This window comes from Zingiber officinale, chromosome 8A (genome assembly GCF_018446385.1).
Source record: "Zingiber officinale cultivar Zhangliang chromosome 8A, Zo_v1.1, whole genome shotgun sequence".
Lineage (NCBI taxonomy): Eukaryota > Viridiplantae > Streptophyta > Magnoliopsida > Zingiberales > Zingiberaceae > Zingiber > Zingiber officinale.
Window position 1 is genome coordinate 125551716 of NC_056000.1, and position 144179 is coordinate 125695894.

The window sequence follows — 144179 nt, forward strand, 5'->3', positions numbered from 1 at the left end:
GAATAGAAGTTCAAAGACAACAGAAACAAGTCAAGTCTAACAAAAAAGCAGAATGTGGGGAAAAAAAGAGGACATCCTCGTGGAGGAAGATCCAGCAGAGGCGGATGGTTGGTCGACAGGACGGCGTGAAGAGATTGTATGAGGAGAGGGAAAGAAAAATAGCTAGGGTTGAACGCGATGGGAAGACACGGCGCCGAAAAGATATTCAGAGAGAGGGAAAGCAAAAATTTCGCGCGAGGGGAAAAAAGACCAAAGTCAAATATAACGGTTTTATCAAAATTGTTGTTGTAACCCCTAAAAACGCGGATAAAGACAACGGTTTATAAAACCGTTGTAAAAAGTGTTGTCATTTTAAAAAGAAGTCGCTCAATAATAACAGTTTTCACAAAACCATTATCTTTTATATTTAATGGGGAGTTCAAAGACAACGGTTTTGGCAAAAACCGTTGTCTTTGAGCAAATACGCAACGTTTTCTCTTAAAACCGTTGTCGTAGGGGTGTTGTCTTTTAACATTTTTGTTGTAGTGACTGCTTAGCAACCCCTCCATAGTCACTAGGGATATTGTACCTCCAATTGATGTATCATCCTCCTCGGATTCTCCACTAGTATCATCTGATACAGACCTTCTCAAGGCCCCTACTTGTTCTCTACATCCCATGAGCACTCATGCCAAGACGGTTTCTTTTCCCTCGTGCCCATTTTGTCACTACTAACTATTTTGGTGCTATTAAGTATCCTACTTGGTAAGATGCTATGATATCAAAGTACAATGCCCTATTAGCAATGGTACATGGTCTTTGGTTCCCCACCTCACTTATCAAAATCTTCTTGGCTGCAAATGAGTATTTAAATTGAAATGGAAGATGGATGACTCTATTAATCGTCATAAAGCTTGTATGATTGCCTAGGACTTTCACCAACAACCGAGCATTGACTATGTCGAGACTTCTATCCTTGTGATCAAACCCACTATTGTTCATACTGTATTAGCTCTTATTGTTTCTCAAGAATAACTCATTCATCGGCTTGATGTGAGTAATGTCTTCTTTCATAGGACATTGCATGAAGAAGTATATATATTTCAACCTCTTAGTTTTATTCACCTTGGCTATCCAGACCATATTTGTAGCCTTCATAAAGTTATTGATCATGTCCGAACGCTGAATCAACGGACGCTGGGCACGTGGCGTTCTCCGCGTTGCTGACGTAGATCCCCGACCGATCGTACGATCCTCCGGCGAATCTGCAGGGAAGTCGGGCCGGGAAGGGGTTCCCGGCGACGACCCTCCGACGCTCAAGTCAGGCAAGCAGACAACAAAGAAGTGGCTCCAAATATTGTAGAATGCGTACCTCCGGCGAAGGGTGAGGACCCTTTATATAGAGCTGTGAAGAGGCTCGGGCACACATACCGAGGTGCATACGTGTCCTCTGTCCATACCTTGATATGGGCTTGTCAGAAGAGCTTACCTGACACCATACTGCTACAGTCCGAGCACATCTATGATGGGACAGCGGGATCCTCTGTTGTAAGATCTTGCGTATGGCCTGGTCGTTGAACATACCCGCTGTCAGGAGATGTTCCCCCGATGTTTCCTTTGTCCTTTTGTCTCTTCTGTTCCCGCGCCGAGCGGCCAGCCGCTCGGCAGGCATAGGTCCGCTCGGCTGAGAGTGTTCCACAACAACGATGCTTTATGCTTCGGCCGAGCGGGCTATCCGCTCGGCCAGGTGACCCTTTTCACTATGAGCGTCGGAAACCCGCCCATGGTCGGGTTGTCTTCTGTCCGGCCCGGGAAGCTCCTGGCCGAATGTCAGGTCGGCTCGGCATCCTTCCGTTCGGCCCGGCATCCTTCCGTTCGGCCCGGCATCCTTCCGTTCGGCCCGGCATCCTTCCGTTCGGCCCGGCATCCTTCCGTTCGGCAGGGCATCCTTCCGTTCGGCCCGGCATCCTTCCGTTCGGCCCGGCATCCTTCCGTTCGGCAGGGCATCCTTCCGTTCGGCCCGGCATGCTTCCGTTCGGCAGGGCATCCTTCCGTTCGGCCCGGCATCCTCCGTTCGGCAGGGCATCCTTCCGTTCAGCCCGACATCCTCCGTTCGGCAGGGCATCCTTCCGTTCGGCCCGGCATCCTCCGTTCGGCAGGGCATCCTTCCGTTCGGCTCGGCATCCTTCGTTCGGCGCGAACTTGGGGTTGACCTCCACGTGTCTTTGACCCTCCGCCCATGAGGGTCCTGTTGGTGTAATTTCCAATAGGTAAAGGTTGATCTAGTTGACCAAGCGTAAACCTTGGTCATGGTTTCGATGTTTGACAATACAGAAAGACATGTAGACATGGACAATGCAGGTGCAGTTGTCCATGCGGAGAGATACTGATCAGGGTCTGATCAGGTTGGATGAAGAAGAGTCAAGTAGGTCAAGGTTGACCGGATACTTGACTGGAAAGTCCTAACTGGGATGTTAGGCAGTTCGGAAAATCCTAGTGAGTGAAGCTAGGTAAAAGCAGAAAGTCCTGGTGGTCAGGAAATCATGCTGAGTGAAGCCAGGTGAAAATCCTGGTGAGTGAAGCCAGGTGAAAATCCTAGTGAGTGAAGCTAGGTAAAAACGGAAAGTCCTGGTGGTCAGGAAATCCTGGTGAGTGAAGCCAGGTGAAAATCCTAGTGAGTGAAGTTAGGTGAAAGTGAAAGTCCTGGTGAGTGAAGCCAGGCAGTTGGGGAAAGTCCTGGTGAGTGAAGCCAGGCAGTTGGAAAGTCCTGGTGAGTGAAACCAGGCAAGGGAAATCCAGATGGGTCAAGGTTGACCAGACATCTGGTGAAAAGTCTAAGCAGGGAGCTTGGCACGGGAAAAGTCCAAGTATGGAGACTTGGCACGGAGATGGCACGAAAAGTCGGAGAGGGCTCGGTAGCTCGTTCTCTGGACCGGACGAAGTCGGAGGGGGCTCGGTAGCTCGTTCTCCGAACTAGGTCAAGAGAGGGCTCGGTAACTCGTTCTCAGGACCATTTAGGGTTTAGGGCTGGAGCTCTAAACCTAGATCGGTCTGGTGACCTATCCAGCGATACGAGTGATCGGTCTGGTGACCGATCAGTAACCACACAGTGAGCTTCTGTGTGTTATCTGATCGGTCTGGAGACCGATCAGAAGGTCGATCAGAGGGAGGCAACAGGCTCGGGAAGGAACAGCTGATCGGTCCCCATGACCGATCAGATAGGCTCTGGACCGATCAGGGTGGAGCCTGATCGGTCCAGGCCTAGCCGTTGTGACTCAACGGCTAGGCTATTTCGGGCGTCTGTGTTCTGGCCTTTTTGCTTGCAGGTTCGCAGGTTGACACAAGATATCAGAGGTTATAAAAGGATCGAGAGGCACTACAGAACCACTCTTCTTGGACTTCTTCTTCCTACTCCTGACTGTGATCGATCTTTGCTGAGCTCTTAGCTTACTGAGCTTCGTGTGAGCTCCTTCTTGAAGCTTCGGGTGAGCTTTCCTCGACTGATCAGCTGCTGCTGTGAGTTTCCTGAAGTTGCTGCTTCGGGTTCCAGTCGACAAGAACAGTAGGCAAGCTTTGTTTTGTACATTCATATTGTCTTCTGTTTTGTGCTGTATTTTTGTACACCTTTCTTGCTGTTGCAAGAAGTTTCTGTGGCGAGGTTTCTCCACCCAGAAGGAGTGTTCTTATTAGTCGGTTTTCCAGGGACTCATCCATCGACGGATTGATAGGCTTCGTCCACCTTACGGACACGCCGAGGAGTAGGAGTTTCATCTCCGAACCTCGTTACATCGACGAGTTTGAGGTTTGCTATTCTCTGTTGTCATTTCTATTGTTTATTTCCGCTGCGCTAACCTTGATTTGTAGAAAGAAATGAACGATTTGGGGTGGCTATTCACACCCCCCTCTCTAGCCGCAATCCATCGATCCTAACAAGTGGTATCAGAGCAAGGTTGCTCTTCGACGGATTAACACCCGAGGGAGCACAAGCTAGAGATGGATCAACTCGGAGAAGACATCACCATTCCACCTTTCTTTGACCGCGATGACTTCGCGTATTGGAAGGTAAGAATGAGGTATTTTCTTATGACTAACCTTGAAAATTGGAGTTGTGTTCAATTAGGTTTCAAGCCTCCAATGGATAAGGAAGGAAAACCACTCGAGAAGAAGAAGTGGACAAGGGAACAAATCCACCATTCCACAATCAACGATGAGGTAATGAAAGTATTTGAATTCTCATTACCTAATGACATTCTATGTAAGATAGGTGGATACAACAATGCCAAGGAGTTGTGGAATAACTTGGCTAAGTTCCATGAGGGGAACTCCACTTCAAGCCATGAAGAGGAGTCAAGTGAGCCAAGGAGTTCACATCATGGAGGGATGGATTTAGAAGTTGAGGGCTACTCAACATCTAAAGAAGAAGAGGAGGAGAGTTCTTCTTCAAGTTCGGAGCAAGAAGAAGAAGCTTCTACCTCCGGAAGGGATGAAGGAGAGAGCGTTCATCCATCCTCAACTCTAGGTAACTCAAGCCATTTAGTTTCTAGCAAATTACACATAATGTGCTTTGAGTGTAGGGAATTTGGACATTACAAAAGTAAATATCCAAAGAGGGTTAGAAAGACTCCACCGGCGCCAAAGGTCAAGGAAGCCGGAGTCCCAACATGCAAGGGCAAGGAGCACGTGGTGTGCTTCCAATGCAAGCGAAGGGGACACTATATGAGTCAATGTCCGAGGGGGAGGCAACCTCACAAGGACAAAAGACCGAGCATGTCAATAGGGGGAGCGAAGGCAAACCCTAAGGCAACATTTAAGTCTCACTCTTGCAATAAGACACATGCTAGTAGTTTTGTTGCAATTGCTAATAATGATAAGCATGTTAATTTTAGGAACCAATACATGAGCTTAGGAGCCAAACATGTTAACCTAGATAAGAATAATACTAGAAATGTCAACCCTAGGATTAATTCATCTAAGGTTAAGGAAAATCTAGGTAGAAACCCCAAAACAACTAGACACATGCCTAGGAATACCTCAAAGAAAAATGAAAAATTAAAAATTGAGGTATTAGAGAAGGAGAATCAAGTCTTGAGGTCAAGACTTGATACTTTGGAAAAGACTCTTAAGAACTTGGAGAAGTCATCTCTAGAGTTTAAGGGTCAAAAACCAATGTCCAAGGACAAGAAAGGTTTGGGTCACAAACCTAAGTCCCAAGTGGTCAAGCTCACTTATCATAATGTTCCATTCGATTATGGAACAAAATCTAGGGCTAGGAAGACCATCACCAAGGTCACAAGGGGAGTCACCCCTAGAGTGGATCTTGATGAGTCCCAAATGACCAAGGCGTTAAAGCCTAGGAGGGTCATTAGGAGGGTTGCTAGGGAAGACATCCCTAGTGAATATTTAGTGAACCCAATGAGCTCCAATAGGTATTGGGTTCCTAGGAGCGTGATTTCATCACGCTAGATGAGTTAGGGTGTGCCAACCTTACTTGAATAGGTAGTTAACCTAATCATGGCAAAAGGTGGCAATTTAGGATTTTTCAAGGTATAATCAAGCCTTGAAAATGAAATTAAGAATTATTCCTAAGGTGATTAGAATGTGCCAATCAAATTTGAGGATTTTTCTAGAGTCAATCTAATTGGCACATAGTGATCTAAAAATCCTTAGTATATGATTTTAGGTCTAATACACTTAGGAATATGGATTTTATGGCAATATGATCAAAAATGACAACTAAGGCTAGAGTTAGGTATTTTCTATACCTTTACATGTTATTTGTCATATACTGCTTGCCATATGCCATGTCATGACATCATACTTAATTTATCATCATTTGAAATGTCATGATAATGCTTAAGTTATTTAAATGTCATGCTTTATTTAAGTTTCATACTTTATGCCATGACATCATGACATTGGCACATATCTTCATTTATGATACAATTATATGCCATGTCATCATCTTGTGCATTAATGATCAATGAAATTGATTTAAGGACTAAAACACAATTTGATATGGAGATCAAATTGTTATTTAGAAAAATGCATGAGAACTTAGATTAAGCTAACCTAAACCCATATCTCACATCAAAATTGACTTGGATGTGTTTGATACACCTTAGATGTGTGTGAGATATTAGGATTGTGAGTTAGGATCAAGGTGCATAGTTCGTGTACCTAGATGAGCCTAATTCTAATTGGAGGATCATAGGGAAAGCTTGTGTACAAGTCATGAACATTTAGCCCTAAGATTGTGATCCTAAATTAAAGGGTTTAAAGTCATTTCAAAATTGATTTGAAAAACCTTGATGAAGCTTTTCTAGTAATAACATTCATCATTGAACAAGTTGATACAAAGATAAGTTAACTTTGAGCTATTTCAAAGACTTTTGAACTTTGTATCAAGATTGAAAAATGGAAGTTATTTTCATAGAAAACTATTTTTCCATGATAGTATATGTTATGAGGAATGTATCCTCAAAATTTCACAATTTTTGGAATTTTCTGTAATTTTCTAGAGGTTTCTGAATTTCGTGGAGAGAAATCAGAACTTATCAGACCTTTATCAGGTTTGTGGACCGATCAGAAGGGTTTCTGATCGGTCCAGGGGAGCCTGGATCGGTCACTGTGACCGATCCAGAGGGAGCCTGATCGGTCTGGTGACCGATCAGGGCGTGCCAACCTGCTGAATTTCGACTATTTGTCTGAAATTGCAGCTATGGAAGTGGTGTTTTAGAGTTCTAAAGGTTTGAAACTCTCCAAGACATTGTTGGTGCAATGGTCAAGGGGGAGTTGACCTTTAAGGGAAGTTTTACCTATTAGTCAAGGGGGAGTTGACTTTTAGGGGGGGTTTTACTCCTAAAAACTTAAGTGATATGGGATTATCACTAAGTTAACTATTGAAATTAGTATCAAGGGGAAAATTAAGGGTTTCAATGAAAGGTATGGGACTTTCATTAGGGAGAAACTCTTGACCTTGATTCACTCCTTTTGATGTGTGTCAAAAAGAGGAAGAATGTCTAGAGAATGTTCAAGGAAGAACATTGGAGTTAGTGGGAGAGTTTGTTGATCACAACGAGTGAAGTTGTGAACTTACTCTTCAGGGGGAGAGTTTGTTGATGTGTGCCAATAGGGGGAGAATGAAGGGTTTAAGTTAGGCCTTCATTATCTAAGAAGGAAGTTGCCTTCTTAGAAGGAGAATGTAAGGTTGTAACTTATGTTTCATTACCTAGTGGCATGAAGAAAGTTGAGGCTATTGGATTAGCCTAACTTAAATGTATTGTCAAACATCAAAAAGGGGGAGATTGTTGGTGTAATTTCCAGTAGGTCAAGGTTGACCTAGTTGACCAAGCGTAAACCTTGGTCATGGTTTCGATGTTTGACAATACAGAAAGACATGTAGACATGGACAATGCAGGTGCAATTGTCCATGCGGAGAGATACTGATCAGGGTCTGATCAGGTTGGATGAAGAAGAGTCAAGTAGGTCAAGGTTGACCGGATACTTGACTGGGAAGTCCTAACTGGGATGTTAGGCAGTTCGGAAAATCCTAATGAGTGAAGCTAGGTAAAAGCGGAAAGTCCTGGTGGTCAGGAAATCATGGTGAGTGAAGCCAGGTGAAAATCCTGGTGAGTGAAGCCAGGTGAAAATCCTAGTGAGTGAAGCTAGGTAAAAACGGAAAGTCCTGGTGGTCAGGAAATCCTGGTGAGTGAAGCCAGGTGAAAATCCTAGTGAGTGAAGTTAGGTGAAAGTGAAAGTCCTGGTGAGTGAAGCCAGGCAGTTGGGGAAAGTCCTGGTGAGTGAAGCCAGGCAGTTGTGAAAGTCCTGGTGAGTGAAGCCAGGCAGTTGGAAAGTCCTGGTGAGTGAAACCAGGCAAAGGAAATCCAGATGGGTCAAGGTTGACCAGACATCTGGTGAAAAGTCTAAGCAGGGAGCTTGGCACGGGAAAAGTCCAAGTATGGAGACTTGGCACGGAGATGGCACGAAAAGTCGGAGAGGGCTCGGTGAGGTCGCCTCCTGACCGTGGTCGAGAGGGCTCGGTGAGCTCGCCGACCGGACGAAGCCGGAGAGGGCTCGGTAGCTCGCCTCCTGACTAGGTCAAGAGAGGCTCGAGAGCTCGTTCTCGTGACCATTTAAGGTTTAGGGTGGAGTTTAAACCTGGATCGGTCCGTGACCTATCCAACGATACGGGATCGGCCCGGTGATCGATCAAGAACCACAAGGAGCTTCAGTGTTATCCGATCGTCCGGAGACCGATCAAGGTCGATCGAGGGAGGCAACAGTCGGAAGGAGCATAGTGATCGGTCCGGGACCGATCGTTAGGGCTGATCGGTCCCCATGACCGATCAGATAGGCTCTGGATCGATCGGTGGAGCGATCCAGCGAGCTTCTGACTCAACGGCTAGGCTATTTCGGGCGTTTGTGTTCTGGCCTTTTTGCTTGCAGGTTCGCAGGTTGACACAGGATATTAGAGGTTATAAAAGGATCGAGAGGCACTACAGAACCACTCTTCTTGGACTTCTTCTTCCTACTCCTGACTGTGATCGATCTTTGCTGAGCTCTTAGCTTACTGAGCTTCGTGTGAGCTCCTTCTTGAAGCTTCGGGTGAGCTTTCCTCGACTGATCAGCTGCTGCTGTGAGTTTCCTGAAGTTGCTACTTTGGGTTCCAGTCGACAAGAACAGTAGGCAAGCTTTGTTTTGTACATTCATATTGTCTTCTGTTTTGTGCTGTATTTTTGTACACCTTTCTTGCTGTTGCAAGAAGTTTCTGTGGCGAGGTTTCTCCACCCAGAAGGAGTGTTCTTATTAGCCGATTTTCCGGGGACTCATCCACCGACGAATTGATAGGCTTCGTCCACCTTACGGACACGCCGAGGAGTAGGAGTTTCATCTCCGAACCTCGTTACATCGACGAGTTTGATGTTTGCTATTCTCCGTTGTCATTTCTATTGTTTATTTTCGCTGCGCTAATCTTGATTTGTAGAAAGAAACGAACGATTTGGGGCGGCTATTCACACCCCCCTCTCTAGCCGCAATCCATCGATCCTAACAGGTCCCCCGTCCTTACCACCGGATCACATGCCTCCCCTTCAAGTCTAGTCGAAGGAGGCGCATAGTCCGACTGACTGGACGCCCGTAGTGCCGAGCGGCGCATCCAAGAAACCATCCTCCACTTCTCCTCGTTAATCGCCTCTCATCCCACCTCTCTTGCGTTTTGCAAGGGATTTCTCACGAAGTATTTTGTATAGCTAGTCCGCTCGGCTGAATATATCTCGTTTCACAAATGGGATTTTCGTCATATGTTTACGGGGTACTCTTGGTAACCCGCCCGCTTGCACACTTGGTCCGCCGGACTCGCTTAGTTGAATACATGCATGACTTTAACTGGAATTACCGTTAAACAGCATTACTTCCGGCCGGAGGGTTTATAGTCGCCGGTCCGACTCTCGATATTTAACGTCGGAGCTCGACAGTCTTCCGGGCGGAGGGTTTATAGACGCCGGCTCGTCTCTCAATTTTTAATGTCGGAGCTCGACGGTCTTCCGCTCGGATGATTTATAGATGCCGGCTCGTCTCTCGATTTCTAACGTCGGAGCTCGACGGTCTTCCACTCGGATGATTTATTGACGCCGACTCGTCTCTCGATTTCTAACGTCGGAGCTCGACGGTCTTCCGCTCGGATGATTTATAGACGCCGGCTCGTCTCTCGATTTCTAACGTCGGAGCTCGACGGTCTTCCGCTCGGATGATTTATTGACGCCGACTCGTCTCTCGATTTTTAACGTCGGAGCTCGACGGCCTTCCGCCCTGATTTAGAAGCCGGCTCGTCTCTCGATTTTAACGTCGAGCTCGACGGTCTTCCGTTCGGATGATTTATAGACGCCTGCGTCTCTCGATTTTAACGTCGGAGCTCTATGGTCTTCCGCTTATATATATGCCGCCTCGTCTCTCGATTTTTAACGCCGGAGCTCAACGGTCTTCCGCTCGGATGATTTATAGTCCTCGTCTCAGATTTTAACGTCGGAGCTCGACGGTCTTCCGCTCGGATGATTTATAGGCGCCTGCCTCTCGATTTTAACGTCGGAGCTCGACGACCTTCCGCTCGGATGATTTATAGGCGCGCCGGCTCGTCTCGATTTTTAACGTCGGAGCTCGACGGTCTTCCGCCGGAGGGTTTATAGACACCGACTCGTCTCTCGATTTTTAACGTCGGAGCTCCACGGTCTTCCGCTCGAATGATTTATAGACGCCCGTCTCTCGATTTTAACGTCGGAGCTCGACGGTCTTCCGCCGGAGGGTTTATAGGCCTCGTCTCTCGATTTTTAACGTCGAAGCTCGACGATCTTCCTTCGCGATGATTTATAGACGGCTCTTTCGATTTTAACGCCGAGCTTGACGGTCTTCCGCTTCGGATGATGATGCCTTATCGTCTCTCGATTTTTAACGCCGAGCTCGACGGTCTTCCACTCGGATGATTTATAGACGCGTCTCTCGATTTTAACGCCGGAGCTCGACGGTATTCCGCTTCGGATGATTTATAGGCCGCTCGTCTCGATTTTTAAAGTCGAGCTCGACGGTCTTCCGCCGATGATTTATAGACGCCGCTCGTCTCGATGTTTAACGTCCGAGCTCGACGGTCTTCCGCCGATGATTTATAGACGCCGCTCGTCTCTCGATTTTTAAGTCCGAGCTCGACGGTCTTCCGCTCGGATGATTTATGAACGCCCCTCTCGATTTTAACGTCGAGCTCGACGGCGCGGATTTATAGACGCCGGCTCGTCTCTCGATTTTTAACGTCGGAGCTCGACGGTCTTCCTCTCGGCGGGTTTATTGACGCCGACTCGTCTCTCGATTTTTAACGTCGGAGCTCGACGGTCTTCCGCTCGGATGATTTATAGACGCCTGCTCGTCTCTCGATTTTTAACGTCGGAGCTCGACGGTCTTCCGCTCAGATGATTTATAGACGCCTGCTCGTCTCTCGATTTTTAACGTCGGAGCTCGACGGTCTTCCGCTCGGATGATTTATAGACGCTGGCTCGTCTCTCGATTTTTAACGTCGGAGCTCGACAATCTTCCGCTCGGATGATTTATAGACGCCGGCTCGTCTCTCGATTTTTAACGTCGGAGCTCGACGGTCTTTAAGGCTAATTTTAACACTGATGACATACACCCTACCGAGCGGCGAGGGGTCTTCGTCTACGATGACTTGGCTCGGATAATTTTTACGTCCGGCCGATCGGCCCAGGGTCTTCGACATTGAGTCGGTGACTCGGATCTTATACATCATGGAGATAGGCCGCTCGACAGATAATGCCAATTGCGTTTAACATTTTGCTTCTTGCATTTCAAATATACAGCCAAACGGAAAATATACAGCACACATTATATTGGTGCACCTTTCACCCTGCCCCGGAAAGGCTGGAGATAATTTGCGCTTCATGGTTGATCCAAGTCCCAATCCATCTTCATCCGCTCGGCGGTGCTCCCCCTTGAATGCTGGTTGGATCATTGTCTTGGGGGAGGCGTCCGCTCGGGGGGGATCATTGCCTCCGCTCGGCCACCTGATGCTGACGTTGTTTGTTGCTTCAGCCGCTCGGCTTGCGCATTCTCTCTCTGTTGCTCCACGAGCTTAGCTGCTCTTGCCTTGATTAGAGCATCGAGCTCCTTCGTGGAGAGCATCACCGTGTGCGGTCGTCCAGCCTCGTCCATCGGTTCCGATCGGATGCAGGAGCGTTCACACAGACGGCGCCAAATTGATCCTGTCCGAACGCTGAATCAACGGACGCTGGGCACATGGCGCTCTCTGCGTTGCTGACGTAGATCCCCGACCGATCGTACGATCCTCCGGCGAATCTGCAAGGAAGTCGGGCCGGGAAGGGGTTCCCAGCGACGACCCTCCGACACTCAAGTCAGGCAAGCAGACAACAAAGAAGTGGCTCCAAATATTGTAGAATGCGTACCTCCGGCGAAGGGTGAGGACCCTTTATATAGAGCTGTGAAAAGGCTTGGGCACACATACCGAGGTGCATACGTGTCCTCTGTCCATACCTCGATATGGGCTTGTCAGAAGAGCTTACCTAACACCATACTGCTACAGTCCGAGCACATCTATGATGGGTCAGCGGAATCCTCTGTTGTAAGATCTTGCGTATGGCCTGGTCGTTGAACATACCCGCTGTCAGGAGATGTTCCCCCGATGTTTCCTTTGTCCTTTTGTCTCTTCTGTTCCCGCGCTGAGCGGCCAGCCGCTTGGCAGGCATAGGTCTGACCGGGCGTAGGTATCGGTCCGACCGGGTGCTCGGCTGAGAGTGTTCCGCAACAACGATGCTTTATGCTTCGGCCGAGCGGGCTATCCGCTCGGCCAGGTGACCCTTTTCACTGAGCGTCAGAAACCCGCCCATGGTCGGGTTGTCTTCTGTCCGGCCCGGGAAGCTCCTAGCTGAATGTCAGGTCGGGCTCGGCATCCTTCCGTTCGGCCCGGCATCCTTCCGTTCGGCCCTGCATCCTTCCGTTCGGCCCTGCATTCTTCCGTTCAGCCCGGCATGCTTCCGTTCGGCCCGGCATCCTTCCGTTCGGCAGGGCATGCTTCCGTTCGGCCCGGCATGCTTCCGTTCGGCAGGGCATCCTTCCGTTCGACCCGGCATCCTCTGTTCGGCAAGGCATCCTTCCGTTCGGCCCGACATCCTTCCGTTCAGCCCGGCATCCTCCGTTCGGCAGGACATCCTTCCGTTCGGCCCGGCATCCTCCGTTCGGCAGGGCATCCTTTCGTTCGGCCCGGCATCCTTCATTCGGCGCGAACTTGGGGTTGACCTCCACGTGTCTTTGACCCTCCGCCCATGAGGGTCCCCCGTCCTTACCACCGGATCAGCTATATATGGTCTAAAGCAAGAAGGGTTGTAAATGAGCCAAGCCAAGATAAGCTTTGTGATATTCAAACTTGTTTAATAACGTAACTGAGCCAAGCCAAGCCAACCTAAAATGAACTAAGTCGTTAAAATGATTGTTCAAGTTGGTTTGATTCTTTTTTATGAGATTGAGTTTGTTTCAAGCTTGACTTGAGTTTGGTTTGTTTAGATATTATCGAGCTCTCAATTCAAGTTTATTTGATTGTTTGAAAAATTTTATATTACTGAGCTTGATAATACAAACTTGTTTACTTATTTTGAAACTTTCTTTATTTTTTTAGCTTGTTGATAAGAGTTTTATTAATGAATATTGTTCACGAATGTTGCTCATGAACGTTGCTCACGAACATGTTCATGAACATTAATGAGTTGAACACTTGTGTTCAAACTTATTTGTTTAATTTAATGAATTGTTCAAGCTAGGGATGATAATGTGTCGGATTTGAGTCAGATTTCATATCCACTAATGTCATCCCAATCCCCATTAGATTGGGATGAATATCCATACTCATTGGGATCAAATATTCATTTCATACCCATACCATCAGAGGATGAATATCCTTTCTACTATTTTTTTTCCATTCCATCTAATTATCATTTTTCAATACAAGCATCTTAGAATTAATATCATATAAAAAAAATTGATTAAACATCTATAGTCTACTACTAATTTAATCAAAATATATATATATATATATATATATATATATATATATATATATATATATATATATATATATATATATAGTAGGATTCTATTAGACCCACCTCCAACCCCGAATACTCATACTTGATTATTCAATTATTTAATCGGGTCAAAAAAATCTTTCATACCTTCCTCTATTTGAGTCGAATATTAGATCCTCTGTCGAGTTCAGAGGAAATTGTCATCACTAATTTAGGCTTATTCATTTAATTGATCTTATGTGTATTGAATGAATATAAACAAGCTTTTAAGAAGACGAATATCAAGCTAATGTTTAATTCATTTATAATCCTAGAAGCGAGCTTCAACAGCATGACATGCAACGCTACACGATAAACATGTAAAAGATAAAATATTAATAGTAAAACTAAAGGGGTTATTTTAAAAAATTTGCACGATTTATAACCTACTTATATTGAGATGATTCATGCTGCTCCCGACCGCGATCACTCGTCCTCCGATAGCACGCCTCGTCCTAGGGCAGAGCACTACTCTTGCGGTAAGCTTCGAATCCTCTGGTTGTCTTCTCCTTCAGTCGATCTTCCTTCCTCCTTCGATTTTTCAATCGGGCGAGATCTGGGCCGATTCAAAGATGTCTCCAGTTTCACGGAATAACTGATTTTTAGATTTGCACTGAATCAAAGTAGTTTTTCGTTTTTTTTTTCACTTTTTTTTCATGAAGATTTCATGGGCTTATACGGATCGGCTGATTTTTCCAAGATCGCGGGATCATCCGCGCGACAGTGTAGTAGTAAAACGGCGAGTTGGAAGTAGTGGAGGAGATAGAGGAAATTGACGCCGAAGTCTGAGAGGGGTGGGAACCAGGGCTGAAGATCTTCCGCGTAGCGCAGTGAGGATACTGACGTTCTCTTACGACAGGCAGCGGAGAGTGGCACAGTGTGGGAGGGAGAATGGGATGTGCTAACAGAGGGGTTCGATTTGGGGATATAGACAGCGGAGGTTCATTGGACCTCCGTCTCGTGGAGTTCGATGCTGATGGCTGCAGAAGGGGAGGAGGGTGATAGGATTGATACGTCATGTTCAATATATTTTAGAGGAAAATTCATTGAATACTATACTCATGTATTCTTGCTTTATATACTTAGCAGTGCACTTTCTAGATATTTAAGACAAACATTGAACCTTCATATTTATTTATCAGCTGCATGATATTCACTTCTTCAGTGGGAAATGGAAAATAACAAATTTTTTAAAACAGAAACGTTCATAACCCCTGTGAAACATATCTTAGAGGCATCTTTCTCGAGTTCTAGATGGTCAGCGGAGTCCTCATATCTGATTCCTTTTTTTTTAATGAAATTTGATTATTAGATAAATGCATTAGTTCGTTCCTTGTGTTTTTAACCTCTATCAGAATGTTTCTTCTCAGCGATGATCATCAAATTTGACATGAACTTATTCATAGCTTGACAGGGAAAAAATGGAGAAGAATGCTCGTTTTACTGTCCATGCAGATGCTTCATTTTCTCTTCGGGGTATGTTTTTCATAAGCTGACATGAGATAAAATTTTGTAGCCTGTATAGGTGGCTTATACTTTTATTAAACTTGATTAGTCATTCTTTTTCTTTTGAATTCTTGGTTACACTTTCAAGCTTATGTCATATTTGTTCCTTATAGATTATTCATGTTAAGTCCATTGGGTGTATGTGAGAAACTTACAAGACACTATTTTTGCATCATTCTCCATGAATTCCATTTACTAGATGCATTCCATAAGCAGGAACCTCTGTTCAAAAAACCAAAATGTTTCAAGTGCCAAGATGTGTGTAAGTCATCTAATTGAATGTAGCCAAAGGGAAATTTGCATATGTGGCTACAATGTCTTCTTTCAGATTTCATTGTGGGTGCAATTTAACTATTGTGTTCTTAAGGCAAAAAAATACAAATAACATGGCTTGTTAGTTCATTCCTATTCTGAATTTTCATACTTGATACTAAATAAAGGTGGATTAAGATATAAAAAAGATCACATTCTTAATAATGATATATGATTGTTGGATTATATGTAACTATGTCAATTAAGAAAAAAAACTTTGAAAATGAATTTGAGTTATAAACTTTTAGTTAAAAAAAAAGCTTTTAATTTATAAGACATAAAGGAAAGATTAGATTATCAGCATGCCTAATAATATTGGATCACCAAGTGCATTAATATTATATTGTGTGTGTGTGTGTTAGTTATTTGATTATTACATAGACTATTACTAATAAGATCATTAAACTATTATCACAAGTAATAGTTATCAAATAACACTAATAATAATGATTAATATGTAAACAATTATTATCAAATAGGATAATTAATATATAACGTCTAATTACTTTGATATTTTCATCAGACAATGATAATACATACCATTGTTTTCAAAACAATCCTTTCTTATCAGATATCAATAAATTATTTTAATGTATTTGACATTATCTTTATCAAATTCATGAATCCTCAACATTGTTTTTGGTCACAACAAATAAAATAACTAACATATAAAACAGCTGTCACCCACAACATATTTAATTCTCCTACTATAGTACTACCCTACAGAAACAGTGCCCTAAAAAAACCATATCCAAGTATTATTATTACTACTAGTTATTACTGTATTCATTAGAGGTGCCAAAGACAAGTTCCTTATTTCTAATTAGATTGATCACAAGAACAAAGGCAGCGGCGGGGCTTCTCCTACTCATGAAACAAAGCATGTCATACTCTGGCAGTCCACTGCTTCTTCAACCTCAAGCTCTTCATTACTATGCGGCCAGTGGCGAGCCACCGCAATCAATTTCTTTCAATTTTCACATGGATTCCTCGAGTTCTACAGAGATCTCATCAATTTATGGTGATTAGTTCACCATTCTGGAATTAGCTAAGATCTAATAGGCTTCTGCCAATACTGATCCAACTTGGCCAATCCATATCAGGATTAGCGAAGTTTAACAACCATCTGATTATTTGACAACGGGAATCTACTAAGTTTGTGGCTATCAAATTGCATAGTCGCTTATTTGTTTAGTTAGTAAGAAAGATTTTATTTTTATTGGGAAAATAGCCTTTCTATTAGATGATACTCCATGGCTTAGTTTTTTCCAAATATATGTTATTCATTATGTGATCAACACATCAACTTCTAGAATGTGCTTATTGAGGTAGGGTCTTGTTAACCAGGTAGGGAGAATGTTGTATCATTCTAACATGTGTTTACGTTGTAGCATTTTAATGGGTTTCTGAAAATCATAGAATTTAAATTAGCTATTATATGCAATAGCTGACACTTTACAGTTTGATTGTCAGTTTTTGAAGTTGTTTAAGAAAGACTATCAGTGAATCCATTAATTGATTATTGAACACTAGAAGGGTAAATTTCCTCTTCCTTCCTCTCTCCTCCACTTCCACCTACTTTTGCACGGATGAGCTCCATGTTCTTTTTTCAATAGAGGAGAGATAAATGTGGAGTGGAGGCCATCGTTACTCCACCACTTCATCTGTCCTGTTAGGCAAATGTTCCTTAGTGTTGTTCTAGAGTTAATGTATGTTGATGGACTCACGAAAGTTGAGTTAAACTTGAGGATTCTCAAATTAATCTTTTGCTACTATAACTTTTATATGGATAAGATATTTTGACTTTGTAGTTCCATCCCATTATTTTGTTTTTTTACTTGGTAATGAAATTGTTTATGTTAAAACTCCTTTTTATATTAACACAAATTATTTTGATTTTTAATCTTTTTACTACTATTCTCATTTTTTACTATTGAACAACCAGAGATGACTAAAGTTATTTGAAATTGTAGTTATAAAACCAGTTGTGGCTACGGAACTATGACATAGTATGGATCAAGTTACTCTTCATCTATTTCTTCCTTGGTTTATAATAGTCGATGGACTATGGGTCTTAAAATTTTCTTCTGGAATCTTAGGAAAAGAATTTGGAATTTTAGTAATTTTTTATGACAGATATGCTTGTGGATTGATACAGGAATGATTTCCTTATGATTGTATTTTTTTTTTTTTTTTGTTATATTCACTTCAAATAGGTTGAATAAGAATAAATATTATAGGAAAATTAATAGTCTAAGATTTGAAATGAACATAGGAATCTTCATTGGTAAATCAATGCGATGATTATACTAGAGACAAAATCGGTAGGTGAGAAGGCAAAGATGATAGAGAATTCGGATTTTAAGTTATGGTACACGAAATAGTAAAACAAGAAATGGAGCGGGCATTGTTGTAGATAGTTTCTTAAAAAATAAAGTTGTAGGAGTAGTTAGAAAATTGGATAGAATTGTAACCCTTAAGATAACAATGACGAAAGAAACTATGAATGTAATTAGCATATATGCATCGTAAGTAGGATTAGATGAAGTTACCAAATCAAGATTTGAGACGACCTAGATGAAGTATTACAAAACATTCCGCTAAATGAAATGATTTTAATTGGAGGTGATCTAAATGGACATGTCGTAGTGAAAAATGAGGAATATGAGAGGTACGTGGAGGTTATGGGTTTGGAACGAGAAATGAAGAAGAAAAAATTATATTAGATTTTACGATATCATATGACCTTATATTAGTTAATACATTTTTCAAAAGTGGAAATAGTAAATTGCAAATTGACTTTTTTTATGGTTAGAAAGAGGGATAAAAAGATTTGTAAAGATTGCAAGATTATCCTTGTAGAAAGCTTAACTACCTAACATAGGTTAGTAGTCTTGGATATACACTTTAAGCATAGTATCACTAGAAAGAAATATATATGACTCTTAAAATTAAGTGGTGGAAGTTAAAGGATGAGAAACAAAATATATTTAAGGAGAATGTAGGAGTATAAGTATTAGGTGAAATATACGGTAACTCTAATATGACATGAGATTAAATGATATCAAAGTTAAAAATAGTAGTTAACACTCAGTGAGTCAAAGGGACATGCACCACTAAGTAAGGAATTTTGGTTGTAGAATGAGAAAGTACAAGAAAAAATGAAGGAAAAATGAATGATTATATATTTGTAAGAACGAAGAAAACTTAAAAAAATGTACAATAGTCAAGAAAAATGCTAAGAATGTAATGAATGAAGCAAAGAATGAAATTTTTGAACAATTATATCAAAAATTGGATATAAAAGAAGGGAAAATAGACATTTATAGAATAGCTAAAGTGAAAGAAAGAAAGATAAGAGATCTTATCCAAATAAAATGTATTAAAGATGAATGCAATAGGATACTAGTAAATGATGGAGAAATAGATGAGCGGCGAAATTGATATTTTTATTAATATTTTAATGAAGGTTTAGGTGACCAACTTAACTTAGGTAATTTAAGTAAGTCAAATGAGTATAGAAATTTAAATTTTTATCGTAGAATTCAAACTTTAAAAGTAAAACAAGCTTTAAATGGGATGCACAATGGAAGAGTCGTTAGACCAGATGATATTCTGATAGAGATATAGAAGTGCTTAGGGAAACAATATATTGAACGACTTACAAAATTATTTAACATAATATTGAAAACGAAAAAAATGTTCAATCAATAGAGGATAAGTACTTTAGTTTCCTTATATAAGAACAAGAGACGTATAAAAATGTGCAAATTATAGGAGTATTAAACTAATGAGTCATACTATGAAACTTTGGGAAAGAGTAATAGAAAAAAGATTAAGGAAGGAGATCACGGTGATCGAAAATCAATTTGGGTTCCTACTTGGAAGGTCGACAATAGAAGCTATATATCTTCTTAGATAACTAATTGAAAAATATCGGAAGCAAAAATAAGGTTTTCATTGACTTAGAAAAAACTTATGATCGAGTCCCAGAAATTATATGGAGAATTCTATAAAAGAGATGTGTTAGCGCAACATATATTGAACTAATTAAGGATATGTATGAGGATGTAACGACTAGAGTAAAAATTTCAGGCGGAGTAATTGAAACATTTTCAATAAAGATAGACTTATATTAAGGATCAACTTTAAGTCTCTATCTTTTTTACATTAATTATGGGCGAACTCATTGCACACATTCAAGATATAGTATCGTGGTGCATGTTGTTTGCTTATGATATTGTTTTGGTAGATAAAACAGGTGAAAGAGTAAATGTTAAATTAGAATCTTGGCGGAAAATATTAGAAGGGAAATGTTTTAGACTTAGTAGAATAAAGACAGAATATATGGAATTTAAGTTTAACAATATTAGATGTAATAAGACAATTGTTAAGATAGGAGTTGACGAGTTGTCTGGAATGAGAGATTTAAATATTTAGGATAATTTTTGTAAAACGATAGAGGGATTGAAAGGGATGTCTTACATAAAATACAAGCAGGATAATTGAAATGGAGGAAAACGCTGAGTGTTTTATGTGATCGAAAAATATCTCTAAAACTTAAAGGAAAGTTCTACAAAACTGCAGTTAGACCTACTATGTTATATGGAGCTAAATGTCAGACTATGACTCGAGCACATGAGCAGAAGATGAGAATTGTAGAGATAAGGATGTTAAGGTGGATGTGTGGACGAGGATGGACAGAATAAAAATTGAGAGTATTAGAAAGAAAGTTGGAGTTGCATCTATTGAGAAAAAACACAGAGAGATATGTTTAAAATGGTATGAGCATATACTTAGACGACCAATAAATGTTGTAGTTAGACAATGTGAAATTATGACAAACACGCACATCAAATGAGGAAGAGAAAGATAAAAAAAGACTTGATTAGCATAATAAAACAAGATAAAATTTATTTAAGTTTAGATAATATAGTAGATGATATAGTCCAATGGCGTAAAATGACCCATATAGTTGATCCCATCTAGTGGGATAAGGTTTAGTTGTTGTATATTCACTTCAAATAATAAAATTTTTGTATTATGACAGTAATGTATCTCGTATATTATTATCTGACACATATGTTGTTTCAAGTTAAGCATATAGTTAACCGACAGTATGATGAAAGGATAGTTAATGTTTTAGTTTAAACTTCACACTTCTTATTATGGCTAGATAAATATCTCTTTTGGAGTTAGTCACTTGCTAAGGATAAATTAATGTTTTATCCGACTCCAAGTTTAAAATATCATGTTGTGTTGCGTTGCCCAGTACAAAGGAAATACCCCACTGACAGAAATCGACACTTGCACGCCTGTGGTACTATGGTTGTGGAGGCGTCGCGCACCCCTCGTGGCCGCCATGAAGGCTTTGCGATGGCCTCACGGTCGCTGCAGATGCCACGTGTGGGCCTCACAACTGTCGCAGATGCCACATGCAAGGTTCGTGTTTGTTGGCTGCACTGAACACGGAGTCAACTTAGCTTTTAATTAAAAAAACTTAAGTTAATAATTTCAATCTACTTCTAGTTGTAGTTGAGATAATTTAAATAACTTTAATTAAACCCTAATAAAACTATCCCATTAATTTAATAAATATTTTATTTTTTTTAATATTTAGATTATTTCATTTATATATTTTATATTTAAAAAATATCGAAATCATACTGGCACAGCACGATACATGACCGAAATTGTATCGTTCCAATTAGGACTGAAGCCTTGGCATGGATCAAGATTTTAAATTTTGAGCAGACTACATTATTTTGGTTAGCCATTCTAATTTGTGCTCGAGTAAACCACTTTCAATAATAATATGATGATTTCACTTGAAACTGTACGGAAATGAAGCATGAATTAATGGTAACGATAAAAGACTAAAGAAAGAAGAAATTTTCAAAATATTACGAGCGCACTCCCTATGATTATCTGGCAGTTTTGACACCTGATTAATACTTTTTTGGAGCAAGATTTGTTTGACATTTTAGCAGCCTTTTAGTTTCTCTCTACTTTTGCCATCTTTTAATATGTATTGGGCCCTAACTTTTTTACGACAATTTACATGATATGCATCATCAGGGCACTGTGATAGTGTTGGCTTTCAATGTCGATATCTCTTTAAGCATAGATAACTTTTCTTCGGTGTGGTTGTGATCAGGTTTTTCAAACATATGCAGGCTTTCTCAATGGTACTTCAGGATACCCAAAGATGGCCAGGGTTCACCAGAAGCTACCTAATGGTTGCCAAAGTTTATCAAAGCGCCTCCATGGCTCTACTTTTATCTCAGAGCCTCAGCCAACTATCTCTACCTATGGATGTCGATCCATCCATGTGACCCGCACCTTATCTGAAGCCACAAGAGGAATCGTCTCAAACCGTCCCTTGTCACCTCATCTGCCAGTCAAGAAGCCACAGCTGAGGGCAACATTTTCTATATCCCATAGGATATTTGGAGCTTCTCTGACATCGGCTATTTTGTTGATACCGATCGCGTGGAAGTTCAGTCTCCTGCTCGATGTATAAAGCAAAAGGTGTGGTAACTTTTGCTGTTGGTGTACGTTCAGACCAATGCTCTTTCGGGGTGATGTTGCTACCCGGGAATGGTGGAACATGAACCAGTTTTAAGTCATGGTTTGTTTGAATAACTGCCCAAATAAAGCACCAACCGTCGCATTGTACACGGCTGTGGTTCCAACGATGTTGCACTGTCTCTCCCCTGTCGAAACAGCTGAGGTTTTCAGACTAATTCTTTTACTTAGAAACTCTAAACAGATGATTGCACTTCTCTTTAATCTACTTGCTCTTAAGATGGTTTTTGATGAATGAAGCTAGGAGGCTATCTCAAGTGTGATACTGGATGTAATGTTGATGCCCTTAGTTATTTTAATAAATTATCATATATCGAAACACTTAAGTTATCACATGTTCTATCGTGATTTTAAAAATATTTTCCAATTAATATATGCAATTTATCATTTAGAAGAACCATTTATATCTACGAAATGAAAGCTACAATTATAAACTTATATGTTTTTCCTATAATTGGATGTTAAAAATCTGATTGTTGGATATCAATGATTATAACATTAGTAATTATCCTCACTATGAACTTAGACCATCTGCAACGCTGTTAATACTCCAACGTTAATATCTACGTGGATGTACTGTAGATATACAGTACAAGGAATTGAACGTGTTAAATGTCTACCGATTGAAATATATATATATATATATATATATATATATATATATATATATATATATATATATATATATATATATATATATATATATATATATATATATATATATATATATATATATATATATATATAATACTATATTGCTATTAACGCGTCACGCGTTAATAGCGTTGCAGATGACCTTATATATATTTAGTGAAGCAACCAGTTGATTGGTGCCCTGTTCAGGGACTACAATTTGGTAGTTTTCATGAGGATTAGATTTTATCAATCTATTTTGATCCTGTCTGTGCATTGAGTCGATGGAACTGGAGACGTGGCGCTCTCTGCTGCTCCCCAGTGATCTTCACAGCAACGTAAGCCTCCGACGAACCTGCAACAAAGTTGGGCCAGGAAGGGGTTCCCGGCGACGACCCTCCGACGCTCAAGTCAGGCGACAGCGAGAAGAAATAGAGGCAGAATAAAGACTGTGGCTACAGTAGACGATGATATAAAATCATACCTCCGTCGAAGTCCGAGGGATTTTATATAGGACTCCGGAGAGGCGCGTGCACGCTTCCCGAGACATGCACGTTCCTCAAAAGCATACCTTGGAATGGTTATGTCAGAAAAGCATGTCTGACATCATATCGCAATTATCCGAACATATCTCTGTCATGTCAGCGGAAACTCCCTCCGTACGATCCTTGGTACAGTCTGACCGCCGACCATGCTGCTTGTTGGCGGCGGACGTCTCGAGAATGACATCATGAGCTGCCCCTTTTGTCCTCTTCTAAACCCCGTGTCTCTAATTGGGCCGGTCGGGCTAGTCGCTTGGCTTCCCGAGCTCCCGGGTGTACACGTACCTTTGACCGGGCCAAACGTCCGCTCAGTCACACACTCAGATGGGGCGTCAACTAGTCGTTCTGCAGTTCGACCGAGCAGCTTAGCTACTCAGCATAGCGGTTTCTCTATAAAGGAGCTTGTGAGCGTCGGAAGCTCAACCCGAGGTTGAGTTGTCTTAGTGCTGTCCCGGGGTCTGCCCAGGCCGGTCGGCCAGGAGACTCCCTCCTGCTCGGCCGGACCTTTGACTCCCCCGTGTCATTGACCCCTTCCACTGTAGGCCTCCGATCCTTACCACCGAATCATATTTTAAGATGGGTCTAAGCGGGCCGACCCGTCTGGGACAGTGACAAGTGTAGGTTGGCTCGTGATGGCCTAGCTGGTACGGTTGAGAATTTTTATAACAATTTAAAACTAAAATGAAAAACTTAATAGATTTATAGGCTTGCCTCGTCTAATTCGCAATTTAAATTTAAAATTTTCAAATTTTTTATATATTTATTTTATTTTTTAAATTTTTAAATAGATTTATGGATTGATCCATTTAACCCGTAATCTATTTTGAATTGAGTTGAGGATTTTTTTAAACTTGTCAGGTCATTCCATCCCATTGATGAATTTTTGATGAGTCCGTTGACTAAGATAGTCTATCTTCATAAATAGTCACGCGGGATAGTAAAGGAAATTACTACTATTTTAGCAAAATATTATTGCTATTTTATCACATGTTCTTTCTCTTTTGGCAAAATGTTCATACGCAAGAGAAACCATGAGGAGATTATTGCCAAGTTAGTAACTCCAGATTTTTAATCCCATCCTCAATTGATTTGGCTAAACGGCTCCTAAATTCATGTCTCTCTTCACCATTTTAATTTTTCACGTAATTTTTTTTCCACCCAAAAATATCCTTCTAAATTTCAATCCTTCCGACTTTGTTAAGCGACTCAACGAACTGATAATCCAGTAATTTCCAACTCTGATAAAATGAGATTACATTTTCTTTTCGTATCATTATTTCAGAATTTTGAAAGAGACGTCGTGAAAAACAGACAAATCTTGCGGTGTAAACAATGAAACTTCGCTTATTTATATTTATTTTTAGAGAAAGAGAGACAGAGAGTTGTACTGCCTCGAGAAGTTTTAGGAGGCGGAGGAGAGGTTAAGAAGCGGTTGAGGTGGTGGAGGTGGTGGGAGTTTGCAGTTAATCGTTCTTCCTCCCTCGGCCTCGTTCTACGAAGGAGGGGGGTAGAAGGGCGGGCTTCAAACGTTGACATTCATCGTACCACCTCTACCACTTCCAGCTCCGAATCCCTTCCTTCCTCCCTCCTTTTTGAGTCTCAAAATCGTCTTTTGGAAAGAATCCACATTTCGTCATTCGGCGTCTGCTTCAGCCGGGGAGTTCCTCCTTCGAGTCTTCGGGAGGAGGAAGAACCAAAGGTGGCACCTTTTCCATGTAATCGGGGCTCCGAAGGATCTCGAGGACAGCCAGGAAGGACGAGCGATGGAGGGGTGGTTGTACGTCATCCGACCCAATCGCCTGGGCTTGCAGAAGTCCCGGAAAAGGTACTTCGTTCTCGAACATAACGCCCTCAATTGCTACAAGAACGCCCCGACGTCCAACAGAGAGGTAGGCCGGATCCCTCTTTTGCATTGTGTTTTGCTTTCTGGAAGAATGTTGTTTTCGGGCTTTTAGGTTTATTTATCCATTAATTTTTGAGTTTTGGCATTTTTTGCTAGGGTTAATGAGATTCGACAAGTTGAAAGAAGGAAACACTTATAAATGAAAATTTTGTTCTAGTGGTAGTGAGATGTTGGACCTTTCTGTTGCTTTATGGAAATGCATGACATATAGAGGTCCCAATGCTGTCGTTTGAGGCATTGAACTATGAACCTTAACAAGGAATTTGAGAAACAATGTCAATGATGTATTCACTGAATGATGATGGTACACTGCAAGACAATTTTCATTTTGACATTTTTATTGGTAAAACATGAGTTCCCCCGCGTTTGATCAGGATTCTAGAATAAGTTAGAACATTTATAATTCAGCAATATGTAGGGAGTAGTAGTCAACTCATGGTTTTCTTGTCAGAAACTCCAGTGTTTTTGTTGTCTTCGTGACCTTCCTCTCAAGGTGGCCATCGTTTATCGATCGATCATACTGCTTCTATGTAAATTTCCTTATGCATATTTAGAGCCCTTTTTTAATCTCCTCTGAGGATTTGATTAATTCTCACTTATGAGGACTACTGCTTCTTGCATTTATACATGGAAAAGTTTTACACTAGTTGAGAGTATACAAGAATCTCTTTTGAAGGATTTGACGAATAATGTTCCATAATCAGTAAGTTCATTTGCGTTGCTCATAGGTTCTTTTTATTATACTGGTTTTAGTCATGATTTATCTAACAATCAAGTTTCGGTCTCGCTAAAAAGATTGGTCATACAACTCTAACACATTGCCTTTTATTGTGCATTTGTTATCTTATCAGAATCCTAAAAGGACTGAACTCATCGGTTCTTGGACACGTGTAACAGACAATGGTAGAGAAAGCTTAAAGAAAAATGTAATTTTAATCCCTGAAGACTTTTAAAAACTTTCCTTTCTTTGCTAAAATGTCATTATAGTTTTTCAAGTTCGTTATTTTGTTGTAAATGTTAGCGGATGTTGTCAGGTATTCTATGTATTTAGCCTCACTAGCATTTCCAATCCCAACAATCAACTAAAGGTATGCACCAGATATACTAAAAAAAGTACAAATAGTTGTATTTTGACTTTTTTTTTCCTTCCATTTTGTCATTGGTGATTTTCTACGATCGACTTATATTTATCCAGTTGGGTGCAAGAAGCTCTGAAGATGCAGCTAGATGGATCAAATCCTTAACGGAAGCTGCATTTGTGGGTTATGCTTCCTCCAATCTCATTGATCGTTAGAGATAAACATATCATAAAGGCATGTTTTGCAGGAAAACCCACACCGAGAGGAGAATGTTGTTGCATGCTCCAAGAAACGATGGCAAACTATTAGGTCAACTTCATTTTGTAGTTTAGAAAACCAGTTTCGCACATTACTAAGTTTTCTTTTCTTATGCTTAATCTGGATCAGAGCATATCATTCAGAAGAAAACATGTGAACCTTATTAGTTCGCTTTTAGTCACAAAAACTCGTTGTCAAATGAAAAACATATGATGTCCTTATTTGTTTCTCCACATGGACCAATACGAATAAGAATAAATAAGGGAAAGATTCATTGTTCTAGGCAAATAATAAGTACATGGTTAGCACGTATGGCTTTTGACTTTAGGCTTAACCAATCAATGCACTTTTCCCTGTCCATTCAATACCGTCTGGACCTTTAAAAGTACTGACCTACGACTCATAAAAAAACATGTTGGCTCCAAATAAATAACCAATAAAAAGACATGGAAATTTGGTGAAATGTTAACCACATAATTGTTTGTTGTTTCATTGTCTAATATCTGCAATTGCTTGACCATTGACCCATTGTATAGCTTGAAAGAATTAACTTTTGCTGGCGAGTTTAGCGAATAGCAGGGGAAGGGATCAAGTAAAAAGAAGAATCCATGATCAATATCACAAATTTAATGAATTAAATAAATCTGATTTGCTATTCCAATTGCTTGGAGCTATTGTTGGCTGCTCTACTATGTCTCTACTGGTTTCTTATGCCTTTCTAACCTTCGATAATACACTGTTTACTTTGATAACCTTTAAGCAATATGCTCTGTATAGTTCTCATTGATTAGCATCATGATATCCAGGAAGAACCGCAGGAATGCAAAAGTTCACATGCATTCTATAGGTAAGTCTATTTATTCATGAACTATTCTTAGTTGAATAAAGAGAATGACTGATTTTGTAAATATATGCTTGCACTTTTGACTTAGCAGTTACATTTTGTTATCTTTTTTTGAACCTGTAGACTGGACAGTTTTCTCTTCTATGAATGCTGATCCAGTGACGTTGGATGTCATTGCACCTTCCATGTGGACAATAATCACATGTAAAAACGGTAAGAACTTGGCAATCTCATCTCTTTCTTTCATTCTTTTTAGTGTATGTGTGTGTGCACAAAGATCCTGAATACCCAGAGAATTTTTTTTACCGTATAGGCTTAAGGCTGTTCAAAGAAGCAAAAGACACTGATTTTCCCACTAAGGTATCTATCCAAATCCACCTAGAAAGATGCAGGAACATGAGTTTTGTGCGAACTTAACAATTCTACTTTCATCAGCATTGGGATGATTATCCAGCTATAATGGCTGTTGGAGTGGTTGGTGCAGCTTCTGAGGCCATTTTCCAGACAGTTATGTCGCTCGGACAGTCAAGATCAGAGTAAGTTTGTGGCTCTTACCGCTTATATCTGTAATACCATGTTGCTTTTGACTGTGCCGAATTGAATTATTATCCTACTTGTGGAGAGAATTGGCTCGAGTAATTAACAAAATCAATGCTCTGTCCCATTATATTTTTTCAACAGATTTTAGTCCATGATACACGTACAGCTAAGTGCGTAATCCATGATACTTGCATAGCACAATGCATACAATCGTGTATTATCAGAAAAAATTGAAAATTTATAGCATGTTTCTCATGCACAACTAATACAAGATAGGTCTTCTATGCATTCGGGAACTGAAGCAAAATCATTGCAGATGGGATTTTTGCCTGCTGGAAGGTAATGTGGTTGAGCAGTTGGATGGTCATACAGATATTATCCACAAAAAAATGCGTGGTGATTGGCTACCATGGTTAGATATTCAATCTACAATCCTAAATATAATAAGACTTGTCTATTTTTCAGAAAAGACATCATCCTAGATATCTCTGAAATAACTTTCAGGGGAGCAAAAAAGAGAGACTTATTGTTAAGGCGTTACTGGAGAAGGGAAGATGATGGAACATATGGTAATGAAATCAATCTAATATATTGAAATATTATTTCTACAAATATGATCAAAACTAATTAATATTTTTAAAATTTTTTTTTTGCAATTTTTGAACAGTTATCTTATACCACTCGATCGTCCATTACAAATGCCCACCTGAAAAAGGCTATATTCGTGCCTGCCTTAAAAGTAATCATTTTGGAAGTTGTAAAACTGCAATGGTTTCTAGCTTAAGGTAATTTATTTTTATACGTTTTTTTTTTGTCATTTTCAGGTGGAGGCTATGAAATATCGCCTGTAAATCAAGGAAATCAATCAATTGTAAAGCATATGCTTGCAATTGATTGGAAGTTTTGGAAACCGTACATGCTTACCTCATCTGCAATTGGTATTACAATGAAGATGTTAGGGAGAGTTGCAGGTATTTTCTTTTTATCATAAGGAATTTGGTATCTTCCACGAACAAGTGTCTCTATATTATAACAATTGAGTTCTTATTGAAGACTCACCACTATGTAGTATCTACTTGGCAGCTCTGCGAGAATTCTTCCGAGCAAGCTCAGATTTCTCAGCCGATGGCTTGACAAGAGAGATAGTATTGCCACAGGTCGAGGAACAAATTAAATTAGACATGCAGTCCATGGAGGAGAATAGAAAGATGAAAATTTTAACAGAAGAGTCACACAGGTTTCCTAGCATTGGATCGTTAAATCAAATGAATGATGAAGATGATGAGTTTTTTGATGTTCTTACTGATTCAGAATATGATCAAACAGAGAAGTTCTGGCATTTTGACCAAAGTCTGCGATCTCCCGTGAGTTTCTCTGGGCACTTGATTCTTTTCCTATGGTATTAAGATACACTAATATTTAGAGTTTTGACTTTTAAAACCGAAAACTGAAAAACAGGATGAACCAAATTGATAGCATATGGGTTTAAGTTTGAAAAGTAACAAAATTCAATTTTAACGGTATACCTTCGAATCAATAAGGATATGCAGGTATATATTTACATATATGTATTACATATATATGCAAATATTTGAAAAGAGGATAAAATAAGATATGTTTGGTTGTAATTTATAACCCTTCTCGGTGGATTCCATCCACACCATAGCTATGTTTGGTAGTACTTTTCAAAATTTTGGAAAACTGTTTCTGCTGAAAGAGTTAACTTATGTTCACTGCAACATTTTTATCAGTTGGTTCAAGACCAATGCGAAGACAAACTATCCAGAACAACAGTTTTCATGATGTTGCATGATATCACAGGTTAATTTATTCTGATATTTTACATTAAGTGTGGTTGATATACTATTGTATTTGATTTACTTGACGTGCTGCTTATCTCTTGAAGTTCAAAAAGGAGATTATACTGAGTTAAAAGAGGTATCTATTGAGAAAGATAGAATGCCTGCATCGCCCCTTAAGAAAGATAGCCTGTCTGCACTGCCACTTAAGAAAGATCCTTTGGGCATTGTTAGCTATGGAACCACTCTTACAAAAGATCCTACCTATACAGCCGCTTGCAGTTGGGCGACAGCAGATCCTTCGTTATTTTTAATCCGCGGTGAATCTTACTTACAAAACCATCAAAAGGTATAAATCTTGGTTGTGAAATGTTGCTTTAAGCACCACTACTTCACATAAATTTTAGGTGCATCCGTGGATTCTAAAAATATATTTTCTCTAGGTACTTTTAACAATTTATGGTTATTCATAACTTCTTTTTAAATTTACCTTGGATATTTTTTTTGACAAATGGATGGGAAATGTGCCAAATAATCATTTGTTGTACTAGACTACTAGCTGGTATTCCTCTTAGAGGGCTTTCCTTAGGTGCCCTTTATTTGAGAGGAGGGATAGAGGAAGGAAAAAAAAAGGAGGAAAGAGAAGGGGGAGGGAGAGGAGGGAAGAAAGTTGCTTACTAGGTAAGGGGAAGAGGAACATGCAAAGAGGATGGGGAGGAGGGAATTGACAAAAATTACCCTCATCTCTATCATCCCATCCTCTGACTGTAATTCTTTGTAACTCTTTCACCACCTCAAGTTTCTTCTCCCTTCTCAGCACCCTTTCTTTCTCCATTGATTGGGTATAAGGATTATAGATAGGTTGGAAACTCCACCACCATTGTAGATGGATTGTAGCGCTTAGGGATGATTTTATCTTCCCGATGCTTTTGTTAGTGTCTTCCTTCACTTCCACAGGGTTTCAGGTTGATAGGTTTGGGGTAAAAAATCCTTCCAATGAGTATGCTTGGTCTCCCTTCTACTTACTAAAATTGCTGAAGTAATTTTAGGGGAGGGAAGGTTGCACTTGTTTGCCTTCCCCTCTTTGTAGAGATGACAAATTAATCATGTTTGCCCTTATGCTCTGGTTACCTTGAAGTGTGGATAAAGTAGGGAAAGGTGAAAAATCAGCAAAGGAAAGGGAAAAGATCAATAGTAGATTAACAGTAGTGGAAAGGAAAGATCCTGGTAAGCTGTCGCTTGCTTGCAGACATGCTTGATAATTATGAGGCCACCACGAGTTCCTCACTAGATTTGGTTGCTACTAGGTTGTCGCGAGCTTGCGACGGCCTCATGGAGAGCTCGTGATCAGGTATGGCCTTTTAGAGGCCATTGTGAGCTCACAGCGACCTCGCGGTGAGCTCATGGCCAGGCTTGGCCTCCGCAAGGCTGCACCTGGCGGCCTTGCTTACAGTTGTGAGTTGGCTGGTTGCTAAACCTATTGGGTCTGGGTACATAGAGAAGAAGTTGGGGTTGTCGGAATTAGTAGGAGAAGAAGTTGAGTTCGTTGGAATTGGTAAGAGGAAGGAAAGTTCCTTCCGCTCGATTTGCAGATGAGTAATGAGAGAAAAATTGATCACGGATGGACGTGAAATCTATCCTTTCTTTAGTTTTACGTCAAGTATACAAGGGAAAATATCTTGACTCTAGTGCAATTCATCCTCTCCATCCGTCTTTAGGAGTAAACAAGGCACAAACAATATGAAGAAGATGAGAAAGCACAAAGTTTTAGCTAAAATTACAAGAATATATGACAGTGTTTTGGTCTATAAAATCACTAACTGCTTATCCCATTGCATCCCACCTAATTCATAGTGTATCATGGCTTGATGCTATCTGTTCTTTCACTAGATCGCTAGATCATTGTGAAACTCAGATAGTCAATTTCTACTACCTACTTCTACTTAAAAGCTGTGGATAGAGAGTTGGTCTCTTGTGTGATGACTGTAAATATTTTATTGAGGTCAGTCAAGATTATATAATTATCCAGATAGTCTTTCTCGATAAGAGTTTAAATTAATGTACTAATAAGTATTTTGCCTCTATATTGTACTACTACATTGGTGTCATTAAATTGTCGGAAGAATTATTTTGATCATTTTTGTATTGTGCACTACTTTTAGATAAACTTTTGCAGGAGTATTATGAATATCACTCTTCTACAGGTAAAAGCCAATGGCACCTTGATGCAGTTGGTTGCTGCCGATTGGCTGAAATCAGATAAGCGTGAGGATAATCTTGGTGCGCGACCTGGAATAGTTCAGGTGTCCCCAGGAACACAAACAAATTTCTTTGTTTTATTGTTCTTCAATAAATATTCAGTAGTGAAGCTAACTATAAAGTGTTACAGGAGTATGCAGCACAAGGAGGCAGTCAGTTTTTCTTTATTGTGCATATACAGGTGCCCACTATAATGTTTTTGTAATTTGTTATTGTGAGGCTGAAAAACTCGTGTCGCCAATGGCCTTACAATTTCTACGCGTGATAGGTACCGGGTTCGACCCTGTACAGCCTAGCTCTATATTACTTGACAGATGGTCCTTTGGAGAATGCTCCTTTGCTACACAACTTTGTCAGAGGAGATGATGCATACAGAAATTCCAGGTTTAAGCTCATCCCATATATATCGAAGGTATGCACATGAACTATCATTTCCTGATATTTTATTTTTCTGAAAAACAAGCATCTTTATGATGTTCTCAGGGTTCTTGGATAGTGAAACAAAGTGTCGGTCAAAAAGCGTGTCTTATAGGTCAAGCTCTTGATATCAATTATTTTCGTGGGAGCAACTATATTGAGGTAAACTGTAGAGAGATCTATGATATCTTTCGGTAATTTCTAGATGTTTTTAATTGCCATAATGGTAGAACAACACTGTCAAACAATACAAGTTTGTTATTGAGGGTCCATTTAGCCAAGATAGTAAGGAATTTGGAAGTTGTTGCTAAGGCCCTGGGTAGTGATTGTTCGATCGTTTTGAATGATTATTATCATTGTTTTATACTGTGCAATGCAAATCTCCAGCTAGCAGTCGATGTTGGATCATCAACAGTCGCTAGGGGTGTTATGAATCTTGTCGTTGGTTACTTGAACAGCCTGGTGATAGAAATGGCCTTCCTAATTCAGGTATGCATTCGCATGTAAACTATAGTCATCTTTTCTGTTTTGGTTCCTCCTTTTCAATATTAAGCGTTCCAATCTTTGAGTCAGTTGCATTATCATACTTCCATATGTAACAATTTGCCAAATAGTTTCCAATATTCTCGGTAAATTGTGATATCAATTACGACCGTCTTTCTACAAGGCACTCTAAGAGAAACCTAATTCGAGTTTTGACATTCATCATGAAATCTCACCATGCAGGGTAACACACAAGAAGAGCTTCCAGAGTCCCTTTTTGGAACTTGCCGTTTGAATCAACTCGATGTCGCTAAAGCTGTTCCAGTGAATCCACGGAGATCTTAAGGTAAACATCATCAAAAGAAAGTTTGCTTTTGTTGTCGAATCCATCACCTAAAGTAATGGTGAATCTTTGATGTAGGAATTTACGACCGGGACAAGGATCCTAAGACCCAGTGTGTATATGTAAACATAAAGGACTCCATTTTGCGAATATGAGGCAATGTTGTATAGATATTATGAACTCATCTTGAGCATTCATAAAAGTTGAGGTTTTTGTTCCGACTCATTGTCGATTCATGAATGAGCAAAATGCTAAAAGCTATCGAAAAGTATATATAAACTAAATAAATTTCCAGTTTTGTGGAAACTATTGCAATTAAAATGGGTATGGAGCATTGAAAATCGGCCGATGCGGTTAGTTAAATAGAGAAGGATATGGCTATATTGTTTAGCATCAGCATGGTTGGTTGATTGTGTTTGGTTTGTGTGAATGGAAGAATAGTAGACTTGATTGTAAAAATGAGAATATCTTAGGGCATCCCAATGGTAAACTTAAAAAGTAGGCTTATTTTTACCACATTAAAAGTTATAACCCACTAGGGGCATCCCAATGGTAAACATAAACATAAAAAGTAGGTTTATTAGTCCACTATTTTACCATTGGGATGCACTTAGTGGGTTTACAACTTTTAATGTGGTAGGTGATGTTGCAAACCTATATCTATTTTTTAGGTTTACCATTGAAGATGTCATTATATATCGTTCTAGAGGTTTAAAATCTCGTTAGCACCGTGCATTGAGGTGGTGTTGATAGTAACCGATAAGTAGGAAGAATCAAAGGGGGAGAAGAGAAGAAATTAAAGAAGGCCTTGGCTAAAATGAGATGTATTGGTGGTGCTTATCAAAGACTACTTAGAAGTGGAGGACAAAATAGAGCATTTCGACAACCCTGCCAAGATGGATCACTTGGTTTATGGTGGTAGTTAAAATAGAGCATTTCTATAACCCTTAGGGAGGTTTATAGTAAATGGGCCACCATAAGGGTTATCAAAAAGGAAGAATATATGATGGCATGGTTTGTGCGCTTGTCTCTTGTTAGAGGATACAATTCTTGATTTGAATCTCACAATCACTACCACCACCACCACCACCAGTGAGTTGGCATACAAGGTCTATGTAGTCATCAGGAGGTCCATGGTTCACATTGAGTGACCGAGGAATTGAAGAAGAGGAAGATATGTTCACCACCAAGTTATTGAAGGGACGAGCTTGTGATGGTAGAAATGATTCTGGATTTGAATCTCACACACCAATGTGGTGGCCGAGAGAAGATTAGCGGAAAAGAGATCAAGAGAAATTCAATAGAATGTAGGTGATAATGTGCATCCAATAAAAAATAGTTCATTCATCCCTAAGAACTCAATCAAACTCAATCTCATCTCAATCTCAATGACTATTGCACGACATATCAAACGAAAACAAGGTAGGTGTCTCCTTGTTTCAATTAGAGCTACATCAATGTTAGTTGATAGTGGCGGCGGCGAGACATCAACCAAGCATTTGACAAATGCCGAAAAATAGCATCAATTGCTAGTTGTAGCTTGTGATTTACATAAAACAGAAACATGATTAAAATACAAGGAATAAATGTAACGCTGACTATTTCGTGAGGCTGGATTAGCTATTTAAATGATCTTTTACCCTTCATACGGGAGAACAAAAATAAAAACCTTTAAACTCGAAGGTAATTCTTTTCTTCTTCTTCTTTTTTTTTAAAAAAAAATAGCATCATAAACCTGATTCACTTTGTAGTTTTCATCTGAAAAATAGCATCTTAAAACTTTTCATCTGAAGGAATTTTTAAGGCATCAAATCCAAAGTTACCTAGATCAGCAAATTGAGGGATTTTATGATATTTCAAAACCACAAGTTTCAATCAAAGAGACATTTAAAAATAATTGTTGCTTCCATCAAAGATTATTTCATATAAAGATTGAACTTTTATTCTTCTTAATTTAACTAGATGCAATGTCCTGTACAGAGCTCAATGGAGCACAAAAGAACGACTACAAATAATTGGGATATCATTGTTCTTAATTTCCCTTCTTTCTTTTGGGAAAAAAAAGTAGCTCCGATACAACAAGAACAGATGTCTTCACTTTGTTACGAGTAACTAATAGATTCTCTCGCAATTGACTACTACTTGTACAAAAGGTTGTATGCAGGTATATCTCGAATTCGGTGTATATCATCCAAAGAAAGTTCCCTCTCTAGTTGTATCCTTGTTGCTTCTAAGACTTCCTGGAGGCAAGCATCAGAAGAAGATATAATAATGTCAGACAAGAAATACTGAGGGAAACCTGCCTACAAATATATTTTTTTTTGGGGACAGTAATAGTACGTTGAATTGCATATATGAAGCTCCCATAGCGATCCACTGGGCATCCATCAGTTGAAAGGCTATAGAGTATAATATGTCGAATGCTTCCTCGTCTTCTGCAAGGAGGAAAGGAGAAATGATGAACTAGCTACTACCTCTTTGCAACTAACTTGTGAATTACCTGATAAGACTTTAAGGAAATTCATCGCTGGTAGAGTCTTGGGTTTCGCTGCGGAGAAGAAAATAAAAAGTTTTGAGGAAAGCAGACAGAAGGATCCTAAACGTGGATCTTAAAAAAAACAACACTAAAATGAAATCGAGATATATTGCACTGGCAGATGAAACTTTTCTTGGCGCGAGTTCTTTGGCATGCTTAATATCCTTTCAAAATTGCCACTGAAAGCATAAAAAGATGGTAAATACTGCCGGTTGATTGACTTTGACATTTAAGGGGTTCAAGAGTTGTATGATAAAACTAAACAATACCGGAAGCTAATGTGCGGTAAATATTACAAAGATGATAATCACTCTGATTTGGCACCAATTTTTTCTCTTGATAGATTCTACTTTTCTAGAGTAAATGTGAACTTCCATTAAATCTCTCTCATTCTGCTTTCTCTCATTTTGTTTTACTAGAGAAGATAGTGGAACACTTACAATCCCTCTTTTGCAAATCTTAAAAAATTCTGTCCATCTACCTAAACTTAATATGCAATTTTGCAGAGTTCAATGGTAGGATAAAATCCACAAAGCAGTTATATCTTTACGAACTTCTGGTCCATATCGATATATGCACTCTAAGGGAGGGTAAAAGGTGAAGCCTATATTCTAAGTACATAATGAGATCTCAATGAATGCACCTAGAATGGCATGATTGATGTTTTCTATTTGGAATACGGTTCCTAACAAATGTTTCTTTTTCCAAAAAGTCATCTTATCTGTTCCCTTAGTACATATTTATACAATAATCTCCCAATTATGTATCTATAAAACTGAATCCAAGTCATAATGCATGTTTATTGTTCACCAACCTGAATTCAATTCAAGCATCTGAGTCAACATGAATGACACATTGACACCTGCAACAGCAAATGGATATTCCCATGCAGCTCTCATTCCTTCTTGCTTGAACAATAGTTTTTTAAAAGAAACCTACATGTTGGGAACATGATAAAATTAGTTTCAAAAATGCATTTTTGTTACATGCTACTGTCGTGCAGAAACTGTGGGAAGTCTTTTCATGTTGTGCCTGTACCAGCATTTGTATGTTAAGAAGCTTATAAGCAGCATCACATGACAAAAGGGTGTGCTGTAGCAAAAGTAGCATCTTGGCGGACTTGCAGTCCAAGCAAGAAAAATACATCATCCAATCAACAAAACATGATTCTATCTAAACTGAAGATGCAGTTTTTTGACTTTATCATAAGGAATTACACAGCAGAGACAAAAAGATTGCATACCGGGTAAGTTCTTGCAAAGAACAATAGATTCTCAAGCGCAATACATCCACAACCCCTGGAAATAAACAAAGAGAAAGAAATGATTTTGTTATCCTGTAGGATAGATTAACCATAAATAGGTAGAGTTCACATCTAAAAGCTTAAAATATTGCTTATGGTGATTGCTAGCAGCAGGGATGCATGAATCTCACAATATGTCCATTTCAAATCTATATACAATGAATAAATCAAGTGATCTGATCAAGATGAAGTCTCCCAACAAAAATTAAAGATCAAGTTTTACATCGAAAACTGAATTTCAATGATGTGAATTCCTCCTTAATTCTATTAGAAACTAAAAGAAAAGAAACATCTTCAAGCAAACTCAGTATTAGGTGAAACTAAGCACACATTCTTGACTTGTTGAAATCAGTTGACTACCTGAAATCAGTTGATGGATTTGGCCCTTGCCAACCCATGTCTTTCCATTGCTCTGAGACTAGGCCTGTCAGTTGTGTTTCTGGGAACGAAGCATACCAAAGAGATAGGAGAGCTTCCTGGGAACAAGAAAGTGAAAGGGTAACAGATATAGACATGGAGATCAATAAACTTCTAAGATTCCTAACTGTTTATCATTCCAGCAAACCTGATTGTTGAGTAGAGAAAGAATATAAATGCTCTAACATATTAGAATCAGATCCCTAAAATGTGAACAAATGCTATGTTTTCTAAGCATTGTTTAATAAATTGCAATGGTAACCTTTACAACATCTAAGTCTGAATGATCATCACAACAACATAAACCTTTTGAAAGCTCAAATGAGACCCTCATTTCTAAATGTGTTAAAATTATCTATAACATCATGGAACTAGTAGACTAAAAGTGTATACCTGATGATCCGGTCTCGTCTCATCAAATGGTACATTCAGTCTTTCCTTAAGCTTTTGTAACCGTGCTTCCTAGAAAAATTAGAAAAAAAATGAAGAGATCCATTCACTTCAATAAAAATTAAATACAAGAAAATAAGAATGAAATGAAGGGAAATTCTCCATTATTTCCACATTATGTTCCACAAAATCTTTGTAGGAATGCTCTCCTTTGGTAACAAATGCTAATATGATATGAACTATTGAAGTTTTTTTTTTTCTTTTTTCCAACGGGTAGCAACTAGCAACATGATGAATTGAGGCCTGTAGTTAGTTGAGCTAGACCAACTTAGATTTGATTCTTAAATCTGCAGTAAAACAACAACCTTTTTTGGCGTGTAATTCCTTGACCTTAGACCACTTTGTTATGCATTTCTGACTTGAGAAAATAAACAAGGTTTTATGTTCTTCAAACATCCACTAATGGTTCCTTAAATTCCATCAGAAGTTCATCCATGTTGGAAGATCATAGATAGAGATAAAAAGATAGTTGAGGTTTGTAAGGGATTAAAGAACAATGTTGCTTCATAATCTAGAAAGAATTGTTAATTATACGAGTCTACCAAAAATGAGGTTAATAACTTAAATTCTCAAGATATTTAGCTATAAAAGCTCCTCAATTATAACAAACCTCTTCAATAGCAGAGAAGGATAAGAAACAACTTTAACTGCCAAATCTCACCTGCCTTACTAATTCTTCTTCTTGTTTATGAGGAATAGAACATATTCAACAGCAAGGTTTAAAATTTCGACCCGTGTCAAGATTTCAGTGCTGGACCGAAACGATACGGTTTTGGTATCATATCGTGTCGTGCCGATATAGTTTCGGTATTTTTTTAAATATAAAATATATTAATTAAAAAATAAAACATTTAACATAAATATTTAAAAAACAAACAATATAAAAAATAATCTTTAAAAAAAGGAAAAGATATGAAAATAGATAAATAAATAAATAAATAAAAATTTTATTAAAAATTTTAAATTAAAATAAATGAAATATAAAATTAATTAGATAATTTTATTAGAGTTTAATAAAGCCTTTTAGATTATCTCCATCATAGCTAGGAGTTGATTAAAATAATTAACCTAAGTTTAATTAAAAAAAATCTGAAATCCAACACCACTAGCAAGCTCGCGTGACGTTGGCGTTGTCGTGGGGCTGCGCGACCCCTCAGTCATGGTCGCGGGGATCGCGTGACTCCTCCGGCACGATTACAGTGATCGTGCGACCCCTCTGCAACGGCTGCAGGACCGCGCGACGCTTCTGCGGCGACAACGGAAGGGTTATGCAATCGCTCCGCTGGGTCCAGCGACCCCTTCGTTGTGGCCACAGGGTGGCGCAACACGTCGCAGCTGTCATGAGTCTGGTGTCGGGGTCATGCGGGTGCCAGTCACCGAGCGGAATGAGATGCTTCGCCCGTTTCAAATGTCTCGGCACGGTACTTTAAACCATGTTCAACAATATACTACTCAATTTCAGTCATAGTACTTGATCCGCATGGTTAGAAGTTTGCTAATCTAGTTCAACAGGTTGCAGCTTGAAGGCAACAACAACCAAGCTTTATCCCACCAGGTGGGTCGGCTTCATGGATCCTTCTACACCGTTGGGCTCTATCCCGCTACTATATCATTATCTATACTTAAATAAATTTTATCTTGCTTTATTATTGCTAACCAAGTTGTTGCAACTGTAAAGTTGTTGCTATGTGACCAAAAAGGTTAGGGGTTCGAATCCTGGAAACAACCTCTTGTAAAAAGCAGGGTAAGGCTGCGTACAATAGATCCTTCCCTGGGACCCCGCATGGCGGGAGCTTCGTACACCGAGTTGCCCTTTTTATTGTTACTAACCAAGTTTTTTTTTATCTTCCTCTTTCTTGTTTGATGTGTGTATTTGTCATAGTTTCACATCGCTTAACTGGAGTATTTATTGACCTTCTAAACGTGTCTCTCGGAGTTTTCCCTATGTAATTCTGACTTTCTCTCTAATGCTCACATTTCTTATTTTGTCCATTCTCGTATGTTCACATAAGCACCTTAACATCTTCATCTCTGCAACTCTCATCTTCTGCTCATGTGCTCGAGTTATAGCCCAACATTCAGTGTCATATAACATAGCAAATCTAACTGTCATTTGTAGAACTTTTCTTTAAATTTTAGAGATACTTCACGATCACATAAAACACCTGACGCTCTCCTCAATTTTAACCATCCTGCTTATATTTTAGGTAAGACATATCTCTCAATCTCTCCATTGTTTTGCAAAAGTGATCCTAAATACTTAAAACTCTCAGTTCTAGACAAATCATCTCCAATTTTAATAATTATCTCATTACGTCTAATATTCCTAAACATAAATTCCATATATTCGATCTTTACTCAACTAAACCTAAAACCTTTCACTTCTAGTGTTTCCCGCTAAGATTCTAATTTTAGTATTTACTCCTTCACGTGTCTCATTTATTAAAACAATATCATTCGCAAACAATATGCACCACGATACCGTATCTTGAATATGTCGAGTGAGTTCGTCCATGATTAGTGTAAAAAGATAGGGACTTAAAGCTAATCCTGATGTAATCCTATCTTTATCGGAAGTGCTTCAGTTAATCCGCTTGAAGTTTTCACTCTGGTTGTTGCATTCTCATACATATGCTTAATTAGTGTTGGAAAATTAGGAGATCCTGATTTTATAAAATCAGGAAATAATCTTTAAGATATGGATTGCATAAAACCAGGAAAGAATCTTGCGAAATTAGGAAATAATCTCTGATTTTAGTAATTTCCATTTCTTATGTTCCTTTCTTTTATTTGCTCCTATTTCAATATTTTATATCTTCTATTTATTGATGTAATGTATAGTTGAAAAATAATAACAATTCCTCTTCTTCCTGTTTTTTTTCCTTCAATCGAGCTAGGTTTTTTTCTCATGGCAAATCAACATCCATGGAAGACTGCCTTAACCGATACCATGAGTAGAGATTCTATGGTGTCTAGAGAAGAAACGACGGTCTCAAATTTAAACCCACCGGTATCTTTCAATAGTTCAACGGAGGTATCCTCTAATTCACTCCAAATTAATATTCAACGTCTTAACGGGAAGAACTACACATAATGGTCACAAACTATGTGTCTGCTCTTAGAAGGGAAAGGTAAACTTGGATATGTTACTGAAGAAGTGATAAAACCAGCTGATGAAGACTCCAGATTTAAAGCCTAAAAATCTGAAAATTCGTTGTTTATGGCATGGTTAATCAATTCCATGGAGCCCCCTATTGGAAAACCATTTATATTCCTACCTACAGCTAAAGAGGTGTTGGAAGGCAGCTAGAGACATTATTTAGATTTGGAGAACTCTTTACAAATTTTTAACCTAAAATCAAGGCTATGACAAGCAAAGTAAGGAAATGTGACGGGACTTCCTACTATAATGAGTTGATGACATTGTGGCAAGAACTAGATCTATGCTATGATAATATTTGGAATTGTGCTGATGAAAGTGTTCATTTTATGAAACGACAAGAGAATGATTGGGTGTTTATTTTCTTGGCGGGGCTAAGAAAGGATTTAGATAAAGTAAGAGGTTGAATCTTGGGAAAGATTCCTCTACCAATGATCTGTGAAGTATTTTCAGAAGTCCGGAGAGAAGAAGCTCGACAAACTGTTATACTTAACAAATCTGCCTCAGTCTCTACTAACTTATGTTTGGAAAGTTCTGCCTTGCTACTAAAGGTTTTCAAGAGGAAGCGAAGAAAGATGGCAAGAGTTTTGGAAAACCATGGTGCGACCATTGTAAATGCCCAAGGCACACGCGAGAAATATGTTGGAAAATCCATGGGAGATTGCAGATGACTCTCTTTCAACCATTGAAGGAAAATGTTCTGTTATAGTATCACCTATGCTTACTCTAAATGATATTCTTTATGTTCCAAAGTTGTCTTGTAACCTTTTATCTATCAGTAAATTGGTTCATGATCAAAATTGGCAAGCTAATTTCTTTTCGTCTCACTGTGTATTCCAGGATTTGACCTCGGGGAGGCTGATTAGGAGTGGAGGACTCTACTTCATTGAAAATGAATCTAAATCAAGAAAACAATCTCAACCAAGAGGTTTCTGCTTTGAATCTATTTCTGTTTCAAACAGTAATATTATGTTGTGGCATTTTAATAAGGACATCCTAGTTTTCGATATTTAAAACACTTGTTTCCTAAATTGTTCCACAATAAAGATCCATCGTTGTTTCATTATGAAGTATGTGAGATTGCAAAACACCACCGCACATTCTTCCCTTTACAGCCATACAAGTCATCATAACCATTTACCATAATTCACAGTGATATTTGGGGTCCTAATAAGATAAACACACCCTCTAATAAGAAATGGTTTATTATATTTACTGATGATCATACTTGACTTTGTTGGGTGTATTTATTAAAAGAAAAATCAGAAGTTGAACAAGTCTTTAAAATAAATTTCAATATGGTGCAGACTCAATTTCAAACTAATATATAGATTTTTAGAAGTGATAATGAAGAGTAATTTAATATGATCTGATCCTGTTCGAACCAAGAGTCAACGAACGCTGGGGATGCGGCGCTCCCTGCTGGATCCTCGAGTGCTCCGGTGAACCTGCAGCAAAACCGAGCCGGGAGGGGTGTCCCGGTGACGGCCCTCCGACGCTCAAGTCAGGTAAGCTACGATGAACAAAGTGGCTTCCAAAATCTCAGAATACGTACCTCACCGGCGAAACCTGAGGTTCTTTATATAGAGCTATGAAGGGTCTGGGCACGCGTACCTAGGTGCATACGTGTCTTCTGTCCTTTCCTAGGTATGCGGCTGTCAGAAAGCTTACCTGGTATGTGGCTATCGGAAAACTTACCCATATCGCTACAGTCCAAGCATGCCCTCGATGGGACAGCAGAATCCCCTGTCACAAGATTTGGAGCATGACACACACGTGAAACCTACCGGTTGTCAGAGGAGAAATCCTCGGGTCTTTTTCCTTGCTCCAAACTTGTCGTCCGAGCGGACAGCTCCTCCAACATCCGACCGGACATACGTAGTGGTTTACATGCTTTGTGGAGACTAATAAGCAGGGCGCTTTATGGTGTGGCGGTGGGTCGGCTCGGTCGTGACCTTTTAAGCGGCGTGGAACCCCGATTTGACGGTGTCCTCAACCATAAGTGCGAGCCGTAGAACCCATCCGGGTATTCGATTCCATGGCGGCGGCGGTCGGGCGGGCCGTCTGATCGTCCGTCGGTCGGACCACACTCTCCTCGGATGGGCGGCTCGGTGACTTTCATGGCGTTGACTTTGCAGAAGGGGCCGCTCTTACTGGATCACTTGCCTCCCCTTGAGTCTAGTCGAAGGAGGCGAATAGTCCGACTGAGTCTAGCCGAACGGCTCCTCAATGCTAATACTCTCCGCTCGGTCGTAGAAATATCCTTGAATGAATCAACGATGGCCTTCACCGGATCTCCTTGCGTTCTGCGCCAATCTTCGCCATTAAGGCCGATCATACCTTCATTAAATGCTCCGAATGATTGACTGCCACGTGGAGCAAGGCCACCAGAGTACGGAGGCGGTTGCATGATATTGTGATGTGATCGAAGCAATTCGAAATAAACGGCTAGATGTGTGCTTTGATTCCCGTGACCTGGATCCGACGGTGGAGGCCGCCCGGCCCTCACCCTATAAATTCTTCGTTTCCTTTTCACCTTCACACGCCTCCATTACCTCTACTGCTGCTCTCTGCGCTTTGGAGCTCCGGCGATCTTGTTGCTGCCCTCTGACGCTCTCCGGCGCCTCTCCTCGATCCATCTCCCTTCAGTAAGGTTTTAGAGCTTCTCTCCTTCCTTTTCGGTATCGAATTCGCCTTTCTTCCCCTAGCTCCAGTCTTTGAAATTCCATTTCTTCGTCTTTGGAACTTCCTTTTGTGATTTCTCCTATCCGGATCATGGCCAGTTCCTCTCATCCCGAAGAACAATCCCTAGGCCCATGGTATACTACCATGCGGTCCCGTTTCGAACAACGGGATTTTGATATTTTGGCTGACAATTTCGAAATACCCGAGGATATCGAAGTTCGTCTAGCTGGTCCCGCCGCTCGGCCACACAGACCGCCGCGCGGTGGTTTCTGTGTCTTCCGCGACCAATTTACCGCCGGTCTGCGGTTTCCCGTGCATCCCTTTATAGCAGACGTCTGTAATTATTTTGGCGTGCCGCTCGGAAGTTTAGTACCAAATACCTTCCGTCTCCTCTGCGGCGTTGTCGTTTTGTTTAAGATTCACAACATTCCCCTCCGCCCGGAGGTCTTTTTTTATTTCTATTATCCTAAACAAGCCGAGCCGGGCACCTTTATGTTCCAAGCTCGGCCCGGTCTGGTCTTCTTCAATAAACTACCCACTTCCAATAAACATTGGAAGGACTATTATTTCTCCCAAACTTTCCGACCCAGTGGCGTCGGTCTACCTCCTCCTACCGAGTTGAAGAAATTTAAGACCCGACGGATTATCTTCACCGCGAAATGTACTAGCCGTGGCCTCAGGCTTGACATCAACAAACTTCTTGAGGGAGTGATGTACATTTTGGGCCGAGTCCTATACGGACCCTAAGAATTTTGCTTGGGCACTTGCTTTAATTGCTAACTGATTTCTTCTTCTTTTCATGCAGCTGAAATCGTCATGGACTCGGTGATGGCCGGCGTTCTAAAGAGAAAGGCAGCGGCGCTGGAGGCCGTGGCGGCCAAGGAAATGGAGGCGCTAGGCATTCAGCCGGTCGGTTCTCACGAAGGAGAGAGCGGCACCCAGGCTGAATCGGCCGCTTCGACCTCTCAACGGCAGGCGGCCAGCGGAGCTGCCCCCTCTAGGGAACCAACGGCCACCGAGGAAGAATCCGTTCGGGAGGAGGAACAGCCACTGCAAAAAGGCGCCGGGTGGAGACTCTGCTGCGCTCGGCTACCTCCGCGGTCCAACCCCCCGACCGGGCCGCTGCGACTGCTAAAGGCAAGGCGCCAATGCCCGAGACCATCTCGTCCGACGGACTTGGACGAGCTGCCTACTCCGGTTGAGGCCACTCCGGTCGACACTCTCCCCCGCCTGCCGGTCCAGCTCGACCATCCATTCGCGATTTTCTGCCCGACCGATCCGGTCGGCGATCCTCGCGTCTGACACGAAGTTACTCTTCATCTTCCAGTGAAGAGTTGCTACGGCCGATAGGCCCACCGTGCCCGAGCACACCATTACTTTGAAAGGGCCCTCGCCGAGATGTGGGCGACGCGCTCGGTAGCAATGATGATCCTCTCGAACTTAGCCATGACCGTATCTGCAAGCGGCTACGGGGTAAGTTGTTGTTTTGAAGTTTTGTCGAATATTTCAGCGCTTTTAACAAATGCGTCCTTGCTTGAGATGGGTGGAAGAGATAGCGATTTCCAGCCGCTGGCTATGGCGGACGAGGAGATAAAACAACTGGCAGGCGGTCCGAGCGGCTCCCAGGCCTTCTACTCCGGTGAAAGCTCGAGCTCTGTGGCGAAAGCGTAAGAAAACAGTGACCGGGCCCAGCCCTAGGCCGAGTCCGGCGACAAGTCAAGTCGCTTGACACGAAGATAACTCGGCCACCACTCGGAAGAACACGGCCATCTCGATCGGAGAAGAAAGCGTGGAGGCCCGGGGCTGAGTTGAAGATAAAGGAGCGCGACTCGAGCACCGAAGAAGGCGAGCCGCTCGGCGATGCGGAGAAGATTGAAAGTCGAATGAGGCCCTCCAGCTCCAGGCGACCTTGAAGAATACCGGGATCTTTGGTAGCCGGCAGTCGCCGCTCTCGACAAAGCCACATCCGATCGCTGAGTTCTCGGAGAAAATTTGCGAGCGGATGTCGGCTTTTGACTTGGCCATTACGGCTACTATGACCTATCTGAAGTCGAAGGGCCTTCTTCCGGAGTCCACCAATATTCCGGCCGGCGATCAAGTGGAGCTCTTGAGCAACATTCCGAGGGACCTCTACGACTACATCGAGTAATTCTTGCAATTTCGCCGCTCGGCTGAACATGAATCTTTTTGTACTTAGGCCACTCGGCCTAAGGTTTTTAATTTTAATGAAATGTTTTCCTTTCGTGTACTCTATCTTATTGCACTGTCCACTTGCTAATACCTGTGCTGTCCGCTCGTCCGCTATCACCCCTTTGGCATTCGAGGTGCATTCTTGCAAGTGTTTTCCCCAGCCCTTCCGTGCGGCCGAATATCATTCTGTGTTGCTAGCAAGACTCGCTCGTTATAGGCCGACCAGAACCTTTTATACCTCGAGTCTGAGCGGAACTTAGCGTCGGTCTAACATTATCGGCTGCGGGTAATTGCCGTGTCGACGATATTCCTCTCGGATTATTTTTAGACGCCGACGCGTCTCTTGATGTTTAACATCGGAGCTCGTCGGCACGGATATTTATAGCCGGTCGGCGAGGCTTTCGATCTTTAACGACGGAGCTCGTCGGCCTTCCGCTCGGAGGGTTTATAGACGCCGGCTCGTCTCTTGATCTTTAACGACGGAGCTCGTCGGTCTTCCGCTCGGAGGGTTTATAGACGCCGGCTCGTCTCTTGATCTTTAACGACGGAGCTCGTCGGCGCGGATATTTATAGCCGGTCGGCGCGGCTCTCGATCTTTAACGACGGTGCTCGTCGGCGCGGATGTTTATAGCCGATCGGCGCGGCTCTCGATCTTTAACGACGGAGCTCGTCGGTTTTCCGCTCGGAGGGTTTATAGACGCCGGCTCGTCTCTTGATCTTTAACGACGGAGCTCGTCGGCGAGATTATAGCCGCCGGGCCGGCTCGATCTTTAACGACGGAGCTCGGCGCCGTTCGGAGGGTTTATAGACGCCCGCTCGTCTCTTGATCTTTAACGACGGAGCTCGTCGGCCTTCCGCTCGGAGGGTTTATAGACGCCGTCTCGTCTCTTGATCTTTAACGACGGAGCTCGTCGGTAGCGGATATAGCCGGTCGGCGCGGCTCTCGATCTTTAACGACGGAGCTCGTCGGCGCGGATATTTATAGCGGTCGGCGCGGCTCGATCTTTTGACGGCTCGTCGGTCTTCCGCTTCGGAGGGTTTATAGGCGCCCGCTCGTCTCTTGATCTTTAACGGCGGAGCTCGTCGCGGATATTTATAGCCGGTCGGCGTGGCTCTCGATCTTTAACGACGGAGCTCGTCGGTCTTCCGCCGGAGGGTTTATAGGCGCCGGCTCGTCTCTTGATCTTTAACGACGGAGCTCGTCGGCCTTCGCCGGAGGGTTTATAGACGCCGGCTCGTCTCTTGATTTTAACGACGGAGCTCGTCGGTAGCGGATATTTATAGCCGGTCGGCGCGGCTCTCGATCTTTAACGACGGAGCTCGTCGTAGCGGATATTTATAGCCTCGGTCGCGGCTCGATCTTTAACGACCGAACTCGTCGGTCTTCCGCCGGAGGGTTTATACGCCTCGTCTCTTGATCTTTAACGACGGAGCTCGTCGGCGCGGATATTTATAGCCGGTCGGCGCGGCTCTCGATCTTTAACGACGGAGCTCGTCGGTCTTCCGCTCGGAGGGTTTATAGACGCCGGCTCGTCTCTTGATCTTTAACGACGGAGCTCGTCGGTCTTCCGCTCGGAGGGTTTATAGACGCCGGCTCGTCTCTTGATCTTTAACGACGGAGCTCGTCGGCGCGGATATTTATAGCCGGTCGGCGCGGCTCTACGGTTTAACGTCTGGGCTAGACGGTCTTTTAGGGTTTATAGACGCCGGCTCGTCTCTTGATCTTTAACGACGGAGCTCGTCGGCGCGGATATTTATAGCCGGTCGGCGCGGCTCTACGGTTTAACGTCTGGGCTAGACGGCTTTAAGGCTAACTCCTTGCCAGGTCGAGCGACCTTGGCCTTCCTTTCAGCAGAGAATACTCAATGTGCTTTCCTCTTTCTACTTCCTGCATCGCAAGTACATAGGCGACCAAAAAGTATATAAATTTGTATTTAGCGCACCTTTCGCCCGACTTGGAGAACGTACGCTTAGCCGAACGGCTCAGGATCTGCTTCGTCGAGCACTTTGGCTCGGCTAATTTCCCTCCGTCCAGACGGTACGGGGCCTTCGATACTCGCGCGCTCGGTTCGACCCTTTTACCTCCGGCCGAGCGGCGCCTTCTTTCCTTGATGACGATGCCTTATATTCGTTCTTTTGACTTTTCATTTCTGCATTTCAAGTATTCAGTCGAAAGACGTACACAGGATGATTTACATAGGCACACCTTTCACCCCGCCCGGTAAGGCTGGATGGTGGCGCTCAGGGACTTGTGCAATAGATCTCAGTCTCAAGAATCACCTCTTTTTGAAGGACCACCACTTGAGCTTCAAGCTTCCTTATCTAAATGTCAACCACGCTCAATGATTTTCTTACATTAGTGATTGGTAAAAGTCAAATTTCAATTCATTTTTCTATTGTTACTGATCAATTATTTTTTGAGCACGATGGTGCAGGACATATGTTGCACAGCGTTCACATGGACGAGATATGGTTGAACCTTTGAAGGAGAGTTTATTTGATGAAAAGTTGAGAACGCCTTGGTAAGATGGCCCATAAAACACCCGGCACTTCATCCGGCCAACCTCCTCCCATGTGGTCGAGCCGAGCGCGCAGAATACGGAGAATTTCCCGATTGGCTACTTCGGCTTGGCCGTTGCTTTGGGGATAAGCCACGGACGTGAAGTGTTGCTCGATGCCGTAGCTTTTGCACTAATCTTCCAGCACCTTCCCTGTGAATTGCCGCCCATTGTCGGAAACCAATCGGCGAGGGATACCGAACCTACAGATGATGTGTTGCCATATGAATTTTTTGACCATCTGTTCGGTGATCCTGGCTAGTGGCTCAGCTTCTACCCATTTGGAGAAATAATCGACCGCTACCAGCAAAAATTTCCTCTGCCCGGTCGCCATTGGAAATGGACCCACAATATCCATTCCCCATTGATCGAACGGACATGAAACGGTTGATGCTTTCATCTCCTCTGCCGGTCGGTGAGAGAAGTTGTGATACTTCTAGCATGAAAGGCACGTAGATACTGTCCGAGCGGAGTCCATTTGTAAGGTCGGCCAAAAGTATCCAGCTAGCAAAATCTTCTTGGCTAGTGATCGTCCGCCCGGATGTCCTCCGCACGATCCTTGATGTACCTCCTGGAGGATGTAAGCCGAATCTTCCGAGCTCACACACTTCAACAACGGGCGAGAGAAAGCCTTCTTGTAGAGCTGATCGCCGATAAGTGTGAACCGACCGGCCCTCCTCCTGAGCAGCTGGGCTTCATCCCGATCGGCCGGTGTGACTCCCGAGCGAAGGAACTCTATGATGGGTGTCCTCCAGTCGCTGGGAAACGTAAGGCTTTCCATCCGGTCGACGTGCGCTACCAGCAGTACTTTTTCAATAGGTTGCTGAATGGTGACCGGCACTATAGAACTTGCTAGCTTGGCCAAGTCATCTGCTGCCTGGTTCTCCGTTCGGGGAATTTTTTGAATAAGGACCTCTCGGAAAGTGGCTTTGAGTTTTTCAAAGGCTTCAGCGTAGAGCTTAAGCCGAGCGCTGTTAATTTCAAAGGTACCAGAAAGTTGCTGAGCGGCCAACTGTGAATCCGAATAGAGAGTCACCCGACCGGCACCCACATGCCGGGCTGCCTGCAATCCGGCTATGAGGGCCTCATATTCTGCTTCGTTGTTGGTAGCTTTGTAATCCAGCCGGACGGATAGGTGCATCTTCTCTTCTTGAGGTGAGAGCAGCAATATTCCCATCCCACTTCCGAGCCGAGTGGAGGACCCATCCACATATATTCTCCACATAGCTTCCGGCTCTGGCCTTTGCACTTCGGTCACAAAATCAGCCAAGGATTGGGCTTTGATCGCCGAGCGGGGCTGATACTGGATGTCAAATTCACTTAATTCTGTCGTCCACTTGATGAGCCGTCCGGACGCTTCTGGATTTAACAGTACTCTTCCGAGTGGACTGTTCGTCCGGACAATGATGGTGTGAGCCAAGAAATACGGTCGAAGGCGCCGAGCGGCTAGAACTAAAGCAAAGGCCAACTTCTCGAGCCCGGTGTAACGAGATTCAGCATCTTTTAAAATGTGACTTAGAAAATACACCGGCTGCTCTTCGCCGCTTGCCCTCACAAGTGCTGAGCCTACAGCATGCTCAGTTGACGACAAATAAATATAAAGTGACTCACCCCCGATCGGCTTGGCTAACACTAGCAGAGAATTAAGATATGTCTTCAATTCTCCGAACGCTCGATCACATTCTTCATCCCACTGGAACTTAGTAGCCTTGCGCAGAATCTTGAAGAATGGAAGGCTCCGGTCGGCGGTTTTGGAGATGAATCTGGACAAAGCAGTTATCCGACCGGTCAACCTTTGCACTTCTCTTGTATTTCTTGGGGGCGGCATGTCTTGCAGAGCCTTCACCTTGCTGGGATTTGCTTCGATTCCCCGCTAGGTCACTATGTACCCCAAGAAACGCCCTCCTTTGGCTCCGAACAGGCACTTCTGGGGATTTAGCTTGATTCCATATTTGCGTAGCGTTCGGAAGGTCTCTTCCATGTCCTTGAAGAGATCGGCCGCTCGGACGGATTTAATAAGAATGTCGTCCACATAGACTTCCAGATTCCGCCCGATCTGCTCCCTGAACACTTTGTTCATCAAGCGTTGATAGGTGGCCCCAGCATTCTTCAATCCGAACGGCATCACATTGTAACAATACGTGCCGTCGGCAGTCACAAAGCTAACCTTTTCTTGATCTTCACGGGCGAGCGGCACCTGATGATAACCTTGGTATGCGTCGAGCATGCAAATCAATTCACAACCGGCTGTAAAGTCCACCAGCTGATCTATCCGGGGCAAGGGATAAAAATCTTTGGGGCATGCTTTGTTCAAATCCCGAAAGTCAATGCAAACTCTCCACTTGCCGCCCGGCTTGGAGACCAATACCACGTTGGCCAGCCACGTATGTGGTCGGCCTCCAGAGTTTCTACTCCGCTCGGATGATGGCATTCGCTCGCAAGTCCCTTTTCTTTGCTTCATCGGCCGAGCGTCCCCGGACATGCAACTCATCTTGCGCTAGGCTCGTGACAAGGCAACTCATGTGTCGACTGCGAAAACATCATGATTTCGTTGGAGGCATTGGATCGCTCCTCCTTCCGCCTCCTCCTCCGCATCGAGTAAAAGTCGTGGCCTCCGATCGGGTCGGATGGATCTGAACTTCCTCCTTTTCATCGTAAATTAAAGCGGAGATTTCTCGGCTATGGCGTGTACCTCGATTCGGGCGCCTTAAGCGGAACAAGCTTCCGCCGACCATCTCTATATAGCTGCTAGCTGATCTCCACGTACTTCTCCTACTTTGTCCTCCACGGGAACTTTATCTTCGGTGGAAGGTTGAGACAACCGCCGGAATTCGCCGCACGGCCGTCCTAATGACGTTGTGGGGCGAAGGAGAGTCGACCACCAAGTTTATTGTCTGGTCCTCCTGAGCGGCTCCTCTCCCGAGAGGTAGCTACCGGATCATCATGAACCGTTCTGCTCAGTAAACCCGAGAGCGGGTCGTCATGGGCAGCTCGATCAATTTGCAATGATCGAACGCCTTCTTGAATATGATGTTTCCTGTGTCAATAAATATACGGTGAATAGTATAATTTGCTATTACCGCTTTAATGAGCGTAGCGCCGTGGGCACTTTACTCCTTCCAGTCTCCGGACCGAAAGTGATTCGGTCCACTTGCCGCTCGCTCTGCACCAGCTGCGTGGATCTGTGTAGCCGAACGCCTTTTGGCTCGGTTGGAGTCTCCTCCGGTCCTCCCAGCAATAACGTTGATCTCGCCCGGAAGTATTGCTCCTGTTCTCCTCTTCCGAGCGGACGGTCGCGACCGTTCTCTGGGCCGACGATTCTCTGTCTCGGAGATCGTGCCGATCGGTGTCTGTGATATCGCCATTCGGTGCGGGTCCGGTCGGCATGGGTCCTTTGTCTCCGTCGATGGGAGGAGACCGTCGCTCGGCTTTCACGGAACGGATTGACCACGAAGGAAGACTTCGACAATCCCTCGTGTTGTGCGTATCCGTCGGTGGAAGGTGCAGAACATAGGGTCCACCTCTTCTTTGGCTTGGGCGGGCGGCAGCTACCTCTTGCACGTGCGATGGGGATGGGCGGCTTCGGCTCTCGGTCCTTTGGGTGGCTTGAGCAGGCGTCTTTGTTTCCGCTCGGCATGAACAGTGCACGCCGATTGAGTTTCCATTTTCCGAGTGGCTTGCGCTTCTTCCACGTTTATGTATTCGTTGGCCCGATAGCATGTGATCATAATCTCGGGCGGCTTTCGGATGAGCGGAAGAAGTCCCCATCTACAAGGCCTTGTGTGAAGGCATTCATCATCGCCTCCGATGTGGCCGTTGGGATATCCATCGCCACTTGGTTGAATCGTTGGATGTAAGCTCGGAGCGATTCTCTCGGTTCTTGCTTGATGGCAAACAAGCCGACACTTATCTACTGCTTACGAAGTGGTGGAGGAAGGCCGTCGGAAGTCCTTGAAGCTAGTGATGGATCCGTCCGGCAACCTCCGAAACCACCGCCGTTGAGCCGATCCCGAGAGGGTCGTAAGAAAGACTCGGCACTTTACTCCATCTATCTGATGAGCGTAACTGTGTTATCGAACTTACCCGGATGATCATCCGGGTCTGTTGTTCCATTGTACTCCGCCGATCGTCGGAGCCACGTAGTGCTTGGGCGGAGGGTCTTGTAGAATAGCCTCCGAAAATTGGCGATTGATCCGCTCGGGAGAAGTGCTGCCGGAGCTTTTCCCTTCCTATCATCCCGCCTTGGCATTTCATCCGAAGAAGATCCTCTATCTCTTCGGGCTGGTATGGCTTCGAGTGCGAAATAAGGCCCGGTGGAATGCGACGGTGGCTCGAGGTGCTTCCGCCGACCGACGCAGATGTTGCTTGTTGCTCCCGCCGCTCGCTGCTTTTTGCTCCACAAGTTTGCGGCCCTCATCTCGACCAGGCCGAGTTCTTGCTGAAAGCGCCACTGTGTTGTCGCCCACCTCGCCCATTGTTCTTGTTCGAATGCGGGAGCGTTCCACGCACGGCGCCAATTGATCCTGCTCAACCAAGAGTCAACGGCGGATCGACACCGCCGGATCCTCGAGTGCTCCGTGAACTGCAGAAACCGAGCCGAGGGGTGTCCCGGCCCTCCGACGCCAAGTCGTGTAGCACGATGAACAAAGTGGCTTCCAAAATCTCGAGTCAACCGAAACCCGAGGTTCTTTATATAGAGCTATGAAGGGTGCGGCACGCCAGGTGCATACGTGTCTTGTCCCTTTCCTAGGTACGCCCGAAGCTTACACTCGTCTTTCCTAGGTATGTGTCGGAAAACTTACGACCCATATCGGTCAAAGCATGCCTCGATGGGACAACAGAATCCCCTGTCACGAGCACGTGAAACCTACCGGTTGTCGGAGGAGAAATCCTCGGGTCTTTTTCCTTGCTCCAAACTTGTCGTCCGAGCGGACAGCTCCCTCAACATCCGACCGGACATACGCAGTGGTTTACTTGTGCATTGTGGCCGGTCAAAAGGTCAGCTCGGTCCGTGACCTTTTTAACTGAGCGTCGGAACCCCGATTTGACAGGGTGTCCTCCAACCATAAGTGCGAGCTGGCCGGACCCATCCGGGTATTCGATTCCATCGGCCGGCCGGCAGTCCGGTCGGGCCGGCCGTCTACGGTCGTCCGTCCAGTCGGACCACACTCTCCTCGGATGGGCGGCTGCTCCGGTGACTTTCACTTGGCGTTGACTTTGCAAGAAGGGGGGGCCCGCTCTTACTACCGGATCATGATCATAGGAAATTTTTTCCTTGAAAAGGGGATAGTTCATCACAGTTCATGTATAAATGCACCTCAACAAAATGGTATTGCTGAAAGAAAAAATAAATAGCCTGAGCATTACTTTTTTCAACCAAAGTATAAAAATATTTGTGGGGTGAAGTTATTTAACTGCTGCATATTTAATTAATAGAATGTCATCTAAATTTCTATAATTTAAGACTCCATTCAATACATTTACAACATGTTTTCCTACTATTCATCTTTTAGCTAATTTACCATTAAAAATATTTGGTTGCACAACTTTTGTTCACAAACATAGGATAACTAGAAAACTTGAGCCACGGGTAAGAAAATGTGTCTTTGTGGGTTACTCCCCTATGCAAAAAGGTTCTAAGTGTTATGATTCGATATCAATTTTTTTTGTGACAATGGATGCCATATTTTTTGAAACACAACCTCTGAGACATTTCCTCCCGTTGCAAAACTAAATACGGTGAGAGTACTTTTATCTATTGCTACTAATCTAGACTAGCCTTTGTTACAATTTGACGTAAAAAATGCCTTCCTCAATGGTGATTTAGAAGAGAAGGTGTACATGGATAGTCCATCGGGCTTTGAGGAGAATTCAGCTCAAAGGTGTGTAAATTAAGAAAGTCTTTGTGCGGTATCAAGCAGTCTCCGAGAGTTTGGTTTGAGAAATTTGCTCAATCAGTCAAGAAGCAAGGATACACTCAAGGGCAAACAGATCATACATTGTTCCTAAAATTTTCCACCAAAGAAAAGATTGTTGTAGTGTATGTCGATGATATTATTGTCACTGGTAATGATGTGATTGAAGTGGAAAGACTGAAGAAAAGCCTAGTAGTTGAATTTGAGATCAAGGATTTGGAAACATTAAGGTATTGCCTTGGTATGGAAGTTGCTCACTCTAGAGAAGGTATTGTTGTCTCTCAACGGAAGTATATCCTTGATCTCTGGGAGGAAACAAGAATGAGTGATTGCAGAACCACAAAGACTCCCATGGATCATAATATAAAACTCTGGGAAAAAAAAGTGTTCCTATTGATACCGGTAAATACTAAAGGTTAGTTGGGAAACTAATTTACCTATCTCATACTCGGCCAGACATTACTTATTCAGTCAGTGTTGTAAGTCAGTTCATGCATGCACCATTTAAAGAACACCTTGAGACTGTTTATAGAATTCTGAGATATTTGAAGACCACTTCTGGAAAAGGTCTGATTTTCAGAAAGACTAATAAAAAAAGTGTTGATGTGTTTACTACTGCAAATTGGGCAAGATCGGTTAATGACAAGAGATTTACTTCAGGATACTGCACCTTTGTATGAGGAAACCTAGTAACATGGAGAAGTAAGAAACAAAGTGTCATGGCCAGAAGTAGTGCAGAAGCTGAGTTTAGAACAATGGCTAGGGAGTTGTGAGATGTTGTGGATATATTCTTAAAGGGCTCAAGAAACCTATAGAACTTCCATTGAAGTTATACTATGTTAATAAGGCCGCAATAATCATTGCTCATAATCCTATTCAACATGATAGAACGAAACACATTGAGATTGATTGACATTTTATAAAGGAAAAAATTGAAGCCGGAACCATTTGCTTACCATTTGTACCTTCTAATCAACAAATAGCCGACCCCACCTAGTGGGATAAGCTTGGTTGTTGTATATGGCTTGCATAAAATTAGGAAAGAATCTTGGAAAATCAGGAAATAATCTTTGATTTTAGTAATTTCCATTTCTTATGTTTCCTTTCTTTTATTTGATCCTATTTCAGTATTTTATATCTTCTATTTATTGATGTAATGTCTTGTTGAAAAATAATAACAATTCCTCTTCTTAATGTTTTTTCCCTTCAATCTTCCTAGTTTTCTTCAATTAGTTCAATATATACTACGCTAACATCTCTTTTTTCTAAAATTCTCCATATAATTTCTCTTGAGAGTCTATCATAACCTTTTTCTAAGTTAATGAATACCATGTGTAAATCTTGCTTTTGCTCCCTATATTTTTCAATTAATTGCCTCTATTGTCGACCTTTCAGGCATGAATCCAAATTGATTTTGGGTCATCTGATCTCCTTTCTTAATTTTTTTTATTACTCATTCTCAAAGTTTTATGGTATGACTCATTAGTTTAATACCCGTTTGCACAATTTTGTACATATCCTTTGTTCTTATATAAGGGAACTAGAGTACCCTCCATTAATCAAATATTTTTTTCATTTTCAATATCATGTTAAATAATTTTGTAAGCTATTCAATACATTTCCCTAAGCACTTCCAATCTCTATCGTTTGCATTCCATTTAAAACTTGTTCTACTTCTGAAATTTAAATTTTACGATAAAAATTTAAATTTTTATACTTATTTGACCTACTTAAATTACCTAAGTTAAGTTAGTCACCTAAATCTTCTTTAAAAAGTTGATGAAAATATCAATCCACAGCTATTTTATATCTCCATCATTTACTAGTGCCCTATTATATTTATCTTTAATACATCTTATTTGGATAAAATCTCTTATCTTCCTCCCTATCACTTTAACTATTCTATAAATATCTTTTTTCCCTTCTTTTGTATCTAATTTTAGATATAACCGTCATTTTTTGTTTCATTCACGGCTATCTTAGCCTTTTGCTTGACTATTGTATATTTTTTTAAGTTTTCTTCGTTCTTACAAACATATAATTCCTTATAAGAGGTTTATTTTTCCTTCACTTTCTTTCGTGCTTTCTCATTCCACCATCAAGATTCCTTACTTAGTAGTGCATGCCTTTCTTCCGTGCTTTCTCATTCCACCATCAAGATTCCTTACTTAGTGGTGCATGCCCCTTTGACTCACCGAGTACACTTTTGGCTACTATTTTCAACTTTGATACCATCTTATCCCATGTCATATTAGAGTCACTGTAATACTCGTACTCCTACATTCTTTTTAAAATATTTTACTTCTCATCCTTTAACTCCCACCACTTAATTCTAGGAGTTGTGTATATTTTTCTTCTATTGATACTATAATTGAGGCGTATATCCAATATTACTAATTTATATTGAATAGTTAAGCTTTATCCAAGGATAACCTTGCAATCTTTACAATCCTAGCCATAAAAAAGTCAATTTGAGATTTATTATTCTCACTTTTGAATGTGACCAAGTGTTCTTTTCTTTTCTTAAAAAATATATTAACAGGTATAAAGTCATATGTTATCGCAAAATCTAATATAGTTTTTCCTTTCTTGTTCCAAACTCATAACCCCCATGCACCCCCTTATATTCCTCATTTTTCACTCCGATATGCCCATGTAGATCATCTCCTATTAAAATCATTTCATTTTGTGGAATATTTTATAATACTTCATCTAGGTCGCCTCAAAACCTTGATTTGACATCTTCATCTAATCCGGTGCATATATGTTAATTACGTTCATAGTCTTTTTTGTCACTACTATCTTAAGAGCTATAATTCTATCCCCCTTTCTAAATACTCCTACAACTTCATCCTTTAACGAACTATGGGTGCAGAGGGATCTAAACGAGTAACTTTGTAGCAGAGGGATCTTAAACCTCTTGCTGACACCTCTTTTTTTTTATATTTATACTTTGAGAGTTTCGACCCTTCAGCAACGACTAGTTCAAGGCTCCATTTTGTAGCTAGACAGCGTAGAAACCCATAATTTCTCAATGTAGCCATAACCAGTCAAGAAGAAGGTTGGCAAGATTGAGACACGGGCCTTTCATTGAATATTAAGAATCTCAATTGGGTACATGATTGTGCTATACAGTAGGCATCCTAGATTTGGATCCTGTGATATCATTGGATTGAATATGGAATCTACATGTCAGGAATGAATTACTCATGACTCCTCAGGTAGTTTCTATTTAACCATAGTGTAATAGGTGGATCTGACTAATTAGGGTTCTAACATTACGGATTTTCACTAAAAACTTTGATCTAATTTCTCATCTAGAATCTAATAAAGATTTTAATCATGTTTCCTGGAAAGTTATAGAGGCTAAAGCCAGATGTTTTAACTATAAAAACAATGACATATCTATTTAATTTCCTTCTTGGTTGCTGGCTGAAAGTTATTCCTATTCTTCCTTTTACAATAAATTTTAGGAATCGGAGTACTACTTTTATATTGAAAGATTTCCTTTTAAAAAAAAAAAAAAAAACTCTACAGGAATCTTAGATTATAGTCTATATCTTAATTGTACCAGCATTCCATTGTGAAAATCAATTACCTGAAGAGGGGTCACAGAAAAATCAGTTGCTCTCTCACCTACACTTTGTCGTTTATTGCTATTGCGGGAAAATAGTCCTGCAAACCATGATCGAGGTCCAACCATAGCATCACCTGTAACCAATATAGAACTGTAGTCGGTAGGCAGATAACAAAACACAAACTTGGATGATGAGGTTGCTGTGTTCAGAAAATTATAAAAACACAAAGTAGTCAAGAGATGAAGCAACTTCAAGCATATAAATTTGAAAATAAATAATAAAAATATCCTAAAGCTGAAGACAAGCTGTTCCAAATGACAAGAGTGGGGGGAAAAAATGAAAAGCTATCGTATAATTTCAGCAGTCCTACGTGACAGGAAGCATTAACATTAACATTAACATTGACATTAACAACGTACAGATCCAATCCCATATAAGCGGAGATTTGAAAAATAGTAAAGGAGACATATTCTATGATAGGGTATCAGATTGTTAATTGCATAAAGATCTAAAACTGTTCAGTCAGCTCCCTATGAACCCTAGAAGAACAAGCCTGATCAAGGAATTAAAAAAAAAAAATTGCTATCAAAACTCTAACCTGTAGCACTGCTTCGACTCTGAGAACACGAGGGGAATTGCAGATGCTAATGGTTGCATAGCATTCATCCTCCGATTCCCCAAGCTTCATCGCCGCTGTGCCATTGGCTTCTTTTTTCCCCCTTTTACCCTAACTTAACGGATGGAAAATCCGTCTCAGTCTCTCTCGCGCTCTCTTCCCGGCGATCGCCGAGCCGATTGAAGCCGCCAATACTCAGGGAACTGCAAGAATCAGAGATCTCCGCACCGGCTCCGCCCGTTGTCGTCGGCCCCCTTGTCCATTTTCTCGTCGCTTCAAGTTGGTAATGGATGTGCCGCGCATTTCGGTTGGGACGGTAAATTTTCTATTCTTGCCTGCTTCCGTTTGAATTAGGTTCCTTTCTCATCACCAATTCCAATTTTCATAAAATGTTCTTAAATTTCAAAAAAAAAAAACGAAAATCAAAATTACTTCCTTTATTTTAAAAAATATTTTTTTTTAAAGTTGAATCGACTACTACTGGCAATACCGATCCGATTCCATGTACTAATCCTGAAAATGACTTGTACGAGTTGAGATCCTCTATTTTGAAAAGAACGTGTCGTCGGATCGAACAGGTTAAATCATATTTCAAAAATGTAATACGTATCATAAGGATATCATGATCGTTCGATTGACGAGAGATCACATCATTTTCAAGATTAAGGATCTCAACTCTACTGGTACAATCCCAAAAAAAAAAATCTCTTATAATTAAATATCTTACGAAAATAAGCGAGAAAGATCCCATCAACCCAAAAAAAGATAAAAAAACAAAAGGACATTTATTATTTACGTTTTTATCACATGGACGTCGTTTTTTTTAAAAAAAAATAGTCAAATCAAGAGCTTTTTTAAAATAACTTATGATAAATACCCTTGCATCATTTGCATCATTTGACTAAGAGCATCTCCAATGCAAATTTTGTCAAAAATTTATAAAATTTAAAAAACTTATTAAAAAAATTTTTATGATTGTATAAGTGAAGTTTGAGATTTTTAATTCAGGAGCTGATTTGAATTTTCAAATCTATTTTTTCTCTTAAAAATGGAGTCAATAATTAAAAATAATTAATGGAAGCGCCGTCCGCCCCCATTCCTTTCCATAGGGCTCTGTTCCAAACGCCCTCAGAAGTCGCACAAGCCAATTTCGACCGGGGCTCTTCATCCGACGAAGCAACCATCCGTGACGCGCGGAAGGGCAAGCCGCCCCGGACGGATTCATCCCCCGAGCGGGTCAATCAATAATTCGCCGAGATCATCCTGCGGGATCCATTGCCGAGGCACTACGCACCCCCGGCGATCGGAGAATACAACGAGACCACCGACCCGGACGACCATCTGGGTAAGTTCGGCAACACCGCCACTTTGCATCAGTATACAGATGGGGTGAAGTGCCGAGTGTTCCTCACCACCCTCTCCGGGTCGGCGCAACGGTGGTTCCGGAGGCTGCCGGACGGATCAATAGCCAGTTTCAAAGATTTCCGGACGGCCTTCCTCCATCACTTTGCAAGCAGCAGGCGCTATCAGAAAACCAGCGTCAGCCTGTTCGCCATCAAGCAAGGGCCAAGGGAGTCACTCCGAGCTTACATCCAACGCTTCAACCAGGTGCCCATGGACATCCCGACGGTCACCTCGGAAACAATGATGAACGCGTTCACACAGGGGTTGGTGGACGGTGAGTTCTTCCGATCGCTTATTCGAAAGCCGCCTCGCAGCTACGACCACATGATGAACAAGGCCAACGAGTACATCAATGTGGAAGAAGCTCAGATGGCAAGGAGAAAAGAAACGCTATCCGAGCCGTCAGCTTCAGCCGAGCGGAAGCCACCCATTACTCACCAACCGCCCAGAGGATCGCGCGCTGAAGCAGCCCGTCCTCATCAGCACACTCGGTCGCACGCTGTCCAGCAAGTCGCGGTCGATCGGCCCAAGCCCAAGGGGAAGGTATGGACCCCGATGTTTTGTTCATTCCATCAGTCAGCTACTCACAACACCCGCGACTGTCGGAGCCTCCCCCCATCACTCATCCTGCGCCAAGGAGCTACCGCCGCCGATCACCTTCACTAGACCGGCGACATCGACAATGGAGCCCCGTTCAAAGAATAGAAAGGAGATCCCCTGAGCGGCAGCATCGTCAGCAGCCCGGAGCCCACCATCGGGCGTCGCATGAACGACCTCGACCATCCGCTCAAGAGGAGGAGAATAGGGGCAACGCATCTCGAGGCGAGATCAACATCATCGCCGGAGGCCCGACCGGAGGAGACTCCAATAGAGCCAGAAAGGCACACGCAAGGCAGCTGAGGATACATGCGGTCGGCTGCAGCCATGAGAGGACGAGCGGACCCGAGATCAGCTTCGGGCCTAGGGACCTCGAGGGAGTCGAAGTCCCACACGATGACGCCCTGATCATTCGAGCGGTAATAGCTAACTACACTATTCACCGCATTTTCATTGACACAGGCAGCTCGGTCAACATAATATTCAAGAAGGTCGAAGCCTTCGACCAACTGCAAATCGATCGAGCTGAACTACTGCCAATGACAACCCTCCTCTACGGGTTCACTGGAAATGAAGTCTTGCCGGTCGGCCAGGTCCGGCTGGCTATCTCGTTGGGAGAGGAGCCGCTCAGAAGGACAAGGACCACCAGCTTCATCGTGGTTGATGCTCCTTCTGCGTACAACGTTATCTTTGGGCGATCGGCTCTCAATGAGTTCCGGGCGGTCGTCTCTACCTTCTGCCAGAAGATCAAGTTCTCGGTGGAAGACCAAGTAGGGGAGGTGCGGGGAGACCAGCTGGCAGCTCGAAGATGCTATGTGGAGATGGTCCGAGCAGAAGCCAAGTCAACTCGGAAAGTGCCGCGAGTCGAGGTAAATGCTATAACCGAAAAACCACCTTCTTTGGTTTACGAAGAAAAGGAGGAGGTGCAGATTGACTCTTCCCGACCGGAGGCCACCACCTTCATAGCATCCGACCTGGAGGAGAACCAGAAGAAAAAACTGATCAAATGCCTCCAGCGAAACCGCGACGTCTTCGCTTGGTTGACCCATGAGCTGCCAGGGGTCCCGCCAAGCGTAGCGCAGCACGAGCTTCACGTCCGACCAGATGCTCGGCCGGTGAAGCAAAGGAAGAGGGACTTTAGCGCTGAGCAGAATGGAATTATCCGGGCGGAGGTAGAGAAGCTTCTGGAGGCCGGCCACATAAGGGAAGTGCAATTCCCGAGTTGGCTCGCAAATGTGGTACTGGTCTCCAAGCCGGGCAACAAGTGGAGAATCTGCATCGATTTCCGAGACCTGAACAAGGCATGCCCGAAGGACTTCTACCACCTGCCCCGGATCGACCAACTGGTAGACTCCACGGCCGGGTGCAAGCTGATATGCATGCTAGATGCATACCAAGGCTATCATCAAGTGTCGCTCGCCCAAGAAGACCAGGAGAAGGTCAGCTTCGTCACGGCGGACGGCACCTACTGCTACAACGTAATGTCGTTCGAGCTGAAGAATGCAGGAGCTACCTACCAGCGTCTGATGAACAACGTATTCAGAGAGCAGATCGGACGCAACTTGGAAGTGTACGTGGATGACATACTTATCAAGTCCTTCCGAGCGGCAGATTTCTATGCGGATATGGAGGAGACTTTTCAAACATTAAGAAGATATGGAGTCAAGCTTAACCCTCAGAAGTGCCTGTTCGGAGCAAAAGGCGGGCGCTTCTTGGGTTAAATCGTGACCGAGCGGGGCATAGAGGCGAACCCCAGCAAGATAAAGGCATTGCAAGACATGCCGCCTCCCAGAAATCTTCGAGAGGTACAGCGCCTCACCGGTCGGATAACGGCGCTGTCAAGGTTTATCTCTAAGACCGCCGACCGGAGCCTACCGTTCTTCAAGATAGACGAGGAGTGCGATCGGGCATTCGAGGAACTAAAGACTTACCTGAATTCCTTACCCGTGTTGGCAAAATCGGCCGTAGGCGAGCCACTCCACATTTATTTATCTTCAACCGAGCATGCTGTGGGCTCGACATTAGTAAGGTCGAACGGCGAAGAACAGCCTGTGTACTTCTTAAGCCATATCTTAAAGGATGCTGAGTCTCGCTACACCGGTCTCGAGAAGTTGGCCTTCGCCTTGGTCCTTGCCGCTCGGAGGTTGCGCCCTTACTTTTTGGCGCACACCATTATTGTGATGACGAACAGCCCGTTGGGAAGGGTACTCCTAAACCCTGAAGCATCCGGACGACTCATCAAGTGGACGACGGAGCTAAGCGAATTCGACATCCAATACCAACCCCGCTCGGCGATCAAGGCACAGTCCTTGGCAGATTTCGTGACGGAGGTACAAAAGCCCGAGCCCGAAGCTACATGGAAAGTATATATGGACGGATCGTTCACTCGGCTTGGAAGCGGAATTGGGATCCTGCTACTTTCGCCACAGGAAGAGCAGATGCATTTGTCCGTCCGGCTGGACTACCGGGCAAAAAATAATGAGGCAGAGTACAAAGCCCTCATAGCCGGACTACAGGCCGCACGGCATGTTGGAGCCAGCCGGGTGATGATCCACTCGGATTCCCAGCTAGCCGCTCAACAACTCACGGACGCCTTTGAGATAAACAACGCAAGACTCAGGCTGTACGCGGAGGCCTTTGAAAAACTCAAGACCAGCTTCACCGAGGTGGTGGTCCAGAAGATACCCCGAACGGAGAACCAGGCGGCAGATGAATTAGCCAAGCTCGAAAGTTCGATATCGCCGGTCGTCATCCAGCAACCAATCGAGCAAGTATCCTTGGTAGCGCACGTGGACAGGATGGAAGACCTCACATTCCCGAACGATTGGAGAACAACCATAATGGAGTTTCTGCGCTCAGGGGTCACGTCATCCGATCGGGAGGAAGCCCAGCTACTGAGGAGGAGAGCCGGCCGGTTCATGCTCATCGGAGATCAGCTTTACAAAAAGGCGTTCTCCCGACCTCTGCTGAAGTGTGTCAGTTCGGAAGACGCCGAGTACATTCTCCAGGAGGTACACCAAGGATCTTACGGAGGTCATCCGAGCGCCCGGTCTTTGGCTAGAAAGATCCTGCTGGCCGGATACTTCTGGCCAACTCTACACGAGGACGCCGCTCGGACCGTCGCAACATGTCTTTCTTGTTAGAAGTACCACAGTTTATCTCATAGGTCGACGGAGGAAATGAAAGCATCCACCGTGTCCTGCCCGTTCGACCAGTGGGGCATGGACATCGTAGGACCTTTCCCTATGGCGACCGGACAACGGAGGTTCCTAATGGTGGCAGTCGATTACTTCTCCAAGTGGGTGGAAGCTGAGCCACTGGCCAAGATAACCGAGCAGATGGTCAAGAAATTCATCTTGCAACACATCATCTGTCGGTTCGGCATTCCGCGGCGGCTCGTGTCAGACAACAGGCGACAGTTCGTCGGAAAGCAGCTCGAGGAATAGTGCGAGGGATATGGCATTGAGCAGCACTTCACGTTTGTGGCATATCCCCAAAGTAACGGTCAAGCCGAAGTAGCCAACAGGGAGATCCTCCGAATTCTTCGGGCTCGACTCGACCACATGGGAGGAAGCTGGGTGGACGAGCTGCCGGGAGTCCTATGGGCCATCCGCACGACCCCTATGGAGGGAACGGGAGTAACACCGTTCCACCTGGTATATGGAAGCGAGGTGGTCATCCCAGTCGAAGTCGGCGTAGAGTCTGTCCGGATCCAGAACTACGACGAGGATAATGCCGAGCGAAGGCAGCTAGAATTGGACTTGATCAACGAGGAGCGAGCCAAAGCGTCCGTCCGACTGATAGCCTACAGGCAAAGAATGAAGCAGAACTACAACCGCCGCGTGATTCCCCGAGCATTCCAGGTGGGTGACTTGGTCTGGAAGAAAGTGAAGCCGGTCGGGGACGTAGGCAAGCTGGAAGCTCCCTGGGCAGGACCCTTCAAAGTCGTCGAGAAGCTCCGATCGGGAGCCTACTACTTGGAGGATGAGGATGGACGGCGGCTAGAGAGACCATAGAGCGCAAACCACCTTCAGCCCTATCGGGCCGGATGAAAGGTGCGCCGATGTAATATATTTCATGAATATTCCGTTCGGCTGTATCCTTTGGCTGTAGGAGTAAAAGTTATGAGAACAAAGCAAAGGCATGAGCATTGTGCGCCAAGCGGGTAGCTGCATGAAGGCATGGTGAAGACCCCGTGCCGTTAAGCCGGGCGTATATTATCCAAGTTATGCCTGAAGACCGTCAAGCAGCGACGTTAAATCTTAGAGTCGAACCGGCGACTATAAACCCTCCGGCCGGAAGACCGTCGAGCAGCGACGTCAAATCTTAGAGTCGAACCGGCGACTATAAACCCTCCGGCCGGAAGACCGTCGAGCAGCGACGTCAAATCTTAGAGTCGAACCGGCGACTATAAACCCTCCGGCCGAATATAAACCCTCCGGTCGGAAGACCGTCGAGCAGCGACGTTAAATCTTAGAGTCGAACCGGCGACTATAAACCCTCCAGCCGGAAGACCGTCGAGCAGCGACGTTAAATCTTAGAGTCGAACCGGCAACTATAAACCCTCCGGCCGAAAGACCGTCGAGCAGCGACGTTAAATCTTAGAGTCGAACCGGCGACTATAAACCCTCCGGCCGGAAGACCGTCGAGCAGCGACGTTAAATCTTAGAATCGAACTGCCTGGACGAGACAAGTCATGCAAGCTTCGGCTCGGGGGTAAACACCAGCAATCGGCAAGCCTTGCTCTTAGGGGCAAGAAGAAAATAATAACGTACTTCCGTCCGAGTCGATCGACAAGAAGATAATAAAAAGATCGGCTTGTGAGCCGAGCGGCCGATTGGCCAAGCTACAAAAGGTCAAGTGGCCCAGACAAGCGGCCTAGTTACAGAAAATACTTCGTCAAAAATTCCTTTTGAAAGCGAGGAAGGCAAGATGAGAGACGATTAACGAGAAGGGAAGGTGGGGGACGCGAACGACAGTAGTTCGCGCTCCGATCGGAATACACAGGTATTGATGAAACAAAAAAAAAAAGGAGTAAGCTAACAAAAGGACGACATATCTTCATTAAAATTCAAGCCATAAGAGTCGGTCGGAGTGATTACAAAAAACACTTCATTCAAGGAAATTATAAACGTGCTTCGGGATAGAAGAAAGGAGCGCCGTGTAGTCTTTGGCCGGGATGGCAGCGGAGTCGGGAAGCTGACCCTTGGACTTCAGATAGTCCATCGTGGCGGCAATGGCCAACTCAAAGGCAGTATACATCCGCTCGCAGACTTTCTCAGAAAATTCGTTCGAGCGGATGTGCTGCAGTCTCAGGGCTGCAACCCGGCCTGGCTCGGCCTCTTGATACTCCCTTAAGGCAGCTCGGGAAGCTTCAAGAGCCTCCTGCAAGGTCTTCAGTTTGTCCTTATGTTTGGTCGCCTCCGCCGAGCGGCCCGTCTTCTCGCCGTCCAGTTGCTCCATCAACTCCTTAACTCGTTGCTCCAGGGCCCGCGCCTCGACGTTCTTCTTATCCAGATTGGTGATAACCTGCTTCTTCCGATCGGTGGCCAGGCTTATTTTCCGGTCAAAAGTTTTGACCTATTTTTCGAATTCGGCCAGCGTATAGGCCTAGTCGGCCGTCTTCTTTCGCTCGGCCTCCAACAAATCTTTGGTCCTCTTGAGCTCCTTCTGCAGCTCGGCATATGAGGGGCCCTGGGAGGACGGGCCACCCGAACTCTTCAGCCTCTTCAGCTCCTCATCCGCCATGGCCAGGGCGGTTGGAGACAGCGATCTCCTCCACCCATCTCTGACATAAACACTAATATTAATAGCCGATCGGAAAGACGCCGTGAAGAACTTCGGAAGAAAACACACTTACCCCAGTGGCCTGCTGCATGTGGCTGTTGGCTAGGTTGCCGAGCGGAATCATCGCAACACGGGCCCGAGCGTCAGCCCACATCTCGGCGAGGGGCCCCTTCAGGGTGATCGTATGCTCGGGCACTGTCGGCCGATCAGACTCGGCCAAAAGCCCCTCGGTGGGAAGGTGCAGAGTGGCCCTGATGGTGCGGCTCCAACCGGGAGTCGTGTGAGCAGACGCAGAGGGAGTAGAGGTCGGGGCGGAGAACTTGGACAAAATGACCGAGCGCTGAACCCGGCGGGAGGCAGGTGGAAGAGTGCTGACCGGCACAGCCTCGATAGGATCGGCAGGTGGGTTCAGTTGAGATGGATTTTGATCGGAGGATAATGCCTCCACCATTGGGGTTTTCCCACGAGAAGCAGATCCCGTCCGCTCGGACACATGAACAGCGGAAGTAGCCGATCGCAGCGGCGTCTCCGTCCGGCGCCTTTTTTGTCTGAGCGGGCGCTCGACTTCCCGATCGGAGCCTTCCTCCTGGATGGCCGGTTCCTTGTTTGAGGTGGCGCCTCACGTCACCTCCACGGGGGAAGCCGGAGCGGCCGACCCCTCCGCGGGCGTCTCGCTCTCACCCTCGTGAGAGCCGACCGGGGTAATGCCCAGTTGCTCCATCTCCTTGGCGGCTGCCAACTCAAGCGCCTCCGCTTTTTTCTTCAGAATCCCGAGCATCACGGACTCCATGACGATATTCGCTGCAAAGAAAAAAGAAGAAAATCAGTTAGCACTCAAAGTACATACACAAGTGAAATTCTTACCAAAGCTGCTCGGGAGTGGAGTTCGGCTCGGACTCAGGCCGAATATATACAGCACGCCTTCAGGCAGAAGCTTGTTGATGTCGAGCTTCAGACCGGCAAGCATGTTCGCGACCTGAAGATAGTCCGGTCGGGTCTTAAATCTTTTTAGCTCGGGAGAAGTGGGCGGTCCGACCTGCCATTTGGTTTGGAATGGAGCCCGCTCGGGGAGACGAAGATAAAAGGAATACTCCTTCCAATGTTTATTGGAGGAGGAAAGTTTATCAAAGAAGACTAGGCCGGGCCGAGCCTGGATTAGATAGGTACCCAGCTCGGATTGCTTGGGATAATAAAAATAATAAAAAATTTCCGGGCGGAGAGGAATGCGATGTATCTTGAACAATACCACCACTCCACACAAAAGGCGAAAAGTGTTGGGAACTAATTGGGCGAGCGGGAGACGAAAGAAATTGCAAACGTCGACGAAGAAGGGGTGGAGAGGAAACCGCAGATCGGCTGTGAACTGGTCGCGGAAAAAACAGATAGCTCCGCGCGGTGATTTGTGCGGCCGAGCGGATGGTGAGGGTAAAATGAGTTCAAAGTCGGACGGAATATCATAACCATCAAACAAGGTCTCGGCGTCGCGCCGATCAAAGCGAGACTCCATGGTAGTATACCAGGGGCCTAACGTGAGGTCTGCGGGTCGGGAAGAACTGGCCATTATCCGACCGGGCAAAAAAGCAAAAGGCAAGAAAAAGACACACGACAGAAGGAAGAAGATGATGAAGAGGACAGCGACCAGAAGACAAGAACTTGACAAAAAACACAAGGGAAACAGAGAAGAGAGGCGGAAGAACCTTACAAAGAAGTTGAGGATCGAAGGAAGGAGGCGGGGGATCGTCGGAAAACGGAAAATCGGAGTCGCCGGAACGCTAAAGCACCAAGGAAGGCTGCGGGACACGCGAAGGCAAAGGTGCGGCGGAGGAAGAAGGCGACGGCTTTATAAGGTCGGGCCCGATCGGCCTCGGCTGTCGGATGCAGGTCACAGGAATTGAGGCCCACATCGGGCCGTTCATTTCAAATCGCCAATGTCTCATCGGACACATCGCCAAGCCGTACGATGACGCCAGCGGAGGCGCCACGTGGCGCCATGCCACAGGGGCGTATTTAATGAGCGCCATTACGGCGCGCAGCGCGCGTGCTCGGTCTTAATGGAGAGGATTTACACGAATTCCGAGGAGATCGGAAGGGCGTCAGCGTTGACCGTCGACACGGTAGCAGAGCCATCGACAGTAAATGACCGAGCGACCGTGAGGAGGAACATTCCAGAAAGTGACAGAGCGGTGTCACTCCGGCCGACAGACAGTCCAGTCAGTCGGACTTAGCGCCTCCTTCGACTAGACTTGAGGGGGAGGCATGTGATCCGGTCGTAAGGACGGGGAACCCTCGTTGGCGGAAGGTCAATGACATGTGGAGGTCAAAGGTCAAGAGATTCAACCCTGACACCCGACCGACCGGACGGAGAGGGCCGACCGGCCGGGAATCCCCCGAGCCGAATGGAAGACAACCCGACTAGGGGTCGGGTTTCCGATGCTCAAGGTAAAAAGGTTTCAAGGCCGAGCGGGCTATCCGTTCGGCCGGGGCACAAGGTAACAAAGACAGGCAGGAGAAATCTCATCCGAGCATACAACCGGGGCAGAAGTGATATGCCTGCCGAGCGGCCGAACCGCTCGGCCCTGGAACAGACAGAAGGCGCAAGAGGACAAAGGAGACAGGGGACAACATCATCCTCGAGACATCTGCCGCCGACAGGCAGCAGGGTTGGCGGTTGAGCCGTACGCGGGATCGTACGGTAGAAGCTTCCACCGTCACATCCGGGATATGCTCGGACGATTGCGGAATGACGTCAGGGGTGCTTTTCTGACATGGGCTCGTTAAGGTATGTTTGGGGAAGCGTGCACGCATCAAGAAGTGTGCCCGCGCCTCCCCGGGGTCCTATATAAGGGCTCCTAGACGTCGACGAAGGTATGCACAATCCTCACTGTAGCTACAGTTACGCTGCCTCTCTCATTTCTCGTTGCCTGACTTGAGCGTCGGAGGGCCGTCGCCGGGAAACACCTCCCGGCTCGGCTTCTTTGCAGGTTCGCCGGAGGCCTACATCATCATCAAAGGACAACGGAGAGTGCCACGTCCCCAGCGTCCATCTACTCACCGCTTGGACAGGATCACACAGCAAATAGTTTGGGTTAAAGTTTACAGCTACGGGTTTACATTAAAAATTCAGCATTAAGAGTCACATCCAGGATCATTGTTAGCAGGGGGCACAGGGAGGCTAGGCTCAGCATCAGTAGGAGGCTTAGGGAGGAGAAACAAGTTGTCATCATCTTTGAAAGAAGGGAATGACCCATCTAGAATCTCGTCCATTATGCGATCAGTATCTAAGAAATCTTCTGAAGGGGCAGCACGGAGCAGATTCTGTTCAAACATTTGACGAGCCCCTCCGGCCGCGCCACAGCATACCATGAAATTAATCAGACCTCCAATTTTCTTCAAGAAGAAGGGGGAAGTGACGTAGGCTCGCCTGTAGGCTCTTAGACGACCAACTTCCCCCGCCTGGTAATCCGTGAGCCCTGCTTGGGTCTTCTCCATATCAGCTAGGGCCTTCTCCTTGCCAGCTCTGGCCAAAGTCAAATCTTGTTGACCCTGGAAAACGTTCTCTTGAGCTTTCAGAAGGTCGGCCTACATGGATTTAAGGGCCGCTTGGCTGGCCTCCCACTGGCTTTGAAGGGTCTTCTCCCGGTCAGCGCTGGAAACCAATTGACCCTGGACTTCGGTTAAAGTCTTCTGAAGAGTCTCATGGGTTTCCTGCAGACTTGCCAACCGGGCATCCTTTTCATCCAGCTCAGCTGCTAGCGCCCGACGCCTCTCCGCCTCAGAAGCCAGTCTGGACTCGCTTGTCTTCAGAGTCGCTTCCAAAGTCTTAATTTTGTCAAAGGCCACATGAGAAATGCGGCGGGCGGACTCTGCAAACTCTCCAATCAGTCGGAGATAGCTCGCTAAGTCCCCGGGGGTCGGGTTGAGGGGATCGGGGGGAGTTAGGGGCAGCTCCAATTCATGAAGACGAGCCTTTAACACTTCATTTTCCTTCTGCAAGCGAGAGGCATATTGAATGGCACTCAAGTTGGCAGAGCAGGCCCGTGTCAGATATAGGAAGAAAGATTATAATAGATTCCAGTATAGGAGCCTTGATACAAGAAAACTTACGGAAACCATCTGGCGAGCAGCTTGATCCAGCCCCTCCATCGGAGGATTCTTCCAAAACTTCCGATTGCTTGATCGCCCTCTCGTTCAACCAAGGCAACCGGAGGAGGAACCTCTTCTGCAGTTTCTTCAGCGGCGCCGGACTCTGTAGAGGAAGGCAGGCACCACGAGTCAATAAAGGTATACTTCTTGAGAGTTTTCCTCCGAGATCGAGGGGTAGAGGCCAAAGCAGATAACGGAATGGAGGCAGATAGGGTGGCTGAACTCTCGGGCTGGTCCATTAAGGGAGGAGGTAGCGGCCCGGGAGAGGAGGTCTGAGCGGGAAAAGAGGCTGGCTCGGGAGTTGCAACCCGACCAGGTGTTGGGGTTGATGTTCGTGGTGACAAAGTGGGAACCACTGGCCCCAGGGCCGTCTCCCGGTCAGGAGTAACAATCCTGGTCCCCAAAGATTGAGAGATGACGGATGAGCGACGGCCAGAAGGAAGCGGTGGAGGGGACGCCTGAGTCGCGGGAGTAACTTTCTTCCTTTTGCGCTGGAGCTTCAGACGTTTGGCTGGCGGGGGAGATGCAGCTCGCTCTTCCTCGGCCTGCTCTTCAGTGGCCAGATCGACTTGCTCTACAGCGGCCAGGTCTTCTACAGGAGCCACGCCCAGGGGAATAACCGAGGAAGTTTCCTCCTGGGCTGAGGCCGGGGGGACAGGCTGTGAAGCAGAAGGAGCAGACCGTGAGGCAGAAGGGCCAGACCGGGAAGAAGATGTCAAACCGTGCTTAAGCTCTGTACTTAAAGCTTTCAAATAGGAGACAGTTCGGCGTTTTGCATCTGATGAGTACGCTCGGAGCATGGCAGCCTCTGCAATAAGAAAGAAAGATACCTCAGTTAGCGAAGAGTAGTAGAAAGGGAAACGGGGTCTTACCAAATGGAGCCCCTATGTCCGCCTAAACGGGGTTGAGCCCAAATAAATACAAAAAGCCCTCCAACAGTAATACAACAAAGCGAACGCTCACGCCTTGAAGTTTTTCAGAAGCGGCATTGCAGGAAGGTTGATGCTGATGTATGTTGGTGCAACATCCCTCAGGTCAAGGTTGACCTGGTTGACCAAGCTTGAGTCTTGGTTTGAGTTTCGATGTTTGACAATGCAAGGTTGATTGAAGAAGAGTCAAGTAGGTCAAGGATGACCGGATACTTGACTGGGAAGTCCTAGTGAGTGAAGCTAGGCAGGAGGAAAATCCTGGTGAGTGAAGCCAGGTGAAAGACCTAGTGAGTGAAGCTAGGCAATTGGGAAGTCCTAGTGAGTGAAGCTAGGCAGGAGGAAAATCCTGGTGAGTGAAGCCAGGTGAAAGACCTAGTGAGTGAAGCTAGGCAATTGGAAAAGTCCTGGTGAGTGAAGCCAGGCAAGAGAAATCCAGATGGGTCAAGGTTGATCAGACATCTGGTGAGAAGCCAGGCAAGAGAAATCCAGATGGGTCAAGGTTGATCGGACATCTGGTGAGAGTCCAAGTAGGTCAAAGGGATTGACCGGATACTTGGCACGAGAAGGAAAAGTCCAAGTAGGTCTTAGGGAGTGACCGGATACTTGGCAAGAAGAGAAAGTCCAAGTGGGTCAAAGGGATTGACCGGACACTTGGTGAGAGAGTCCTAGCTGGCCAAGGGTGACCGGATGCTGGTCTTATGTACCAACAAGTCATGGTTGACTAGATGTTGGTTTAGGGGCTTTGGGTTTGGTTTTGGGCAAAAACCAAGGTTCGATTGATCCGTGGATTGATCCAAAGGGTTCGGATTGATCCGTGGATTGATCCAAAGTTGGATCGATCGGTGGATCGATCCAGAAGATCTGGATCGATCCGTGGATCGATCCGGTGAGTCCACGCGAACAGAACCTCTTTGGATCCAGAGGTCCCAATCGATCGATGGATCGATTGGGACGCTGTGGCGCTCTGGATCGATCCGTGGATCGATCCGGAAGTTTTTCCAGAGCAGGAGCGCCCGGATCGATCCGTGGATCGATCCAGCCTCCCAATCGATTAGGAGCAATCCAATCGATTGGGATTCGACCGTTAGCGCTCGTTATAGCTGTTGGCGTGCGATTTCTTCAGCAGAACTTCACCGATTCATTCCAGATTCATCACAGCTCCTCCCCAGCACTCTCTAAGCTCCTCACCGCTAGTTCTTGAAGGTTCTTGGAGGTTCATCCAAGTCAAGAGGCGAGTTGCAACGAGAAGAAGAAGAAGCTAGGGTTTTTACTGCATCTCTTGTAAGCTTTTGCTTATTCTTTACTACCCTTTCTTCTACTTGTATTGAGAGTCTTGTAGGGCTTCTCCGCCTTCGGTAGTTACCGAAAAGGAGTGTTTATTAGTGGAGGTGTGTGTGTGTGCGTGGATCCTTGGACTAGTCACCTCTTGTGAGGTGGATACCAAGTAAAATCCCATTGTTAGCGTGTTTGTGTTTGTTTATGTATTTTCCGCTGCGCATTCTTGAAGAAACAAGCAACAACAAGCAACACCGAGCAACGAGCACGCGACGAGCTATTCACCCCCCCCTCTAGCTACTTTTGGTCCTAACAAGTGGTATCAGAGCAAGGCCGCTCTTCACCGGAATCATCGCCGAAAGGGTCAAGCATAACAAGAAAAGCTAGAGGGTAAAGAAGTTGGAGCAAATTCTTCAAGTTCAAGACTTTATCAAGCTCAACTTCAAGATGCAATTCCAAGATGGACTTGGATTTGACACAAGGGTGGCTCCACCATATACTTCTACGAGTTTCGATTCTTGGAAATCAAGAATCGAAAATTTTCTTATGATGGAGATAGAGCAATGGTTTGCTCTAATGGAAGGCTTCAAGGCTCCAAGAAATTCAAAGGGCAAAGTTCTCAAGAGGAGCAAGTGGAGCCAAGAGCAAGCCCAAAGGTGTGAGGCCAATGACAAAGTGACCAAGCTCTTGGTCAATTTATTGCCAAGCACCATCCTTTGCAAAATTGGAGAATTTGACGATGCCAAGGAGCTTTGGAGCAAATTGGCCAAGCTTCATGAAGAGATCCCCTCCACTGTACAAGATCATGAAGAATCCGGAGAGGGTGACTCTTTGGAGCAAGATCAAGAGGAGGACTCCAAGGTTGAGAGATGCTCAACCTCCGAAGAAGAAGAAATCCAAGAAGCTTCATCCTCAAGGGAATGCAACGAAGGGAACAAGGAGGGAGCATACTCCTTGTTTCATATTCAAGATGATGAAGCCTCCACCTCTAGGATTGAGGGGGAGCAATCCTTGGTGACGCCGGATCAAGAAGAAGGAGAAGCTTCTACATCCGGGTCAAGAGATGAAGAGATTGAAGAAGCTTCTACCTCCACGAGTCAAGAAAAATCAAATGGAGGAGAATCAAGATCGGATCAAGAGGAAGCTTCTACTTCCGGATCCAAAGGGAAAGATGCCACCCCTACAAGCAAAGGTATAAATATTTCAATTAAAAATAAAAATCATATTATATGCTTTGAGTGTAGGGAACATGGGCACTACAAGAGCAAGTGCCCTAAATTGGTCAAGAAGAAGGGTCAAGTGGCACAAAAGGGCAAGGCGAAACCCAAGGAGACCATCCCCGGAATAAAAAGGAGCAAGGAGCACATTGTGTGCTTTTCTTGCAACCAAAAAGGGCATTACCGAAGTTAATGCCCCAAGGGGAAGAAGGTGGTCACGGCTCAAGGAGTCACCAGTCAAGGGGGAGCCTCTAAGGTAAAAAGGAAGGTAACTTTCATTGAGCCTACTCCGTTAAATTATGATAAAAAGTATGATAGTTCTAAGTTTTATCATTTTAATGCAATTTACCATAAGAATATAAAGCATGAGGGCTTTAAGGAAAAGCATGTGGCCCTACATGCCAAAACTACACCTAAGGCTAGGAATGTAAGTAAAAGTCTAGGCAAGAACTCTAAGGATTGTATCTACAAGCCTAGGCACAAAAATGCTCATGAACTTAATGGAAAACCAAAAACTAAGGACTTAGTGATGGAAAATCAAGTCTTGAGGTCAAGACTTGATAAAATGGAAAAGACCCTAAAAAGGATGGAAAATATCCTATTAGGGCAAAATGAGCATAACCTAGGTTTAGGGGTACAAAAGCCATCCAATGGCCATAGAGGTTTGGGATACAAACCAAAGGCTAAGAAGGATGTGCCCTCTTACCATAGAGTTCCATATAGTTATGGAACAAACCCTAGGTCTAGTGGTCAAGCCAAAAATATTAGGGAAGTCATCCCTAAGAGTATCTTTGCAACCAAAGTGACTAAGACTTCTAAGAAGTCTAAGAAAGTCACTAACAAGGTCACAAGAGAGGCTATCCCTAGAGTTGACCTAGAAAATGTGACCAAGGCTTCTAAGAAGCTCAACAAGGTCATTAGGAAGGTATCTAGAGAAGTTATCCCTAGTGAGTACCTAGAGCATCCAAGGAGCACCAATAGGTGTTGGGTTCCTAGGAGCATCTTCTCTACCCCATAGATGGGTTAGAGAGTGTCAACTCCGATTAGAAGGGTAGTTAACCCAACTTTGAGGAAATTGACACTCAAGGAGCATTTTCAAGGTTTTTGTTAACCTTTGAAAATGAAATGGAATTATTATTTACTCCTTGAAAGAGTAAAATGTGCCTAATGGTGGAAAATTGATTTTATCTTAAAAAGGCATAATTTGGGAAAACCTAGAGAAATACCAAGTTGGGATTTTGGTATTCTCTTAGAAATTTTAAGGCACTCCGGGCCTTGATTTATGTGATTACTCTTGAGGAAAAATGGAATATGCCAACATTTGAGGATAAGCTTAATTTCAATTGACATAAATTAATCAAGAGAATTAGAAATGCCCATTTAGGTTGTGGCACTCTCTTGAAGCACTTTGGGCAATCTAGGGTTTAAGTTTTAGGATTAGCTAAGATTAACGATACTTAGATAGGTAATCTAGGTATATTTTATTTATGCTAAACCTTGCCATGATTGTTTGCTCATAATATGCCATGACATCATATTTTATCTTATTTGTATTTTGCATTCATGACTTATCATGAAAAATACAAAAATACCATGTCATGTCATACATACATCATGTAGTTATAGGATATTTTCTTTTGAAAATTATTTCCTTTTGATGTATGCCATAACATAATCATGCATTAAGTTTAATTCCTTGTAAATTAAGGACAAATGGCATTTAACATCACTTATTAACAAGTGACATCCTAGGTGGATGTTTAATATCTTTAAAATGCCTAGATAGATATGCATGATCCCTAGAATAGGTTAAAACCAAAATCTCACATCTCACAAGGACTATAAGGTGACTTGTATGTGTTTAAGTGCACATTAGATACAAGTGAGATGTTAGGAAGATGAACAAAACTCAAGATGTTGATTTAGTGCATTCTTCTGAGTTTTAGGTTCATCAAAACACATAGTTATGTGTTTTTCCATCATTGGGAAAGCTAATGTACAAGTCATGTGCATTAAGCCCAAGGAACATGGTGGGATATTGGTTTTGAAAATGTTTTTAAAATAATTTTGGAAAACCTTGGTGAAGGCTATCTTTTGATAGTAATCACCATTGAATAGTTAGACACAAACTTGAAGAAAACACTAAAGTTTTTGCAAGTTCTCAAGTTTGTGTCAATCTTTGAAAATATGATGTATTTTCATAGAAAACTATTTTTCCATGATAAATTATACCCTAAATAATGTCTACACAAAGTTTTACGATTTTTGGAATTTTGTAGAATTTTCTAGGGGTTTCTGAAATTTGCTGAAATTGAATTTCAACTAAATTGGAATTTAAACCTCGATCGACGATTGAATTTTAAACATTTCAAAAAACTCAATTTTAAAACTCGATCAAAAACTGAATTTCATCATATTCAGAAGGTTCAATCGATCGAACCCGACTCAATCGATCCAACTTGAGTCGATTTTGTAAATGGTAAATATGATTTAAACCTAATTTAGTCTAGATAACCTTTCCAAACCCCTAAAAATACATGTGTATACATAGAAAGGGTGTTTTCATGTGAAAACAAGGATGGATTGGTTAAGGAAGGCTAAGTTGAAGTTTAGGTTGAGGTTTGTTTCAAATTTTGAATATTTGAACCTCAAAACTTCTAAAATTGGGTTTCCTAAAGTTTTGGGATTCCAAGTCATTGTTGGTGCAATGACAGAAGTTACCACCATGTCTTTAGGGGGAGAGACTCTTTAAAGACATGAAAATTATTTTTCATGAACCTTGGAAGGTGGTCAACCTTCCGTTAAGAATATGCTCAAGGTTGAGCGTTTGAACTTTAATGGGGAGTGGATATCCTCATTGTTCAGGTGGCTTCAAGTGGATAATGCTCAAGGATGGGCATTTACCTACATTGGGGGAGAATGTAGGGTTAAGGTTAATGAAGGGTATGGGGCCTTCATTATCGTGTTGGTCACAACGAGTGAAGTTGTGAACAACGATGAGCAACTCTTCAGGGGGAGTTTTCAACAATGGGGCATTTGTTGAAGAGTGCCCAAAATTGAGGCACGGGTTGATGTGTGCTCAAAGATGGTTTGATGTGTGCCAATAGGGGGAGAATGAAAGGGAGTAAGTTAGGCTTTTATTACCTAGAGGGAGTTTGCCCTCTTAGGGGGAGAATGAAGGGCTTAACTTATGTATTCATTACCTAGTGGCATGAAGAAGGTTTAGGCTATGGGATTAGCCTAACTTACATGTGGTATTGTAAGTGATAGTGTTGGTATTGTCAAACATCAAAAGGGGAGATTGTTGGTGCAACATCCCGTGTCAAGGTTGACCTGGTTGACCAAGCTTGAGTCTTGGTTTGAGTTTCGATGTTTGACAATGCAAGGTTGATTGAAGAAGAGTCAAGTAGGTCAAGGATGACCGGATACTTGACCGGGAAGTCCTAGTGAGTGAAGCTAGGCAGGAGGAAAATCCCGGTGAGTGAAGCCGTGAAAGACCTAGTGAGTGAAGCTAGGCAATTGGGAAGTCCTAGTGAGAAGCTAGGCAGGAGGAAAATCCTGGTGAGTGAAGCCGGTGAAAGACCTAGTGAGTGAAGCTAGGCAATTGGAAAAGTCCCGGTGAGCCAGCCAAGAGAAATCCGGATGGGTCAAGGTCGATCGGACATCCAGTAGTGAAAGGCCAGGTAGAAGAGAAATCCGGATGGGTCAAGGTTGATCGGACATCCGGTGAGAGTCCAAGTAGGTCAAAGGGATCCAATGTACTGCACGAGGAAGAAAAGTCCAAGTAGGTCTTAGGGAGTGACCGGATACTGGCAAGAAGAGAAAGTCCAAGTGGGTCAAAGGAATCGGACACTTGGTGAGAGAGTCCTACCTGGCAAGGGTGACCGGATGCTAGGTCTTATGTACCAACAAGTCATGGTTGACTAGATGTTGGTTTAGGGGCTTTGGGTTTGGTTTTGGGGCAAAACCAAGTTTCGATCGATCCGTGGATTGATCCAGAGTTCGATTGATCCGTGGATTGATCCGGCAGGTTTCGATTGATCTGATTGATTCAGGAGTTTCGATCGATCGGTGGATCGATCCAAGATCTGGATCGATCCGTGGATCGATCCGGTGAGTCCTCACGAACATCTTTCGATCGATCCGTGGATCGATCGAGGTTCCAATCGATCGATGGATCGATTGGGACGCTGCTGCGAAGTGCCGGATCGATCCGTGGATCGATCCGTGGATTTTCAGAGCACGAGGCGCTCTAGATCGATCCGTGGATCGATCCAGCCTCCCAATCGATCGGGAGCAATCCAATCGATTGGGATTCGACCGCTGGCGCAGCTTGTACTTCTTGCGATCTCAAGAACTTCACCGATTCATTCCAGATTCATCACAGCTCCTCCCCAGCACTCTCTAAGCTCCTCACCGCTAGTTCTTGAAGGTTCTTGGAGGTTCATCCAAGTCAAGAGGCGAGTTGCAACGAGAAGAAGAAGAAGCTAGGGTTTTTACTGCATCTCTTGTAAGCTTTTGCTTATTCTTTACTACCCTTTCTTCTACTTGTATTGAGAGTCTTGTAGGGCTTCTCCGCCTTCGGTAGTTACCGAAAAGGAGTGTTTATTAGTGGAGGTGTGTGTGTGTGCGTGGATCTTTGGACTAGTCACCTCTTGTGAGGTGGATACCAAGTAAAATCCTATTGTTAGCGTGTTTGTGTTTGTTTATGTATTTTCCGCTGCGCATTCTTGAAGAAACAAGCAACAACAAGCAACACCGAGCAACGAGCACGCGACGAGCTATTCACCCCCCCCTCTAGCTACTTTTGGTCCTAACAATGTACAGGGAGAGTGGAAGAGATGTCAGAGCACCATTGGGTTGGCTCGACTAAGGGGTTAGGTGATCTAATAAAGAAGAAACGAGACTTCCATCCCTTGTTGGAAGAGGGCATGTCGGAAAAGAATTTGTAACCAGGCCTAGCCTGTACCATGAACACTCTTGGTTCCGAGCGTTTGAAAGAGTAAAAATGGTGGAATAGTTGGACGGTCAAGGGAATTTGGTATGTGCGACATAGAATGACAGTGCCGCATACGACTCGGAAGAAATTGGGAGCAAATTGAGAAGTGCAGATGCCGAAATATTGGCTCAAGGCGGAAATAAAAGGATGGATGGGAAAATGAAGACCTCCTAAAAGCTGGTCTCGGAAGACGGTCATGAAACCTGCTGGAGGGTTGGCGGGGTGTTCATGGGCTGTAGGAACTCTGAGTTCATAAGCATCACTAAGTTGCAAGTCCGATCGAATCATAGATAGGTCATGATCATCTATATCAGAAATGAAACATGAGTACCATAGGGTGGCCTTACCGTCAGCCATTATCAGGGTGGGGGAGGTCGAAGAAGAGGCCAGTTGAGAAGAAGAAGGGCACCAGACAGGAAAAGCCTAGAAGGGGGAGGGATGGGACGTCGGAGAAGTCGAAACAACAAGAAGAGGAAGGCAGTCAAAACGTTCAAGGCAATGACTGCGGACTGCCTTTAGGGTTTATAAATGGAATTCTCCTAGGGAATATCGAAAAGAGATGTCGAGTATCTTTTTGGGCGAAGCGCTTAAAGCCGTCCGATCGCAGAGGGGTATGCTCTTATGGGGAATCGTGTACAAAAAGGAGTGACGTTAGTGGTGTCATACTGCATAAGCAATAAAGGCATGGGACATGTGTCGATCCCCTAGGAAGCGTATTAATGATGGACGTGATAAGGAAATCGTGAGATAAAGCGGGAGTACGGAAATGCTTACCACACGATCTTCTCGGGAAGCGGCGAGGAAAAGTGGCGGGAAAGAAATTTGAATGTGGCGAAGCCACAAGACATCATTTCCATCTACTGAGTGAGATTTTAATATTTCTATCTTTGCAATACATCTGATACTATGTATCTTTTGACTACAGGCAAAATAGAAGCGGTTTCTTTACATAGTCCCTGGTCGAGAAATCCCCCCAGGTCGGCAACATCTATCCTGGTCGGGGATTCCCCCCAGGTCGGCAATATCTTTCCGGATCGGGAAATCACTTCTCGGTCGGCTGTCCCAGACTCTCGCCCCAGTGCGAGTTATAAGTGAGCAAGGCTCTCACGCCCAATGACCTTCCAGGTCGGTTGTCACAGACTCTCGCCCCAGTGCGAGTTATAAGTGAGTAAGACTATCACGCCCAACGACCTTTCCAGGTCGGCTGTCCCAGACGCTCGCCCCAGTGCGAGTTATAAGTGAGCAAGGCTCTCACGTCCAACGACCTTCCAGGTCGGCTGTCCCAGACTCTCGCCCCAGTACGAGTTATAAGTGAGCAAGGCTCTCACGCCCAACGATCTTCCCGGTTGTCGTCCACTCCCCCGGCGAGTTATAAGTGAGCAAGGCTCTCACGCCCAACGACATTCCCGGTCGCCCCAGTGCGAGTTATAAGTGAGCAAGACTCTCACGCCCAACGACCTTCCAGGTCGGTTGTCACAGACTCTCGCCCCAGTGCGAGTTATAAGTGAGCAAGACTATCACGCCCAACGACCTTTCCAGGTCGGCTGTCCCAGACGTTCGCCCCAGTGCGAGTTATAAGTGAGCAAGGCTCTCACGTCCAACGACCTTCCAGGTCGGCTGTCCCAGACTCTCGCCCCAGTGCGAGTTATAAGTGAGCAAGGCTCTCACGCCCAACGATCTTCCGGGTCGGTTGTCCCAGACTCTCGCCCCAGTGCGAGTTATAAGTGAGCAAGGCTCTCACGCCCAACGACATTCCGGGTCGGCTGTCCCAGACTCTCGCCCCAGTGCGAGTTATAAGTGAGCAAGGTTCTCACGCCCAACGATCTTCCGGGTCGGCTGTCCCAGACTCTCGCCCCAATGCGAGTTATAAGTGAGCAAGGCTCTCACGCCCAACGACATTCCGGGTCGGCTGTCCCAGACTCTCGCCCCAGTGCGAGTTATAAGTGAGCAAGGTTCTCACGCCCAACGACCTTCCGGGTCGGCTGTCCTAGACTCTCGTCCCAGTGCGAGTTATAAGTGAGCAAGACTCTCACGCCCAACGACCTTCCAGATCGGCTGTCCCAGACTCTCGCCCCAGTGCGAGTTATAAGTGAGCAAGACTCTCACGCCCAAAGACCTTCTGGGTCGGTGTGATAATCTTTTCGATCGGTATTCTTTATATCCACCGGAACAAAATGTAGCAGGCCAAGTTATCGTGCTGGACTGGCAATAAACCATATCTCAAGGGGTTTTGCTAAAAGTGAGATTGCGTAGACACATTCACAAGTCATAGACACCTCTCAAGCGTCTCACTCACAACGGCCAAATGATCATATGTCATGAGGTGAGTGGGAAGGGAGGTAAGTCGATTGTTTTTATTATTTTTGCTATGTTTTGTTAGAAATATTGGAGAAACGCAGGGGTTCTATCAACACAATGATATATGAGCAATAGAGTGCAGAGCTACAATAAGGGTGGAATACATAATACAGGTTTTATTTCGATAAAATCAGAGGTACATTTTTCAGAGGGTTCAATTGCAGCCAGATACGGAGGCAGGACCCTCTTCTCTCAGATGGGTCTGTGCTCGAATCAGTTCTCCTCGGACACTTTCGAGAGTGTGCTGCAATTGGCAGATGGTCTCATCCTTCAGCCGATTCTCTTCTTTCAGCGAAGCTAGTTCGTCCTCATGCTTTATCTTCAAATACAGGATATGATGGATTTGACTCTGGAAATCCGCTTGAGCTTTCATCTTGAGGGCTATTTCAGCCCTAGTTCTGTATTTGGCTGCTTGCCAGAGCTCCTCCATTTCGCGACGGAGGGAAGTTTGCAGATCCCTGCTCAGGGTCATATCACGCAGAGCTTTTTCCTTGAGAGCTAGCTAGTGACGAAGGGAAGACAGCTCAGCCGGCTCCATGGGTTAGACAAAGATCACAAAGAAACGGAAAAGATAGAGATATGGGTGTTGTTGTAAGGAGACATAAACCTTTTATAAGGAAGAAGAAGGTGAAGGGATTTCCTCAGAATTCGAGGCGACGCTTGGAAAACAGTGTAATATTTATAGGAGGAAAGTACACTCAGAAGTTGAGGAGTCACATAAGCACAGAAGGAGATCGTTCACTTCCTAGGAAGACATGTCAGCAAATGACGCGGGGACCAGGTCAGGTAACACAAGGGTTGAGGTCTAGTCAGTCGGACTAGAACCTCCTTCGACTAGACTTGAGGGGGAGGCTTGTGATATGGTGCATGTTTTGTGGGGTCGGTATGATGATGTGGTTGTGAGTCAATACCATAAGAGGGCCAGAAGTCAAGCTGACCTGGAGGTCAGGAAGGTCAGAAGTCAAGCCTCCGTGGCCGGTCAGAAGTCAAGCTGACCTGGAGGTCAGGAATGTCAGAAGTCAAGCCTCCGTGGCCGGTCAGAAGTCAAGCTGACGTGGAGGTCAGGAATGTCAGAAGTCAAGCCTCCGTCGCCGGTCAGCAGTCAAGCTGACGTGGAGAGCAGGGAGGTCAAAAGTCCAGTTTACGTGGCCAGGGTTAAAGTCTCAGCTGACGCGGCGGTCGAAGGAAAAGATTATAAGCTGGATCAGGACCAGCCCTTACAGTGGTCAAGGACCAGGCCCAAGGGCCAGGTATAGTCGAGGACTGAGCCCACAAGCCACGGATAATAGTAGACATAAGCAGGTCGGCAAACAGACTTAGCGTGCAGGTCGGGACGTACAAGCCATGAATAATAGTAGACATAAGCAGGTCGGCAAATAGACTTGGCGTGCAGGTCGAGACGTACAAGACATGGATAATAGTAGACATAAGCAGGTCGGCAAACAGACCTGACGTGCAGGTCAGAACGCACAAGCCATGGATAATAATAAACATAAGCGGGTCAAGATACAGAACTGGCGGGCAGGTCGGGACGTACAGACCATGGATAATAGTAGACATAAGCAGGTCGGCAAACAGACTTGGCGTGCAGGTCAGGACGTACAAGCCATGGATAATAGTATACATAAGCAGGTCGGCAAACATACCTGGCGTGCAGGTCGGAACGCACAAGCCATGGATAATAATAAACATAAGCGGATCAAGATACAGAACTGACGGGTAGGTCGGGACATACATGCCATGGATAATAGCAGACATGAGTAGGTCTGGACATAAACCTGGCGTGCAGGTCGGGACGTACAAGTCACAGATAATAGTGGACATAAGCAGGTCGGTAAATAGACTTGGCATGTAGGTCGAGACGCACAAGCCAGAGATACTAGTAGACATGAGCATATCTGGACATAGACCTGGCGTGCAGGTCAGAACGTATAGCCCAGGATTACAGGCACAGGTATAGAAGCAGGTCTGGACATAGACCTGACGTTCAGGTCAGGAAATGCTAGCCAGGGATAACAGCAGATAGAAGCAGGTCGGGGTACAGATATCGAATTACAGACTCATCGTCCAGACACTACAAGACAAATCAGCCAAGGAATCGTAACCGCTTGTCAGAGAATGTCAGAGAATAATCAGTGTCAGGGAATATGCTAACAGTCAGGACTCAATGCACTTTTGGTTTTGCTACCAGCCTATTAAGAGGAGACACGTGTCAACCACCGCCGGACAAAGCCTAACAGACGACATTCCCTGACACCCGTCATACCCAGAAACTTCCACTGCAGTATAAAAAGGGATACCTTGTCCCTTATGCAGGTATGCTCACTCGTTATTTCTCACTAGTCTTTACTTTTCGTCTTTTCTCTGATTTATGGGGGGAAAGTACCTGACTTGAGCGTCAGAGGACCTGACCCGGGGACTTTTCCCCTGGTTTCTGGTCTTTAAAGACTCGTGGGATCGTCTGAGTGTGCGCAGGGTCACAGGGTCATCGTCATGAGCCTCTTCCTTCGTCAGCTGCCCGTGTGATCCTCCCAGGTGTTGCCAGGTAGATCCTACACCTCAACTTCCAGTACACCAAGACCCGCCTACATCCGGCTCAGCTTCCGGACGGGATCATCATTGTTACATTTAACGAAAAAAAACTTAAAAAGAAAAAAAAAACAGGGATGTTTACTACGAACTTCATTTTCAATTTTAAAAAGATTGTGGGTTGTACACAGAATCAAACAGGTCGGAGGGGCAAGAACTCAATACAAATGGATAAAAAAAAGAGTTCGCTATCAAAAGAAAAGAGAAACAAGAAAAAAAAATACGATGCCAAGCCGAGATCGAAATCATAGACTCAGTTGATTGAGAAAATAGAAGCAGTGTACAGAGCAAGATGATTTTGTTCCTAATTCTCACTGATTTAAGCAAGAAACAAGCACAATACAAATGTTTGATACGCCGAAGAAACAGCAGAAAGCCATTGATTTTGAATTAGTTACCAGGTTCAGTCTGCAGTGCAGCTCGTAGCCAAAGCAGCAATTTTTGATGAACAAACTGTGGTCGATTCAGTTCAGTTCACTTGCCAAAGAAAAGATCCATGACGGCTCTGTAGACCTGACTGCGCTTCCCGATCGTCTCCCTCACTGCCTTCTCCTCGGGCACGAATCCCTTGCCTCTCATCTCTTCCACTAGAGCCCTGGCCTCGTCGCCCTTCTGCTCCCGCAGGTAGGCCTCAAACAGCTCGAGGTAGGTGCCGGCGTTGGGGCGCATGCCCTTCCCCATCATCTCCAGCAAGTACTTGCGCGCCTCCGGCAATCGCCCGTCCTTCGCGAGGCCCTTGACGAGGACGGCGAACGTGTAGGCGTTGGGGCACACGCCGGACGCGAGCATGCGATCGTATGTGCGGATGGCTTCCTTGGAGTGGCCGCCGGCGTTGGCGTAGGCCTCGAGGACGGCGGTGTGTGCGACGACGTCAGGCATGGTTCCCTTGTCCTTGATGATGGCGAACAGCTGCAGGGCCTCGTGGGCGAGGCCGTCCTTGGACAAACCGTCGAACATCTTGATGGCGTAGTTGGTGAGGCCCTCGGTGCGCATCTTGTGGAAGATCTCCTGCAGGTCGGAGGGGTCCCGGGGCTCCTCCACCGCTGGCTTCTTGCTAAAGGGGTCGTAGGGAGGGGGAAGCTTGCTCTTGTCGACCTCCTTTATCTTCGTGCTCGCCTTGTTCTCGTCCTCATCGTCGGACCAGCCGAAGGAAGCGGTGGAATTGGTGTTGCTGGAGCGGGAGGAAGAGCAAAAACAACGAGCGTCGGTGGAAACTGAAGGAAGCCTCGGCGAGGGGAGGAAGACTGAGACAACGGGGAGCGCAGTCTCACAGCAGCGGCCGGCTAAAGAGGGAACGAAGAAGGCAGAGGTGAATTTGGAGCGGCGGAGGCGCAGGAGACTGGAACTGGCGGAGAAGAGAAATCGCCAGTGGGAGGAAGAGGAAAGGGAGAGGAGAGATCGAGGGATAGCGGCGGCGGCGGCGATCGCCATGGCGTTCGAGGAGAGTACGAAGGTCCAACCCTGCTGCCGTTTGATGTACCGGGGTCGAGAAGCTTCCGGAACTACCTACTTGAGACACGACTTGCACCACGAAATCAAGGTACGAAACACCCAACGGTCAGATTTGGGTTGCCAATTGCTCTATAAATCCCGTCCTAACCCTAGTTTTTTGACTGTCCTCTCTCCCCAATGGCGTCGCCTGGTTCGCCGCCGCAGTGTTTGTGTTGTTGCAATCTCGTTCTTTCTCATTTGCTTGGGGGTTTGGGCATATCACAATCTGAGGCAAGGTTTCGTATTCGATGAAACGAGAAGGATGGATGATTCTTAGAGCCAAATCGAGCATGGGATTCATTGTCTTTTGAACGATGGATCCTCTCTTTCGGCGAGGTAAAGTTAACTATTTTTCTTGTTAGTTGTGATGCTTTTTTCAATAATGCATCTAGTGGTTTCTTCCTGGAGTTTTTGACTAGATCGATCTTCCTCGGGTAGTTTATCAACGTTAGTACTTTTCTTTTTCGTTCTGATCGGTTTTTACTATAATTTGTTGTTCGACTCTGTGTTGGTGTCTTAGCGGCCAGCCACTCCCTGCTGCTATCATGCTGCAAATCTTTGTGTTGGTCAGTAAGCACACCTATAGAAACTAGGTTTATGCATCCATTGAGGTAATATAAGTTCCTCTCCGGTGCATTAGCCTACATTGCAGTTGAACTTTCAGGCCACACATGCATAACATTTATAATTAAAATAATTGCTCGGATATAAACAGTATTTTAGTTTTTGTTAACCATATCACCATGACATTCATTACAACTAGAGTATCCGAATAGCTAATTGAAAAAGGGGATAATCGCCTCTTGTTGAGTTTTCTCCTTTTGGTTTTTGACTTGTGATAATTAGAGATAAATTTCTTTGACCATGAAGGTTTCCTCAGAAATGAGGAGGAATGTTTCAAAGAGAGAAATTTAAATGACAAACACAACCTTTTCTACTTGGTAAAGTTTTAAACTTCTCCCTGTGAGCTGTGATGATGATTGGTAATGCATCTAATGTTCTTCCATATGTATTTTATTTAGATTTATGTTTCTTAAGTAGTTCGTTTCAGCTATTTGCTTTCTTTTGCTGTATAGGCTAGGTCCTTTTGCTCAAAGTCCACATGTTAGACATCTCTATAGGTAATATACTCTGTTTTGCTCATATTTTTGATTGACTTGCTGTTGGTGGCTTAGCGGCCAATCACACCCATGCAGCTATGGTAGCTGCAAACACTGTGTGAATGGTCAGTAAGCTTACCTATAGTTACTTGGTTATTGCATCCATTGACATTTCTTCTCAGGTGCATTCACCTACATTTCACTTAATCCCAATCAGTGGAAAACTTAATATGTATTGAAATACTCCCCCAAAAACACAAATAAATTTGATAGGTCTGGTTGGGCCAGGACAATAAAATAATTAGATTCTAAGATCACATTAAGAAATTATTGATTTACACAATTAAAAAAAATATCATTTCATGTTTCTTCATGACATATTATAGTTTAGTTTATTTCCGCTAATTATTCTCTTTTTTATTATTTTGTTTGACTTTGTTTTGGTGGCTAATTAGCCAGTCGCACCTGTGCAGCTATGTTGCCTGCAAGTCTGTGTGAATGGTCAGTAAGCACACCTATAGTAACTTGGTACTTGCATCTGTTGAGGAAATTCAATTTTGATTTCCTTTCAGGTGCATTGACCTACATTGCCTTCAATTTTAATGAAGGTTAAAATCTTTTTTGTTTTACATAAAAATAAATTTCCATGTTCCTGAATATCTGAAGATTACAAAGGATGATGACACCCCCTTAATTCACTCATCACATGCATTTACAGACAATGGTTTTCACATCACACTAATGCAAAGATATCATTAACAACTAAATGCATTGATTAAAATTTCTTTTCTGATACTTTTTACAATTATACTAATGTGAAAAAACTATATATATCACACATACAAAATGAGATTCAGCAATAACACAACAGATTTTTAATTCTATGGGCAAAAGTCAAAAAGGGTACTTTTTTTGAAATTATTAAGATCTATTTTGATTTTTTTTATCAAAGAGCGCCCTACCCTTATATACAATTACCCAATTACCCTTTACTAAACAATAGCCATTTATTCTCATTATTATTTCTTTCTTATTTTTTTCTATCTAAATCGACACATTGTAGTAATGGGATAGCAGCTATGACCTGTAGCTGTTGTAGCATATACAGTCCCATAGCTACTCAATGGTTCCGTAGCTATTACAATAGAAAAAAAATTTAAGACTAAAATTATTCAAAACCTTCAAAAAGAATTTAAATGACATTTTTTTGGGCCCGAAACTTGGTTGTTACGGGTTCCACCTTGTAATATCGGAACGAACGAGCTCTAATTTGATATATATTATGAGTTCCATAGGTTAATCTAACTTAAAAGTTATGACATCTCAAAGTTTAGTTTTTAACATTTACTGTAGTTGTTTCAACGTGAATTTTAAATCTCACATACCATCACTTTTGACTCAACTTGGTTGTTACAGGTTCCAACTTATAATCAGTTGTAATATCGGAATGAGCTTCAATTTAATATATATTATGAGTTTCATAGTTCAATATATCACAAAGTTGAGTTTTTAACATTTACCATAGTTGTTTCAACGTGAATGTTAAATCTCACATACCATTACTTTTGACTCGAGTTGAATTACGAGTTGCACAATATATTAAATCAAAGCTTGTTTAGAAATGTATATTTGATATGGTCTGAAATTCGTTATAGCCTAATTTCAAGCTTAAAAAGTGCTGTTAAATTTTTTTCAGAGGCTCCGAACAATTTTACTATAAAAATTTCATATTATTGAGCTATGAAATTGTAGTTGCTAAAAATGTGTGACAACTCAGTTGTAGCAGTTCTAATACCAAAATAGGTGTAAAATCATTGGTCCAGAGTTCTTAAGCTTATGTTTCTAAGCTTATTGTTGACCACTAACTTTGGATGAACCTGTGAGCTATGGGTAGAACGGTAGGAGAAGAACAACAGAATTAAAGGTGTTCTAATGTTCAAGAGTGACCAAAGAAATATGCCTACCTCGTGTTTCTTGGACCTTCTCTCTCTAATTAGGGTTCTTTTTGTTCTTTTTTGTAAGAAAACTAGGAATTAGAACTTTAGTTGGAATTTTAGAAATTTAGATGTCATGTATAGACTCTTCTGTTTTTTTTCCCTTCCAACTGAAAAGACCCTTATACCCTACTCATGACACCATATACATAACTCACTAAAGTAACCTTTAGGGTGTGTTTGTTTAGGGTTATCCTTGATAACCTTGGTTATCCATACGTGGTCATCAATAAAAATCCTGTTCGATTTAGGTAATTGATGATTCTCGAGTAATGTTCCATGCTCGACATGTCGAAAAACATACATGCAACCCGAAATCGGAAAACTGAAGTTTTTTTTTAATTCTAAGGTTAAAAAATAGGGAAAATGTAATTAAAAAATAATTAAAATTAAAATTAAAAAAATTTAAAATTTAAAATTTAAAAATTTTAAAAATGTAAAAAAAATAATAACAAAAGAAAACATAGAGTTTAAATAATAATAATAATAATAATAATATGTATGATTTGTTTTGTAACTGAGGGTAATATACTAAAATATTAAATTAGGTTATTCATTAAAATCTTTAAACAAATAAATTTTTGTTACATTACCTAGGTTGAACCAATAATATTTAGTTATGTTTTATTCCTTAATCTTGGTTATGTGATTACCTAGGTTGAACCAATAATTTTTGTTGCATTACCTAGGATAATCACATAACCAAGATTATACATGATAATTTGAACCAAACGCACCCTTTACCATCGTCACTACTTGAAACATTTACATTGTGAGTCCACAGACCTCGCAAGTATCTCTCACTAGTAAATATGCGACATAATTAACAAAACACAACATAAGAAGAATCATAAATTTTAGTACTTTAAGCACATATTCATAACTATAGATAGAAGTTAACGTAAGCATGATTTTGAGTAGATGAAACTAACCGAGCTTTGACTTTCAGTGGAGAAGAGATGGAGAGGGAGGAGGGAAGTCGGCCGATGGTGGAGAGAGAGGTTGTCGGCCATGAGGGATAGGGTTGCTGGGTCTCAGTGTGCAGTAATAGAAAGCGTTCTCCTCCCCTGGTCTGAGAGAATAGAAAAGGAGATTAGGGATTAAAAATCAGATTTTCCCCTCAACCATTGGATTTACTTCGATTTGAATCAATGGATTGGATTTGAGGATCCATTAGACTTGAGTGGATTCGGGCTTAAGAATCTCTTCTTTCCTTGGATGAAGGATGAACTTTTGGATGCTTTGAATCTGGATCAATAGATGAGATCTTCTTTTCCTTGAATAATAGGAAAAATGATCAAGGTTCCATATAGATCTTAACTCGTAAAACATGATATAAATGAATAATTAACTATATGAGAAAATAAAAATGCTAAATATAAGAGCCAAAATAATGTGCTAAAATGCTCGTTATCACTTCCTCTTACATTAATGTTATATTTATAAAAGCATGCAGGCTTCAGAAAAGAAAATTAAATCTAATACAGTTCCTTACAACTAAGAAAGCATAGTTCCTCACAACTAAGAAAACATCGCAGTGAGTATTTAGTCACAAGATAAGAAATAATCTTGTACATGCATGTTAAGGCAGAACTCAATTGGTTCTTCAATTGAGTAAGTCTTTAATTATTGAGAGTTAGTGCTCTCAAAAGTAGATGCCTTTATTGTTTGGCGGCCGTAGTGACATTGAATTTTAGTTATCCATCATGTTGTTGACATTTTCTTCTTATGTAAAAGAAAGTGATGGAGGTTGGGTGGATGAAACTTTTGATGTGCTAGTCATATTTGAGATAAAGTTGATCTTTATTTGGTATATTATAGTCGTTTTAATAACAATTGTCTAATATGGCCAGCACATCGATAGTTTCATCCACTCAGTCTTCATCATTTCCCTCTACATAAGAAGAAAACCTCATTAACACGATGGATAGTTAACTTTCGCTGTCACTACTATCATCAACCAATAAAGGCATTTACTTTTGAGGGCACTAATTCTTAATAACTAAAGACTTACTTTGAGCAGTTGAAGAACCAATTGGATGCTGTTTCAACATGCATGTACAAGATTCCTTCTTATCATATGACTCATGAAATGTTTTCTTAGTTGTAAGGACTTGTAGTAGATTTACTTTTTTTTTTCTGAAGCTTGTGTACTTTTATAAATACAAGTAAGAGGAAGTGATAACGAACATTTTAGCACATTATTTTGGCTTTTATATTTAATGTTTTTATTCTCTCATACCATTAATTATTGTATTTTACTTGTTGAGATATATTTAGATCCTTGATATTATTTTTCTGTTCTTAGTTTTAAGGAATTGTAGTAACTTTTCTTTTCTAAAGCTTGCGTGCTTTTATAAATACAAGAAAGAGGAAGTGATAACGAATATTTCAGCGCATTATTTTGGTTTTTATATTTAACGTCTTTATTCTCTCATAACATTAATTATTGATTTATATCATGTAACTTATATTTAAAACCTTTGATATAATTTTTCTTTTCTTAGTTGTAAGGAATTGTAGTAGATTTACTTTTCTTTTTTGAAGTTTGCATTCTTTTATAAATACTAGTAAGAGGAAGTGATAACGAATATTTTAGCACATTATTTTAGCTTTTATATTTAATGTTTTTATTCTCTCATACAAAGGGGAGCTTTAGCGTAACGGTAAAGTTATTGCCATGTGATCAAAAGGTCACGGGTTCGAATCCTAAAAATAGCTAAAAAGTAGGTAAGGGTGCGTATGATGGATCCTTCCTCATAACTCACATGGCGGGAGCTTCGCATCTTACTATCCTTTTTATTTATTCATGTTTTACAAGTTGAGATATATTTAAAACCTTGATATAATTTTCCTTTTCTTAGTTGCAAGTAAGAGGAACTGATGACAAATATTTTAGGAAATTATGTTGGCTTATATTTAACGTTTCTATTCTCTCATATCATTAATTATTGATTTATATCATGTTTTATCATGTTTTACAAATTAAGATATATTTAGAATCATGATATAATTATTCTTAAATTTAAAATTGTGCATCTTGTTTTTTAGGGAAGTGATCTAGACCGTTGATGGAGATCTAGATTCATCTGGATTCTTCATCCAGATCTAGAGCATCCTAGTCGTTTATCAAGATCATGTCATCCAATGGTTGAGAGAGTATTCAAGGAAAAGAAGATTTCATCCGTTGATCGAGATTTAAGGCATCCAAGGAAGGGGAAAATCTAATTTTTGATCTCCAATCCTCTTTTTCCTTCCTCTCGCACTAGGAGAGGGGAACGCCATTTATCACCAGATTTCGAGACCAAGCACCCCTTCTCCCTAATGGTTGACCACTCTCTCCACCGACAGCCCACTTCCCTTCATTCTTCTCCTCCATTAAGCTCTACCGAGCCAATCATCTTCCTCTTCGGGTTAGAAGAGGGAGATCTAACCACCATCCTCACAGTTGACCACTTCTCTTTGGGTTAGAAGAGAAGGAACCAAAGCTTGCTCCATCTTCTCCGTCAGTAACTCCTGGTGGAGGAGCTCATCTCCTCTGGCAGTCCCCCATAGCCCGCTCTCCTCTTTAGGATAGACGAGGAGAGGGCAACACCTCCATCGTCTCCGGGCAGTCGTCGTCCACCTTCAGAGCTTCATACTTATCTTCGAGTTAGAAGAGGAGAGTTTGCTCTCTTCCACTAGTCTTTATCATCTGCGGCCACCTCCTCCTCAGGTTAGAAGAGGTGGAAATAGAGTTCCATCCCTTAGAAGAGAAGGAGAGCTCATCTTCGACACTACCAGACAACAACCACTTTCACAACTTCGAACCAACTCCCCCTCTTTGGATAGAAGAGGAGCAACTTGACTTCAGAATTGCATGTGTGATTGATGAATGCTTGTATTAAATTGATGATCTCCCATGTTTAAATTGCACACATTCAATTGCTTCATGACCACCTAGTGTTCAATGGAATGTTTCTTACTTAGCAAGTAGGTTAGATTAGGCATCGTTCCATGCCAATTAGGTTAGAATAGGTTTCCATCACTTGCTTTACTTTTCAATTATTAGGTTTAGTTCCCAAAAATATAAACCCCCTATTTCTATGGCCAAAATCACAAATAACACTAACTTAAGATTACATCATTTCTATACTACGTTTGTGTCGAAGAAGGTTTGGTAAATTAATTGAGTTTGAAATCGTGATACGACACATATATTAGGAAGCAAGAGAAAAAGAAGTCAGAAAAAATTGTAGACATACATATCAACAAGAAGTAAAAAATCTCAAATGTAGCTTTAAAATGTGTTACGAAGTAAGAAGTTAAAAATAGAAAGAAATATAGATTAAATTAACATAAAAAATCTAATTTATATATAATAATTATATAATTTTTTAAAATTTATATAATATATATTTATATAATTATAGTTTATGAATATTTTAAATAATATATATTAAATATTATAGTTATATATGTATAACTTATATTGTATTTTAAAATCAAATTTATTTGGAAAATTTATATATAATTTTAAATTTTTTTTAACAACTAAATTTTTTAGAATTTTTTATAAAATTTTATTTTTTAAAAAAATTTTAAAATTGTTTTAAATAATTTTATAAAATTTTAATCTATTTTAATTTTCTATATTTTTAGTAAAATATAAAATTATATATTATAATTATATTAATTAATTATTAATTTATATAATATATTATTATAATTTATATATTGATTAATTATAAATTATATAATATACTATAATTGTTTTAATTAATTTTTTTTTATATAAAATCCTACTTTTCCATGTGATTTTGCCATTCCTGTTTCCAGCTTCTCTTCCGTGTGATTTTTTCTTGATTGGCATTCGCTACGTCGCCGCTACTACTAATCTCTCGCTAGTAGCCTACCGAGCTAATTTTTTTTCGATTGTCTTCGCCAATACTTTCAGGTAAGTCTTTATATGATGATAGAAGGTCCGTTGTCCTTTTGTTGTGCGCCTGTGATGCACATAATGATGCATGCGAAATTGTCGTGTGTGTTGAGTCGGTTCCATGTCGGAATGGAAAAAATCTTTCTTTTCGGGTGGCATGACATGATATTTTATTTTTCAAGGGATGAACATGGATCCTTGATCGCTCAAGGGTTGTATGGTGACTAGTTAGCCATTCACACAGTGAAACAGTGATGGTTCTTTTTGTGTGGAAGGTAGTAGGATCACCTACAGTAGTGCAAGTGTTTGCATCCTATGGTTGATGCTGAGGGGTAGTCTCCTCGTGATGCATTCACGTACATCTTTAGGCTTAGTGCTTGCAAAAATACTCAGTATACGTTATGGCAGGAACATTGCATTTCCAAGAGATTGCCCAGAATTTTTCATTAGCAGCTTGCTTCTTTTGTGCACACGTTCATGTCCAATATATGTGATACAGATAGCATGTTATAATTTCATATAAACTTCTATTTGTTTGTGTGCAGGCATCTGATGTTGGCCATCATGAAATTATACATTTGTAGCTCATCCCATCCTGAGGTTCGTTTGCTGTGCTTGGGTTGATGCAGTTCTTGTAGTCACTGCTATTGCATTGTGTTTAGGATGGTCGATATGGCAGTCTGCGGTTGGAGGAATATTGAGACAAGGCTTCAGGCAGTCGGTAGCTTGCACAAGAACTGTTGTTGGTATTGGATGATGATAACGAAGCAATACAAGCTAACCTTGTGGAAGGAGACTTTACCCTGCCTACTCAAAGGTGGTAGATAAACACAAATGTAAAGATGGTTCAGCAAAAGTATATGGGCCATTATATTTCTAGTTTGATAAGTTTAATTCTTTCATTTCCATTTTTTTTGCAAACTTTTAACCTGCTGGATTTTTACTAGTACACTATAAATGTTAATGGGTTGATTTTTTTAAAAAAATTATTATTATTATTATCTTCCAAGTATTTAAGTCAGTAAGGGATCTCTTGTTTGTGAGATGATGAACAATTCCTATAAAGTGATTTTACTTCGCATGATCTTGACTGTTCAATTACAGAATTACCTGTATGATCTTGACTTTGCTCATGGCTGGCTCGATAACTCTAGCTTCAAGATTGTTTCTTATTTTACCTCAGAGTGAGCTGTAAACAAATTTTTACAACTTATTTTTCTTATTTGTAATTTCGTGTCAAATATGTTTTTAAACAAAAATAGGCAAGCAACAATTGTTTCATTTAGCATCTCAATGTGTAAAAAATCACAACAAACAAAATATTGTTTCATTGAGCATCTTAATGGCCTCCTAGGGCTCTATAAGATTAGGAAAAAAACACAACATAACACTTTAAAGTATTTATATCAACTTCTTTTGAACATAGAATTTTTTGTAAAATTTAGCGTTTTTCATTTTTTAGAAAATGATTTTTTCGTAGTTTTCGTTTTATTAGAAAATATTTTCTCATTTTCTTAAAAATGAACATGGAAAACACAAACCAAATACGTTTTTTATTTTTTCATAAAATGAAAATAGAAAACAGCGTCGAAAATACAAATCAAATGTCTCCTTATGTTTTACATAAAAAAAAATATTTACATTAGTTATCCTATTCGTTTTTTAGATTTCATGATGAATAGTATTTTTTAAAATTTAAAAAATAAAATCTATTCTCAAAATATTAAAATATCATTTAATGAGAGAGAGAAAAATTAAAGAGAATGAATTGGGTAATGAAAAATAGATATTATATAGGAGAGAGGAAAAATAATAAAAAATAGAAGAGAAAAGAAAATAATAAAAAAAATAAAGATAATAAAAATTTTATAATAGTTAATATAGTGGGTAGTAAAAAGATAAATTTTAAAATAGTTAATGTAATGTATAGTAGAAAATAATTTTCTAAGTTTAATAAAGTTGATATATGAGAATTGAGAAGAATGTCACTTATAACAATAGAATCCAGAAATACGGTTAATTCATAGATTGAATTTGCATGGTCATTAATCTTATTATTATCTTTTAAATTTTTTGTATTTTCATTTGGTTCATATATTTTCACCTTCTTAAATTCAAATAAATAAATTGAGTTTACTTTTTCAAATTTATTCATTATTCATTTTAGAACTGGAAAAATTTGGATAACCCATAGTTTTGAAACTCTTATTTTATTTTTTTATTGGATCTCCGGCCCATTATCGACCAGCCCGGCCCAACCCATGTTGTTGAACTTAATTGATCAGATGCCACGTGGAAGCGGGTCTCCATAGTTGTTTCCTGCCAGGTCATCTTTCTCTCTCTCATCTTCTAGTTCGTTCTCGAGATGAGAGCAACGCACCCTTCCACCATTTAAATGTTACCAACTCCCCTCCCCTTCAAAACCCTAGAGAGGAACACCGCACCCGCTCCCTGCCATGGACTCCCAGAACAGGGCGCAGGACATCGCCGCCTCCATCCTCTCCGCCTCCGCCCCGCCCCAGATCGACGCCGCCTGCTCCGCCGTGGATGCCTTCCTCCGCCGCCACGCCTCCGACCAGAGTCGTGCCTTCTTCTCCATTGCCTTCCCCTCCCTCATCTGCCGCCTCTTCGGCTTCGACGACGTCCCTCCACCTTCCTCCGTTGCTGCCGCCCAACCCACCCGCCCTGCTTCCACCGCCTGGATCGACCAGGCTGCGGCCGATCTTACTCTCTCTAGACACCTCTTCTCACTTCTCTCTCCCGACGGCGTGTTGTTCTCCTCCATCGCCGCGATTGACCAACAAAAACTTGTCCGGTACGTGTTCCCCCTCGAGCGGTTGCCGGAGTGGATTCGGTTTGTGCTTCAGACTGATCGACCGTGCTCCGAAATCTGTGATCTATGCCCACTTCTCAGTGGTAGAGTTAAGGAGGACCCAGTCCATGGTTCTCCGTACCATATTGAGCTCAATGCTTTTGAGTATTATTTATTTTGGTTTGCCTACTACCCCGTTTGTAGAGGTAACAGTGAGAACTCTAGCCCCGATGTGAATCAGAAGAGCAGGACGTTCAGGTTGGAGAATTGGACCTCGTCGCTTTCCGTTCTATCTGGTGCTACTAGGAGACCTGGCCAGAAGTCGGGTGGTAATTTGTATCTCCAGCTTCTCTATGCGTATCTTAGAGCCTTCGTGCCAAAAGATCAGCCAGATTCCAGCCAGCCCTATCGCAGTTCTCTACTTCACTATTCTTTTAGCCATGATGACACCACTTTCCTGCAGGCTGAATTTATGGTTGATACTTTTGTCCACTTTTGGATGCTTGATAATGATTTTTCACCCCTCCAATTGAAGTTCTGCCGCTCTTTTGGTTTGACCTTTCCATTCAGGGCACTGCTAAGGGGCACTCCTCCTACCCCTGGTCTAGGAGATGCGCTGAAGTTGATTGTGAAGTATTTGAACTACAATCCAGCTGATGCTGGTGGAGGGAACGAGAACAGTGCGTCTGGTGAAAGTCCTATCCTAAAGAGATCGCAGAATGTTGTTAACTCAAAGAATTTGATGCTTTATTGCAAGAATTCAGTTGTTTCTTGGAATGAAATGATACAGAGACCTTTATATAGGTTTATACTGAGGAGTTTTCTTTTTTGTCCAATTGGGTCTTTCATAAAGAATGCTTCACAAGTGTTCTATTTGTGGATGGCATATCTTGAGCCATGGAAGATTAGTCCAGATGATTTTTCTGAATTTGAATTTGGAGAAAGAAAGGATTTAGAAAATAAGGGCAAAGAAAACATGGACAAAAAAACCAGTGGCAAGGATGTGAACTGTATGGAATTACACTATTCACCAGGTTTTGAAAGTTATGTTTTATCAAATTATCTGTTCTACAGTTCATTGGTTGTTCACTTTCTTGGGTTTGCCCACAAGTTTCTCCATACAAATCCAGATTTAGTTATCCAGATGGTACTGAAGGTCTGAATTACTCTGAAAACCCCAAATTTCTTAATGTATACAATTTGAATTCTCTGTCTGCTTCTTGTTAACATCTATATGGTTGGTGCTTGGAATTATTTGCATACATATTTCATTTTGTATTTATAGTTGAGAATATCATATTTATTAGGATTGCTATTTGTTTGATGTTTATCTGTTAGAGAGAGTAGTTTTGGTGTGATTCTGTGACCCAACAATGATAGACATTAAGATGTATTTGGGAGAGACATTACTATCCGCTCTATGAAAGGAAAAGAACAAGAGTTAGCACAGAATTAGATGCTTCTCATGTCTCTTACTGTGTCCCCTTCAACACTTCATCCATCCAAGTAAACAAAATTAACATAAACAAGTCTTATGTTATCCTATTGTTGTTTTCTGCCTTTTTTCTGTATTTAATTTTATCATATGTTTTTTTTTAAAAAAAAATTAATGTTCTATTTAGTACCTACACTGGAATGCCATTTAGCTCCTATATGCTAGATATCTTGAATAGCAACATGTATTTAGTAGATTTATATGCATTTGTGTACCAAAAAAAGGAATGTATGGAGGAAGAGGAAGACTAAAAAAAGACTTAGTTAAGGCTTGATTGTTGTTGTTATATAGGCATTCGTGTACCAAAAAAAATTTTGCTGGTTGGTGATGCACTGAATTCTTGCTTTTTCGTAATGCTAAGAGTATGGAAGAAAAACATTTTTACTAATGTATTGAGTCAACTTATCTTGTTTATCTTGAAGCCTATTGAAAAGGTTGACCAGTATAAATTTTATTTATCTGGCAGAATCTCGTACATGTTTTTATCTGGGTAATATTGCACTTATTGAATAAAGTAAATTACATATAGATTTCTCGAGAAGAAGAATCTGAAAGTCATGCTTTTACTGGACCTACAATTTTTGCATGCTAGTACCTCATATATCAAACACTGAAAGCTTACTTCATGAAAAGTGTTCGTGTTCCCAAGACAATCTTTCTACATGCATAAAAGAAAAACCAAGTACTTCAACGATTCACATATTGTCTTATCTGATGCAAGAAACAATAGTCAAAATTAGTTTTTTTTTCAAATTCATATGTATATTGGTGCAAATGTAGCAGATATGTTAACTGTGAACCAGGAAAATATAGCTTCAGTGCCTCTTGTAGAATTAATCATATTAACAACACTGATTTGGCAAATGGATGTGTAAATAATATCTAATGTTATAATATGGATAACTTGAGTTAGCATGGGCATATTGATCTTTTTTACTATGATGGATTCAAAGCTTTTAATTACACATGTCTTAGGTTAGTTTTCTGCCTTTTCTTCTTAATTTTCCGTGATACTGCAATTCTCTGGCTAAAGTAGTCTTAATCAATTTTAATTTTATTAATAGTCAGTGCATTGACAGGTATTAGACATTATGACTGCATCCAAACAACTGCTGGACCTTCTTCAGAAAGTTAGTGTTGCTTACCATTCCAAACCAGCCAGTGCTGCTGTATATTCTTCTAATGACATGCAGAAATATGTATCATCCATCCATGAACAATTGCAGGTAACATTTTATCCTTCCTGAGTTGTTCCAAATCTGTATTTTAATTTCCCATTCTGTTGTCAGTTATTTCTAGCCTTTTAATTTATATACTATATCAGTAATACATGCCACCCACCCAGTCTCCTACTTGGTACAAGTTAGTGAATACTTGGTGTCTTTGCATGAATCTTTAAGCTTGGTTGTAAAATTTGCTCACCAATTTTTGGTTATTGGTGTCTTGGCATGATTCTTTGAGCTTTGTTGTAAATGTTCACACCAATTTTTGGTTCAACTAGAAAGAAGCTTGGTAAATAAATTTATGAGCAACAGAACGTTGAGATGAATGAAAATGGAATTCTTTGTTACAGAAATATTTCAATAACCAAGGGACGCTGATAGTAAAAAATTTGATTGTCACTATATTTTGACTTCGCCAAGCAGTTTATAGTGGTCTTCTAGTTTTAACTCTAACTTTACTCTTATTCCACCTTTGTTGTCGTATGAAAATTGAATGTACATGTTGGTTTTTGTTAAGGATTGGGAGGATGGCCTTTATGAGACTGAAGCAGATGGATCTTTCTTACATGAGAACTGGAACCATGAATTGAAACTTTTCAGTGACAGTGAAGATGGAGCACATAACCTACTTCAGGTATATTTTATTATGTTTGGAATTTTGTTCCTTTTCTGTTATTTTGGTCGTGTCAAAAACAATTTTTGTCTGATGACTATCATTATTGTCTCTTCAGTTATTCGTTCTACGGGCTGAACATGAGATCCAAATGTCTTCTGGGGATGTATCTAGTAACATGCAGGCTTTGGATGCAATTAGATCAAAGATGTTTGTTCTTTTTGGTATCTCAGCCAGGAAATCTGGCTCGCGTACACTTATGACCTCTCAAACTCATGATATCCATCATTCACGAAATGAGTTATTCACTCCCAAGCACCCAAGTGTTGGAGAACGATCCTGGGCCAATTTAAAATATAAAGGCGATTGGATGCGACGGCCAATCTGTGACACTGAAGTGGCATGGTTAGCAAACCTGTTGATCAGATTCTCTAATTGGTTGAACGAGCTTCTTGGTCTCAACCATGTCGATGAGGGCAACTCGACCAGCCCGACCAGCCCAACCATTGTGCATTTAAGTAGCAATGAAGTGCTTGGACCAAAGGAAGCAATAACCATGTTGTTGGAGCTCGTCGGTTCGTTGTTCAGTCTGTTTGGTAATGTAGTAGTGAAGTTCATGAGATCACATAAGATGAGGATCAACTTGAGGGTGTTGGCCTCCAAGAAATTCGCAATGCTGCTGCTGCTATATTTTACTTTCTGTCTGCTGAAGAAGCTCTTCTCTGCGGTTTTTGTAACCAACCCTTGAGACACTTCTCCATGAAATCCATCTCGCACGGTTAATGTAGCCTTTGACGCATCACGGAAGTAAACTAAATGTGTACAGTCATACATACATGATTCATACCTACCTGCTTAAAATATCATGAAAAGTTCACACGAGGTTTGTGTCATTTCAGTTTTCTGAATTGAACTCTGGTGTTTGATTTGTTCAGTACTCATTGAAATGGTGTTGAGTGTTGATGATAAACAATGCATGTACAAGTCCTGACCACCTGCAATGTGCTGCCGCCGCTGGTACTGCAGAAGCTCGCCTGCAATGTGCTGCCGCCGCTGGTACTGTAGAAGCTGATGAGGCTGCCGTCGCCGCTAGTACTGCAGAAGCTGATGAGGCCCCATGTGGACGTCATCGCAGAGGTGAAGGAGGACAGATCGGGCTTGAGATAGATCATTACGGTCTATGCTTAGGGCTTTAATAAAATTGGGCCCATTATTTTACAAAATCTTTGAAAAGCCACCATTATTTTTACCAAATCTATAATTGGTGAGCATTAACAGATGCATGCTGCTTCGATCCTAGCATTAATTGCATTCTCAATTTTATATGAAATTCTACCTACCTTATTTTAGACTCAATTTTATTTTATTTTTTTCATGGCATTTTGTAATGGTCAATTAGACAACATTAATCCATTTAATTATATGCCTGATTTAAAGACATAATCAACTCTTTCTGTTTTGCAATCTCTTAAAATCTTAACCGTCATCATCTCATTTTTTCATCGATGATTCGTGTCTCATCCTCGTCGATGATTCTCTGATCGCTACCAATGTTAAAAAATTTTTTTGCGCTCTTTTCTGGTTCCTCGACAAGAATATGAATTAAAAATTTTTTATCCATACAAATTCAAAGTATGCTAGTCTTTTTAAATATTTTTTTTTTTTTCAATTTTTGTATGATGAACCCTAGATTTTTATTAGTCATAGTATCTAATTTAGAATGATTCATAATAAACGTGGAATAAAGGAGAATTACAAGATGAGATGTTCTGTATAAAGGATAAATCATGGATGGATCTAAACATCCTTAGGAAAAACCTAAGTAATTTCTTACACAGTATTGGTCAAAATGGCAACGTTGTCCTAAAAATAGTTTTGGACTCAACGAAGAAAGAATAAAAATAATCCAAATGGAGGGATATAGTTTTAATATTTTCAAAAAAAAAAACATCAGAGTCTATTTTTTTTTTTAATATTTTTACCTAGGCCTTAGGTAAACTTGAGGCGTCCTTGGCAGGCAATCCATATTTATCAACTTATCCAGGGATGTAAATTGCTTTTCCCCCCTCCCATCCGATAGCACCCTCCTCTTCTCTCTCCCTTCCAAATGACACTTCTATCCTCCTCTTTCTTTTTTTTTTCATTTTAATTTAATTTAATTTTTTAAATTAATTTTATTTATTATTTTTTCTCATCAATATTATATATTTTTAAATTTGATTTAATTTTTATTTAGTTTTATTTTTAATCAATTTTATTTATTATTTTATCATATTTTTTAAATTTTATTTAATTTTATTTTTAATCAATTTTTTTTTTAATTTTTTAAATTAGTTTGTTTATTATTTTTTTATCAATTTTTTATTTTATATCAAGATACAATCTTGTACTGCATGCATACATTTAATGAGAATGTTGGGAGTTTTACTCATTTACTATTAAGAACTCCTCCAATTCCAAACCAAGAGCGTCGAGAAATAGTTATTGCCCATATTGACAATCACTTCATGCAAATTTTCTTATACTCTCATTACCCTGTACCACCCATTCCAACGTGGTGATGGTAACATTCATCGAACGAAGCTAAAGGATGAGTCACTCGTTATAGGACACATGTTCATTTGTGGTACGAAATAATAGACAATCACCACCAAACGCGTTGAGAGCAGAATTTGAAGACAATATTTTTTATGCATTAATACATACACCCTTCATTTGAAAAAAGTGTTTATTCATAAGATATAAATGTGTTACTATTAATTGTTAGTATTTTTATTAGTTTCGTGTATATAATTTTTATTTTGATCCATATTTTTATATTTTTTAAAATTTTTATAAATAGTAACTCTTAAAATCTACAACTAAAAAATAAATAAAAAAATTATAAACATATAATAAAAAATTTATTTTAAAAAATAAAATTGATAAAAAAAATGATTAACAAAAAAAACAAAACCAATAAAAAAAAACAAAACTTAAAAAAAAACCGTGGACTTCAGAATAAGGGAAAAGGGTATAAAGATAAACAATCAAGTGGGGCCGGGAGGGGAGAGTGTAAGAGGGGGTGGGAAAAGCGGGGGTGGATCCTCTAGTCCGTAAAAGCTGGAGTAATTCATGGTCCAACCTTTGCATTGGTGGGAGATAATGACCCCCCATCTACTAACAGGTGAGGATCATTATCTCCCACCAATTCCCTTGTTCCGGTCCAAGAACGGACAGGATAAGGGGACCAGAGTATCCGGTCTCGGGAAAAGCAGTCCTCTAGAGGAAATACTCAACGGCGATGCCGGTGTAAGGGAAGATGATGTTCAGTAGCGAGGCCTACCTGGGACTTGTCCTCAACGATATGAACCTGGTCAAGTTTACCGTAAAAGGCAAGCCGATGTCGGCGCGCAAGTACGAACAGAGACGTATATCTCTCCCTTTTCCGTGCTGGTTTCAGATTGTTTTGTCAAATATTGCTGCGATTCACCAATCCTTTGCCCTCAAATTGCTGCTTCCTCCGATGGCAATGTTAACTTCCCAATCATCCTGAAATGTCAATTCCCTTGAACCCGTTCCACAAAATCTTGTTGCCAACGGAGATGGAAGAGGTAGTCAAGATGGTGCAACGCTGCCGGCGTGCGATTGCACTATCCTTTTTCTCATTGATCTCCAATTCTTTCTTCAGCAAGATTTCACGGAAACTCAAGCTCAACAACATTAATTATTAGTCTCTAAGATTTCAAGACTTATTGAGTGCGAATGCCACAATTTCTTCTATGTATAGGGAGAGCTTATGTCCATTTTGACCATTTCTTGGTTCCAGAGGTGGGAATTGATTCTTTTACGGAAAACTTGACAACAAGATACATGCAAATTTGCACTGGTTCCCCATTCTACAGTCCTATACACATGTAGCAATCTGTATCTTTCTTCCTACAGATACTCCTTACCTTCATCCTTTCCCGCTAAAAAAGACACTAATTCCTAGCCCTTCATGTGTAGTGGCTCGTACATGCCATGGCTAGGTGTCAAGTCTTTGTTAAAAGTTGGTGATACAATGTGTAAAAGAGAGGTATAATAAGAACGTGATAATTAAAAGTTAAAAGGACGTAATAATCAATAATTAAGAAGGTGTCACAATCAACAATCAAGGGAAAATGAAAATTAAGACTGCTTCGCATCACCAGCCACATAATTCCTAGTCAGTCACAGATAGGCCAGATCCCTAGGTCTACGTCTTGGAATGAGACAATCCCTAATCAACTCTACAGCAACAAGATCATGAGGGATGGATCCTTGGCCACAATCTCATAAGCCCGGTCGGGTTGACATGACTCATCCTCTTCATTAAGGCTCAATCCTTGAAGCACATCTGACATCTGAGCAGTCACCCCGAGCTATTTGCAGCTTAACTTGGGCGGGACGGATAACGCTAAGCGACAACAGTATCAAGGAATCATAACCTCCTATCAAAGAATAATTGTCATTAGTCATGGAATATTCCAATAGCCTACCACACACTGAGGGTGGAACTTTCCTCCGGCCAATAGGAGGCTACCAGGTGTCTTCCATCCTCCGACATACCCTGACATCCGACATTCTCTGGTGGTGATTAGGCTCAAAAGGCAAGCAGAGTCTTATAAAAAGAGAGGTCCTCTTCAATGGCCAAGTACGCACACATTCGTGTTGGTACCCCAAGGTAGTTTTGATGTGATCAAACAAGTAAGTTAAGTTATGTTGTGTTTAACCCTGTGTCTAAGTATACAGGAACTTAGGAGCACAGGGAGTTGAGCAAAAGACGCAGCTCGCGAGAAATGACGACATGGAAGAGAGCCGACGGGCTCGGTTCGTTTGAGGGACAAGGTGCTGCGGAAGAGTATACCGACGGACGAGAAGTGAGCGTGCGGTGTTTCCGAGGGACGAGAAACCAGAGCGAAAGATTGCTCGAGGAGCAAAAGACGCAGCTAGCGAGAAGGTCAGCACGAGAGAGAGAGCCGACAGACTCGGTGCGTCCGAGGGACGAAGTGCTACGGAAGAGTACGCTGTCAGATGAGAAAGAAGTACGTGACGATTCTGAGGGACGAGAAGCCGGAGCAGAAGCTTGCTCGAGAAGGCCGAAAGTTGGGTTTGAGTGAGCCCTATTTCGGATGTCGAAATCACCCAAGCAAGTGGAATTGGAGTGGAAGACCCGGACTAAGGCAAGCGAAACCGGAGCGGAAGGCCCGGACTCCGAGCGCCTGAAATCCTTCCAGGCACCCGAAACGGGATTTATCCAGATCGTGTTTGACCGCGATCCGTTACAAAGGGGATAAAGTTTTATCCCCCTCCAGACGCCTGGAACCCTTTCAGGCGCCCTGAGCAAGGTTATATAAGCAGCTCTGCTCCTAAAGCTAAAGAAGAAAAAGAAATTATAAAACAACACTTGTACATATCCACTATTTTATTTTTGCTTTCTATTTATGCGCTTCCATTGCTATAAAGAAGTTTTTTCCGTCTGAAGGAGAATTTTAGTGTACTTTAACTTCCTTGGATTAACAACCTCCCCGGTTGTAACCAAGTAAATCTGTGAGCCTCGTCTTTTTAGTTTATCTCTTATTTTGTTTATGCAAGTGTTTAGTTTAATTAAGTTATAAGTCCGAGGAAGGTTTATTTTGCCTGATTTGTGCATGGGCTATTCTCCTCCTCTAGTCGGTCGTCAAGGGACCTAACAATTCGCACGCATCTGCAATGGTTCTTTTTTCCTTCCTTCTTTCGTACACTACTTTTCCGAAGAAAAAGGACCTAACTTAAGCGTCGGAGGACCTGCGCCGGGGATTTTTTCCTTGGTTTCCAGTCTCTAACGCTCCGTGTACTTGTCTGAGTGTGCGCAGAGCCCAAGGGCCATCGGGGTTCGTTACTATAGACCCTTATTACCACGCGTGGGTTCGTTTTTCCGATGCATGTACACAGGGTGTGTTAAAGTCACTTCTCCGTTAACACCGACGCCATCTTCGCCGACCTCCGTCTGAATACTTGGAACATCCTTTGTATGCATGTGGTCATCTGCTATCTCATGTTTGATCCTCCTCCATAGTGTCCTAGTGATGGCACATTGTAAACACCCACTTAGATACATTATATATAGATGAGTTGTTGATTTGATTGCATGGTTGTCTGGCTGATTATTTGGTTAGGCCATTCTGCAGGTCTCAATTGAGTATGGATTATGTGAGATGCTAAACACGAGCACTAAGCCATAACATAGCTCCCAACGTTGAGAAATGGTTTCCCCATATCTCGGAGCTAGAATCCTCATTACCAGCACCTCGCAGGAACAATTGATCATTTTGCAGAGTATTTACAAAGAAGTCTCACCCAATTTAATCTCATCTTTTACCATTGATACGGGAAGTAATTGGGGATTGCCACCTGTATCGAGGACATCAAAGGGAAGGTCAACAGTCTTGTTGAGGTGGAAATCCGACTATCCAAGTTAAGTGGATTGGTCGAACCATCTCTCTTCAGCCTAGCTCCCTATTTCCTCACTCTGCTCAACCAACTTTCCTCAAGTGCCTTTAGTCAGTCTGTCCGACTCCAAGGGGCCTAACTTCCCGATTCTCAGCTAGCTTTCCTCCAACACTTTCAGTCGATTCACCCAACTCCAAGGGAGCCAGCTCCTCGATTCCTCACTCTACTCTGACACCTTCAATCAGTCTGTCTGACTCTAAGGGGCCTGACTTCCCAAATCCTTGCTGTGCTCAATTAATCCTCCTCTGACACCTTCAGTCGGTCCGTCTGACTCCAACAGCTCTCTAACTCCTCACCTTCTCATAGGAACCAGTTACTAGGTCAGACCCTTAGGCCCACTGGATCCTCATCCAACAAAGTCATCATCATAAATGCTATGACATGTAAATTGTCATAGCACATGGAGCGATATGATTATACAAGATACAAAGTATGGGTGATAACATACAATGAAGATACAATGATGGAACATTTTTTTTACTGTGACACGATAGCCAATTAATAAAGAGAGAATACCCTTTCAATGGTATTATAAAAGGAGCTCATATCTACAGGCCAAGGTACTCTCATTCATGTGCACATACATCCTCCACTACTATTCATCTTCATTTCTATCGCTAGAGCTTGATTTGAACGTCGGAGTGGCTGAGCCAGGGCACCCCCTGATTACCATACTAACCTCCTTTCCTCTCTCTTTTTCTCTCTCTTTCTCGCGTGCACGCATGCGCGTCAAGCAAGCAACATCGACGTCTCCCTCATTTTCTTGTTGATTAGTGACTTTGGCAATTTCTTAACACTTCACCAGTGACTCACCCATTTGCATTCTCAAGTAGGATCAACCATAATATTGGTACCCCATGGTAGTTTTGATGTGATCAATTAAGTCAGGTTAGGTCCTGTTAGTGTTTAACCCTTGTGTTTAAGTGTGCAGAAGCTTAGGAACACAGAAAGTTGAGCGGAAGACGCAGCTAGCGAGAAGGACGACACGGGAGAGAGCTGACGGCCGAGCTCGGTGCATCCGAGAGACGAGGTGCTACAGAAGAGTATACCGGCAGATGAGAAGGACGTGTGCTATGTTTCGAGAGACGAGAAGCTTGAGTGAAAGCCTGCTCGAGGAGAAGATCGGGAAATGGGTTCAGGTGAGTCCTATCCTGGATGGCCACGATCACCCAGGCGATTGGAGCAGTAGAAAAACAAAAGGTGACTGTAAGTGCTGCTGGAGGTGCCTTCAAAGGGAGTTGAAGGCGCCTCCGCATGCCTCCGCACCTTCGCTGTGGAAGGCACCTTCCATGGCTGGAAGGCGCCTTTAATGAACTGTACGAAGGCGCTTCTAGCCCAATGGAAGGTGTCTTCGATCAGGTTGATATTGTCGTTGCTAAAAGATAAAACTTTATTCTTTGGCACCTCACTGGAGGCACCTTTCAGCCTCGGATAAAGTTTCCCAGGGGCTATCCTGGACCTAGAAAATATGTAACAACTTCTGTATTCATTTCCTAGCTACTTTCTGAGCTTCCAATGAGTGTAAGAGGCTTCTCCACCTTCAAAGAAGGAGATCTTTAGTGTGTTTACTTGCCTTGGATTAACAACCTCTCCGGTTGTAACCAAGTAACTCTTTTAGCCTCGTTTTTTTTTGTTCATTTATTCTGGTTTTTTTTTGCACTACTAATCTAAGTTAAAAGTCAAGGAAGGTTTTTTTTAATAGCAAGTTCACCTCCCCTCCCTTCAGCCTACCTGGGCCAATAATTAGTATTAGAGCCCAACAAGTTAAGGAGGACTAACCGTCGAACGAAGCACATGAGATAGCCGAATCAAGCATCCACCCACCAAAGTTCGAGGGAAAATTCGTCAACTGGAAAAAAAAAGATGAAAATATTTTTCAAAATTGATGTCGATTTATTTTTAATAATGGAATTTAGTTTTGTAGCACTCGAAGGCTAAGAAAAATACCACTAGACCAAAAAGGAGCAAGCCGACTTCGTGACAAATGGCAAAGCAGAATTCCATCTGCTAAGAGTTTTACCGTCACAAGAAGTTATTTGGATCCGAGACTATGAGTCTGCGAAGGAGCTCTGGGAAAAATTCTTGGAACTGCACGAAGGAATCTTGGAGGTAAAACTCGCGAGATGGGATTTACTCAGAAACCAGATCAGCAACATCAAACTGGAAGAAGGCAAAACCATTGCACACCTTCACTCAAGGATCAAAGAGCTTATCACCGGATTCACGAATTTCGGAGAAAAGGTAAGCAACCGAGATTCGTTAATGTACGCACTTAACGCATTCCCTATAAATCCTAAATGCGGATCATTAGTATATGCTTATTATATATCTAAAGATCTTGATTCCACTACTTTAGAAGAGTTATTTTCAACTTTTTGAAGTCCATGAAATGAGATGTGCAGGTCTGAAGAAGGAGCATAACATTGCCTTAGAAGCAAAGACGGACAAACAAGATTCAAAATCTTCTTTCGATGATAATGAAACAACGATAATAGTATGTAAGTTTAAAAAGTTATTTAAAACTAAAAATTTTGATCAAGTGCAGGGTAGAAGAAAAAAAGAATAAGATGCTACCACTACGATGAAGAAGGACACGTGAAAGAGAATTGTCCTAAATTGAAAGGCAAGGACAAGAGTCAGAAGAAGAAGCATCGAACTCTAAAGGCAACGTGAGACGAAACATCATCTGAATTGGAGATAGAAGCCCTTGATGGACTTGCACTAGTGGCAAGTCACCAAGAAGATGGAGACGAAGCAAGCTCATCTGAAATGTGCATCAAGATCACCGATGAAGGGGGTGTCACGCCCCAATGGAGTCCCTGTCAGAAAAAAAATTTGACAGAATCTCCCCTGTACCGATGATGATCTGAATCATAACTGCATCCATAAACAAAATATATCTGCCCACATGGTTGGAATATACACAACCATACAGTTATATATTAAACAACCCACACGGTTGTACTAAAAACACAACTATACAATTATATATATACTAAACAACTCACACGACTATACTAAAAACATAGCAAAAACAAAAGAAAGCTCATACAAATAAAAACAACACATAGACTGCTAGCCGGCTAGGCTTACACAACCACAACAAAACAAAGACAACTCCACATAGCAAACTCCAAAATAAAGTCGAACTTATACAACACCAAAAATAATAAAATGGCCACATGGCTAAATACCATTATAATGCTAAACAATAAAGAATATATGAAAAGAAATCATGATGTGAGATAAATCATCTTCCAATGTGACGTGGGACTGGCAGACAGAATACCTCCAAGCAACTGCTTGATCATCTACCTATAATTGGAAAAATGCAACGGGATGAGTTCAACAACTCAACAGGTATCAATCTAACATGCATAGTAAGAAATAGCTACCAGTAATAATCATGGAGTACAGTCTCCTGACTAATAACAGGGAATGCAAAACTAAACAAGGGGAGAAGAACTATACTCATCAGGGCCTCCTATCCTGATATAAGAGTCGTCAGACCAAATACATAATGTAACCTGTATGCATGTCAAACATATGCATCCATAAAAATACAATATCTAAAGTGCAACAATCATAAACAATAAATGCAATCCATGCATATGATGCAAAAATGATATGGTCACCCCTGACGCCAGTCAGCTATCTCACACGCGATGGTGAGATCAAATGGGTATGGCTACGACAACTGTGCACTCTGCTATCACTACTCTTAAGTGACCGAGTGGACAAGATATTGTCAGAGCACACCTATCCTCCTACCCCAAATAGAGTGGGGGAGCTCAATGCTCTCATCACCCTGAGTCAGTCTAGAGGAGGGATCCTTGTCCGCTACCATGCTGCAATCACAACCCATGAGCGGACCAGCGGAGCCCTGACAGAGCAAACTGCACACACCCTGTCTGATATATCACTAACTCATGAGTGATTATGTGCGCAGATCATGTAACTGGCGATGTGTTCAACAATAATGGAGCCGACAATCGCTCAGCATGTAATCATGCAAAATGGTGCATCACTAAGCATGTAAATCCTGAAAATATCAACCTCCTTATAATGTGTATCAAAAGGAAACCAAGTCCATAACAATGATCTAGGTACACATGTCAGAAAATAAACCTAGGTACACATGCAAAGAAATAAACATAGGTACACATGCCAGGTAATAAACTAGTAGCTAGACCTGTATCCGGTAATACATTGAATATCACTGCATAAGTACACATAGCAAGAAACAAGAAAACATAAGCATGAATGCACAATAGATAACATAAGGCAAACTATGAGTATCAAATAGTGACATACCAAGCAGATATAAACATAACTATTACTACTAGTTATAACCTACTAAGCATATCAGAATGATAATATCTAAAGAGATAAGTCAAAGGACCCGCCTTTAATGTAGATCCGATAATCAAATCCTACATTAAGACGCTTGTCTCGAATCAACGTCCTACAAATCATATGATATACAGTTTAGCTAATCACAAATATGACAACTAGCTAAACCCAAAACCCAATCCTAGTTTGATTAGATAATCATATTCAACTCCACCTAATGATCCAAATCCAATAAGATGATAAGTCCATCCTTAATCCAACTCCTCCTAAATCCAAACATAATCCACAATCTATTAATCAATCCATTATATCATCTCTTATCAAATACTTGATTAAGCATCAAGAACCATTTAACCAAATCAATTCCTTAATTCTCACTAATCAATCACTAATCAAATCTCCTCATAAATCCTTCAATTTTTTCCAAACATAATCTACAAACCATCTACTAATCCAAACCAATATAGAAATGAAATCACCTCAAAAACTCACCTAAATTTGGATGCATCGTTGTTGATCCAAAGCTGAAGATGTTGGCTGCCAAGAATTACAGTCGAAGTCGAGTGTAGTTGCTGCCTCTATCTCAAATACCACAAATCAATGCTTGCTGGCCGAAACTCAACAAATGCTGAAATGCTACGGATTAGATCTGCAACCCACAACCTCTCGTGGGTGGAGAAAAGAACAAGGTGGCTGCTCCAAGGAGAAGGGCTCAGCGTTGGCAGTGGCTGGCCCTGGCTGCCGATCGCGCACGCTGGAAGGGATGACGTCGATGATGAAAACACATAGTGGCAATCGGAGTAGCGTAGCTAGAGCACGAGAGGGGCAGAAAGGTGGAGCAACATCAAGGCTGAGGGGAGGCCGGTGGCTCAACCCTAGCAACGACAATGGCGCGACAATGCTAATCGTGTCTAGGGAAGAGAGGATCTGGCTGATTGCGCGGTGAAACAACGCCTCAATGTATTCGAGAGGAAGGAGAGGCAGTGGCATGCTCTCCCGCGACCGGTGGCTAGGTCGAAAAGAGCTCGACGTCGACGAGATCAAAGAAAGCCTCGCGGAGTGATGAGGAGCAGAGACGAAGAAAGGAGAAGGGAGATTGGGAGAGGGGCAGTGTGCGGCGATCAGCGTCCGACGACAAGCCACAGTGGTCGACGATGGTGCAAGGAGGATGATCGACGTCGTTGGGTGGCGATGAGAAGAGAGGAGATGGGTGGGGAGAAGAAACGATTGGGTGAAGAAAAGAGGCATTGGCGCAGAGGAGAGGAATAACATTAGGAACTTAGGTTTAGATGATTTATACCTAGGTTAATTAAAACAATCAACTCCCAACTAAATGAGTATTCCAAATAGGCATTTTCTCAAGCTTATAAATTTATCCCCTCAAAATACATCATACGAGCTCCAAAAAATTTTCAAAAATTTCTAAAAACTCTGTTAAGGTTTTTTGTCTATTAAACCTTATTATTTTATTACAGTATTTTACAGGGGGAGTGACATCGAAAGAAAGCAATACTTCATGGGAGCTTCAGATCACAAGATCGACAAGGTAAGTCAGGTACAAATCTTTTTCTCCTGATAAATTATTTCAATTTATTAAATTATTAAAAAAAAATTTCTGTAAATTAGAAAAAGAAGTTAAGGAATTAAAATCAATACTAGCTAAATCTTGTTGATTAGAAGACTTTGATAAAATTAAAATTGAGAATGAAAAATTGTAAAAAGAGATAGAAACTTGGCAAAATCACACATGCTCAAATATTCAACATATTAGAAAATATAGTGGATTGAATTGGTACCTTAAATACCATAATGACCAAATTAGAAAAAATTTAAAGAAATAATTAACCCAGTTGAAAGGAATTTATTTTGGATTCCAAAATCATATTTAGATTAATTACTTTTTGACTTAAGACTTTCAGAGAAAATTAAACGTTGAATTTCTTTAAGAGTTTTTGCCCATAAAGTGACTGTTATTCCAATAACTAAGAAGGTCTAGTGTCTCGCCATAGTCTGAAAGCCAAGTACGAAAATAAAATTTAATTAACTATCTGTTAAGAATTTAATATTTGTAAAAAATTCAGTTAGAATTTATTAAGAATTTTTTTTCTTATCATCTATCTTAATTTAAAGATTATTTTTATTATAAATTGTGTGTCTCACCGTTTTAACCGTTAGAAAAAGTTTCAAGTCATTTTTAAAATTTTTAAAGTTTACACTTTTATTTTTTTTTTATTTTACCCTTAGACTTTCAATCTAGATTTTACAAATGTATTTTTAAGTATCCCATTTTTAATGTAATCTCAAGGAGGAGTAATAAGAGATTAATTCTAGGGGGAAAGTAATACAATAAATTTTAATTTTTGTACTTGTAAATTTTTTTTTAACTTTTGTGGTTTACCCTAACTTAACTTGGGTTTGATCACATCAAAAGAAAGAGATTGTTGGTACTCCGTGGTAGTTTTGATGTAATCGTCCAAGTCAAGTTAGGTCCTGTTAGTGTTTAACCCTTGTGTCTAAGTGTGAAGGAGCTTAAGAACACAGGAAGTCGAGCGGAAGACGCAGCTAGCGAGAAGGACGGCACAAGAGAGAACCGACGGGCTCAATGTATCCGAGAGACAAGGTGCTACGGAAGAGTACACTGACAAACGAGAAGGACGTGCATGACATTCCGAGGGACAAAAAGCCAGAGCGAAAGTCTGCTCGAGGAGAAGATCGGGAAATAGGTTCGGGTGAGCCCTATCCCGGATGGTCATGATCACCCAGGCGATTGGAGCAGTAGAAAAGCAAAAGGTGGTTGTAAGTGATGTTGGAGGCGCCTTCAAAGGGAGTTGAAGGCGCCTTCAAGGCGCCTCCGCGCGCCTCCACACATTTACTGTGAAAGGCGCCTTCGATGAACAATACGAAGGCGCTTTCAACCCAATAGAAGGCGTCTTCAACCAGGCTAATATTGTCATTGTCAAAAGATAAAACTTTATCTTTTGGCGCCTCACTGGAGGCACCTTCCAGCCTTGGATGAAGATTCTCAGGGGTTATAAAAAGACCCCTGAACCTAAGAAATATGTAACAACTTTTGTATTTATTTCCTACCTACATTCTGAGCTTCCAATGAGTGTAAGAGGCTTCTCCGCCTTTAAAGAAGGAGATCTTTAGTGTGCTTACTTGCTTTGGATTAACAACCGTCCCGGTTGTAACCAAGTAATTCCTTTGTCCTTATTTTTTTGTTGCTCATTTATTCTAGTTTTTTTTGCACTACTAATCTGAGTTAAAAGTCGAGGAAGGTTTTTCTTAATAGCAAATTCACCTCCCCTCCCTCCGGCCTACCTGGGCCAACACATAATGTGTTTCTTCATCTATTTGTTTCCTTCAGCTTACTTAATGGGAAGAATCAGTTGTGGGAGATAGGAATAGATATGCAACCATAATCAGTCTCTATCCTACCGACAGATACCCAACAAAAACTCTCTATTAGTCTCACACGGTTAGAGCATCTTTCCAAATACTTTGATGACCTTTCACGGGCCTCGTGAGATCTATCATCTTGCCCTTGCACATGTCTGTGGCTGAGGCTGTTGTACTACCGTCACCTCGTACCCAATGGCAGAATTACATGGGGGACTAAATCCATCGGAACTACCTAGTACCTAACTGTAGGGGCTGCTTTTGCAGCCCCCAATCTTCTTCTCCGACAACTAAGCTACTTAAGAATATGAGTTTTTTTTTAAAAAAAAACCACGAAAGATTTGTGACTTTTATTTATTTATTTTTAATACCCTTTAGGGAAAGACTTCGTTCCACTAAAGGGTATTAAAAAAATAGACTTTTTACATGACTGAAAGTTAAGTCTTTATATGGGTTTCCTCCCAAATTCCTCAATTTTCTCATTCTTATTCCTCTTCCCAGTTCAAATTGTTGGGTGTTACAAGAGACGAAAGGGGTTGTCTCTCTCAATGCTGCAAATGTCTCATTGCTGCAAACGCCAAGGAGACGAAGGGGCGTCCTTTCCCCTTCATCTTCCTCGACCTTCCTATAAAAGGAGCGTCCAAGCAATGAGAAAGGGAGCAGTGGATGAAGCGGAGGTTATTAGAGAGTGCAGCGAAGTTGTGAGGTGATCAGTGAGCGTTAGAGAACGTCCAGAGGCTGGGATTTGATTCGTGAAAAAGTTCTAGGAGGTTCCGAGTAGTGATCTTCTCGGCGACAGTAGCAGTGATGTCTTCGACGATATCTTCAGCGAGTTCATCGGGAGATCCATGTGAGTCATTTACAGTTTACTTTTCGGTTGTATTTCATGCTATCCAAATCAACAATGGTATCAGAGCAACACTATGGTTCTGAAAGTATGAAATAAAACTGTGAAATGGCGACATTGAGATTTTGCAATAATCATCGATGAGATCAATTCGCGATTTCCGACGATCGCGTTAAAATATCGGTGGAAGTCGGCTGCGGGACGCATCGCGAGAATGCTCGCATTTTTTTTCCCGTCGAGAAGAAGATGAACAGTACCTACTGTTCATCCATCAAGTGAATCGATTAATGAATCGATTTGATTCAGTTGAATCGATTGAAATGAATTTCAATAGATTCAAAATCGTAGCGCACAGTGCTTCCGTTTTTCACAAAGCACAGTACTGAATCAATTCATGAATCGATTGAAAAAAATGAGATGCACAGTGTTTTTGACGAAGCACAGTGAAGAAAAAAAACGTGTAAGAAAAAAAGGTGCATGCATGTTTTTAATTTTTTCTTCTTCACGTACATGAACAATGGCCAAAAATTTAATTAAATATATTTATTAATTAATTAAATATATAAGAAAATGTATTATTAATTAATAAATAAATATTTAATTAATTTATGGTTCAATTTACTGAAAATAGAACCAGACCAACTTGTCCAATTATACCCAGGTTTGGTTTAAATTATTAATTGATTTAAGCAGACCAGTTTGATTCAATGATACCTAGACCTGGTTCAAATTATTTGTTGATTTAATCAGTTCAATTTATTATTGAATCAATTCGGTGATCTTGATTACAGAAGTTGAGCTGATCAAATATGACCAGATTAGTTCTGTTGTATCAAAAAGAGATTAGATTTGTTCTAATGGGTCAGATTTAATCCAATGAGTAATTGGACGAATCAAACAGACCTTAGTTTGATTAATAAGTCTGAGATTGACTCAAATGAGCTTAAACAATAACAGAAGATAGGTCAGAAATCTCTGTCCAATTAGATTAGTTCTAATGAGGATAATAAACTAAGCTTAAGATCTGGATTTCTGATTGACCGATCCAATGGGTCAGCCGACTTAAACTCCTGAAAATCGAGAAGATTTGTTTTTCTTGATTTATAATGATGGTTGTATATCTGTATAAATTGAATTAAACTGGTTTTGTACTGGTTAGTCAGTTTTGTACTGACTTATTTAAATTCAAATTTTCAGATGGCTCGGACAATTACCACATTGACTCGTTGCGAAGTATGGCGAAACCAACTCCGGGAGGAGATTCAGGAGATAGAGTATAAGTCTGTTTATGGAGTTGACGGACATGTTAGAAGGATTGATAGACTATTCTGGAAACTTGAGCAAGAAGAGTTTCTAGTCCTGTATAGTTACAGGATCTGGGCATTGATGCAATCATTGCCAGAATATCCTAGGGTAATAGCTAACACTATATAGGGACGTCATGAAGGACAGATCACATATTCAGAACTGTGTGAGGAACTACTTCACTATATGAGTGAAGAAGAGCCTAAAGCGTTTGAAGAGGATCAGGAAATGTTCGAGGAAGATCCAGAAATGGATCTGATAAAGAATCTGGAAGTTGCCCCATATGAGATTATCCCAAATGAGTTCAGGTTAACAAGGATAATGTTGGCCGCTACACTAGTATTTGTCCTAGTGAGAGCAGTATTGGCCTATCTAGTTTACTAGTATTTTGTTTACTGTCGTTATGTACGAACAGTGTTAGCTCATTTAGTTTTTGAGTCATGTAATAATTTATGTCGTTATGAACTAATAAAATTATATAATGAAAAGTTATGTTATATGTTAACAAACTTGAAAATGATTAGTTCATTTCATGATATGATTAGTTCATATATACATGATTCGTTCATGTTCAATAAAATGATTAGTTCATTTTAATAATGATTCATTCATTAGATGGGATGTGTGTAATATGATTGATCGATGTTGATTAGATTAGAATATACAAATGATTAGTGGAAACAATGTTATCACTTGATTTTGTAAACTAACTCTAATTTACACTGAGTCAATAAATAATTGCACATATATGAATTACACTAAAATAATGAATAATGTGTTTATTTATGTAGATCATGACAACTAAAAACATCATAGCTGAACTCAATAAAGGTGAGAAATTATATGGGGATAACTACAAAATCTAACATCTCAAGATACAATACGTTCTTGAGGAATAAGAAGTTCTAGAGACTGTAAATCAATTCATGGAGGAATCGGTCGATGGTTCTATAGCACAGCACAGACGTGACCTTGATGCCTATAAGGCATGGAAAAGGAAGGACTTCATTGCTAAGGGAATATTGATTAGTTCAATGGTGGATGACCTGGTATTTGAGTATGAGCTATTACCATCTGCTCATGCTATCTGGGTAGCCCTTAGAGAGAAGTACAGTGGAGTAAGTCTGAGTAAGCTCCGTCAGCTAATAATTAAGTTTGATAGCTATAAAAAAATGCTCGAATGTTACCATGGCCCAACATCTCAGGGAGATGAGTAACATGATTCGAAAGCTTAAGACTGTTGGTCATGCGTTGACCGATGAACAACAGGTTCAAGCAATTATCCGTTCCCTTCCTGATTCTTGGGAAACGATGAAATAGAATCTGATCCACAGTGAGAGTATCAAGACTTTCACCGATGTCTCACGCCATGTTGAACTTGAGGCGGAGAGAATTGAATCCGCGAGGATTTCTGGTCAAGCTTTTGTAGCTGAAAGTTCTGGTTCCAAGAATAAGAAAAGATGGTTTAAGAAAGGAAAGGGAAAAGGAAAAGAGGCTAGTGATGTTGCAGTTAAAAACCAAATCAAGAAGAAAGGAAAGAGATATGGACAGAGACCTATGAGCAAGTTGACTTGCTTCAACTGTGGCAAGAAGGGCCATTTTGTTCGGGATTGTACTGAGCCTAAAAAGGTATATCCATTTTTATCTTCTTTGAGTAATATGTTGCAAATACACTGTTGTTAGCTGATTCGTATCCTTTGTGGATTGTGGATTCAGGAGCAACGAACCACGTAGCACGTGATTGAGCTACATATGTGGAGTACCATCGGGTACCAGCTGGCAACAAGTGGATATATGTAGGAAACAATGCAAGAATTGAAGTCGAAGGAATTGTCACTTGCAAGCTCAACCTACGTGGTGGACGTACCTTATTTCTACATGATGTCCTGTATGCTCCTGAGATTTGACGGAATCTGGTTTCCATCATTTGTCTTCTTGATTTAGGTTATAATGTAAATTTTTATAGTCGTTGTGTGGAATTTCGAATTAACTCTGTGTTAATTGAGTATGGTTATGTAACAAATGATTTTATGATTCTTGATGTAGAATCAAATACTAATGATGGTTGTTTTTCAAACATTGCTAGGCTAGGACATATAGAACAAGAACGAATGAATAGATTAGCTAAGGAAGGCTTTTTAGACACTCATGCTAAGATTAACTTGTCTATATGTGAGCATTGTCTTACTAGAAAGACGACAAGAAAACCATTTGGTAAGGCTATTAGGGCTGAATCACCATTGCAATTAATTCATTCGGATATTTGTGGTCCAATGAATATGAAGGCTAGAAATGGAAGTTCTTATTTCATTACATTTATTGATAACTTCATACGTTTTGGTCATGTGTATTTGATTTTTCACAAATCTGAAGCATTAGATTGCTTTATTCGTTACTTGAACAAAGTTGAGAATCAATTAGAACGTAAGATTAAAACCTTACGCACTGACCGTGGAGATGAATATTTGTCTGATCAGTTCAAGACAATATGTAATGAGAAAGAGATTATTAGATAGCTAACTATCCCTGGAATTCCACAGCAAAATAGGGTTGCTGAAAGAAGAAATAGGACTCTTCTTGAAATGGTTAATTTGTCAATCTCCTATTGGGGAGATGCATTATTAGTTGTGACCTATATACTTAACAAAGTACCTTCAAAGTTAGTTCCATCTACCCCACATGAATGTTTGACAGGCAGAAAATCGGATTTGAGTAATTTGAGACATTGGGGGTCAGCTGCCTACGTTCATGATAAGACTCACGAACATGGAAAATTATAACCCAGAGGTAAGAAGTGTATCTTTATAAGGTATTCTAAGACTTCTAAGGGTTATATTTTTATTGGTGAGCGACAAGATGGAACCATTTCTGAAATAGAGTCAAGAGATATTACTTTTCTTGAAACTGAGTTTCCAACACAAGGTGAAGTTGATAAGACAATTCCTCTATATGAGATAGAGGAGGAGGATAATGTTCCTTCATCAACAAATCAGGAGATGCCTGAATCTAGTCAACCTAGAGGGAGTAATTTGCCACTGAATGAGTCAGTTTTTCAATAGTCTAACCTTCGAAGAAGTAGTCGTCAGATTATTCCTCGGAGAAGGTTTGATATTGAGAATGAGGCATTGATGATTCTCCCGGTTGATGATGAGGAACATCGAACAATTGAGAAAGCTTTGAGAAACTCAGTTAGAAAAGAATGAAAATTTGCAATGGATAAAGAAATAGAGTCAATGAGAAAGAATCAAGTTTGAGATTAGTCGATCTTCCTCGAGGCCGAAAGGCTATTGGGAATAAGTGGATTCTCAAAGTAAAGAGGAAAGTAGATGGATCGATTAGTCGATACAAAGCTCGATTAGTTGCAAAAGGATATACCCAAATGGAGGGTATTGACTTTGAAGAAACATTCTCTCCAGTTGTGAAGTTTGTGTCAATACGTGTCATCCTAGCTATAGTAGCACAATATGACATGGAATTACATCAGATGGATGTAAAAACAGCTTTCCTTAATGGTAATCTTGACGAAAAAATCTATATGGTACAACCAGAAGATTATGTTGCTGAAGGCCAAGAGAAAAGAGTATGTAGACTTGGGAAGTCTACATATGGGCTAAAGCAAGTATCAAGACAATGGAATATAAAGTTCAATGAAGTAATATTGTCTTATGGTTTCGAAGTGGTTAATGAGGATTATTGTGTTTACCTAAGAAATTGATAATCCCACCGATCACCAAGGTAAATCGGGAAGCGCACGTGGCGGCCAACCTAGAAGCCCAACATCCTTTGATTATGCCCTCCATTTGGAGGAAAAATTCTGGCAAATACGCCGTAGCTAGTGTTCGAACCGCGGGTGCCTGGGAGACAACCTGGATGTCCTACCGCGACACCATGGCCCCGGGGACAAAAATTGCATGGGTAAACTTTTTATAGTGACCGACACCATCGCCGAAACGACCCCTTATCAGAAACCCCCCTAGGGATTTTTGGGTGAACGGTACCACTTAATTGATAAGAGTGTTTACCTAAGAAAGGGAAAAAGAAAGCTTGTCATTTTATCATTATATGTTGATGATATGCTAATAGCTAGAAGCGACATAAAGTGTGTGATAGAAGTTAAACCCTAGCTTTCATCACAATTTGACATAATAAATATGGGAGAAGCAGAGTACATCTTAAGAGTGAAGATCGTTAGAGACCGATCAAAAAGGCTTTTGGGTTTGTCTCAAGAAGCTTATATCACTAAGATACTACAACACTTCAATATGTCAGATTGCAACATTGAACAGACGCCTATAGTGAAAGGTACTGTTTTAAGCAAAAGTATGTATCCCAAGACTCCTGAGGAAATAGCCGAAATGAAGAAGAAACCATATGCCAGTGCTATTGGTAGTTTGATGTACACTATGTTGTGTACTCGTCCTGATATAAGCTATGTTGTTGGCTTAGTAAGTCATTTCCAGTCAAACCCAGGATCGAGACACTGGAAAGCGGTGAAGAGGATATTCAAATATCTTAAAGGAACAGCTTATTATGACCTCTGTTTCCAAGGATCAGATATGAGTCTAAGTGGCTACTCAGATGTAGACTGGGCAGGGGACCTTGATGACAGAAAATCCATATCTAGCTATGTCTTCTTGCTGAATTGTGGCACCATCACCATCTCATGAAACAGCAAGAAGTAGGCTTGTGTAGCCTTGTCGACAATGGAAGCTAAGTATGTGGCTTGTGCAGCAGCTGTGCAAGAGGCTGTCTAGTTAAGAAGGTTCCTGAAGCATCTGAAGATTCCTGAGGATAGTGGGAGTCCTGTTACAGTGTACTGTGACAGTCAAGCTGCAATAGCTTTTTCCAAGGATCTCAAATATCACAGCAAAGGCAAGCATATAGAAATTAAGTATAATTTTGTAAGGGATATTGTTGACAAGAAAAAGATGATTCTTGAGTACATCCCTACACGAAATATGCTTGCTGATCCTTTTATCATTGACTAAAGAGTCATTTCATGGAAATGTGAAGTCTTTGGGACTTCGAAGAATGTAACTAATTGTAAAGACATTTTGATAAATGAAAAATGTCATGATCTATTCAGTGTATACGTTTTTGTTACATTCAAATAAAAGTCTTGATAAGCATGTTGGCAGATTGAGATTACATGGACAATCATCTCTATTTTATGAGTACAAATAGAGGTAAGATCGTTGCTTATGGGACAGCTTATATAGCTGTGAATAGAGGCATACCTATAAGTTAAGGTCGCCTTGATAATTGTGTCAAGATGAGATCATTTGTGTAATGATTGGAGCAAATGCACCCACCATTTACTGAATCTGCTTAAATGCCAGATTAGAATTCATATGTTGAATTCAGGATTAGACATTAGGTATGTCTAGATCGAAATCTGTATGATGTTAAATTTGAGAAAAACATGCGCTCTTTTTAGTAAAGAGAATAACATCGTTGCATGTGATTCATACCACATGTGCTATGGCGACAAAAAGGGTAGTAGAAGAATAGATCCCTACTTCTTTACTATGTGAGACCCTTGAGATTATAAGTTAATTTCAATCTTACCCTAAGTGACTATTTAGCTGTCTACTTGAAGTTTTGATCAGTGTCTGCTACTTTAGCATGTTTCCTATTCGCTATGGATGATTCGACCTATGAAACATAACTAGGAAAGCAACTGATTAGAATGAATAGATTCTAGCTAAAAAGGAAGATTAAGATTGATTTACATTTATGACATTTATTCACTGGTACCAGTTATATTTTTAGTTCAGTACATAAATTGTAATTGTGAATAATTTGTTTGATTGGAGATGTTAAACATGCTCTTGACATATAGTCAATATGAGGGATTAGAGATGTTCATAATGATGTAAATAATTTAATCTGGGGTAAAGGCAAGTCATTTGTGTCTTTGATTCGTTCTATGGAGCAACTAAGTAAGGTGTGATAATCTTCTTAGCAGTTGAATGCTCAATGTGCTTGCTGTCGTACAAACCATTTTCCCTAATGAATGAATGTTTTTATTTGGTCTTTGTGACTAATTAATTTTGCTCTGGTCTTCGTGACTTGATCCTCATAAAGTCTAGATGACTTATTTGTTCTTTGTGACTAATTTTGCTCTGGTCTTCGTGACATGATCACCTTTTAGTCTGTGTGACTGACATGGTCTATGTGACCATGTAACCTTATGGATTGACTTGGACGAGTGGGAGATGTTGGGCGTTACAAGAGACGAAGGGGGTCGTCTCTCTCATTGCTGCAAACGTCTCGTTGCTGCAAATGCCAAGGAGACGAAGGGGCGTCATCTCCCCTTCGTCTTCCTCGGCCTTCCTATAAAAGGAGCATCCAAGCAATGAGAAAGGGAGCAACGGATGAAGCGGAGGTGATCAGAGAGCACAGCGAAGTTGTGAGGTGATCAGCGAGCATTAGAACGTCCAGAGGCTGGGATTTGGTTCGTGAAAAAGTTCGAGAAGGTTCCGAGTGGTGATCTTCTTGGCGACAGCAATAGCGACGTCTTTGACAATATCTTTAGCGAGTTCATCGGGAGATTTATGTAAGTCATTTACAGTTCACTTTTCAGTTGTATTTCATGCTATCCGAATCAATACAAATTAAATCCTAACTAGACACCACCCAACCTTTTATATATATATATATATAACTGTAAAAAAATTATCAGTGTAATTCAATCTCCAAAATTGTACTGGGAGAATACAATAAGTGCCTGAAGTTGCATACCGTGCGAACTGAATTAATTTAAAAATCTGATTCATATATCTATTATTTTAGTTAAATTGGTTTTGATTTTGAATTTCAAAAATCAATTAAACTTATTTAATCGATTAAGTTTTTTTATAAAAAATATTAAAAATGTTAATTTAAAATAAAAATTTATTATAGTGACTATATATATATATATAGGCAGTGGTGAGCACCCTCTCACAGCTGTGATTTTTTTTTTGTTTATTTTTTTAAGCTCTTGATTATGTAAATAAGTTTTTATTTTTAAGGTTTAATGGTAGAGTTATAGTATTAAGTATAATAAAAAATTTAAATGAGACAACAAAATTTTTAACTGGACAAACTTCAATCGCATCAGGCACTCTAATTAAATGGGCAAAAGGGTGGGTCTTTTGTTCAATCTGAAATTTTGTGTAAGACTAAGGGTGAGCCTGGGTGGAAAAACCCCGCGGCTACTTGTGCATCCCAGAAAGATGAGTTGTGGAAGCCATTTCGTATTCTAGGGATCTTGTCATCTGATGGTGCTGGAAAGAAAAGTTAGTACAAATTATAAAAATGAGTCATTTAGGGATAAATATTTACAATGACTTTTTTTTCGTCCCTAATTTACAAATGAATTTTATAACAAAAAATAAATTATTACTAATTAGTAACTAATTTAGTAACCAAAAAAATTTCACACAATTCAACAACAAACCATGAAATGTTGCGAAGCTTTTGAAGTTTAAATTTTGGTCATGGTTGCACAACTTCCAGTTCTGTTTCAGTTTTATCAAGCTGACTCTTGAATCGTATTATTCTCTTTTCTGTTCTTGAATTAATAAATTTACTTTGGCAATTTATCAAATGACGCAGCTAGAAATCTTAATTAACCAAAAAAACGTATGTTACTTTAAAATTTACCAAAGGACACTTTTTCAAGTGTACTTCTTTTCTATCCTTTTGACAAATCTAATTTTTTTTCTGTCGTTTTTCTTTTCTCCCTCTTCTCTTTCCTATCTCCTCTCTCATCTCTCCTATGCATCCAACTTTTTTTATTTTTTTTCTTTCCTCTTTTTTTTTTATTTGCATGCATATATAGCATAGGTCTGATATACAAATCATATCAATCCAACGACATTTAAAATTTAATTAATTTTTTTTATAATATTTTAATATATTTAGAGAAGCTAAAATAAACTATGAATAGCAAATTTGAACTCCTTGTAATCTCAGAAATCCACAAAAATTGAAATAAGTGCAATCAGAGCTCTCTAGGTCCATCAGTGAGTTTCGATCAAAACTCACTAATGGACCTCGAGACCTTAGATTGTACTCATTTCAGTTTCTGTAGAGTTCTGAGGTTGCAAGTAGTTGAAATATGTTATTCATTATTTATTTTGACTTATCGGAGGTGTTAAAATATAATAAGAAATAATCGATAAAATTTTTCACATTGACCCTGATATGTATTATATCAGATCCAACGTGGGCCTAATATATATCATATCAGGCCCAACATGGGCTTGATATGGAATCATATCAGACCCAATGTGGAGAGAATTAATGTACAATGCCTAATAATGAAAAATTCTATTTTACTTCTTTGAGGATACAACAATGAAAAGAGACTTGAATAAACCAACAGGTTTATCATCTGGACCAGCTAAGACCCATGATGATTTGAAATTTGGAAGGATTAAGGGCAAATATAAGGTTCTTCACTAGAGAAACAGAGATAATTAACTGACAATGAAATGCTCTAAAATACAAGCTAACAGGTTTGTGTTGAAATTATAAATTTTAGGCAAAGCAAATAGTATAGAATTACTCATGGTCTACTAAGGGTTAATGACACAAATTTTAGATAAGAGCAACTTGTTAAAAATAGATGGGTACAACAAAACAACAAAACTATGCAAATAAACTAAAATTATTTAAGCATAAAAAGCTATAAGATATCTATAAAGAAACTTTTTGTGGTTAGAGAAATCCGATCACTCAATATGGTAAGCTTGCATGATGGTTCATCTGGCTCCAAAAATTTTAAATACTCTAAATTAGAATGTAGTTGTCAAAAGCCCTTGGTTAGTTAGTAATTCAGCATAATTCTCAAAAATCCTCAAAGAAGTATAATAGAATTTCCCATTAAAAGACATTGTACATTTATTCTCTCCATGTTGGGCTTGATATGAAGAGATATCAGGCCCAACGTGGAGATTTTTACCGGTTCTTCCTTATTATATTTTAACGCATCTGATAAGCTAAAATAAATGATGAATAGCATATTTGAACTACTTGTAACCTCAGAAATCCACAGAAACTGAAATGGGTGTAATATGAGGTCTTTAGGTCTATCAATGAGTTTCGGTTAAAATCCACTGATGGACCTAGAGAAATCCGATTATACCCATTTCAGTTCTTATGGATTCCTGATGTTGCAAGGAGTTCAAATGTGATATCCATTATTTATTTTGACTTTTAGAAGGTGTTAAAATATTTAAAAAAAATCAGCAAAAAACCTCCACGATAGACTTGATATGAATCATATTAGGCCCATGTTAGACCTGATATGAATTATATCAGGTCCAATGTGAGTTTGATATGATTCCATGATGATAACACTACTGTGTAATAATCAACTGTCCATCCCAAAGTCACAGATAGTGAAACAACAATTGTTACTCACGTACTTCGAGTAGATGGAAAATTCATTGCAAAAATATTCCGGAGTAAAGATGCAAGCCTTCAGTATTGCCAAGTAAAATGCTCCTTATATTATATTGGTTCACGCTTAGTCAAATTTCTTGTTTGCTTTGAGCGTCTGCTTACTATCATGTTTTTCCCCCTTTGCAGCTGAACTATGTTATTTCCCAGGTTACATTTGCAAAGCCCAAAAGTAGTCGTAACTCAAGCATAGGTAAGGTAGCTTATCATTTAGAATTACCTTTTTGCTGCTAAAATACAAGCTGGTGTTATTTAGAGCAGATTCTATCGATGAAGCTACATGTTTATATTATTTTATATGTTAGTTTTAATGTGAAAATAAATTTCAACAAAATTGAAAATAAATGCCTATTGTAATTTCTGTTATAAAACATGCTTAAATTCTTATTTCTATTTCATTCCTTTATTTGTTTTTGTGTTAGTTTATTGGATTTTTTTTTTGTTTGTTTATTTTCTAATACCCGTAGAAGAAGAAGATTAGAATGACAATGATCTCTCGAGGATCATATTATCTTCTATTATATCTTTTTCTTATTTTGAGATATTTTGATATGAGATTGTAATTTGGATATCATAACTTAGAAATATGTTTGTTGTAATTTGGTTGAAACTTTGTTGTATTTATTTTTTTTGTTGTTAGTTGTATTGTTGGTATATGTTATTAGTTGTATTTGGATGTGAAACATGTTTGGATATTGTTGACGATGAATATGTTTGGTTTATGTTATTGTTGTTTTTGTATTCATTTTTGTTGTATTTATGTGTATTGTATTCAATTTTGTTGTGTTGCAAATCTATCATAATATAAAGCTTTGTGACGAATTTTGATTTTCATTAGACATTTATGATGAATTTTGATTTTCATTGTAAATTTATGACCAATTATGATTTTTAAATTTGCGAATAATTTTGATTTTTGCTGGAAATTTATGACGAATTTTCATTTTCGTTGTAAATATGTAATAATATAGATTTTCATCGTAGATTTGCAACGAATATGAGTTTTCGTCATAAACTACAATGAAATTATTTTTTTCGTCACATAAATTGAATTTTCGGTAGTATTCTAACGAATCTGTTTTTCATCGCGGGTTGCAATGCATACGTTTTTGTCACAGTTTTTGCAACGAATCATCATTCGTCGCAAATCTACAATTAATGCGCTTTTTGTTACTAAATTTGCGACAAATTTTGTTTCTCATCCGAGATCTTGAACATCGAAATTTGCGATGAATATTTGTTTTCGTCGTAGAATCTACGACGAATATGATATTCGTTATAAAATTTACAATGAATTTTCAGTTTTTCATCGTCAAATTTAGCGATGCCTTACCTGCAATGAATTTTTTTTATCACAAATTTCTTCGCAAATGAATTTTGCAACGATTTTTTTTTAAAAAAAGTTTGTTATAAAATTCGTCATTAAATGACTGTATTTTATAGTGAGTCATCTGCCACTAAATATTGACATTAGCATACTAGATGAGACTGTCGAGATGAGACTGTTGAGGTTATGACCCCTTAGAGTTCTATTCAGATGGCAGGTATCACTATTGTTAATGATTTCCCTTCAAAAATTGATTTAAACAAAGTTGATGATCGTGTGGAGAATGGTCGGTTCTTGGCAAGCACTACTCATATATCCGAGCTGACACTTTTTCGCATTCAACATGCACCCAGAGGACTTCCTACCGGCAAAGCAAATGTACTCTAGAACTTTGATCCTAATTTATCAACAGAAGTGTAGCAACCGCTAATAGATTTTATCAGTTGATACTAAATGATCTCTTCCTACACTATCACTTGATATTATTTTAAATTTGAGGATGAATTTTTTTAATATGGGGTGACGGTTACCGGAGGACCTGAAGATTTGTATTACTATTTTTGTAATTTTCAATTTTTGTAAATTTTCATGTTTATAGTATTTAGAATATTTTTAGTAATTTTTATGTTTTTTTTTAGATTTTGTGTCCGTTTTTAAGAATTTTAAAATTATAAATATGTTATAAATTTTTTCTTTTCTATTCGGATTTCTTTGCTTTATTTCTAAATATATATATATATATATATATATTAAAATTTATGTCTTATGTTCTAGAATTTTCTTTTTTAAAAAAATAATCATAAAATAATCACTATCTTATCCAACTCCACTAGTACTCTCTCCACTAATAAAAAAAAATTTACTATAACTTTTTTTTTATCCTACGTTATTAAATCGTGCATATTTATTTTTTTATTTGATATTGTTAGGTATAATTTCCATTTAATATCTTTTTTATAACCCGTCCATGTTCTCAATTTAGAGAAAAAAATAACTTTAAAATTTCACTAACCCTTTTAAAATAAAAATCTCAAACTTCAAACCTAAGTTTGAGTTCAGCCTTTTATGAAATCTGTTTAAGCACGCATCGATGTTTTATGATTTCCGTGTCCTGTTTGGTTGAATAGGATTACGTATCATACGAAATGACAGTTAGACAATAGAAATATACACTTGGCAACCGGACAACGAAAGAAATGGTGAACAAAAATCAATGGATTTAACTATCAACGATATAAAAAACAGATTGCTCCAGGTAACTAGCACGAGGGCCCATCAGTGAATCAAACAGGAAGGGGATACACAAACAAAACGCTATTATGACCGTAATTTTTAGTTATTAGCTATTAGGTGTTTCAACTTTTTCATCTCCAATGGTTTGTACGTTTTTTGGATTTTTGTGCTCCCAACAAAAAAAACACAGGATGAAAGAGATTAAGAATTTGGGCTCGAGATTTCAAACTTCTTAATATTCGGTGACACATATGATCGGAAAATTTAAATTTACTTGTACAAACATGTACAAACAGTATTTTCACCTCTCTTACATTTGGATGATGTCCCCACTGACCTCTGAGTGAGCTCTATCATCTAAATACGAGAGGTGAGAGCACTGTCTGTATGGATAGGATTAAATTAACTGCTCTGTTATGGATGTCCTAAACATTCTCACTTCTTAGGATTAAATTAACTGTCTTCACATGATTTCCCTCCCAAATTCCTCCATTTCCCCATCTTATCCCTCTTCCTCCCTTCTTCTTCCTCTTCCTCATTTCAAACTAAACCCTAACTAGTAACCATCCAACCTCTAAAAAAAATTATATATATTTATTTAACCGTAAAAAAAAATTATCGGTACAGTCTCCTAATTTTTTTTTTTTCTAATTTCCGCCCCTAATCGTACTTGAAGAATATAGAAAGTGTCTGACGCTGAATACAATGGTAACTGAATTAATTTAAAAGTTCGATTCATATATCTGTTATTTCAGTTAAATTGGTTTTGATTTTGAATTTCAAAAATCAATTAAGCTTATTAAATCGATTAATTTTTTTATTAAAAAATATTTAAAATTTTAATTTAAAATAAAAAATTATTATAGTGAGTTTTATTATATATGTATAGGGGGAGCGGTAAGCATCCTCTCACAGTTGTCGAAACGGCGATTTTATTTTAAACTCTGGCTTAGTAAATAAGTTTTTATCTTTAAAGTCTCAAGATTTGGTTATACTATTAAGTACAAAAAAAATTAAAATAGATAAAAAAAAAATTAAATGGACAAACTTCAATCACATCAGGCACTCTAATTAAATGGACAAAAAGGTTCGTTTGTTCCATCTAAAATTTTGTGTAAGACTAGGGGTGAGCCTGGGTGGAAAAACCCAGCGGCTACTTGTGTATTCCAGCAAGTTGGGTTGTGGAAAACATTTCTCTAAGTAACTTGTTATCTGAGGGTGACAAAAATGAATACGTTCGCTCTTAGCGCTTTTATCAATTTGTCTCAGGGTCAACATGAAGAAGGTAAATCATGGATGACTACTAGGCGGATTACTAGCCTTTGGAATAGTAACTAGTACATAAGGAAGATATTTTATCTTGGCTTTGCCGAAATTTGAACCTCAGATCTTATGATGATAATATCTCATGTGCTAGTCACTAGATCGTCCTGAAAGAACTTAAGTAACTTGTTATCTGATGGTGCTGGAAAGAAGAGTCATCTGCCACTAAATATTGACCTTAGTATAGCTGATGAGAACGTTGAGGATATCGCTCCTCAGAGTTCTATTTAGATGACAGGGTATTACTATTGTTAATGATTTCCCTTCAAAAACTGTTGTCGGGCAGATCTTGATTTAAACATAGTTGATGATAGTGTGGAGGAGAATGGTCGGTTCTTGGCAAAGCAAATTATGTACTCCGGAATTTTTATTCTAATTTATCAGCAGGAGTGCAGTAAGTGCTATTAGATTTTATCGAGTTGATACCACATGATCTCTGTTGGTGCAATATTCCTCAGGTCAAGGTTGACCTGGGTAACCAAGCTGAGTCTTGGTTTGGGTTTAGATGTTTGACAATAAGATATTGATTGAAGAAGAGTCAAGTAGGTCAAGGTTGACCGGATACTTGACTGGGAAGTCCTAACTGGGATGTTAGGCAAAATGAAAGACCTAGTGAGTGAAGCTAGGCAGTATGAAAGTCCTGGTGAGTGAAGCCAGGCAGAAGGAAGTCCTGGTGAGTGAAGCCAGGCAGAAGGAAGTCCTGGTGAGTGAAGCCAGGCAGAAGGAAGTCCTAGTGAGTGAAGCTAGGCAGATGGAAATCCTGGTGAGTGAAGCTAGGTGAAAGTCCTAGTGAGTGAAGCTAGGCAGATGGAAAACCCTAGTGAGTGAAGCTAGGTGAAAGTCCTAGTGAGTGAAGCTAGGCAGATGGAAATCCTGGTGAGTGAAGCCAGGTGAAAGTCCTAGTGAGTGAAGCTAGGCAGATGGAAAACCCTAGTGAGTGAAGCTAGGTGAAAGTCCTGGTTAGTGAAGCCAGGCAAGGGAAAATCCAGATGGATCAAGGATGATCGGACATCTGGTGCTGGGAAGTCCAAGTAGGTCAAACGATTGACTGGATACTTGGCATGAAAGAAAAGTCCAAGTAGGTCAAAGGGATTGACCGGATACTTGGCACAGAGAAAAGTCCAAGTGGGTCAAAGGGATTGACCAGACACTTGGTAAGGGAGTCCTAGCAGGTCAAGGGAGTGACTAGATGCTAGGCATGACATACCAATAGGTCAAGGTTGACCGGATGTTGGTTTGGGAGGTTTGGGACTTGGTTTTGGACAAGAATCAAGTGCTGGATCGATCAGTGGATCGATCCAGACCTGTCCCAGCGAACAGAGAGCCTCTGGATCGATCCGTGGATCGATCCAGAGGTCCCAATCGATCAGTGGATCGATTGGGACGCGGCTGCTTCGCGCGATCGATCCGTGGATCGATCCAGGCGCTTTTCCAGAGCACAGAGGCGCTCTGGATCGATCCGTGGATCGATCCAAAGCCTCCCCGATCGATTGGGATCATTCGAATCGATCGGGATCCGACCGTTGGCGTCGTTTATAGCTGCAGGCGTGTGATGGCTGCGGGATCTCTTCACCGATTCACTTCAGATCTCTCGCCAGCTTCTCCACAGCACTCTCAAAGCTCAGATCGCCAGTTCTTGAAGGATCTTGGAAGGTTTCCAAGTCAAGAGGCGGATCAAAGTCAAGAAGAGAAGCTAGGGTTAGGGTTTGTACTCATTGTAAGCTTGTAAGCTTGTATTTCTTGTATCCTTTCCCTCTTTTCTTGTACTGAGTCTTGTAGGGCTTCTCCGCCCTCGGTAGTTACCGAAAAGGAGTGTTTTCATAGTGGAGGGTGCGTGCGTGGTGTGGATCCTTGGACTAGTCACCTCTTGTGAGGTGGATACCAAGTAAACCAACCGTGTTAGCGTTGTGTGAGTTGTTTCTGTATTTTTCGCTGCATATCTTCGAAGAAACAAGCAACGCCGAGCAACGGGCACGCGAAGAGCTATTCACCCCCCCTCTAGCTACTTTTGGTCCTAACAATCTCCTCCTATACTACTATATGATATTATTTTAAACTTGAGGATGAGTTTTTCAACCTAGGGTGACTGATGCAAGAGGGTCTGAAGATTTTTATTAGTATTTTATTTTTGGCAATTTTCAATGTTTGGTAATTTTTAGGTTTTTAGTATTTAGAGTATTTTTAGTAATTTTTATCTTTTGTATTTTTGGATTAGGTGTCCATTTAAGGATTTTAGAATTATGAATATGTTATGAATTTTTTCTTTTCTGCTAGAATTTCTTTCCATTCTTTCAAAGTTAAGAATTATTGTCTATATATTAAGATTTTTTTTATCTTAAGGTCTAAAGTCTATATAATCATCTGTTTAATTGTTTAAGGAATTATCTTCGGTTATTAAATATTTTTTTTAAAAAAATTAGAGGATAATAGTTTTCTCTTCTTGCCTTCACGTAAGCGCCTTTTTTTATCCGTATGTAAGATAATCACTATATTATCCGACTTCACTACTACTCTCTCTATTATAAAAAAAAAAAAATTGTTACTATAATTTTTTTTTTGGATCCTATTTATTAAATCATACATATTTGTTTATTTTTATTTGAAATTGTTTGGTGTAATTTTCATTTAATATCTTTTTCATAACCCCTCCATATTCTCAATTTAGAGAAAAGAAAACTTTAAAATTTCACTAATCCTCTTCAAATAAAAACCTTAAACCTCAGACCTCGAACTTATGTTTGAGTTCAGCTTTTTTTTTTTAATTGTAATCTCTTTAAAAATCATACATATTCGTGATACCAATTTTAATAAAAAAAATAATAATCTCAATTAATTTTATTGACTATCTCTCATGTACCGATTATCCACATAAAAATTTAACAACCTTTAATTACACCCTACTAAAGGGTCAGTTTGGAAAAGAAAGCATTTAAGCACGCATCAATGTTTTATGATTTTGTCAATGACGCAATAGTCAACAACCATGGCTATGTTTTATGATTTTGTCAATTTAGTTCTGCATATTACGTGTCCTGTTTGGTTGAATAGGATTAGGTTTCATACGAGATGACAGTTAGACAATAGAAATATACGCTTGGCAACAGGATAACGAAAGAAATCTGATCGTAATTTTTAATTGTTATCTATTACCTATTTCAAACTTGTCAACGATAAGTTCCTATTTAGAGGTTCATTGGTGGGAGCAACGACCTTTCCCTTTCTTTCCTTATTCTCGTGTCTAAGGAATCTTTTGCAGCAAAAAAATAAACAACTCCTCAAATGAATTTTAAAATAAATTGGTGGGATCATTGGTGGGAACGACTCTTTATCCGTATCTTCCTCGTCAAATAAATTTTAAAATTTAAATTAATACTTTAATAAAAAAGTTATTTTAATTAAAAATTTAATCAGTTTAATTGATTTAATAAATCTTTAAAATTCAAAACCAAAATTAAATAATAATCGATATTTAAAAACAAATAAAACCGAATTTCTAAATCAATCAAATTAAACTTTTAAATTAATTTGATTCAGTGATTATTTCAATTGAATTTAAATTGTACTCTCCTACACACCTCGCCATAATTAATCTCACCGCTTTGAAATATAACCTTCCATGCCTGCTCCATTTTTCCACACATGCTATTAAATTATATATCAAATTAATTGCATAAGATAATTAAGGTATATATATATATAAACTAACTAGGGTAATATTTTTTTTATATAATAATAATAATATAAAACGCTTAATAATATACGATCCCAAAACATACAGTAGCAAAATTCCATTTTACATCCTATGATTTGCAGTTTACACGGTGTTCCAGGAGTTCTTGACACCGTTGTCGGTGAGGTAGGGCAAGCAAATGACGATCCTCGCCAAACAGTAGCTAGCACGAGTTGGTAATCGGTGGCGGTGGCGGCTGGTCGATGAAATCGAACATGTCGTGCGGTAACTCGTCGAAATTGTCCAGTGGCCATGGCAACTCCGTCTCCTGATCCGACCTCATCACGCCGAAGAAGCGTGGCTCCTCAGGGAGGAGCCGATGGCTGAAATGTGGGTCCTGGAACTGCCAGAGATCGAGGTCGGGCGGGAGGTCGAGGGATGACTGCCAAGGGGCGGTGAAGAGCTGCGGGGGCACGTCAAATTCGAGCATTGAAGAGCTGTAGTTCATGAAGGAGTACTCTAAATCGTAGTCGACGACGCCATCGAGCTGGCGGAGATGATCATCCGTAAACGAATCCTAATTAATTCGAGAGAGAGAGATAGAGAGAGAGAGAGAGTTTGAATTAATCCCAAAATTATAGTCTGGTACGTGTAAAGTTAATTGATTAACCTGGATTAGGATGTGCGAAGCGGATGCATATTGATCCTGCCGAGGAGGAGGAGGAGGAGGAGGAGGAAGGGGTTGGGAGTTTGCAGAATCCTAATTGTCGAGAGAGAGAGAGAGAGAGAGTTTGAATTAATCCCAAAATTATAGTCTGATACGTGTAAAGTTAATTGATTAACCTGGATTAGCATCTGCGAAGCGGATGCATATTGATCCTGCGGAGGAGGAGGAGGAGGAGGAGGAGGAGGAGGAAGGGGCTGGGAGTTTGCAGAATCCTGGCGAGTCGCTTCTGGCCGGCGCAAATCGCGCAGACTCCTGGCGAGTCGCTGCTGCCTGGTGTACCAGAAGTTCTTGACATCGTTGTCGGTTCGGCCGGGCAAGTAGGTGGCGATCCTCGCCCACTTATTCCCCAACTGCGCCTGCAGTTCGATCACCACCCGCTCTTCCTCCTCCGAGAACTTGCACCCTCTGCAAATCATTCCATGTTAACATGGTATGATAGAAACATGCATCGAGACGACGATATTATACGCAGAATATATATCTTTATGCGCGAACGTACGTCTTGAGACCGGGCTGCAGTACGTTGACCCAGCGGAAGCGGCATGATTTCCTGTCGCGGAGGAGCAAGCCTTGGGTTCGAATGGAGCTCCAGTTGCGGGGGCCGTTCTTCCTCACGTACTCCACCAGGATCTCGTCCTCCTCCGCTGTCCACGGCCCCTTCCTCAACGCGATGCTGCCGTGGCCGCCGCCGCCGCTTAACTGCATCAGTCGACTCTGCATTGTGCCCTGTTCTCGTCCCCTGTCGCGCCACCTAAAACAATGGCCTTGAATTAAATGGAGAGGGGAGGAGAAGTAGAGTTAATTTATTTTTGAAATTAATTTATTTTTCCTCCTCTGTGATTGGGCCTGATTAGCGTGTTGGGGCGAATAGCCTTTTGCGATTGCCACTGAAATTAAGATCATGTCTCTCATGACAGCAGTCTCAAACTGCCAGACAACCGACCACATTTTTTGTAGCATGGCTTCCTCCAACAGTACACACGGAGATAAATCAATATTTTCCTTTTAATAGCTGATACAGTACATATGGGTAAGGCTTAGTCATCATGAGTCAAGAGGATATGACAATCAACAGTTAAAGAGATGTGATAGTTAGAAGTCAAGAGCACGTGACAGTCAGAAGTCAAGAGGACATGATAGTCAGAAGTCGAGGGGACGTGGCGGTCAACGGATGGTAAAGGGTTGGGTTGGACCTTCGAAGACAGTGAGTCGTATATTACCCGATCGAGACCTACAGATCAAGATTCCCGATCTATAGCATAGCAGAGGGCATAATCGGGAAAGCTTAAACGATCCTTGCTGGGCAGGCTTTCTCAGCTTGGTCTGCATATACAAACATGATATTCTCGGCCAGGATCTTACAGACCGGGACCTCCGACCTGAGGAACCCATAACTAAGTCACGGGGCACAATCAAGATGATGTTGGACTTGCTTCAACCGGGCGGGTTCACAGAATGCAGCTATATCTAGGCCTGGTCCTTCAACCATTGATCATCTTGAGTTTCTCACATTTATACCTGGTAGGGAAGGCACTACATGACAATGCGGTCAAGGAATCGTAACCGTCTGTCAGAGAATAACTGCTGCACATCAGGAAATATTCCAATGGTTTGCGAGCAGCTGCAAAGAGAACCTTCCTCCAACTTATAGGAGGATGCCACGTGTCACTCATCACCAGACAGGTCCTGACACCCGACATTCCTTGACACCCGTTAGTCTCCAGAAGTTAAGCACTGTCATATACAAAGGGGGAAGTCCTCTCCCTTGTGGAGGTACGCACTCTCATCTTCTCGCACTTGTCTTCTATTTTTTTTCATTCTGCTTCGTACACTTTTCTTCTGGGGAAAAGTACCTGACTTGAGTATCGGAGGGCCTGCTCTAGGGATTTTTTCCCTAGTTTCTGGCCTCTAACGTTTGGTGGGCTCATCTGAGTGCGCGCAAAGTTCAAGTACCACAAGTTAGGTCATCCGCACGAGCCATCGCCACGTAAGGGTCAGTGCAGATAGGTGCATTCAAGAAAGGTGTCCTAGTCACCCCTCCGTCAACTCCAACGACAACTCGTCCGACCTTCGTCTGACTCAGATTCCAGACGGGATCAATTTGACACTGTCTGTGGGAACTTCCTTCACCTGTTCCAGAGTGTGAAGATGGAAGAGTCTGGCAGAATCAACGTGACCATGACGGCAGGGGAGTACGAGCTATTCAAGAAGTCTAAGAAGCGGGCAGCTTCCGACAAATAGACCACCGCTTCGCGACCGCAAAAGATGGCAGAAGTGTCCAAGGACCCGACTCACATTTTGACAGAGGATCTAAGAGGAAGCAGCTAGAAGAGTTTCCCCGACCTTCTATAGGGAACCCGACCTGGGCTATTACCATCAGGATCTTGGTTACTATAACAAGAAAGAGTAACCACAAGCTTTTATGGCGGAAAGCTCCCCGCCTGGGGACTCGAAGAAAGGGAAAGCTATAGTTCTCAGAGAGGAGCCCCGAGTAGAACCTGAGGAGCAAGTGCCATTCTTGTTGGAGCAATCCCAATGGTCCGCGGGACCATGTGTTTTGGTGTTTGGGCAAAGGGTTTAAGTTAGGTTTACCCTTGTTATTTGATATGCGTACTTGAGTTGTGCAGGACTGCAGGTGACACATGTGACTCAGGTTGATGGCTTCGGGTCCGGTGAAGGATGGAGCATCCGAGGGAGCGTGGACAAGGCAACAAGGACAAGGGCCGAGGGAAGCGACTTCGAGGCATACGCGAAGGATGACATTGGAGACGAGCCGCGGGCTTGGATGCATCCGAGGGACGAGAGCCAAAGGAAGTAAGCTTGAAGGCAAGAGGTCAAGGCTGCAAAAGAAGAGTCAAGTGAGTCGTGAGGGTACGAGTGCATGAGAGAAATGTACTCGGGATGGGAAATCCTAAGTTTAGGGTTGTACCAGTCGACTGGTGGTGAGCACAGAAGCTCTCTGTGCCCAAAACGGCTGGGACTAGTCGACTGATAGATAGCCGTTGAGAGAGACGTTGGGTTGGCACCAGTCGACTGGTGCAAGGACTAGTCGACTGGTAACGGGCAAATCAGGTTCTGATTTGTTCCAAGCTCTATAAGAAGGAGCTTGGTATGGCCGGCCAAGGCGACGAAATTAGACTTGGTTAAAGTCTAATTAGTAGTCACTAAGTGCTCAAAGGTTCCCTTGTGTCCAAGTGCTTTTGGTGAGTGTTGTGGTGAGGTTTCTCCACCCACAAGGAGGTTTGAGCTAGCCGGAGTTTCCGGGGACTAATCCACCGACGGATTGAGGGATCGTCCACCTTACGGACAGCCGTGGAGTAGGAGCATTATCTTCGAACCACGTAAATCGGCGCGTGTTGGTTTGGTTGCTCTTTCTTGTTCTTTGTATTTGTATTTAGCTTTCGTATTTGTGTTTATATTATTTGTATTCCGCTGCGCAACTAACAATAGTGTAGGAAGCTAACGATTTGGGGGTGCCGTCTATCCAACCCCCCTTCAAGCCGGCCACCGATCTTCCAACAAGTGGTATCAGAGCGAGGACGCTCTCCGTTGGACTAACCGCCAAGGAAGCACAAGATGGCCGGGTTTATTGTCCCTCCAAAATTTGAAGGAGGAAGCCTTGGGGACATCACGTATTGGATGATGAAGATGGAAGTCTTCTTCGACACGGATTGGGACACCATGATGGTGGTAAATGAACCATTCGAAGTCCCTAAAGACAAGAAAGGGAAGAAGCTACGACCACGACATTGGAAGGAGGAGCAAACCACACGGTCAAAGGCAAACGATAAGGTAATATCTATTTTGATTGATATTTTGCCTAATAACTTGATGAGTCGTGTAGGTGACTATGAGAACGCCCACGATTTGTGGAGCAAGGTGAAGATGGTTCTACGGGAAGAACCTAAACCTACACAAGAAGAAGAAGAACCCAAGGAGATGAGTTTAATTGCTCAAGTTGAGGAGGAGCAAACGGAAGTTGAGCCATGCTCAACATCCGAGGAGGAGAAGGAAGATGAGGCATCATCTACATCCTCAATAATTGAAGAAAATTCCAAGGCAAGTGAAGAAGAAGAAGAGGTCTTGGAAGTGGTTAATCTAGTGAGCACCTCTACCGAAGCAAAATCAAAAGCTCACATTGTGTGCTTCGGTTGCAATGAGAAGGGACACTACAAGAGTAGGTGTCCATTGGGTAAGAAGAAGGTAACTCCTAAACCCAATCAAGTTATTTTGAATACTAACATGGGTTGTAGGAATAAAGAAGCCCAAAAGAGGAGAATGTGCATTACATGCTTCACGTGTGGGGAGAAGGGACACTATCACACCAAATGCCCCAAGAAGAGGGAAATCAAGAAGCTTGCATATTTAAAGAAGTGGGAGAAGAAGAAGAGGAGCTCAAGTCAAGGGGGAGCTTCAAGGGTAAGGGAGGTATACCCTAATTTGAAATGCAATGCAAATTCTTATGTTCCCATGCATGCTAGGAAAAATAATGATTATCATTATGTAGCAATGCAAAATTTTGGATTTAAGTATCATAATAGGAATAGAGTTAATGTAGATCAAAACCCTAGGAGGCCAATTCATGAAAAACCTAGGAATGGTAGACCTAAGAAGGTCCAAGGCATTAATCCTAAGAAGGGGAGACACATGCCTAGAAAGGGTAGGTCTAGGAATGTCCAAGGTGGACATGTTGACTCTAGGTTTAGGAACCTAGAAAGGGAGAATCAAGCTTTGAAGGCAAAGCTTGATGGTTTGGAGAAATTCCTTAAGAGATTCACTATTGGATCTAAGGGATTAAGTATGGTGTTGGGGAGTCAAAACCCAACAATGATAGATCGGGTTTGGGATACCGATCTAGTCCCTCCAAGGCCAATGAGAGTTCATATGCCAGGGTGGCAAATGATCATGGAAAGGGAGAGTCCTCCAAAGCTAAGGGAAAGTCTTATGCTAGGGTTGCATATGACTATAGCAAGGAGAAGCCAATAAATGGCAAGGGAAAGCCATTTAAAAGTAAGGAAAAATTAACCAAGGACAAAGTGTCCAAGGTTAAGAAAGTTAGGTTTGTAGGCCAAGTGTCACCGGAAGTGCACCGATGTGGCCTAGTCATTGTGGATGAGTCACCTAGGGAGGTGGCTAAGGTTAAGAGCTCTAGGGGGAGCTCAAAGAGTCAATTTGGGACCCATGGCCAATGGATCTCAGGTGGGTACTACTTGGGAGTCTAGAGGAGCCATGGAGTGTGCCAAAAGGTTTGGAGATGGATTTGAGTCTCAAACCTAGGGATTTGGCACACATGGTTTGTGTTTCATGCAAGAAATATGACATTTGGGTTCATATAGCATGATAAATGGTTTTGGATGTATAGATGCCATATAAACCAATGCTAGGGATGCATTGTGGGTTGGTATGAGCAAATACATCAAGAGGAAGTCAAAACTAGGACTTTAGGTCAAGGTTCAATTGAACCATTTAGCTAGTTTTGGATTTTGTGTCAATCTTGGGATTGGTGATAGATATATTTTTTAATATATTTTTCCCAAGTAGACAAGGGTACAATAGACCTCTCCACAAAATTTGGGGATTTTTGGAGGTCTAAGGAATTTCTGGTGCATTTCTGAAGTTGGCCTGAAAAGGCTGATTTTTTCAGAAATAGGGTACCAGTCGACTGGTGCAGATACCAGTCGACTGGTAACAGTAGATTTTGACCACAGAATGCTTCTGTAAGGTTGTGTCGAAGGGGGCAGTCGACTGGCACTTAGGGCAGTCGACTGATACCAGTCTGAAATTGTTTTCAACTTTGGTTTGTGACCATGTCAACTCGCTTAGATGTATGGGATCCAAGGGGGATTAATACATGAGTTTATGGTCAATTTGGATGATAAATTTTCAACAATTGGGATATTGTTGGAGAACTTTTTGGATGTTAGGCAAAGGGGGAGAATTAAGGTTTAGTTGGGAAAACCTTTAGTGCCTTTGCGTAGGGGGAGCCTTGGGATAGGTTCTTAAAAAGCCTGGTGATAAAATCCTAGCTCAACGGGGAGCTTAGGTGTAGGGGGAGCCTTGGGATATGTTCAGATGCTTGGTGCATTGTTTCGGCGATTGCCAAGTGTGTAGCCTTGGCAATGTAAGTCCATTCGGCGGTTGCCAAGTGTGTAGCCTTGGCAACGTAAGTCCATTCGGCGGTTGCCAAGTGTGTAGCCTTGACAATGTAAGTCCATTCGGCATTATAAGTTCAAGTGTGTAGCCTTGGCATCGTAAGTCCATTCGGCGGTGTAAGTCCAAGTGTGTAGCCTTGGCATCGTAAGTCCATTCGGCGGAGTAAGTCCAAGTGTGTAGCCTTGGCATCGTAAGTCCATTCGGCATTATAAGTCCAAGTGTGTAGCCTTGGCATCGTAAGTCCATTCGGCGGTGTAAGTCCAAGTGTGCAGCCTTGGCGATGTAAGTCCATTTGTTATTAGCATTGTTATTTGCTATTTGTTTTCCCTAACTTAAACGTATTGCCAAACACCAAAAAGGGGGAGATTGTTGGAGCAATCCCAATGGTCCGCGGGACCATGTGTTTTGGTGTTTGGGCAAAGGGTTTAAGTTAGGTTTACCCTTGTTATTTGATATGTGTACTTGAGTTGTGCAGGACTGCAGGTGACACATGTGACTCAGGTTGATGGCTTCGGGTCCGGTGAAGGATGGAGCATCCGAGGGACCGTGGACAAGGCAACAAGGACAAGGGCCGAGGGAAGCGACTTCGAGGCATACTCGAAGGATGGCATTGGAGACGAGCCGCGGGCTTGGATGCATCCGAGGGACGAGAGCCAAAGGAAGTAAGCTTGAAGGCAAGAGGTCAAGGCTGCAAAAGAAGAGTCAAGTGAGTCGTGAGGGTACGAGTGCATGAGAGAAATGTACTCGGGATGGGAAACCCTAAGTTTAGGGTTGTACTAGTCGACTGATACTGGGACCAGTCGACTGGTGGTGAGCACAGAAGCTCTCTGTGCCCAAAACGGCTGGGACCAGTCGACTGATAGATAGTCGTTGAGAGAGACGTTGGGTTGGCACCAGTCGACTGGTGCAAGGACCAGTCGACTGGTAACGGGCAAATCAGGTTCTGATTTGTTCCAAGCTCTATAAGAAGGAGCTTGGTATGGCCGGCCAAGGCGACGAAATTAGACTTGGTTAAAGCCTAATTAGTAGTCACTAAGTGCTCAAAGGTTCCCTTGTGTCCAAGTGCTTTTGGTGAGTGTTGTGGTGAGGTTTCTCCACCCACAAGGAGGTTTGAGCTAGCCGGAGTTTCCGGGGACTAATCCACCGACGGATTGAGGGATCGTCCACCTTACGGACAGCCGTGGAGTAGGAGCATTATCTCCGAACCACGTAAATCGGCGTGTGTTGGTTTGGTTGCTCTTTCTTGTTCTTTGTATTTGTATTTAGCTTTCGTATTTGTGTTTGTATTATTTGTATTCCGCTGCGCAACTAACAATAGTGTAGGAAGCTAACGATTTGGGGGTGCCATCTATCCAACCCCCCTTCAAGCCGGCCACCGATCCTCCAACAATTCTCTCCAAGGGTACTGGAAGAGAAGCTACCTAAGGGGTACAAGCCCCCTGCCATCGGAGAATATGATGGTAGCAAGGACTCGGAAGATCATCTCCGCAAGTTTAGGAATGCTTCGCTGTTACATCAATACAGTGACGTCATCAAGTGCCGAGTGTTCCTGAACACTCTCTCTAGATCGGCACAAAAATGGTTCGATGGATTGATGAATGGGTCCATCACCTATTTTCAGGACTTCAAGACCGTTTTCTTGCATCATTTTGCTAGCAGCGGGAAATTTCAAAAGACATACCATTGCCTCTTCACCCTCAAGCAAGGACCCGCCGAGCCCTTGAGGAGTTATATCAAACGATTCAACCAGGTGGCTCAGGACGTCCTGTCCGCTACTTTAGAGATATTGATGAGCGCCTTCTCCCATGGCTTGGTAGAAGGGGAGTTCTTCCGAGACCTCATCCGAGATCCAGTCAAGAACTTCGATGAGACGCTAGGGAAAGCTGCTAGTTATATCAAACTAGAAGAGGCTCAGGAGGCTCCTAGAAAAGCAGACAAGGCGCATGTTTCTGTCAATAAGCCTGGGAGGAGGTCACCCCAACTGCCAGCTCAGCCTCTGCCCCGCGCTCGGGATACTCGACCGCATTTCTTGCCCAGTTAGGAAGCCCGGTCCACCTAACGTATTGTCGTTGTCCAAGTCCCCAGGCCTGGTCCGAGGGGTTCACGTTACTGCACTTACCATCGATCCCACACTCATGCCACCAGCGATTGCTTCCAGTTCGCTCGTGACTCTTGGCGTGCAGCTGAGTTGGGCCTACCTTCACTTGAGCTTGCTCCTCAAATCCAGAGGTTGGTGGATGGCCAACGCATCGCAATAGGACAGGCAGGTAGACCCCGGCCGGACCATGCCGGGCAGGGTATTCAACAATTTGGTTGCAACCAAGAATTAGGAGAAGCCCGGGAGGAGGAAAACAGGGGCAACGCGGCCATCCGAGAGATTGGTATTGTTAGAACCCCAAGGTGTTTTGATGTGATCAAATAAGTTAAGTTAGGTCCTGTTTTGTCTAACCCTTGTGTCTAAGTGTGCAGGAGTTTAGGAACACAGGTAGTAGAGCGAAAGACGCGGCTAGCGAGAAGGATGGCACGGGGAGAGAGCCGACGGGCTCGGTGCGTCCGAGGGACGAGGTGCCACGGAAGAGTACACCAGTGGACGAGAAGAACGTACGCGACGTTCGAGGGACGAGAAACCGGGGAGGATGGCTACTTGAGGAGAAGGCCTGAACTTAGGTTCGGGTGAACCCTATTTCAGATGGCCGAGATCACCCAAGCTAACAGAGCCGGAGCAGAAGACCCGGACCAAGACGAACTGAACCGGAGCAGAGGAACCGGACCACGAAAAGTCAACCGGAGTAGACTTAGGGTCTGGGCGCCGGGAAGTTGATTTTGACCAAGATCGCATTTGACGCGACCTGAACGTTGGGGGATAAAGTTTTATCCCCCCAGGGCGCCCGAAACCCTTCCAGGCGCCCCGAACAGTGCTATAAATATAGCACTGATTTCTATAGTTTAGAACAACAACTTGTAAACCTGTTCTTTCAATTCTGTTTTTTCTTTTGTGCTGTTAACGCTGTAAGAGGCTACTCCGTCTAGAGGAGATCATCAGATAGTGTGCCATCTTTTCCTTGGATTAGCAATCCTCTGATTGCAAACCAAGTAAACCCTCTGTGTCTGATTTCTTTTTATTAGTCTCGTTTTATTTTTTGGTTACAAGTTTTATTATTATTAGTTGAAAATCCGAGAAAGGTTTGTGTTAATTTTTTTAGGGCAATTCACCCCTCCCCTCTTGCCGGCCTCCTAAGGGACCAACAGGTATGATCTCCGGGGGATCCACCGATGGAGATTCAGCTAGGGCCCGGAAATCACATGGGCGTCACCTGGAGGTTCACGCTGTGGGATGTAGCCAGGAACAATCTACAGGGCCTATTATCAGCTTTGGGCCACAAGATTTGGAGGGGCTAGAGCTTTCCCACGTTGATGCTTTAATAATTAAAGTCATCATAGCTAACAGTCGCGTCGCCAGGGTTTTCATGGATATCGAAAGCTCTGTCAATGTGCTATTCAGAAATGCATTCGAGAGCATGTAAATTGAGGCCAGTGAACTCCAACCTGTGGCAACCTCATTGTGTGGCTTCACCGGCAATGAAGTACGACCCATGGGGCAGATCAAGCTGGCCATATCCCTAGGTAGTGAGCCCTTGGTGCGGACAAAGAGGAGCACCTTCATAGTGGTGGATTCACCTTCTTCATACAACATCATCCTGGGGAGACCATCAGTGCATGAGTTCAGAGCGACGATCTCCACTTTTCACCAAAAGATTAAGTTTCCTGTGGGAGATCAGGTCGGGGAAGTCAGAGGCGAGCAATTGGTCTCTTGCAGGTGTTCCATAGACATGGTAAGGGTGGAGGCTTGCAAAGTTCAGAGAACTCAAGACGGTGGTGTACACGTCATTCAAGAGGAGTCCTTGTCTACCACTGAGGAGCTCATCCCTTGGGAGGAAGTGCAGCTCTATCCTGAGCGTTCGGAGAGTCTTACTCGCATATCAAGCGATTTGTCTATCGAGGTCAAGATGGACCTAATCCAATGCTTGACTTGCAATAGGGATGTCTTTTCTTGGCCTCCCGAGGAGCTACCTGGGGTCAGGCCTGAGGTGGCTGAGCACAAACTACATCTTCTGCTTGATTCTCGACCAGTCAAGTAGAAGAAGCGGAACTTCTCGGCTGAGCAAAACAAAATTATTCGAGCTGAGGTGGATCAGCTCAGGGAAGCAGGGCACGTTAGAGAGGTGCAGTTCCCGTCCTGACTCTCCAATGTGGTCATGGTTTCTGAGCCCAACAATAAGTGGAGGGTCTACATCGACTTTAACGACCTCCACCGCGTCAGCCCCAAGGATTGTTACCCGCTACCTAGGATTGACCAGATAGTGGATTCAACTGCAGGCTGCGAAAGGATTTGTATGCTAGATGCTTACCAAGGATATCACCAAATCCC

General features: G+C 41.8%; 6 protein-coding genes and 2 long non-coding RNA genes across 8 annotated transcripts; 4 read left to right on the forward strand and 4 right to left on the reverse strand.

The window, feature by feature from the left end:
- Window positions 1-13998: 13998 nt before the first annotated feature.
- Window positions 13999-22255, forward strand: LOC122010145 (succinate dehydrogenase subunit 3-2, mitochondrial-like). Its single transcript, XM_042566574.1, has 3 exons — window positions 13999-14089; window positions 15017-15086; window positions 21605-22255. The coding sequence occupies exons 1-3, from the start codon at window positions 14018-14020 to the stop codon at window positions 21949-21951; spliced, it is 489 nt and encodes a 162-aa protein (XP_042422508.1). The 5' UTR covers window positions 13999-14017; the 3' UTR covers window positions 21952-22255.
- A 2304-nt stretch (window positions 22256-24559) lies between these two features.
- LOC122010146 (protein ENHANCED DISEASE RESISTANCE 2-like) lies at window positions 24560-33334 on the forward strand. The gene is made up of 23 exons (XM_042566575.1): window positions 24560-25080; window positions 25946-26020; window positions 26129-26182; window positions 26290-26352; window positions 26421-26482; window positions 27238-27278; window positions 27399-27488; window positions 27589-27635; window positions 27711-27811; window positions 28132-28227; window positions 28320-28384; window positions 28483-28554; window positions 28640-28786; window positions 28899-29179; window positions 29567-29636; window positions 29722-29963; window positions 31819-31917; window positions 32004-32054; window positions 32142-32285; window positions 32357-32452; window positions 32678-32779; window positions 33017-33119; window positions 33195-33334. The coding sequence occupies exons 1-22, from the start codon at window positions 24955-24957 to the stop codon at window positions 33116-33118; spliced, it is 2226 nt and encodes a 741-aa protein (XP_042422509.1). The 5' UTR covers window positions 24560-24954; the 3' UTR covers window position 33119; window positions 33195-33334.
- Window positions 33335-35035: 1701 nt separating this feature from the next.
- LOC122010147 (ELMO domain-containing protein A-like) lies at window positions 35036-58910 on the reverse strand. Its single transcript, XM_042566576.1, has 9 exons — window positions 58507-58910; window positions 57929-58041; window positions 37766-37834; window positions 37316-37431; window positions 36896-36950; window positions 36467-36587; window positions 35617-35664; window positions 35457-35551; window positions 35036-35356 (listed from the first exon to the last, which is right to left on the reverse strand). The coding sequence occupies exons 2-9, from the start codon at window positions 58031-58033 to the stop codon at window positions 35255-35257; spliced, it is 711 nt and encodes a 236-aa protein (XP_042422510.1). The 5' UTR covers window positions 58034-58041; window positions 58507-58910; the 3' UTR covers window positions 35036-35254.
- Window positions 58911-84058: 25148 nt separating this feature from the next.
- Window positions 84059-85307, reverse strand: LOC122010148 (pentatricopeptide repeat-containing protein At4g38150-like). Its single transcript, XM_042566577.1, has one exon. It carries the CDS (start codon window positions 85251-85253, stop codon window positions 84297-84299), a length of 957 nt encoding a protein of 318 aa, XP_042422511.1. The 5' UTR covers window positions 85254-85307; the 3' UTR covers window positions 84059-84296.
- A 132-nt stretch (window positions 85308-85439) lies between these two features.
- LOC122010149 lies at window positions 85440-94409 on the forward strand. The gene is made up of 2 exons (XR_006119798.1): window positions 85440-85649; window positions 93871-94409. It is a non-coding gene; the product is annotated as an uncharacterized LOC122010149 (long non-coding RNA).
- Window positions 94410-95587: 1178 nt separating this feature from the next.
- Window positions 95588-100347, forward strand: LOC122010150. Its single transcript, XM_042566578.1, has 4 exons — window positions 95588-97293; window positions 98712-98858; window positions 99373-99489; window positions 99587-100347. The coding sequence occupies exons 1-4, from the start codon at window positions 95782-95784 to the stop codon at window positions 100214-100216; spliced, it is 2406 nt and encodes an 801-aa protein (XP_042422512.1). The 5' UTR covers window positions 95588-95781; the 3' UTR covers window positions 100217-100347.
- Window positions 100348-108925: 8578 nt separating this feature from the next.
- On the reverse strand, window positions 108926-111562 carry LOC122012765. The gene is made up of 2 exons (XR_006120317.1): window positions 110806-111562; window positions 108926-109275 (listed from the first exon to the last, which is right to left on the reverse strand). It is a non-coding gene; the product is annotated as an uncharacterized LOC122012765 (long non-coding RNA).
- Window positions 111563-133093: 21531 nt separating this feature from the next.
- On the reverse strand, window positions 133094-134317 carry LOC122011222 (probable transcription factor MYB58). The gene is made up of 4 exons (XM_042567622.1): window positions 134097-134317; window positions 133714-134002; window positions 133541-133630; window positions 133094-133447 (listed from the first exon to the last, which is right to left on the reverse strand). The coding sequence occupies exons 1-4, from the start codon at window positions 134315-134317 to the stop codon at window positions 133094-133096; spliced, it is 954 nt and encodes a 317-aa protein (XP_042423556.1).
- Between the last annotated feature and the right edge of the window lie 9862 nt (window positions 134318-144179).

Coding starts and splice junctions, on each gene's coding strand:
- LOC122010145 (XM_042566574.1), top strand. CDS start 14,018: ATGCTGCTCCCGACCGCGATCACTCGTCCTCCGATAGCACGCCTCGTC. Junction 14,090..15,016: donor GGCAGAGCACTACTCTTGCG/GTAAGCTTCGAA, acceptor ACTTATTCATAG/CTTGACAGGGAAAAAATGGA. Junction 15,087..21,604: donor TGCTTCATTTTCTCTTCGGG/GTATGTTTTTCA, acceptor AAACATATGCAG/GCTTTCTCAATGGTACTTCA.
- LOC122010146 (XM_042566575.1), top strand. CDS start 24,955: ATGGAGGGGTGGTTGTACGTCATCCGACCCAATCGCCTGGGCTTGCAG. Junction 26,483..27,237: donor AAACGATGGCAAACTATTAG/GTCAACTTCATT, acceptor CATGATATCCAG/GAAGAACCGCAGGAATGCAA. Junction 27,636..27,710: donor ACACTGATTTTCCCACTAAG/GTATCTATCCAA, acceptor TACTTTCATCAG/CATTGGGATGATTATCCAGC.
- LOC122010147 (XM_042566576.1), bottom strand. CDS start 58,033: ATGGTTGGACCTCGATCATGGTTTGCAGGACTATTTTCCCGCAATAGC. Junction 36,588..36,895: donor TCTTTGCAAGAACTTACCCG/GTATGCAATCTT, acceptor CCCAACATGTAG/GTTTCTTTTAAAAAACTATT. Junction 35,665..36,466: donor GATGCTTGAATTGAATTCAG/GTTGGTGAACAA, acceptor TCTTCTCCGCAG/CGAAACCCAAGACTCTACCA.
- LOC122010148 (XM_042566577.1), bottom strand. CDS start 85,253: ATGGCGATCGCCGCCGCCGCCGCTATCCCTCGATCTCTCCTCTCCCTT.
- LOC122010150 (XM_042566578.1), top strand. CDS start 95,782: ATGGACTCCCAGAACAGGGCGCAGGACATCGCCGCCTCCATCCTCTCC. Junction 98,859..99,372: donor CCATCCATGAACAATTGCAG/GTAACATTTTAT, acceptor GTTTTTGTTAAG/GATTGGGAGGATGGCCTTTA. Junction 99,490..99,586: donor GAGCACATAACCTACTTCAG/GTATATTTTATT, acceptor TTGTCTCTTCAG/TTATTCGTTCTACGGGCTGA.
- LOC122011222 (XM_042567622.1), bottom strand. CDS start 134,317: ATGCAGAGTCGACTGATGCAGTTAAGCGGCGGCGGCGGCCACGGCAGC. Junction 134,003..134,096: donor CTGCAGCCCGGTCTCAAGAC/GTACGTTCGCGC, acceptor AATGATTTGCAG/AGGGTGCAAGTTCTCGGAGG. Junction 133,631..133,713: donor CTTCGCAGATGCTAATCCAG/GTTAATCAATTA, acceptor CTCGACAATTAG/GATTCTGCAAACTCCCAACC.